At 51.5% G+C, this 140298-nt stretch overlaps 9 protein-coding genes across 13 annotated transcripts in view; 2 read left to right on the top strand and 7 right to left on the bottom strand.

Annotated features, from left to right (window-relative positions):
- Window positions 1–674: 674 nt before the first annotated feature.
- LOC108921822 (potassium/sodium hyperpolarization-activated cyclic nucleotide-gated channel 1-like) lies at window positions 675–15741 on the bottom strand. The gene is made up of 8 exons (XM_029259388.1): window positions 15352–15741; window positions 10317–10740; window positions 7527–7688; window positions 5363–5581; window positions 3899–4045; window positions 3069–3309; window positions 2820–2984; window positions 675–1532 (listed from the first exon to the last, which is right to left on the bottom strand). The coding sequence occupies exons 1-8, from the start codon at window positions 15675–15677 to the stop codon at window positions 784–786; spliced, it is 2433 nt and encodes an 810-aa protein (XP_029115221.1). The 5' UTR covers window positions 15678–15741; the 3' UTR covers window positions 675–783.
- A 10698-nt stretch (window positions 15742–26439) lies between these two features.
- Window positions 26440–31421, bottom strand: emb (embigin). Its single transcript, XM_018731637.2, has 8 exons — window positions 31324–31421; window positions 30525–30593; window positions 30220–30415; window positions 29597–29679; window positions 28857–28984; window positions 28128–28425; window positions 27013–27046; window positions 26440–26625 (listed from the first exon to the last, which is right to left on the bottom strand). Exons 1-8 carry the CDS (start codon window positions 31385–31387, stop codon window positions 26568–26570), a joined length of 930 nt encoding a protein of 309 aa, XP_018587153.1. The 5' UTR covers window positions 31388–31421; the 3' UTR covers window positions 26440–26567.
- A 6122-nt stretch (window positions 31422–37543) lies between these two features.
- Window positions 37544–42059, top strand: cplx4a (complexin 4a). Its single transcript, XM_018731636.1, has 3 exons — window positions 37544–37707; window positions 39008–39095; window positions 41832–42059. The coding sequence occupies exons 1-3, from the start codon at window positions 37544–37546 to the stop codon at window positions 42057–42059; spliced, it is 480 nt and encodes a 159-aa protein (XP_018587152.1).
- A 4712-nt stretch (window positions 42060–46771) lies between these two features.
- Window positions 46772–72702, bottom strand: igsf9b (immunoglobulin superfamily, member 9b). The gene is made up of 21 exons (XM_029259626.1): window positions 71671–72702; window positions 66137–66236; window positions 64578–64781; window positions 59251–59397; window positions 58610–58761; window positions 58410–58527; window positions 57448–57589; window positions 57206–57351; window positions 56963–57105; window positions 56424–56564; window positions 56204–56320; window positions 55843–55993; window positions 55033–55144; window positions 54742–54917; window positions 54409–54641; window positions 54047–54131; window positions 53142–53312; window positions 52559–52595; window positions 48525–51977; window positions 47369–47520; window positions 46772–47223 (listed from the first exon to the last, which is right to left on the bottom strand). Exons 2-21 carry the CDS (start codon window positions 66195–66197, stop codon window positions 47021–47023), a joined length of 6144 nt encoding a protein of 2047 aa, XP_029115459.1. The 5' UTR covers window positions 66198–66236; window positions 71671–72702; the 3' UTR covers window positions 46772–47020.
- A 1414-nt stretch (window positions 72703–74116) lies between these two features.
- tmem230b (transmembrane protein 230b) lies at window positions 74117–77474 on the bottom strand. Of its 2 annotated transcripts, none has more exons than XM_018731605.2 (4): window positions 77196–77474; window positions 76308–76439; window positions 75668–75790; window positions 74117–74754 (listed from the first exon to the last, which is right to left on the bottom strand). In XM_018731605.2, exons 2-4 carry the CDS (start codon window positions 76401–76403, stop codon window positions 74614–74616), a joined length of 360 nt encoding a protein of 119 aa, XP_018587121.1. In that variant the 5' UTR covers window positions 76404–76439; window positions 77196–77474; the 3' UTR covers window positions 74117–74613. The 2 variants fall into 2 exon arrangements, with proteins under 2 accessions (XP_018587121.1, XP_018587122.1); XM_018731606.2 differs by having other exon boundaries at window positions 76308–76415.
- Window positions 77475–97807: 20333 nt separating this feature from the next.
- Window positions 97808–104489, top strand: adra1aa (adrenoceptor alpha 1Aa). The gene is made up of 2 exons (XM_018731620.1): window positions 97808–98746; window positions 103567–104489. The coding sequence occupies exons 1-2, from the start codon at window positions 97828–97830 to the stop codon at window positions 104040–104042; spliced, it is 1395 nt and encodes a 464-aa protein (XP_018587136.1). The 5' UTR covers window positions 97808–97827; the 3' UTR covers window positions 104043–104489.
- Window positions 104490–110856: 6367 nt separating this feature from the next.
- Window positions 110857–126300, bottom strand: dpysl2a (dihydropyrimidinase like 2a). The gene is made up of 14 exons (XM_018731728.2): window positions 125925–126300; window positions 119244–119332; window positions 118865–119049; window positions 116163–116327; window positions 115836–115897; window positions 114496–114576; window positions 114346–114414; window positions 114098–114218; window positions 113767–113923; window positions 113007–113148; window positions 112615–112785; window positions 111949–112128; window positions 111652–111817; window positions 110857–111318 (listed from the first exon to the last, which is right to left on the bottom strand). Exons 1-14 carry the CDS (start codon window positions 125964–125966, stop codon window positions 111227–111229), a joined length of 1722 nt encoding a protein of 573 aa, XP_018587244.1. The 5' UTR covers window positions 125967–126300; the 3' UTR covers window positions 110857–111226.
- A 4421-nt stretch (window positions 126301–130721) lies between these two features.
- On the bottom strand, window positions 130722–137825 carry bnip3la (BCL2 interacting protein 3 like a). 4 transcript variants are annotated; one of them, XM_018731757.2, is made up of 6 exons: window positions 137731–137825; window positions 133975–134248; window positions 133247–133328; window positions 133021–133124; window positions 132655–132804; window positions 130722–132535 (listed from the first exon to the last, which is right to left on the bottom strand). In XM_018731757.2, exons 1-6 carry the CDS (start codon window positions 137783–137785, stop codon window positions 132487–132489), a joined length of 714 nt encoding a protein of 237 aa, XP_018587273.1. In that variant the 5' UTR covers window positions 137786–137825; the 3' UTR covers window positions 130722–132486. The 4 variants fall into 4 exon arrangements, with proteins under 4 accessions (XP_018587273.1, XP_018587274.1, XP_018587275.1 ...); XM_018731758.2 differs by lacking the exon at window positions 137731–137825 and adding an exon at window positions 137241–137376; XM_018731759.2 differs by lacking the exon at window positions 137731–137825 and adding an exon at window positions 137163–137215.
- Window positions 137826–139682: 1857 nt separating this feature from the next.
- Window positions 139683–140298, bottom strand: part of LOC108921824 (serine/threonine-protein phosphatase 2A 55 kDa regulatory subunit B alpha isoform) — a 5807-nt gene continuing 5191 nt past the window's right edge. The window contains 2 exon segments of the mRNA XM_074559726.1: window positions 139683–139783; window positions 139786–139955. Coding sequence (XP_074415827.1) covers window positions 139683–139783; window positions 139786–139955 — 271 coding nt within the window.

Below are 140298 nucleotides of genomic sequence, written 5' to 3'. Positions count from 1 at the left end.
ACGCTGATGAACCACTCACTGAGCCACCTTGAACCCCCCGAACTTTGCTGGAACTTGTGGACCTTCTGGACGTCCAGCACCGTTTCTGAAGGGGCTGCTGGAGGCCGGAGGTGGAGCTTCGGGGAGAACACACACACACACACACACACACACACACACACACACACACACACAAACACCGCAGTCCTCCAGGGCTTCTGGTCCATCGGCTGGACGATGACCGACACCTGTCACACCGGGTGGGGACGAAACACTCAGTTGTTCAGGGGGCTGAGTGGGAGGGGGGTGTCTCTCCTGGAGATGCTACAGGTGCGAACCCTTCATACCTGGGACCACCCACATGCCGATAGGGACTGACCCTGACCTCACCGAGGAACCTGCTGCTCCAATGAAAAATGATGATGCTGTAGTGTAAAAACACAGTAAATGCGCAGAGTGAGCAGGCGATGCCAGTGAAATGTCCGTCTCTGTACGAAGGTACGAGTAGAAAAGCCCCTGCGGTCGACTCCACGCAAACAGCACTGGGCTTCTCGCTGTCAGGCCGCGCGCACGCGCATACACACACGCGCACACTCACTCACACACGCCCACACTCACGCACGGGCTCCTCCCCTCGCCTCCCCAGGGACAGGGAAAGTGCCGGAAGCTCGCGGAACAGCAGGCAAAACCGTCCAAGAGGAAGACTTGGGATTCACGAGTCCGTCGCGGTCCTCCGCCGAAGTGGGGGTGGGGGTGGGGTCTAGAAGGTCTGTTCCACCAAGGGCTCAGAGGAGAGACTCTCCATCACAAGTTGGAGGAGAAGCGCAGCTTGTCTGACTCCGGCTCTGTGCTGTCGTGACCCGTGGACTCCATCCTGGGAGGGGAATCCCGGCGCTGGGCGGGGGGCAGCAGGGGTGGCGGCAGCGAGGCGCCGGACGACATCTGTCTGAGCACCCTGCTCGGGGACTCCCCCGGCGCCACCGTGACCCTCGCCCCCAGCGGCGCGCTCTCGTGGGGGAGGGCCGGCTGGGAGGCGGACAGGGGACGCGCGTCCATGCCGAGGGCACCCGGGGCCGGGGCCTGCGCAGCCCTGCGGGGGGGGGACGCGGCCGCCTGGTGCACCAGGGAGAGCTGGGACGCCCCGGGGGAGCCGTAGACAAACGTCCGGCCCACCGGGGCACCGGAGACGGACGGGCTCCCCGCTCCCGGAGTGAATGGGCACGAGGACGGCGCCGAGCCGTGGCGGGGGAGGGGCGTCGGCGGAGCGGGGCCGGGCGAGGGGGAGGGGCAGGGGGAGTTGATGGGCGGCAGGATGGGGGGGAGCACGCGGGGGGAGGCGCACTGCTGCAGGGGGGCCGACAGGAGCGGTCGCCCCGGCGACCGCATCACCGAGTTGGAGTTGAGCCCCCCAGCAGACTGGTCGCGTTCCACGCTGACGACCATCTCCCGGTCCTGCCGGATGATCTGCTTCAGGATCTCGTTCTCGTGCGTGTTGAAGACTCCGGCGTTCAGGTCCTTCTGGAACTTCTGCAGAAGCAGGGAGTTCTTTTTCCCTGGGGGGCAACGGAGCAGGCTGCTGTGAGTGGGGGGGCACTGTTAACATTCACATTCGATCTAGGGGTTGCTGGTTTGAATCCCACCTCCAGCTGTAGTACCCTGAGCAAGGTACTTACCCTGAATTACTGCAGCAGTGTAAATGGGTCAGTCACTGTGGCCTAACAGTGTACGTCGCTCTCGAGAGAAGCGTCAGATGAATGTAAATGAGACACTTTTCTCCAAAGCAAAGTACAAAACGGAGTAAAAAAAGTGAATCAGCAACAGACAAAGAGCTTCAGACACACAGCTTATGTGTGTCACACCAGCGTGTTGCTGGTTCACATCCCTCAGGCAGCTCCTATAGAAGTGATGTTCAAAGGGGAAACACCGTTAATAAACGTCCCGTGAACACTGGAGTTTCGCTTGTTCCTCCGGATCTCCGTTAGGCACGTTAGACACGTTCCTGCTGCGAGGGTTCGAATCCTTGTTGTTTCTCGTGGAAAAAGTGAACACTGATTGGCCCCATTACTTTGCGCTGTGTGTGTGCGGGACACGCCCTTCTCTCTCATACCATGGCCATGAGGAGGACTCTCGGTCTTTTCACCGCGGTGAAAACTGAGAAATGTGATTTATATCTGCACTCGGTCTGGCCGATGCTCTTCTCTCTGATTTCTGCTTCGTCAGGTTCAGATTAATATCGAAACCGGAGCTCGGTGAGCTATTCCTACGGAGGAGGTGGGAAAGCTGATAGGACACTGGATCGCAGCAGGCGGACGCCTCCTACCGGTATGACATTTGTTTGGTGGAAAAGCCCTTCGCAAGCGCTGCTGTGTACCCTGTAGAATGAGTCGAACCCGAGCAGAGGCACGGGAAAAGTGAGCAGCGAAGGCGATCGCAGCACGGAGCAGCACGGAGCAGCACAGCACAGCACAGCACAGAGCTCCGCTCTTCCCTACGACACTATTTTTCCTCTTGCACTTTGAAGGAAAGTTGTGCTGTTATTTGGGGGACATCAAAAGCAGGAGGAGTCCAGAAAGAGCCGTTCTGTGATGGACCAGAAGAGCAGACTAAATATGGAAATGTATTAATAGCTGACAGCGCAAACATGGTGAGTGTGTGCAGCGCCAGCAGGAACAGGGACAGCGCCGCCGGTGCCGGAGACAACTGCGCGCCGACAGACAGACGGAAGAGGCAGGGACAGACAGACTGGCAGACAGAAAGACGGATGGACACTTTGTTCATCCTGGAGGACAATGCAGGGATGTCCACGAGGGAACGCGTTCCACGAGCTCTGCTGCACTCACCGATGCGGTCGAGCCGGTCGATGGCCACGGTCTCGAAGGCCCGCCTCATCATGGGGTACTCCTCGAGAACCTCGTTGAAGTGGTCCACCGACAGCGAGTACAGGCGGCAGTAGGTGTCCGCCCTCACGCTGGCCGTACGGCGTCCCTTCGTCAACAGGCAGATCTCTGGGGGGAGACAGGCATGGGGTCACGCCGAGGTCACGCCAGCGGTCACGCGTGGGGTCACGTGTGGGGTCACGCTCCGCGCACCTCCGAAGTAGGAGCCGTCCGTCAGCTTCATCTCCTTGTTCATCTTGGTGATGACGCTGGCCACGCCGTGCTGGATGAAGTACATCTTCTTGCCCACAGTCCCTTCGCGGATGATGTAGTCGTTGGGCTGGAACACCTCGAACCTGAGCTTGCTCAGCATGGCCGTCACGAAGTTGGGGTCAGCGTTGGCGAACAGGGGCATGGTGGCCACCAGCTTGCGGCAGTTGAAGTTCACGATCTCCTGAGAAGGTGGTGGGGGGACACACACACAACGTGTCGCGTCACATGTAGCAGCGGAGAAACGCGAGACTAACGGCATCGGGGAGGCAGTGGAACCGCGGGCAGACGCCACCGTGACGCCCCGACGACATCAAGGTCTCCACAGAAGGGGAACCAGATCCTGAGCTTTATTGTTCTCAAGTGACCGCTGTCCCTCATCCTTCCCGTGCGTGTCTGCGCCCCCCCAACCTGCAGTGACGCCAAACAACTTCCGAGGACAAGACCTTCTGAACACCCGCTCAGCAGACAGCGCATGGCCACCATCGTCATCATTGCCGTTATTAGTGTTGTCGTCACCATGATCATTATCATCACCGTTACTGTCAGCATCATCATCACCAGCACCATCCTCGTTGCCATCACCCATCTCCGCCCTCAGCGTCACACCCACTAGCGCCGCGTTCCTCCCCGACACGACCCTCATCTTTGCGTCAGCGCTCCACTCATCGCCTCCACGCCCCTTCCAAGGTCTCGTGAGGTTTCACTGCGAACGCCGACGAGCTGCGGTCGGTGCCGAAATGCGGGGCGTCGCCTTGGCTCAGCGACCTCACCTCCTTCAGCGGGTCGTTCAGCTCGCTTAAGATGCTGTCCTCGTCGAAGATCTTGCCCTGGTAGCGGTGCTCGTAGTAGTCGTGGATCTTCTGGCGCATGTCGGCTGGCAGCTTGTGGAAGGACATGTACTGCTCCACTTGTTTGTACTGGAACGAGAGACACGGGTCAATGTCACGGAGCATCACGTCACGGATCCAACACGTCTCCGCTGCAGCGTCCGCAATATCGAAGGCGGCTTGAACCTTCCGAAGGAAACACACGTGGTGTTTTCAGAGCAAAGGGGTCTTCGAGCCCCAGCCCCAGCCCCACCCCTGCCTCCGCACGGCCTGCTCAGCCTCACTCAGTCAGCGACCAAAGCAGACGACTCATCTCATGTCATCTGCTTCATCGCTGACCAGGTGCACCTGTGGGCAACGATGACTAGAGTCTCTGCGTCCCGTAGAGCGTCGAAGCCATAGCCTGGTCCTGCACATACAACATCTGCGGGATCCACCCTCATCTCAGAACACACCGAACGCAGCTCAGTCACAAGTGCGGTGGTCCACTAAGTTTGGACCCTGGAATGAGCTCCCAGTGTCCTTCAGAGCTGCTGAATCCCCCCACATTCAGAACTCTCGCAACACCGGTGGACACGTCTGACTGACTGCGGCTCGGAGCCTCGGGGGCCATATGGACACACTGGGCTGCGTCTCAGTGTCGTCTCGATTCAGGAAGGAGCCTGCGCACCGCTGACGGGGCCCCGTCCCGGTCTGGGGTTCGACACAGACACACGTTGTTAATTAAGGAAATAATCAAGAAACAAATATGACTGTTTGTAAGTGGATTCGTTTGTAACTCGAGTCACTTTTACCACCAGGTGAGAATACGGGAGGGGGGGTGCGATGGCGCGGACAGTTCAGCCGGTGCCCGCTGCGTGATGGGTCTGGGGTCCCGTCCTGGGCGTGTCCCCTCCCCCCGAGCCTTACGCCCCGTGTTGCCGGATTAGGCTCCGGTTTGCCGCGGCCCCGCCGGGGACAAGCGGTTGTTGACGATGGATGGATGGAGAATACGGAAGAGCACAATGATACACACCTCCCTCGGTTCCTTCCCCACTCAGGTTGTGTAAAGATGTAGCAGCTAGAGCGTAAAAAGCACTTGGTAAGAGCACTAATTGTGACATTTCTATCAACTGTGAGCGGCACTAGTGTGAGAGGAGCGAAAGAAAGGTGCACTGTGTCCACAAACGGCGCCGACCGACTGACCGCCGACCCTCAGGACGGGCGAAAGGACAGCAGCTGTAAATAGTGTGGAGAGGAGTTGAGTGGAGGCGGTGCCACGGCACTCTTTACCGCTCTGGGTACAGGCCGCCTGCTCTCTGCTGCGGGCAGGAAGGGAGGAACGGAGCCACTTGCAGGAAATGCAACCGAGAACAAGGAAGGTTCGCGTCGTGTGTCGGTAACACGGGGTGGGGGCAGCGACCCTACCTTCTCCTGGTACTGGCGCCGGGACGAGTCCAGCGACTGGATGAGGGCGGTGGCGTGGCCCACGAACATGGCGTAGCAGGTGGCGCCCACGATCATGCTGAGCATGGTGATCCACACGTCGGACATGCTGACGGGCGAACGGGCGCCGTAGCCGATGCACAGCATGTGGCTCATGGCCTTGAAGAGGGCGTACGAGTACTGCTTCCCCCAGGTGTCGTTCTGCAAACAGGGGGTGGGGCAGAGCAGCAGAGGAGAGCAGGAGTACGGTGCGGGCGGGCGGGCGGGCGGGCGCGCACACACACGCACACACGCACACACGCACACACGCACACGCGCGCGCGCTCACGCACCGTGCACTGAGCACATGAGAGGCGCACGCAGCCCTGCTGGTGACACCCTCAGTGTTGCTGCTCAACGCTTCCCTACTTCTCTCACTCACACTGCACTGGGTTTGCACACTCAGCTACTTACAGTGATTTACCCCTTTATGCAGCAGGGTAATTTTTACTGTGTGAGTTCAGGGTAAGTACCTTGACCGAGGGCACAACAGCAGGGGGTGCGACCGCACAGCGCGCCACTCACTGCCGTTTTGCCATCTTTGTCTGTGGTCACCAAGGAGACGGGACACTACGCTGGCTGGCACAGGTATGGGGTGAAAACATGGTAAATGTGATCTGCAGGAGCCACCTGAGACTCTTGTGAAGTTAAGCAAGGAAAGGCGCAGCGCCCTCTCCAACTCTGACCTCTCCCCCTGTGAGCGTAAAGCCCCTCCTTCACGCCCCACACTGGTCAGAGTCAGGGAGCCTCCAGCGTTTATGAACATCTCCGCGCAGGCAGCGAGTCGGCGCTCGGAGGTTCTGCTGCTTCTTGCTGATGTCTCTGCGAGGCCCCAAAGTGCTGACGTGGTGTGTCGGAGGAACACGGAATACGGATCGAGGTGCCAGGAACACGAGCCCAACTCCATAAACGAGCAAATACGAACGGCTACAAAGTTCCGGCGTGAGAAGGAAGTAGGGTGGCACCCCAGGCCCCCGATCTTCGGGGACAAACGGCGCCGACCCGCAGTGACCCGCAGTGACCGGCAGGGACATTCCTGCAGGGCTCCTCAAACACAGGTGTAGCGCACAGGTGTAGTGAAGCGATGGCGCTGTGCCAGGTCCACCTGGTTCTCAGCAATCATAACTGTGAAGGGTGCACAACACACGCGCACACACACACACAAGGACCTTTGCGTCATTCTGTTCTTTAGGGACAATCAGTAGCGCGGTGCTCAGGGAGCCATAATGACCGGTTTCCTAAAGGTTTCCTGGTGCTAAATTGACCGCGAGCTGCTGCACTCCAAGTAAACGAGTCGCTGCGGACACAGGTGTGACCTGAATGGGCCAGCAGGTGGCGCAGCAGTTAGTGCCATTGCCTTACAATCAGAATCGCCCTCCTGCTGTTGTACCCTTTATCCAGGTACTAACCCTGCAGCAACACTATAAAAATGACCCACTATGTCAATGGCCCAATGGGTGTACGTAGAGGACCCAGGTGCGCCGCCCGTCTCGGCCCCCTCCGCGTCTCTACCGGGTGAGCGGAACCCAGCGCTTTCCAAATGGCACCGTTTGCTGCGCCGTCCTGAGGGTCGCGGTGAGAAGGACGTGGTGCGAGAGCAGAACCTGGACCAGTGGCTCTAGAGAGCAGCACCTGCAGAACATCTCCGTGCACCAGGAGAACATCCCATTTCCAGTCCAGTTCAATCCAGTCCATTCCATCCCAGCACCGTCACCCCTTCGCACAGCAGAGCCACACACACACACACACACACACACACACACACACACACACACACACGGGCTGAAGCCGCTTATCCCGAGTGGGGTCATGGCGAACCGGAGCCTAACCCGGCAACATGGGGCGCAAAGCTGGAGGGGGAGGGGACACATCCAGGATGGGATGCCATTCCATCACAAGGCACCCCAAGCGGGACTCGAACCCCAGACCCACCACACACCGCACCCCCCCCCCCAGCAGACCCACGAGCCTTCAATGACACTGGAACACTTGCACTGATTTAGAGTCAAACTACAGACAGACGCGAGTGAACAAGGTGGAGTCGTGAGCCGCACTGCTGCATCATGGGAAACGAGGAGAGGAGCGACGAAGAAGCGCCAATACTTACAACCATACCGTTTAGGGACACCCAGCAGTCGGACGGGAAGTCCTGCAGCAGCGGGACGAGGAACTGCAGGCACCCGTCCCAGTGGCACAGCAGCAGCATCATGCCGATGAGGTTGAAGATGCGGACGACGGCGCTGGCCAGGTCATAGGTCATGTGGAAGATCTGGGAAGGTGAACGTGCTCGGCGTTAGGCTACGCGGGGTCGCTCCCACAGCGCCGGGCCGACGACCTCCCCGCTGCCGCTCGGTTTTGAACGCGGCCAGCAGGCGGCGCAGTCGTGAGGAATCTCAGTTTGCGACCCGTCACTGCGCGTGTGTGTGCGCGCGCAAACTGCAGCTAATCTAAATCAACCAATCACGAGCCACTTCTCTGTGGGGGAGCACCAACTGGGCGAGGCAGCCTGCGAGGGGGCGTGGCTTATTGGCTCTGGGGGGGGGGGGCACAGGACCTGCTCTTCTCAAGGTTACTCCTGCAGGAACGGAGAACAGCTTGCAGTTGCACGCACGCATGCACGTACGCACAACTTCAGCTTGACGAAATGCATCGGTTAGCATTGTTATTTTACAATGAGAGCAGGGTAATCTTTACTCTGTCGATCCAGGGTAAGTACCTTGATCAAGGGCACTGGAGCGGGAGGTGGGATTCAAACCCGAGCCCTTCCGCTGCAAGGCGGCGGCACTAACCGGTGCGCCCCCTAGGGGCTGAGCAGTAACTGAGCAGTAATTCGAACGCTGAAGCCTCTCGACCCATTAAACGCACAACGACAGACAAAACGTGGTAAATGTGCTGTAAGTTGTGCCGCTCGGCGCAGCGTGTGTCCACACGGCGCTCCTGCTCCTCGTGTTGCGTAACTCACGTTAATCCATAGCTCCGAAAGCACTAAAATGCCCCAAATCTTCTTCATCTCTTGGAGCCAAACTGCACCATATGGCAGAACTCGACTATTATTTCTGCAGACTGCAATCTTGTTTTGCGCTTTAATTCTTACCGGGGATTACTGCGGTACAGGTCCCCGCCGGTACCACACCTGGATCCTGTACCGCCGTAAATCACAGTAAGAATGAAATTAATGAGAAGGATTAATACAATGCCCCCCTCCCCTCCAGGAGCCCATTGGCTCCTTTTCGGTGGGCAGGGACGTCACACCCAGCACTCACCTCACCTGTGTGCTGGGGGGGCCGTGGACGTCACGAGGCGAACGGACAGCATCTCGTCCCCAAACGCAACTCAGTAATCCTCTTTGCCCCCCCCGCTACAGTAAGAAGCTGTGGGTAAACAAACCTGCGGACCCCCAACCCCCCCCCCCCCCCCCCCCGCCGGGCGGTCTGGGGGATTTGAAAGCCGACACCACACGCTAATTGTCCCCCCAGCCCTCGCACGCTGGATTTATTCACAGTTATTGTTTTTTAAAATGATTTTAATCTGTATCGCTGGGGCGGGGCATATGGCTCTGTGGGTCAGAGCAAGGTCCTCCTTTCATGTCACTGCTTCACTGGGGGCAGTGTCAGGAAACAGGAAATCAGCATCACGCAGCATCGCACAGCATCACACACTCTTTCCAGCACAGAATATGTAATGTAGGCACTCTGGGCTCCAGTGACCCGAAGGAGTCGTTAGTCATGATTTCTCAGAGGAAAATGTCCCCACAAAGAAGGAGAACGCAGCGGGCAATGGGCTTCGAGATGTCAGAGCCACGAATCAAAAGAGGATGTAATAAACAAACAATCAATCAGTCAATCAATCAGTCAATCAATCAATCAATCCAATTGCAAGTCCCTGGCCTTGGTGAGCTACTTACTGATTCCCAGCACTGCCCACAAGGAGGCACTCATGTGAGCTGCTTGAGCGTTACTCCGAGTTTCACCCAGTTCCACTGTTTACCGTGAGGTCGTTAGTTGTCATGACAACCATACATTAACAATCATAAATTACCAAGGGCACCGCCTGCAACATGTCTGGGTGGAGTCTTACAGGGTGTGTGTGGCGAGTGTGCTGTGGGAGCCCTGCAGATGTGAGCAGCTGGCTGTGGGACACGACACAGCTGCAGATTTGAAGGATTAGCTGCAGCGGAAAACTGAGCATCACGACAAAGAGTCACGAGTTTCCACGAAGCGCAATCATCGGGAATTAATTTTAGCCAAAGCCCCGTGCCGCAAAATATAAAGAAACATAAAGAGAAAAGGATAAACATATCTTCCAGGGATGTTCCTGCTGCACGGCATCCTGCACACCCTACTAACAAAAGCTGAAGCAGAGATGTGTTCATAACTCACTTCGTTCATAACTCAAAAATGCAGCGCGACAGAAGGCGAATAAAAAGGATGTGTCTCGACTTATTCACGACACACGGCCTCCAAATGGCTCACATAGAGCGGCAGTAAAAAAGTCCTTTGAAACATTAAAATTAACACAAAAATGGTGGAAAAGAAAATTGCGTCGTCCCACAAACTGCTGTTCGGTGCTGATTGATTGACACCGCAAACAGGAACAGCCCTCCTCAAGTCGTCATTGATCAGCGACACTCAGGAGCAGCAGACGGGAGCTGTAAACACCGTGAAAGCGAGGTGAACAAGGGGCTCCCACTCTTCTGTCCCGTCTGGGCGCTCCGTACCGCCACCTGTCGGCTCGGGCAGGAAACGCGGGTTCTCCACCCACCGCAGATGTGGCTTTTGCCAAACAGACGCACAAAGAAAACGTCATGACAAATGAATACACTCGAGCATGTGAAACTCCTTCCTGTTCCTGTTCCCACTCGCGTTCGCGTTCGCGTTCGCGTCAAGAAGCTCCTTACCTCCTCCCACTGGTGGATGTACCTGATGAGGCGCGACAACCTGAGCAGCCGCAGCAGGCTGAGGATCTTGGTGAAGCGGACGATGCGCAAGGCCCGCGCCGTCTTGTACACCTCCGAGTCGAAGCCCTTCTCCACGATGAGGAAGATGTAGTCCACGGGTATGGAGGACAGGAAGTCCACGACGAACCAGCTCTTGAGGTAGTTCAGCTTGATCACCTTGGGGTCCAGAATGATCTCGGAGCTCTCCTCGTTGACGATGCCCGTGCGGAAGTTCATGACCAGGTCCACGAGGAAGATGGTGTCGGAGGCCACGTTGAACACGAGCCACGTGGTGCTCGTCTGCTCCGTGAAGAAGGTAATTCCCACAGGAATGATGATCAGATTTCCCATCATCATGATGAGCATGATCAAGTCCCAGTAGAACCTGCAACAGGCGAACGAGCCAATCAATGGATCGATGGATGGATGGATCGATCAACTGGCCATCATAAAAATGTGAGACCGGAAGCAGGAGTTCATTCATTCATCCATCGTTCATCCATTCATCGAGCCTCGTGTAACATGACACAAGATCATTCTGTCTCCTAACACCTAAACAGGTGTTTATCGGACACTTTTCCCCCCAAAGTAACATAGAGTGTTAATCACCTACAACTATTTACCCACTACAGCTGGGTGAGGTTACCGGAGTAATTCTAGGGTAAGTACCTCGCGCAGTGGTACTGCAGCCAGAGACGGGGATGAAAGCTGCAACCTCTGGGTCGAAAGGCAGCAGCTGTAACTCCTACACTACCAGGTGTCCCTACTTAACCTCAGCTGTCAGGTTAGCAGAGAGCGTGACCGACCGCCACGCCACCTACTGACCAGTGTGGTTCCTGCACACATCAGTTCTTCACGTACTTGGTTCTGGTTTTAATATCCATGCTGCGCAAAACGACAGCTGGACACACGCACAGGACTGCCGTCAAAGGGCGCTGCTCAACGGTGTACACGCACACACACACACACACACACACACACACACACACACACACACACACACACACACAATGGGGAAAGCTCTCCTTTCACCGCGACTTTGCTCCCTGTGCTGCCAGGCGCAGTCGATGCTCTGCTGGGACACCTGGTCACCTCCGGATGACTCCCACCGTGTGAGCTGACCAGCAGAAACGCAGTGACCGCTGCAGCGGTCAGGGAAGCCAGACCGTGCCGGAGCCCGGCCGTGCACCGTTTTTACACGATCAGCTGGCGCAGAGAGGCAGCAGAACACATCAGGACATCATGAACATCGCCGAGTACAGCGGACAGAGGAGCTGTTCACGTAGCTGAGCCGCGCTGACGTCATCATCATGGTCGTCATCACTTGAGGCAACATGTAGAAGAGGGTCCAACAGCACAGCAGATGTCTGCAGACCGCCTCCGTGCAGGAACACACCTCTGGAAGGTCGAACTGGACTCTCCACTCGTAAATGTGGCAGCCCTTTCCTCCCCCACCCCCACCCCACCCCTGCCCCACCCCTGCCCCGCCGCTCCACGTTAGCGCTGGCCGGTGGGAAGTGCTCCGGCTCATTTATTATTGATTCCTTTCCAGAAAAGTGTGTTCACCGTCCTGAGGACACGTTCACGCCTGCAGTGTGTATTCACACAGTCATGCAGCTTCACGTGTTTTTTATCACTAAATCCCGCGCTAGACCTTGATTGCACGTCTAGTGAATGTGGATGCTGCAGGAGAGCTCATGTGGGATAGTTGTGGGAACGACACCACCGGGTGGGGCTATCGGCGGGTGGGGCTATCGGCTAATGGGTGCCGGCGAGCACCATCCACAGAGGACAGAACACAGGAAACAGCCCTGAAAGTGATGGGTTGAGCCTCGTGGAGGTGTGCTCTGGGGGCGGAGCCACTTAAACGGTTAAAGTAAACCTGGTTAAAGGAGCAGCTTTCTTCTTCTCTTCATGCACTCCACCGGTGCAGACGTGACACGTGTGGCCAGTGGAGCAACTCACTGCCGAATAGAAGGACGGACCTTAGCGGTTGTGCAGAAATCAAGAAGAGTTTGCCAAGCCAGTCACCCCCCCACACCTTTACCCACAATCCTCCCTGCGTCTGAGCCTCTGAACGAGTTTGGCGGTCAACAGTAAAAGTGACAAAACAGATCAAGCGAGAAAAAGGAGTCAGTGAAACATGGTCCCTTTCATGTGTGTTTTACATTTATTTATTTATCAGACACTTTTGTCCAAAGCGACTTCCGATGAACTCTATGTAGTGTTATGAGCCCACACACCTTATTCACCAGGGTAACTTACCCTGCTAGATACACTACTTACAATGGGTCACTCATCCATACATCAGTGGAACACACTCACACTCACTCTCTCTCTCACTCTCTCTCACTCTCACTCTCACTCTCACTCTCACTCTCACTCTCACTCTCACTCTCACTCTCTCTCTCTCTCTCTCTCTCTCTCTCTCTCTCTCTCTCTCTCTCTCTCTCTCTCTCTCTCTCTCTCTCTCTCTCTCTCACACACACCATGGGGGGAACCTGAACAGCATGTCTTTGGACTGTGGGAGGAAACCCAGACAGACAGGGGGAGAACATGCAAACTCCACACAGACTGAGAGGTGATCGAACCCACATCCTCTCACACCATCCAGGTGCTGTGATACAGCAGCGTTAGTCACTGCGCCGCCCCATTTTACATAGAGAAGAGTAGACCCCAGAGCCACACGCACACACAGATATAGGTCTGAGGTCTGAGGACACACGGGTTTGTATAAATGGGAGTTAAAGGAAGTCTTTAATGTGAACTTCAATTTAGTTCATGTTTATTAATATGGCCCCTGGGGGGGGACAGCCACAGCCCCGCAGCTATACGCCGACCCCCCCAGTCCCTCGTGCTGGGATTACGTTCAGTTACAATGTTGATTAAACCGATATTTTGCGAAAGGAAAGCGTTGTGCCGGAGAGGACACGATGTCTCGAGCGGACAGCGCCACACGGTGCGAACTCTGGGACACGACACGGCTCGCGGAGCACAGCCACCGTTTCCCACGCGGACACGAACGCGGCGCTAGTCCTGATGATGGAGGGAGCGTGCGGCCGACAACGCGAGTGGGGGCTGGGGGGGGCAGGTGACACACGGAGCACGAAGCTGTCAGCAGCCCATGAATAATGAACGTTACTAACATGCCATTCATTTTTAAAGAGCTCCGGCGGGGAGTGAGTGCGTGTGCGTGTGTGTGTGTGTGTGTGCGTGTGTGTGTCTGTGTGTGTGCGTGCGCGCGCACATGTGGGGCGTCCAGTTTCCTGGGCCTTCGGGCCGACGCAAGAGATGCGGCTGGAGGAGGTGTGTGTGCAGCGAGCGGCGCCGAAATGACTCCGGAAGTGCGGCACAAACACAAAAATGTTTTTGTCACCTGTCACATGTCACCTGCCTGGTGCCTGGGTTTGGACACCAAAAGCTCCAGGACAGAGCGGCAGGTGACGAGGGGCGTGTCCAGTGGGCAAGGGCGGGGCTTTCTGCTCTTCTCCTGTTGGCTCACGGTTCAGCCTGAAGGACCGCCCACAGAGTGATGTCATCAGCAGTGTGACCGCTGACTGGGGAAAGTGTATCAAGGACCCCTGAGAGCAGAGAAGTGGACCGTGACCGCAGCTGGTTCTGCCGAGTCACGGTGGCATTGTTGTCACGGGCTCTCTGTCTCAGTGGTGCTGCCTCGCCAGAGTGTTTCTGCCGAAAACCGTGGTACAGGTGCAGCTCACCGTCCTGTCAACTTGCGAGCCCCCCCCCCGCAATATGCGCACCTGTCCCATGAAGCCCCGCCCCCGAGCGGCACCCGGCTGATACAAGCGGAAATATGTGGAGTTAAACACACCTCGGTGTGTGACTGACGATCGTTTGCGTACAACTACAGACAAAGAGAGAGTAATAGACACAAACGCACTGCAGACACGCCGCAGACACGCCGCAGACACACTACAGTGTCACACTTTTCTGTCTGCTGGGGGGTAAAGGTCAGTCTATAGGTTCATTTTGTGCTCCAGACCCACTGTAATCTCCACCCAGCTCCCGTTACCTGGCACTGTTCTAATTTCAGCTCACCTTCATGGTAAACCTGCTGACCGCTCAGGGACAGGGACCAGGTCTGATGGCTGACCGGACCGACCACGATTTTTGGGCGATTTCCTGTCAGTGCTGAGCAGGAGGTGAGTTTTGGGCTTCTGTAACACTGCGAACCGTACGATCTGGGTTCTGTGTGAAACGAGGGACGAGGATAGAACACGGAACAGGGTATATGCATGGTATATGCATGGTATATACCAGTCTTGTTCCCTGTTCAGGGGGGCGGGGTGGTGCAGCAGGTTTGGCTGAGTCCGGCTCCCTGGCGGGTCTGGGGTTCGAGTCCCGCTTGGGGTGCCTTGCGACGGACCGGCGTCCCGTCCTGGGCGCGTCCCCTCCCCCTCCGGCCTTGTGCTGCCGGGTTAGGCTCCGGTCCCCCCCGCCCCTTGCTTGTTCCGTCCATGGTCCTGTAGCCCCGTCTTGTGTTCTGTCCATGGTCCTGTATATGAAGGTATAGCGCATATATACCATGTTGCAGGTATCCCTGTATGAGGCTCAGCTACAGGCACAGTGAAGTGAACACGGGAACTCGGCTCCGCTGATCACTGATGACCGTTACTGTGAAACACCCTTTATGAGGAGTCCTCCCCCCCCCCCCCCCCCGAATTCCTGTCAGTTCACACGGTGTCCCAGAAGTTCCAACGCCTTTTACTTTCACTGAAGTGCCGTATTCAACACTTGAAATGTTTTAACGAAAATCTCGCGTTTGTTTCTGTGCACATAAGGTTCAGATTCGCTTTTCACCTCCGCGAGACACGAGAAACAACCCGAGTGCCGCTGTCTGTGTCCCTCGTGCGCACTCAGCACACACTCAGCACACACTCAGCACACACTCAGCACACACTCAGCACACACCGTATGGCTGCGTGTCCAGCCAGGTGTGTGTCCAGCCAGGTGTGCCAGCCGCGCTCCCTCCTACCTGAAGTCGCTGTACGGGTGTATGATCCAATACCCTGCCGTCTGCACCCTCTCCTGCTCCTTCTCCACCGCCTTCTGGCTGCCGAACATCCTCAGCGAGAACTTGTTCACTCCGGGCTGCAGCATCGCGCCGAACTGCCGCTGGATGAAGCCGAACTGCCGGGACGCGCCGTCCGCCTCCTCCGGCTCCGCGCCCCCCACCTGGGCCATGGCTTCGTCGCGCTCCTCCGCCGGCTTGAAGGCCACCGAGTTGGAGAGGCTGCCGGTGGTGCCGTGCGGCCGGAACACGCTGTTTCCGTCCCGCTTCTCGTCCTGCTTCTCCTCCATGGGCTCGCAGCTCGGCTCGGCTCGGCTCGACTCGGCTCGGTTCGGCCAACGAGCGGGGCGCAAAAAAGCGCGGCTGCCCGCAGGACGTCCGGCGAAGGAGCTCAGCTGGAGCTCGGGCTGCACCCGCTGCACCTGCTGCACCCACTGCACCTGCTGTTGCACCTGCCGCACCTGCCTGGGCAGAACCGCTGGCAGTGGCGGCGCTCAGTCTCAGTCTCGGTCTCAGTCTCAGTCTCACGAGGTCCTGGGACGGAGCGCCGGATCGGATGGATGGAGCCCGGCCGGCGGGAGCTCAGTCTGGGGGGACGCGCTCCTCTCCGTTCCTCTCCGTTCCTCTCCGCTCCTCTCCGCTCCTCTCTCATCCGATGCCCTTCGGACGCTCCGCTCCTCTGCCTCCGCGCGACTGCTGCCCGCTGCGACGGACGGCGCTCATCGAGGCGCCGGATCGTGTTTCTCCCAGCAGCGCCACCTAGCGGCGGCAGAGAGGGGCGGCGAGCGGCGGACGGTGGAGCGCAGAGCGGAGGTGCGCGACGGCAGCGCGAAATAAATAGCGCAAAATACGCGTGGAGCTGGATTCGTGACGGGGTACACAACGGGTTAGTGAAAGCCCCTCTAATATGGAGGTAATTCGTAGAAACAAATGAAAAGCCATCCATCCATCCATCTATCCACCCATCCATCCAGCTTCAATAACCGCTTGTCTTGAGCAGGTTCCCGTTGAACCGGAGCCTATCCCGCAAGTATACTGCGCAAAGCTGAGGGGGTTACACCCTGGGCGGGATGCCAGAAATAAAAGATAATGTACCAGAAATTAAAACCTCCTATAATAATAATGATTAGTATTATTACTGTTACTGGTTTGTACAAAGTGCAAAAGTCAGGACGTTACTCTTTGCCATTTTTAACCCTAACCCATGTGGTCAAGATGAACGAGCTCTAACACACCCTCCAGAAGTCTCTGTTCAAGGGGTTCAAATCAATGGTGTATAGGTTCTCTGTTTTGTCCCCAGTGTGCTGGAATGACTTCCCAGTGTCCCTCAGAGCTGCTGAATCCCTCCCACGTTGAAGAAGGGTCTCGAACCCATCTCTTTGAGAGCCACTTCTCTCCGGATCTCCTCAGAGCTCCATCAATGAGTCCAACACCATGTGCTACATGGTGCTCTCTGCATTTGCTCTCGGGGGCCCGTTTTTGCACCGTAGAGCCACAGAAGGACCATGCACTCCAGTCTAGACTTCCAGAATGTTCAGATGACTGAGGAACATTTCCTCCTCCTGTTTATCACCTCAACCCCACAGTCTTCAGCAGGAGTGTCGGCGGTGCATCGTAATCGTGGGGAAATTTGTTGTCCAAAACAGAGTGAGAACATTCCAGATGAAGCAACATTAACAGCGTAAACAAAAACAAACAGCATCAGCATAAACATGAGCCCAAAGTGGCCCAACTGACACCATGAGGGCCTGGATACTGGGATCGAAAGCATGGAAACTGTAACATCAGCATCAGTGTCACATGCTGTGTGTGTGTGTGTGTGTGTCTTACTGTGCGCTGACAAGAAACAACCAGCGAGAAATGCTGAGTCAGCTTGTTCCACACAAGCGCTCGGTGCGAGGAAGAAAATGAAAAAAATTATGATGACATACAGCAGCTGCTCAGCAGAAGTTTTCACCGAACTTTATATTTAGAAGTCTGCATTTATGCTACAATCACACTGCATTTACACCACGTTTGCATTGTCTACCTGCACTTCCCTGGATATTTCACAGTAGACGTTCACTTTAAATACCATGTTTACAATCACAGAATTGCTCTTTCTAGAACTCTGTGCCAACCTTTGCTTTGGCAGCAGGTGGCGCAGTGGTCAGAGCCACATGCATCCATTTGGCAGGACGCAGGTTCGAAAGCCCTCGCGCTATCGCACCCCCACACGACTCTGACTGTCTGCTGCAGTTTGGACGAGCCCTGCTGGTGGCCCCAGGGCCATCTGCGATCCGCTTGTCTGCTGTTGATGGTCGACATGTCAACACGTCTCAGGCGTCCACTGTGGGACAGACAACATGGCAACACCCTAATTTTGGGCCATTATATTCACAAGCTCATTATGTATTTTCATTATGAACGCTATGTGACTCACAAGTGTACGTGAGTTCCGGTCCCGCTCGCTGTACTCCTGCCTCGGACCGTGTGTCCCTGGAGGACAGGCGACGGGGCTAAACCTCAAGCTCGTCATGAGCGCCACCAGGACCTCTGTCCCCCAGATGCTCCCAGGCCACCGCCCAGATGGATCTTCAGGTGACAGCGTCCGTTCTGGGCACCGAGGACAGAAACACCCAATGGGCACCACAACCTGGGCACAATGAGGACACAATTAATGGGCACGTCCACCTGGGGACCTCTGACTAACGGGCTCCACCCTCAGAAGCAGGGGGGTGGGGGGGTGAGATCACATGACCAAGAACATGGGTTCTCTGTGTGGAGAAAGAGCCGCACAGAGACACGTAGGGGACTGGTCCTGAGTCCAGTGTCCACTACCAGGAGCGCTGCCGCCTTCCAAACGTCCTGTCATCCCGTCAGAGACAGAAAGAGCGGCTGTGGAAGACAAGCGCCTGGCGCTTATTGATAGCTATCGATAATTTCCGACAGCAAAAGTGTGCGCTGTCCCTGAGGGCTGGAAGAGCTGCGTGTCCCTCAACCGCTGGCCGGGCGTCCTGCAGGGGAGTGGCACTGTGCGGCGGTGGGGGGGGCCACCCATGTAGTTAATGGAGTTATTCAACAAGAGGAAAGATGAAAGGCTTGCATAAAAATAACAAATGGAAACAACAAAAAGCCTCTAAATTACAGTAAAAACGCCAGAGTAATAATCATTACATTTTGAATGAGACACTTTCATCCAGGGTGGCTTGTATAGCTTACAGTTTAATCCACTTTTACATCTGGATATTGCCAGATTAATTTTCATATCAACATCTCCAGGGGGTGTGGGGGCTGGGGGGGCTTGCACTCCAGTCTGTGACTTTAACCTCAACACCATCTGCTGCCCGCCCCCTTCGGCCGAAAGCGGACGCGGCGAGTGGACAGACGCTCCGGACGGAGATGGTGCACAGACACAGTGTCGTAATGCTAACCGCGTATTAACGGCACGTTGACAGACTAGGTGCGCGGGTTCGATCACTAATGTGCAGCTTGACAGAATGACCCCCCAGGAAGGCTTGTGCTCAGCAGAGCTGCTCGTTGGACCAGACGTGTCCAAGAAGAGGAAGAACACGGAGACAAAGGGGTCAGTGAATGAACTCCTGGAGCTCATTGTGTAACGAGTCCATAACCATAAAGATTGCGATAAGAGAGACTGCACTACTGTATGGTCCTATACACTACTGTACACTATGGTACAGTACTGTATGGCACTGCAGAGTCATAAATGTGTTGAATCTATGAAAAATGTGTCCATAATTTCACGAGTCTTTGTGGCAGTTTTTCATTGTCTGGAGCCAACTTACTGTAAGTGACTGGTGGCTGTACACTGATTTACCCTTTCAAACAGCAGGGTCATTTTTACTGTGTCGGTTCAGGGCTAGTACCTTGATCAAGGCAACTAGAAAAGGGGGCCATTCAAACCCTGCTCCTCTGAGTATGCGGTGAGCGCTCCAACCGTCGCTCCCCCTGCTGCCTGAACTGGGGCTGCGACCCCTGTTCCCTGCCTGTTCTGCCGGAGCTCCTGCAGCACTTCGGCGCAGATTCGCTCTCGGCGCGGCCGTCCGCCTCTGCGGGTCGCGGCGAGAGTAGCGGGAGGCGCCGGCAGGTGACCGACAGACCGCCTTGTCGCCGTGACGAAAAGTGCGGCGGGGTTCCGGTTAGTGTCGCCCCTCCCTTGACGGCCTGAAGATGTTTCCTGTGGCTGGCGGTGCCGTGTGGCTCAGACGTGTTGCGTAAGAGAAGCGCTGTCCTGGTGTGTCATGTAGCTCAGTCATTATACAAATAAGTTGGAAAATGTCGAGCTGAACAGCTGGTGCTAATAGCTCTCCAAGTTCGCTCTCGCAGGACGCATTAGAGCTGGGGTCGCGACCCCTGCCATATTAAGCTGCATTAAAAGAAAATCCACCAGAGATTAAAAAATGAGCGAAAGAGCCACGTGCTTTCGGTGCACTTGATAGTACATATTTCCTGCATACGGATGTACATTTATGCGAGGTGTCACAAAGACACCCGTTTTCAAAACCAACACGGATGATGTGGCACGAAAGCCGAACCTTTCGGAAAGGCTCTACGAATTCGAACGAAAGCGGTGCCGCGGAAAGCTGTGGGATGTAGGGAGTCTGAGTTTGGGCTGGAGACCCGGGCCCCGAGAGCCTCCGGAGCCTCCCTGAGAGCGAACGCGCACCGGAAGCCCCGCGGAGGGGGGAACCACCGTGGACACGGGGACGCGCGGACGAGAGCGCGCCGAGGAGGCCCCGGCCACTCGGCGCAGGCCGTGCGTCTGCGCCGCTGGGGAGCGTCGGCCCGGAGCGGCTCTTGGCTCGATGGGCGACACGGCTCATACGTGTTGCGGTACCGTGTGTTGTGTGCCGTTATGTATCTGGATGCGACACGCGTGCCTCGCAACCGCATGACACAAGCACGAATTATTTTTGAGCTCACAATACGACCGTTGCGTAAATATCCATATTCATATCCTGCCTTTGTTTTGTCGGCTGCGGCGGCGGCGTTTTTAATTTGACTAATTGAGGGGGGATGTTCTCATCACTGTAATTATGTGTCTCTTTGGGGGAATTAAGCGCCCGATTCATATTTCATAAGGCCTTTTCTCTGCCTGCCTTCCCAGGGTGCACTACAGTACTAATCGCACCCGCCGTTCACATCGCTGTGTGTTGCACGTTGAACGACACACAGAGCAATGGAGCCCCCCTCAACACACACACACACACACACACACACACACACACACACACACACTCCCTCCCCTCCCTCCATGGTGCTACCCAGTGACCAGTGCTCTCACCATCTCTCATCCAATACCATGTTTCACTGTTTGACCATGGTAAAGTGGAGTGCGCGAGTGCGTGTGTTGAATCTCTATGAACTCCAGGGAAACAGGGATTCACCGCACAAGATGTACTTCACTGTGGTACGTAGCTCAAACGTAGAGTGACAGTGCAGTTGGCAGGAGTCCCTCGTTGCCGAGGAGCCCTGGAGAAGCACAGTCCGGCTTGAGTGGCACTCAAATGTAAACAGTGTGTAAAAATAATGTAAATAGAAGCAAACTGCCCTGTTTCAGCGTTGCTTTTCAAAAAGAGAAAGAGTTTTCAACAAACATTTGTGTCCCACTGCTCAGTTCAGTTCACTTCACACACACACACACAATGTCTGAAACCACTTGTCTCAACTGAGGTCGCAGTGAACCGGAGCCTAACCCAGCAACACGGGGCGTAAGGCTGGTGGGGGAGGGGACACATCCGGGACGGGACGCCGATTTACCTCAAGGCACCCCAGGCAGGCCTCGAACCCCAGCCCCATCGGAGAGCAGGACCCGACCAAACCCGCTGCGCCGCCGTGCCCCCCTCGATCAATTTCAGTTCAATTCAATTCAGTCGAGTCGAGTCGTCCCACGCGGTGCCGAACACAGCACCGGGGACATCATTAATAAAAGGTTGGATATACGTTGAATTGCTACAACAACCACGTAATTATTAAAACTACCTGACAGCGAAGAAAGGAACAAAAAACTCCGAAGCAAAAGGCAGGGAAGGAAAAACAGAGGTCTGGGGGTCCAGATGCCAGCGGCTGCCCGCTTCTCACCGCTCGTTACCACCGGTTACCGCTGATTATTGCAGTCGTGGGTTATCAATTATTCTCAGGCAACTCGTGATGATGTTGGTGAACAAAAGTGTTATTTTAAGTACCTGCAACGTAAAAGAATAACGGACAATATGCTCATAAACAGGGGGTGCGGTGGTGCAGTGGGTTGGTCCACAGTCCTGCTCTCCAGTGGGTCTGGGGTTCGAGTCCCGCTTGGGGTGCCTTGCGGCGGACTGGCGTCCCGTCCTGGGTGTGTCCCCTCCCCCTCCGGCCTTACGCCCTGTGATACCGGGTAGGCTCCGTGACCCTGTATGGGACAAGCAGTTCTGAAAATGTGTGTGTGTGCTCATAAACACACTGCGGCTTCATGGAGGCTGTTACTCTTCTTTCAGTTTTACCTCACCTTTTACTGACTTTACTGAACATCGCCTGACCTGCCATCTCGCCTGACAATCAGTCAAAATGTCCTGTCTCCAGCCTGCTGGACTGTGACTGTCCAGAAGCCACATAACTGATACCATGTTCATATGGTATTTCTGGTAAAATACCCAGCTGTGAAGGCAGAGATTTGGATGTTCAGCATAAAAACACTGAGAGCAAAGATCAGCAGAAATTTCCATTTACATTTACATTTATTCATTTCTCAGGTCCTTTTTGCTAAGTGACGTATATCTCAACGACAGAAAGACAGAGACAGAGACACTATGAGACAATCGTGGGACATGAGGGAGGACCTGAGTTCCTCTCCGTGTGTGTAATGTGTGCGGGACAGCAGCGCCCACCCCCCCCACAGCTGAACCACGGGGCGACTGTCCCTCTTCTCCTGAGAGTTAGTGGCCGGAGCGGGACAAGTGAGCTGCTGATGTTACCGGTGTCCTGAAGGCCGGGACGCCGCAGACAGGATTGAGTTTCGGGGCTCACTGTCCCACGGCTGGTGTGACTTTCCTGCAGCTTGGGAGGCAGCCGACACTGTGGCCGAAACCCAATCTGCTGCCGGCTCGACCCAAAACGGCAACGCGAAGGACAGACAGGGCCGCCGATGGACACGGTGTCCAATTCCAACACGTCGAGGACAACCTGCCGACAGCCCCCTCCCCCACCCGCTGACCACGGTCCCTCGCATCTCAATGTCCTGTAGGAGGACTGACGGGGACGTAAGCGCACTCTGGCTGCTTGTGTCCACATTGCGTCCTGTCCACGTCCGCACTTCTTCTCAGCTGTCCTGTGCGGTGAGGGCCGTGGGAGGTCGGGGGGGCAGAGGTCACGGCGAAGGTTAATCCCCGAGTCCCCCGGCGGTGATCGGGGCACATGGAGGAGCCGACCGCGGCACGGATTTGAAGGGCTCTGCCGATGTGATTAAAGCGAGCAGGACGGTGCGGAGACATGATACCATCTGGACCAGAATGTCATAAACCTTTTAAAGGGGGACGTGGAAGTTTCAGTGCAAAATGGAAACATTTGTCAGTGGTTTTACTATTAATTTAATCATTAATTATCAGAGTGAGGGGGTGCAGAGGGTTTAGTTGAGTCCCGCTCTCTGGTGGGTCTCGGGTTCGAGTCCCGCTTGGGGTGCCTTGTGACGGACTGGCGTCCCGTCCTGGGTGCGTCCCCTCCAGCCTTGCGCCCTGTGTTGTCGGTTAGGCTCCGGTTCGCCGCAACCCCGCTTAGGACAAGCAGTTTCAGACAGTGTGTGTATAACTGTCTGCACAAAGAGTGGGCGGGGCCTCCCTTTGCCCTCAAAACAGCCTCAATTCTTCTCCCAGTGGGAGTTTCCACAAGATGCTGGAAAAATTTCTTCCACGTTCCGGTCCATGTTGACACGATTGTTTGCATCACGCAATTTCTGCAGATTTGTCCGCTGCACAATCATGCTGCGAATCTCCCGTTGTGCCACATCCCAAATGCCACGCCCACGCCGCCGGAGCAACGAGGCACACCTGGGGCTCGGCAAGGACTCCGACTGACACGGAACCTTGTTCGCCTCGCACTTAACGATTCAACCTACTTGTCTCCCTGTCCTGGTCCTTGCTCCTTGAAACCCCTTACCCGAGTTTGTTACCTGAGTTCTCGACCTTTGCCTGATACTCGACCTCTCTTTCTGGATTTCCCTTTAAACAACGATTGCACATCGAAGACCTCCGCCTGTCAGTGACTACAATTTTCGGATCCTCCGTAATAAAAGTCAGTTTGCCCTGCAGTTGGGTCCGTCTTCTCATTCCGGGAACGGAACATGGCACCAAAGGTGTTGTATTGGATTCAGATCCGGTGACTGAAGTCCACTGAACTCACTGTCCTGCTCGTGAATCCAGTTTGAGACGACTTTTGTTTTGTGACACGGTGCATTACGATGCTGGAAGGAGCCATTAGAAGTTGGGTAAATTGTGGCCATAAAGGGATGCACACGGTCAGCAACAAGACTCAGATAGGCTGTGGCATTCAAGTGATGACTGACTGGTGTTAAGGTCCCCACGACATTACACTACCACCACCAGCCTGGACTGTTGACACAAGGCAGGTTGGGTCCGTAGATTCATGTTGTTGACACCAAATTCTGACCCCAGCATCTGTGTGCTTCAGCAGAAATCGAGATTCATCAGACAAGGCTACGATTTGCCAGTCTTCAACTGTCCAGTTTCGGTGAGCCTGTGTCCACCGCAGCCTCAGCTTTCTGTTCTCGGCTGTGGACCCAACGTGGTCTTCTGCTGTTGCAGGCCATCCGCTTCGAGGTTCGACGTGTTGTGCATCCAGAGTTAATTTTTCTGCTCACCACAGTCGTAAACAGTGGTTATCTGAGTTACCGTAGCCTTTGTGTCACATCAAACCAGTGTGTTGTTTCTCCTCTCACCTCTCTCATCAACAAGGTGTTTCCGTCCACAGAACTGCTGCCCACTGGATGTTTTTTGTTCTTCACACTATTCCGAGACAACGCTAGAGACTGTTGTGTGTGAGAATCCCAGGCACCAACAATCATACCGCAGTCAAAATCACTGCGATCACATTTCCCCCCGTTTTGGTGTTTGATGTGAACATTGACTGAAGCTCCTGACCTGTATCTGTATGACTTTAGGAGTTTCAGTGCTGCCATACGATTGGCTGATTACATAACTGGATGAATTAGCAGGTGTGCAGGTGTTCCTAAAAAAATGCTTTGTAGGTGTGTATACTGTTGGACACACACACACACACACACACACACACACACATAAAACTATAAAACACTTTTACATTTTAGTAACTAAAGCACCACTGCACCAAAAATATATAGTTTTTGCATTTAAAAGGAGCCCCAAAAGAAACAAAACTGGCAGAGCTGTGGCGGAAGGAGGTGCTCTGGGTGGGCTCCAGGTCCTGGGGGACCCCTCACAGAGAGCTGCGCGAGGACCTGCAGAAGCTGGTGCTCTAGTGCCCCCTGCTGGGCGCAGTTTGCTCTGCACGCTGGAGACCCCCAGGGAGCCCGAGCCTTTATTTCAATGCAGTGATTTGGCTCTTTATGAAAAGACATAAAGATGTTTGCATAAAGAGGCAGGAGCTGCACTGTCACGGTCTCTGTCTTCACTGCCTCGTCCCTCCTGCTGGACAGAGACAACTCGACGGCGAGTTTCGGTGCGGTTGGACACCTCTGCAGAGACGTGTGTGTGTGTTTGTGTGTGTGTGTGTGTGTGAAAGAGAGAGAGAGAGAGAGACAGAGAGAGAGAGAGAGAGAGAGAGAGAGAGGACTTTCACAGGTGGGGCCCTGACCACACCTACTGGGCAATGCCACCCATCTTATTCAGGTGTGTATAATATCAGTGTGTGTGTGTGTCTGTGTGTGTGGAGGGTGTGGGGGGGGGGGTGTCCTGGCTCTTGAGGAAGAGCTAAAAATCCCATTTCACCGTTGGGTTGTTTCACTGTATTTTTACCTCACCCAGACCTTGTGACCTCACATCCAGCTATGCAGCCTGACAGAGCTGGACCACAGAAAGAAACATCAGCAGGAGGCACTCAATCCTGCTGGCCACTAGGGGGCGCAGTGGTCGGAGCTGCACCTCACAGTCAGATGTTGCCGGGTTCAGATCTGCACTCGCCATGAGCAATGTACTTACCCTGAACTGACAGAGCAAAAATTACCCTGCTGCATAAGTGTGTAAGTCAGTGTACACAGCTCTGTGTACAGACACAAAGGTTGATGGTGTATATTTCTCTATGTATATCCATTTATTGAACACAGTGTTTTTACCCCTTTTAAGTTCTCATTGATTAAAGCAAAGTGTTTTGATTGTCATGCATTATGTAAAAGTCTGCTGACGTGTTTTGCTGACAGACGTTTGGCTTTTCGTGCTCAGATTGGGGACAAACGGCGCTTCTGGGGACTGAATAATGGAGGAGGTGAAACTCCTCTTTCTCTGTGCGCTGAATATTTAACGGCTGAAAGAGGAGTAACACACAAATGCGCACACACACACACGCACACGCACGCACACACAAGCACACACACACATGCTGTCGTCGGGCCCCGTTCAGTGACCTGCGGTGGATGTCGAGAGAGACGCTTGAGCGAATGTGTAAATCGTTATCATGTATCATAATGTAATTAACGCCAGAGCTCGGTGTTTCACCTTTAGGCTTTTAAATCCTCCTCCTGTTTTACTGAGCTAGATTCACTGACCGGTTGTGAAACGACGGGGAAGAACGAGGAGGCCGAGATAACAAACACATTTTACACACTTCTGTGTTTTTGCCCACAGCGTTTCGGTGTTCTAGAACGTTCTTTTGGTTCCGTGTTCCTTTCATGCTGCTGTATTTACTGATGATAAAAACAGGCCTTCGGAGCGTTACGTCGCAGTCCCCCCACAACCAGTCGGCTGAAGTTGAGGATGACACAGAGCCAGCGTGTCCACAGCGTGTGACGTGGTGCAAAAGGTCAGAGGTCACCGTGGCTTTTCGGAGCCAGAAATCCAACACGGAACATTCCGTCTGTAGCGCATGGGCGAGTTTTACTGGGTTTTACTGTAGCTGTACATGGGTACACCAAGGCGCGCACAGAGAGGAGAGACCGGGCCAGCTGGGACCCCCCGCGTGCAGGTGTTCGAGGAACGTCCCGCAGGTGTGTGGAAAGCAGCTCAGGCTTTTCTCTGTCTCGTTGCTGCTTCCTCCACCCCGTTGCTTTCCTCTGGCCACCTGGAAAACAAGAATCGCTGCCGTCGAGATGCCTGGAGCTGTCTGCAGGTGCGGTACTGAACGGGGTAAACATGGTCATCTGACGGCAACATAGTAAGCTGGCGTGTGAGCTGTGATTGCTGTATTGGTGGTCATTGGAGGAAGGAGTCTGCTAAACAGGAGTATTTCCACAGTATCTAAGTGTGTGTGTGTGTGTGTGTGTGTGTGTGTGTGTGTGTGTGCGCATTTGTGTGTACTGCCCCTGGTGGTTGCAAATGAAACTGCTGTGGGCATAAATGAAGCGGCACTAACTGCCCCAGAATGCTCTGCAGCGCCCCCTGGAGGCACCAGCAGCGCTCGTGGAGGATGAGCAGTGCTTCGGCGAACCCATCGAGGTACGGTGCTCACGCTTTCTCGCCTCCGCTGACGTTTCTTCCGTTCTCTACGGGAAGTGAAACAAGTTACTAGAGAAAGTTGTGTCCTCCACAGGAAGAGAGCGGCTTCTGTTTGTTTCGACACAACAGCGTGAGAGTGCCACGCTGGATCGGGACCCCAGATGGGTGTTGGGTAAGGACCCCACACGGATCTTTCCGGAGCCGGTGTGACACGGTCAGCATGGGTTGTGACCCCCGAGGGGCTCAGGGGGCGTCATCAGCGCACTGACCATCACACGGGGTGGAGGGGCAGTAATTACTGCGGCACAGTAACAGCGAGCAGTGTGTGTATCACACAAGTACTTTTACTATGTGTTATAGCACCATTTACCATAGTATAGTACCCCAGTAAAGGCCATCTCACCGTGATGTTCTTACACAGGCCACATTTTCAATGTTCACCGGCTCCTTGTGTTACCAGCTACGAACTTAACGGGCTTTCAGGCCTTCCAGTGTTTTACTGTGATTTATTTTAACTGCATTTTCCTTCACTTGTCACCTTCCTGAAGTTTGTGTCGCTGGTGGAGCAACTCGACCTGCGTCCAGCTGCCACCTCACCGCATGTTAGTCACACGCAGAGAAGCAGAGCAGGCGTGTGCGGGACCGCCTTCATTCAAATCCCCTCCACGGTGTTCACGGCTCGTCTCCGTCTTCCCGGTGTCGGCGATGGACGGCGAGACGAGGGACGTTCCGCGTGTTTGGGGGACGAATCCGTTCACGGCGAGAACCCGGGGGAGTTTGCGGAGACGACGGCTTTTTGTTTTCAGCATTCGGAACGAGTTTCGCTTTTAATAGCCAACATTTTACAGTCCACTGCAGTGTAGAGTATTTTTATCTGCGGTGCTAGACAGTGTCACGGAAGGTAACCTGTCAATAAGCAGAGGGCGTCTCTCTTATTCAGCTTTAATTGATTGTAACGCGTCGGAGTTGAACAAAACATTTGGAGAAAAACATCTGCTAAATTAACAAATATAAATGTAAATGTAAATTAGAAGCACCCTGCTGGTCCCAGGTGCGTTCGTACAGCGAGGAGCCGGTGAACGCTGACGGCCCAGCACGGAGCGGAAGCTGCAGCTCAGCGCTACTCACCAGGGCCGGCCGTGGCGGTGGCCTGTGCCGCCCTCGTCCTCCCACGCAGCTCGCACGCCACGATGAGCGACACCAGGAGCAGCACCTCGGTCATGATGGCCAGGAACGGTTTGAGGGGCTCCACGAAGGTGATGACTCTCAGGTGGACCGCCCCCTCGGCAGGCGCGATGAGGTACAGCGCCACGCACAGGTAAGAGCCAGAATCTTCCTCAGTAAGGTTCATCACCGTGAGGGCCACCTCTTCACCCTTATCAGTGACCTTGTACCGTGGTGGTTCAGCAGTCGTGTTGACCGCGTCCTGGGAAAACACAGAGGCCTGGGAATGAAACTGCACCGAACCGGGGGTCAAAGGACAAAGGGCGGAAGGTCAGAGCCAAGTACTGCCCAGGAAGGGATGAACGTGTCACCCAGTCAAAGCGACTCGTGTCGACCGCAGTAAGAAAGGTTCAGTGCGGCGAAGAACGTGAACGCAAAGCGCATGCAGAGCGAAGCGGATTCTGCAGGGATTTGAGCCCAGCAGTGCAACGAGGCACTCAATGAGTCTTTGCGAGAGCAAGATCAATTACTGACTCATTTAGCTGTTCAATGCTAATCAATCAATCAATCAATCAGCAAACACTTTTATGCAAAGTAAAACTATCCAGTCTGTTGTCTCTGGAACCTTTAACCTGTCCTGACGGCTCGGGATCCTCGGGCACTGCGCCACCTGCTGGTGTCTGCAGAGTTTACCTTCTCGCTGCCGTTGACTTTGTACCACTGCCAGGCCGGCGGGGCGGGATGGATCTTGCAGGTGAGCACGACCGAGTCTCTCACGTAACCCACAACCGGTTTGTCTCGCACCTCCTTCATGGCGGGAGCTGGAGACGGGAGGCAGAAAGGCACCATGGGGACCCAGCATGGTAAAAATAGCATATCAGTACCACGATCGTGGGGGTATCAGGAACGCCGGGGCGCAGATTCACCAGCCGGTTTGCAGCAAATAAGGCCGACGACCTTACCCACAATGCACCTGGAGACATTAGCGATGATGAGGCGCAGTTGACCTTACCGTTGACACGCCCGGCACTCTGGAGGCCCCCAGGACGGTTACCGGGGACACCGGAGCAGCCGTTTCTGTGGCTCTGACCGCTATTGACCTCCACCTGGTCAGTCGTCCAGTCGTACAGCGAGCGGTCATGTTCGTAGGAGCAGGTCGAGTGACTTAAACCTCCATCTCTACATGATGTCGCGGTCCTCAGTCCTCATTCCCCAGTCACCAGTCCTCAGTCATCAGTCCTCAGCCATCAGTCCCCAGCCATCAGTTTCCAGTCACCAGTCCTCAGTCCTCAGTTACTAGCTCAGCTTATGTGCTCATTTTGTGCTTCTCGTACCCCCTTCATCCCATGCCGTTCGTCCTGCTCTCTGTACTGTAGCACTGTCCCACCTGGGCTCCGTCCCGCTGCCCCTCTCAGCAGTTCAGAGCATCTTACCGGTGACCAGGAATGCTTTTGTAACCTCCTGTGTGTCGTTGCGGAAAATGCAGGAGTAGTTCCCCGGGCGCTCGATGAAGAACCTGCCAAAGAATCACGCGTTACACACAAAAGGCGAGTGATTCTGTCCAAAACACACTTTCGGGTCTGAAAAAAAATAAATAAATTTTGGTTGTCTGAGGTCCGCAGCCGGTCGCGGCGCTCTGTTCGTAACTCGTTTTGTCTGTAACTCAAAAGTCACTTTTGCCATTCAGTGACAATGGACAAAACTGAATTATAGACATCCATCACTTTGTTTGCAGCTCGGTTTCCGTGAAATCTCAGACAGAGCCTTGGTAAAAAGTTGGATTTGTAATTTAACTGCGGTTGAATTTGGTCATTAACGTGGGGCCACATGAAGGCCAAAGCACTTTTGGACACGGGGTCACGTCGCTCCGGACTGGTGCGCGAAGAGCCGCGTTCCTCATTTAGTGACCGCGAACAGCGTGGCCCTGAAAATGTGAAAGTGCTCTCGAAATCCACAACTGAGGACATTTGTGTGTCGGCGGTTTGCGGCACGAGGATCCAGCGTATCGACACACACGTGAACGAAAAGCAGAGCTCGCAGCAACGTGTGCACGTACTCTTTCCTCAGGCTGTATCTGCCATCGGCCCGCTGTACGGTGACCTCTGACTGCGCTATTTCCACTCCGTCCCTCTCCCAGGACACGCGGATTGTGTCCGGCGTCGCGCCGAGGAAGTCGTCCAGGACACAGGAGAGGTTCATGGCACCGGGCTTCACCAGCTTCAGCAGCTCCACCTGCTCCGCCCGGCGCGGCCCTGCAGGGACACACGCCGCACAGGACACGCTAGTGTGAACACGGGCCACTGGGTCCCCGAACATGTCCACTGAGTCCCGTGTGTGAGCGGACAGAAGGTCCACGCTCACCGTTCTTTGTCCTGGGCGGCCGAGCGGGAACGAGCGGAGCCGGTGGCGTGCCGGAGGAGCTGCTTCCATCTGTAGGAGATGCTCGTTGTGGTATGAATAAAACACACACACACACACACACACACACACACACACACAGAAACAGACACAGCCCACTGGTTGTTCGCACGCGTTGCTGCACACAGAGCAGACTGTGTAGACACACACAGAGGTCATAGGACACACACACACACACACACACACTAAATGCTTTCTGACATTATTATACACTCAGAGGGAGCTGATCAAAAGCAATAAGCAACATGATGTTCTAGAGCATCACGGTTACAGGGGTCACCTACGGCACACACACTGCTGTCGTCCCCTTTTTCAAGGTCAAAAATGGACGTGAGATGTGAAATGATGCTGTCTTCTCATTGTCCCTCTGTCTGTAGCAGACAGAACTGTGGACAGACGACTGCGGGACATTTTTATTATGGTTCTGCATTAAAGTTTCTGCAGACGGAAGCGCCATGTTGAGTGCGAGCCGAAACGGCGCCCCCTGTTGACCCCGGAAGAGTGATGCGTGGCGACAGCGGGCGATAGGTGCTGACATACTGGAGCTGTTGAACTGTGAGGTGTGCGAGGTGTGCGAGCTGCCACCACCCTGGACCGGAGGGACCGCGCAGTCCAAATGAAGACGTGACGACCACGAGGCTGAGAGAGGCCTCTGTGAGATGAGCAGCGGATCCCGACCCGCTCTCGGGGGCGATGACGGAGCATGTGTCGGGCTGTGTGTCGAACCCGGGCCGAGGCTCACCTGTGACGGACCACACCAGGTGGAGGAGCTGCAGGAGGACGGCAGTGTGGCGAGCTGAGAGCATGCTGGTCCTGTGCTGCGGCGTTCACTGTGCTGCAGTGCGCCGCTGCTTCCTCCCCCCTCCGCTGGTCCAGCTAGTCCCTCCCCCCGACCGCCCCCCCCCCACCACCAAACGGATGACGCAGTCAAGACACAACATCCTGCTGTATCAGTGCAGCCCGGGCCCCTCGCTCGTCTCTGTGTGTGTGTGTGTGTGTGCATGTGTGTGTGTGTGTGTGTGTGTGTGTGTGAGGGCCTCACAGCAGCAAACCCTTCGATGATGTGACTTTAATGGGCTTCTTGCTAAGTGAGGCTCATGTTGGAAGTTCATGTGAAAGAGCAGGACTGCGTGTCCCCTTCATGTCCCCTGTAGAGGACAAAGCTGCCACTTTCACGCTGGAGCGTCCCGGCGCCGCACTTTCCAGTCTCCGAAAGGACTCCTACAGTACGCTCACACCAGAGCACGGTAAAGGTACAGTGTTTGTGGTAAAACCTGAGCCACAGCCACAGTCATGAGGACCCAGAACGGGGGGGGGAAGGAGGCTCAGCCTGTTGGAGGAGCTTCTGTAAGTTTCTGGGCGAAAATGCAGAACCACCAGTTTACCAATTATTTACTACAATGTATTTTCATGGAGGAGGGGGTGCGGTGGCGCAGTGGGTTGGACCACAGTCCTGCTCTCCGGTGGGTCTGGGGTTCGAGTCCCGCTTGGGGTGCCTTGCGACGGACTGGCGTCCCGTCCTGGGTGTGTCCCCTTCCCCCTCCGGCCTTACGCCCTGTGTTACCGGGTTGGCTCCGGTTCCCCGTGACCCCGTATGGGACAAGCGGTTCTGAAAATGTGTGTGTGTGTGTGTGTGTGTGTGTGTGTATTTTCGTGGAAAATATGTCCAAGTGCTCAACACGGTGGGGTGGGGGCGGGGGGTGGCAAAATTGGACAAATTAGTCGTGTTACTGAGGATGACATGAGGGAGTGACGAAGACAAAGGGAAACACTGACCTTGATTGTGATTTTTACATTCATTCATCCGCACGTATTCACATGTGAGAACGTTCCTCCAAAGTGACGTACAAAAGAGAGTAAACGGAAGAGCACCAACAACAGACAAAGAGCTTTAGACACAGGACTATGGACACACAGCTTGTGTGTGTAACACCACCATGTTGCTGATTCACATCCCTCCAGTAGCTCCTATGGGAGTGACACTCAAACAGCAAATGCAGAGATAATCACAGCAGATGGTGTTGATGGGAGGGATTCAGCAGCTCTGAGGGAAACGGGGAGCTCATTGCACTGGGGATAAAACTGAGAACCTTCGGACTGTCGGTTTTGGACTCCTGTGAGTGGGATCACTAAGCACTCACAGGTGGAGGAGCTGAGCGCTCTGGACGGCATTACAGGGAGTGACCGGGTCCACTGACCGTCTGGTCGGCTGTAGCCAGAGTGTTGAGCCTGACATGGGCAGAAACAGAAAGAGAGTGGAGAGAGACGAGGAGGGGAGACACATGGTAACACTTTGGCAGGTTGAGCAAAACAAACTGTTTTTACATTCTGATTTTATATGATTTAGAATTATGAGTCCAGCTAAGGGGGTGCGGTGGCACAGTGGGTTGGACCGGGTCCTGCTCTCCGGTAGGTCTGGGGTTCGAGTCCCGCTTGGGGTGCCTTGCGACGGACCGGCGTCCCGTCCTGGGTGTGTCCCCTCCCCCTCCGGCCTTACGCCCCGTGTTGCCAGGTAGGCTCTGGTTCCCCGTGACCCCGTATGGGACAAGTGGTTCCGAAAATGTGTGTTTGGGGGACTTTAATTAGTAGTTAGTGATTGTTAGGATTGGATTTGTGGCTAATTTTTTTCTAGCTTTAAAATAAAATAGCTTTAAGTGTGTGTTTTTTTTTTCTTTTTTTACATTTTCTTGAATACTTGCTGGTTTTGTTCTTTTTACTTTTTTCTGTATTCTTGAGAATCAAAGAGTATTTCAGTTAATTCTTTACTTTGCTAATACTTTTCAGTCTTGGTAATATAAGTAGTGAACACAATGCAGTGTAAGAAATTCTGAGTCCAGCTTCAAGAAAGAGTGTCTTAATTTGCACCTGTACAGGACATTGATGCTGGAACAACTTTTACCACAAGAGGGTAGTAGAGGCTCAGTTTTTATTTATACATTACATTTATTTATTTAGCAGATGCTTTTCTCCAAAGCGACTCCCAATAAACTCTATGTAGTGTTATCAGCCTACAGAAATTCACCGCAGTGACTTACACTGCTAGATACACTACTTACACTGGGTCACTCATCCATACATCGGTGGAACACGCTCTCTCCGTCACTCACACACTATGGGGGAACCTGAACAGCATGTCTTTGGACTGTGGGAGGAAACCAGAGCACCCAGAGGAAACCCATGCAGAGACAGAGAGAATATGCAAACTCCACATAGACTGAGCGGGGATCGAACCCACGTCCTCTCGCACCACCCTGAGGCTGTGACCCAGCTTTTTCACCGCAAATCACTGACTAAATCACAAAAATGACTAAATCACATGGAATTACTTCAGAAGTCTGCACTTCTCTGGCCGTGGAGATCTCAGACGAGAGCAGGTCGCACATGGTCATGGTTAAAGCGCGAGAGTCGGGGCTGAAGGAGGTCCGGGTTACTGACAGGAGCAGCAGGAGCAGCTGGAGTCCTCTGTTCCCTATGGGCCTCTTGTGCACTTTGCCGAATGGTAAGAAGCTCCAAACCCATGCAAGATGAACGCGAGGAAACCCATGCACGAGATGCAAACACTTGCGATGATATAGTGACCCTCTGACCGAAACTGTGTCTCTCTCTCTCTCCCTGAGGTCTTCGTTTCATCACAAGTACAACAAGTGCTGTGAGCCCAGTGGACGTGTTGCTCAGTCGAGCCGCAGCTCCACTCTGCTCCAGGTTCACACACAGACGTCCAGCGCTCCCCCGTCTCCTCACCTGACCTTCCGAGTGACGAATGCCAGCGCTAACCCTAACCCTAACCCAACCCTAACTCTAACCCTAACTCTGCCCTAATATTAACCCTCACCCTGACCCTGACCCTAACCCTAACCGTAACTCTAATGACACGGTCAGTAAGATGAGATGCACAAGGGTAAAGAAACATGGTATTTCTGAACACACAGGTCAATGAAGAATTTATTAATGAGCCAAAGAGAAGAATCATGACACTGTTTATAAACAGGTTACCATCATTAAAGTTACACAATCAAGTAATGAGCCTGGAACAACTCATACGCAGAACTGCCTCAGGACCACACTGGAGAGGTGCTGCACTACTAGGGTATGGTCTTCTGACCCAAAATGTCTCATCTGAGGTAAGATCAAGTGGAGAACTGAACAGCTTCACAGCTCTGAGCCACACCTGCTTCGTAGCAAATAACAAATTAATAAATCAGCATGCTGGCAACTGGAAGATGTTTGGTTTAATTTATAAAGGTTGTGTGTAAATAAGCAAAAGGGGAAAAACTGAGCCCGAGTAACTGGGGCAATAAAGCAAGAAAAATGAAAGAATGAAACTACAAATTCTCAGCTTGTTCAACTAACCTGCTCTTTTTCATGAGAGTTTATTTCACTGTGAAGAATTTGCTAAAATTGTAAAGTTGTAGTTGTCTACATGTTTCCCATACCTGCAAAGTGGCCTTCAGGAGGAATGTTCATCCCTGTGTTGTAATCAAGAAAAGATCCATATTGATATTGAAGCCAAGCAGAAACATCTCAATCCTAACCTGTATCATGCTGGATTAAGTCACAATTTCCCTGAGGAATCAGCTCAGCTTGTTCAGCTTTCAGTTCAGAAACATCCAACTCAACTCATCTCAACTCAGCTCAGCTCAGCTCAACTCAGCTCATCTCAACTCAACTCAACTGAACTCAGTTCATCTTAAATCAGCATATGGATTGTTTTCAACAATGCATGTTTCGTCCATCATGTGAAGTTGTCAGCACCAGGAGAACGTTCTGAAAAGATGATTACGCTTCTAAATATTTCTGTAAGGACAAGGAGAGCAAAGTTTATCTTTAACTGACAGTCTTCACTTGGCTTGAACCTTGTGACCATGACAAAGTTTGCATCCTGGCCAAAGTGTTTTGGATCGTACACTGATTTCACTGGCGATCATGGTCAGATTTAGACATCCAGCCCAACCCCAACCCAAACCCTAACCCTAACGGTAGTCCCTAACCCCTAACCCTAACCCCAACCGTACTCCAAACCCCATCCATCCACATGCCCTGTTCCTGATGAGATAACTCAGGCTTGTCCTGTAAGTAATGCTGAAGCCTGAGCTCACACTTTAATCCAGATAAGTGGTAAACATGCTCTTCTTAGAAGCATCCTTTGGTTTATCAGGGATTAGCGGTCGTCTAGATTTGCACAGCTTTACCTTAACTGGACTGCAGGTGCTTCTCTGCAGGTTCCAAATCTACAGAATGTAAACACTTTCTACCGTGGTTTGCGTGAATGAGTCCAAGCTCACAGAACAAACATACATGGATACGACAGCTGTCCAGGAGGTTCTATACTGATGTTACCTTGGAAACTGTCACGACCTTGGGGAAATGACACCAGAGGACCACAGGAGAAGGACATCAGAGCTAAATCCACATACATGACAAACACAAGCACCTCATTAGAACACCCTTTAAGGGAAGACCACCTACCCGCCAGTCGCCCTTCGCACCACGATTACGACACTTCGGACAACGATCTCTGCGCTTGCGTTCTGACCGACATCTCGCTACAATCATGACACAAACTTCTCATTTTCTTTGACTTTATTACAATGAAATAATTTTTTCAAGCATTTTGCAGCTAAAACAAGGATGGATTTGATCATACATGAACTTTAGGTGCAGAAATGGGCGGGCGAATGTGTCTGAAGCCTGGGAGAGGGTTAAGGCCTACGCCATCGATGAGCTTTGTAGGGAGAGCGTGAAGGAGCTGACATGGCACCTACATACCACTCAGCCTCCTCCTTCTTCTTTACCCGCTCTCTCCTTTCTATTTTAAAGCAAGTTATATAAGCAGTTGGTCCAAGTCACTTCTACCTCAGTGGCCGTTGTTCTCGTTCACTCTGCGGACAAGCTGCTTTCTTTGGGGGGTTTCTGCGACGACCTCTTGCTCTCCGCTGGGGGTCATCTCACAAGGCCAAAGCTTTCAGTCGTGAAGCGCGTTTCCGTGGGTCCCTTCCGCTAATCCGGAGCGTCCTGCGTGCCCCTCCCCCACGATGCTCCTTCTGGCACACTGGTTCTGCTACTAGAGGCAGATTACAGCGAAATCCTACCGTCATCCTGTGTGAAATGAGCAGAGGAGCAGTTACGGCGCTTATATAACCGGTTTCCAGGACGAGCCAGTGAACGAGCAACATTGCACAGACCGCACCATAGAGAACAGGAGAAGAGCCTGAACCAACGAGGTGATGAGCTCAGCCTTGGCCCCCCCGAAAGACACGTAGAGACACGTTCTGCTAGTCCCCGGTGGACCCCAAGTTGCTGCTCACAAACACACTGCAGGTCCAGAACACTTCATGGCAGTTTGCTGGACATGAGACCGATCCTGGCAGAAATATGTTGACAATACTTGTGGTTTGTTCATGCCCTCATGCTCTCATGTTCCTTTGTGGTGACCGTGGCAGGAAAAGGAGGACCACTGTGAAATCAGCAAAGTCATGGAGGACTGCTCAGCAGGTCCTCTTTCTGGATCTGTGGGATCCTGGGAAATCTCCCTTCTTCGGGGGGCAAGCTGCCCTCCAGACCGTCCCAAATGGTGTCACACCTGCACAGATGGAACAGGTGTAGAAGTGCAGAGCAAATTAAAGGTTAATTATTCGCTCGTTGAGTTACATGACATGAAGGCATATGAAGAAACACATTCCATGGGGAAACTTCTCTTTCTTTCCCTTTTTCTATCACATCAAGGCCATCTGCCTCAGGGAGACACCAAGCTCGATGTTTAATCCAGATTACGGCTGTGGCAGAACTGACGTTTTTTTGCCTCCAGCTTTAGCTGCCAGTGTGCCACTGATCAGGGAGCTGGGCAGTTGGTTTTGTTCACGGTCCTTCATCGGTCTCCATTGCAAGAAAACCAACCCAGCGGCACCGCTGCACAAGACAGACTCACAGCAGGCAGCACTTTGCCCACCTGTGTGTAAAACACCATGGCATTCCTCATCAAGAGCATGGTCGGAAACCCTCTGAAGAACATTGGTCTGGGTGGAGGAGAGGAGAAGACAGAGGAAGCAGCTCCGTCAGATCCAGCAGCCGCTGCCGGGATGACGCGTGAGGAGTACGAGGAGTACCAGAAGCAGCTTGTCGAGGAGAAGTGAGTTTGATTCCTGCCTCTCTGAGAGCGAGGAGTTTGTGAGATGAGTGCAGTAGCAACCAGTTCACACACTTTTGGGAAGTTGGCCTATTAGCGCACCGCTGTAGCGTGCTCACCTGGAGTTCACCTGGAGTTGTGCTGCTTCTCAATGGCTTCCTTTTTTTATTGCAAACAGTGTTTTTGTCTGAATAATCTCATTGATTTTACTCAATAATTGTCATGGTGACACAGTGAAAGTGATTCTCATCTCAAGACTGTCATTGAGGTTCGCTTTTGACTCCGTTTTTTAAACATTTTTGACCTTTGAAATGTACTGTCACAAACAAAGCTCTATTATGTAATGGATTGTGTATTTCTGCTTTTTATCAGGATGAATCTTTGTAAATCCGCCACCCTCCCCCGACACAGGACAGAGAACAGCTCTAGAGATTAAATCCTAGCCTCTAATCGCGGGCCGTGCTGCAGAGCTGCTGGCTTCTTGCGGGGCTGCGCCGAGTCCGAATGGCATGAAATTGAAGCTGTAATGACCGTGTTAAACCCTTTAACAGCGTCACAGGTTCCCTACCTCAAAATGTGGGGGGCTCTTTCTACCCAAGGGCTCCTCTCACCTACAAGGGTAAAAATGTGGTTCACAGTCAAGTAGGTGATTGTTTAACTGACAAAATAGTTTAGTAATTTATTAACATATGAAAGAAGTCCTACATTGTGAAACACATTTCAATAACTAGTAGATGCGTTTGTTCAATGTACAACTAGCGCCATCTTCAGTAATCCTTTCTGAAATAATCCATTTGAAAACAAAATAAATCTTCACAAATTACAGATTACATCTTGAAACCTCAAATAACTTTTAAGTGTTTTGCATATTAAACTGAATGAAGTCTAATAATGTAAAACGCAGTTTCAAACAGCCAAATGTGTCGCTTGTTCAGGCTATGAAAAATTAACTGTAAGAGAAAGTGCTTTAAAGGGTATGTAGAATTTAATTTTTATTTCTAAATATCAAATGCTTGTGTGAAGAGGTCGCCTCTCCTTCCCTGTTCTTGATCTCAGGTCGCTGCATGTTTGAGAATGGTCAGAGATTGACACAAGCCTATTGTCACATGGACACAAAAGATCTGATTTCGTGTGAGAAATATGGACAGCATTTATGTCTCTCTTGTATCTGCAGAGCACACTGTGATTGGAATTGCTTCTTAACGAATGTTACAGTCCTGCAGGACCAAAAAACCGTGGCGTGATTGGCATGAATGGTCTGAGACTAAAGTCGCTGAACCTTCCGTCTCATCTTCCACCCCAGAATGCAAAGAGACGCAGACTTTTTGCACAAGAAAGCTGAACGTGCAACGCTGAGGACCTGTTTGAGAGAGAAGTACCGACTGCCCAAGGTGAGAAGGCTCTCTGTCCGAAAGTGCAGAGTGTACCTGGTGACATTGCTGCTACATTCCGAAAGCCTGTTAGAGTAGCACAAGTTCAAGTCCAGGCTGCTGAACACGGGGATCCCCACCAGCCCCACCGCCCCCACCGGACGGATGCTAGAGGGTGTGTGCGGCGAAGGTGCAGCTCTCACACACTGCATATCTCCTGATGTACCAGAAGTGGGCAGAGTCAGCAGTAATGCCACACGATTAGGGCTGAGGGAAGAGAGAAAGGCTTTGCTAGTGAGTGTGTGTGTGTGTGTGTATGGCTACCATGTCAGGCCATCTGCTCCTCTGTCATGAAGCAGTACAGTGAGCAGTCACCCCCTGAGAGCACCATTTACATTCTACTTGAACATTTATTCTGTGGGGGGGTGGCTCTGTAGCACAGTGAGTAGTGCTGGTGCCACGCAGAGTTATGGGTTCAAACTCGGCTCAGTATGCTTGGGGTTTGCATGATCCCTTCTTTTTTCAGTCTGTTTCCTCCAAGTGCTCTGGTTTCCTGTATACTGATGACTCTAAATTGACCAGAGCGTGTGTGTGTGTGTGTGTGTGTGTGTGTGAGTGAATGAAATGGACTGGCACCTCTTCCAAGCATTCCACACACCTTGTGCTTCCAGGATACACTCTGGATCACCGTGACCCTGAAATGGATATTTATTGATAATGGATGAATGACATTATTTATCAGACACTTCTCTCCAAAGTGATGAACAACAGAGTAAATAAAAGTGAGAGAAAAAGTAAAATTATCAAAAAACAAAGAGCTTTAGACACACACACACACACACACACACACACACACACACAGCACTACGGACACTCAGCTTGTGTGTGAGACACCACCATGTTGCTGGTTCACATCCCTCTGGTAGCTCCTACAGAAGTGACATTCAAACAGCAGATACACAGATAATCACAGCAGATGGTGTTGGACTCATTGATGGAGCTGTCAGGAGATCAGGAGAGAAGTGGCTCTCAAAGAGAGGGGTTTGAGACTCTTCTTCAATATGGGAGGGATTCAAGAGCTCTGAGGAACTCAGGAAGCTCATTCCGACACATTGGGAACAAAACTGAGAACCTTCAGGCTTGGAGGTAGAGAAGTGCAGCAGAATGGTTGAGAAGTAGTGAGTGATTAGGTCCTGTAGGTGGAGCAGATTTACTGATGGGCCGTAACCAGAGCTTTGAACTTGATACGAGTAGCTACAGGAAGCCAACGCAGAGCCATTTGGAGGGGAGATTCCTAGGAACTTGTTGGCGGTTTTCTGGGTCAGTGCGAGATGCTTGATGGCAGAGGCTGGAAAACCCAGCAGGAGGGGTCTGCAGTAGTCCAGACGGGACATCAGCATGACCTGGACCAGAACTTGCATAGAGCGTGTTGTGGGATACGGGCCGATTGCAGGAAGATTGACAAGGAGGTATGTGCAAGATCCCTTTATGACTCCAGTGTGTTGGGAGCAGCAGAGACAGGATTTCAGTGTTAGGAAGGTGGAGCTGCAGATGGTGGCCCGTCAGTTCAAGGAGAGGCGACCGAGGAACGCTGCAGCGTGAGAGGATACATCTGTTAGTCAGGGAAAAGGGAGGAGGAGCTGGGTATCGTTCACATAGCAGCGAGACGAGAACCCATGAGCGACGACGACAGAGCCGAGGAGGAGGTGTAGGTGGAGAAGAGAGGGGTCCGAGTACCGAGCTCTGTGGAACACCAGTTGAGTGAGATTGAGGGGAAGGCAGGGAGCTGCACCAGACCAGCTGGCAAGATGTACCTGGCAGGTAGGACTCAAACCACTGCTCTTGTAGCAATGGGCTGAAGGCCTGGCGCGCATCACACGCTGTACGGCATCAGTCCAAAACAATGTGAGGAAGCGCTGCTTCTCGCTTCATTCCAGACGCCCGAGCACTAGAGACGCAGTTGTCAGAGAAAGGAACCAGATGTCATAGCGGTTAATACACAGGGTGGCAGAGACAAAGGTTGAAATCCTCAGATGAAGAGCATTCTCCGATCACAGGGAACGTTTGTGCCCTTCCGTAAATGTCCGGTTTTCTCGACCGTAGGCTGCGTCAGCCTCCGTGTTTCCTGTACGGGGTGTGCAGTGCTGGGGCGCCAACTGTGGTAGGGCTACCCGTACCCAAACATTTCTACACGCTGGAGTCCCACGCTGACAGAATTTTAGTGTCAAACGGCAGCACTGAGCCAAGCCCACACGTGCAACGAGAAAGGAGGTCTGGAGCTGTCGTTTGCACCCCTGAGCCAGGTCTGTTCCTCCGTTGCCTTGGAAACCGTGCGTGACTGTTATGAGTCACGCTCGACTCGATGGCGCTTCCATCATCATCATCACACAGTCAAATCCCTCACAGGGGCTGGAGTCACATGCAGCGTTACAGAACCAGAGAGTAACACCAATTGTGCTTTTACCAGAGTAAAACACGGTGGAATACTACAGCAGGAAAGAACTGTTTGCATTGCCTAAAGTTAATACCGTGATTAAATTACTCTCCTGCGGAGGACGGATTTTGGGGTTTTTGGGGATTCTACAGATCTGAGGGGCGGTACCTGGGGCAGGAGGAAGAATGAGTCCCCTGGTCTGAGACAGTTGTCAGACTGCCGTACAGCAGCGTCATCGTGATGATGATGATGATGACGATGGCATTGATGATTATGACTATGATGGTGATGACTATGAAGCATGCACATCTCTTCATCTGCAGAGCGAGCAGGACGAGAACATGATCCAGATGGCGGGCGACGATGTGGATGTTCCCGAGGAGCTGCTGAAGATGGTGGATGAAGACGCCGAGGAGGAAGAGGAGAAGGACTCCATCCTGGGCCAGATACAGAACATCCAGAACATGGACATGGACCAGATCAAGGAGAAGGCCCAGGCCACGCTGACCGAGATGAAGGCGAAGGCCGAGGAGAAGTGCTCTCTCATGTGATGGAGGGAAGGTGCGAGGAGGAAGAGGAGGAGGAGGAGGAGGAGACAGAGGTGTAGAGACCACCTTCCTCTTCTCTCCAGGTTGCACATCTTCCTTTTGATCCTCAGCACTTCTTGTTTGAACTTTTTCAAGCAACTTCTCACAGATTGCAACGATGTTTCACGTCTCAGTGTCACGTCTCACTAGATGTTTTATACTGTACGTCTTGTCTCAATAAAGGAGCCTCACAGTGTTTTCCCTTTCCTCTTCATTAAGTCACATCCAGATGTTACAGTGCTGGGCGGATCCACCGGGTTCCTCTCGGCACATTTCACTCCAGGCTCCGAACTCATCGTGCTTCTGCTGCACCCGAGGCTCACGGCTTCGACAGGGCACCGGACTAACGAAACACGTTTACCGAACTGGGTTCACAGACGTAACCGTCTGTCCCGTGAAGGTGGTACCGGTGTGGAGGAGAGCAGCGTGTTCCCGGCGCACGAGTGTAAACACGAGCAGTGTTACCTACGGGGAAACGAAGCAGTTTTTTCCTGGAGTTTAGCGGTTGCTTTCGAGCATCAGGTATTGGGTGTCGCTCACTGTGAGACAGACCTTCCGTTGCTCCGTGAACAAAACTCACGTGTGTTACTGGTGCTGAGGATCTCTGGTGCAGAGTTACACAAAGTGCACAGGGTGGATGAGGAAACAACGCGTAAGGGTGACACTGCAGTCCGCTCGGCACAAGGAGAGTGTGTGGATCAGGGCTACGGGACGTGTTGAGGTCTGGAGCTGAAACACGCTGGGGTAGGCAGGGACGGTGGGGAGCAGACAAGGGCCAAAAGTCGTTTTGTTCGCTCAGGCAAGGCAGTAAAGGGCCACTAATAACCGGCGACTCCGCCGGCTTCCTGTCCCCTCCTCTAGCTGCTCTGGACCGAGGGCCTATTGGGTTCAGGTGTGCCCTTCAGCGGAGGGACTGCTGCCACTGCTCACGACGCCTTCGCTTATACATTGTATTTTTACCACATTCCTCGAAGAGCTTTCGCGGTACTTTCACAGCAGGATACGAGTCGTTTTTGGTTCTTCGTCATCGCCGAAGATCGATGCTGTCGAGGAGCTCCGCCCCTCGGCGCTCGTCCCACTGACCCACGTCGGCTCAGTGCGGCAGATGAACGTCGGCGCAAATTTTCCAGAAACTTCTGTGCATCCGGTAATACGGCGAGTTCAAATGGCTTTGGGTCATTTCAGATTCACGAGGATAATGATGATGTTCTAGAATGTTCACCTGCTCGATGAAATCAAAACTCTGAAACGTCTCTTGCGTCGCTGAGGGAACTGGAGTTTTACCGGCCGTACCGAGAATCTTTTACTTTATTCGTTTTTATTTTCCTCGCTGCGCTACCGACATCGTGACGACACAACAGAGGTTCCGGGAAACGCGGCAAAGGCCTCTGGGACTCGGCACGTGTCCGACGGCGACGCGCTGTTGACTTTTGACCCCTGACCCTTCCGGGCCGCAGGAGTGCCACGGTGACCGACGCCAGTAAGAACAAGCAGAACACTTTTGTTGCACCTTAGAGCTCAGGACCCAAGAAGACCTTCTACGAAATCTACTGAGCTCCAGGGTGAAGTTTACACCGCTGACCCAAAGCAGCAGGTAAACCGGAGGTAAACGTGTCCTGGCGAGTCCCCGTGTATCAGAACTACAGCGTCGCCACCTGCAGGACGCAGCTGATGGGGAGCAATTTTTGGAGGAACAGAAAGTCAAAAACAATGCAGTTGAATGTCTTTTTTAATCTTTTACAAATGCAAGACGCATTTCCAAATATCTGCCAGCAAAGTCAGTACAAAAAGGAACAGATGACAAACGTGAACACCGACCTCGCAAATCTGTAGAAAACCTGAAAAAATGTTAAAAAACAAAAGTAGAAAATGCTCACGCTGTCAGCACAACTCGTGCAGAACAGGCTCATTTTTGGGATCTTGTTCAACGTAACCTTGTAACCCGTTTCGAGGACTTTTTGAAACGGTTGCCGGCGGAAAACGTTTCTAAAAACGCAAAGCAGAGCCACGAACCCGGAGAGGGTTCAGTTCACACGTCCTCACGTAGCTTTGAGCGCAGAGCACGCGCTGCGCACGCCGCACACACGCATCATCGCGCGCATCATCTGTGCCGCGTATTGAACCCTTTGCAGGAAACGTTAAAAAATACGAGAGACGTTAGGACAAACGCGGTGAACACGAGGACAACCGAAAGAGCAGCGCTCGGCGCACGTGGATCACGGACACACCACGTAGACGCTATTAGACAATTAAGCGCTCGCTGAATTCTTTCTCGCGTTCTCTCACGTTCTTCCTAGCAATACCTGTGTGTGTGTGTGTGTGTGTGTGTGTGTGTGTGTGTGCGCGCGCGCGCATGTTTATCCACGCTCGACAGGAAATATGTTGGACAGTCTGTGCACGCCAGCTTTGCCCCCGTGCCCACAGTCCGCTGTAACCGAGGAGCGCGGAGCACTGAAATGTACCAAAGTTCACGTTAAGACGACCGCGCCAAGACTTTTGAAAACATTTGGTTTGAGGACACACTGAACTCCGTTCCACCGGAATCGGTTGCGAAGACCGAGAGTTTAGGATTACTCAATAACACGACCACGACCGTGATTCCAATGTTACTCGAGGCTGGTTCCGCTGCTGGGCCGCGCTCACTGAACGCCAGCAGTAGAAGCAGAGAAGCACCTGCAGCTAAAGTGTGTCACGTGGCTTCATTTCATACTGAAACGTATCACGTAAAAGAGAACTGACGACGATTCGATTCCGACCATAAAGGCACCGAGTGCGAGATCCTCCGAGCTACAAAGTCGTGCTTTTAAAATAAACAGCTACAGCTGGAAAAAATACTGCTGTCGCCTGCACGTGTGGATACGCACAAAGACACGTTTCCCGCTCCAGGCTTGTTCCACCAGCCATAACGGCGGTCGCGATGCATCTAACACCCGGAGGGCCTGCGGAGCGAGGGCTACGTTTAAGGCTCGGGGCCCGTGACTCCGAGTCCACGGTAGGTACGGGGCGGCTGGGAGGAGGCCGCTTCGAGGCCTGCTGGGAACCGAATGCAAACTCGAAATAGCCCGAACTGCCCCTCGATGCTCCGAAAGGTCTCCGGCTCGGCAAACCGCGAGGAGGCGGCGAGAGCCAGACAGGAGACGTGCAGGAGGTGTGAACTTCGGTTTACTCCAACCTTCAGTCCAGTCCATCTTAGAAAAATCCCCAAACATCTCAGACTAAGGACTTTCATGAGTCGCACAACTAAAAGCTGAAGGATGAAAACATACAGAGAACCTTTTCCGACAAAACATGTGACCCCAGACCCGCTGCTGGAGTGACATGGGAGCAGAACTCAGGAAGTCCAACCTCAACACAATATAAATTTAAAAAAAATACTAGGGGTCAACAGGGGTCAGCAGGGTTGGTTGCACCCCAGCTGTGATCCACGTGGACGTGGGATTTGGGGTTTGATTGTCTAAGCTGCTTTGCAAGGCATTCAGACATCACTTGGCCCAACGTCTTTGAAGTAAGAGCACCACCTCCGGGCAGGAGACACTGGGGGTCTCACCCTCCCACTGACACGCAGCAGGTCAGCGACCCCCTCAGTTCCACTCAAGCCGTTTACCCGTTTTCCAAAAACGGCTTTTAAAACAATCCCGATTTACAGCGAAACACACGAGTCTCAGTTCCTTTCTGGTTCTGCTTCTCGTTCTGGTTCCGCTCGTCTGCTTTGGTCCTTGAAACAGTCAAAGTCCATCATCGCTCGCAGAGCACGAAATATAAACTCCCAGCACGAGTGGCCTTACAAAGAGAAGACAAGGCTCTTGGGATCCAGCATCGTTGAGGGCCGCAAACTCAAGCACATTGTTGGCTTCCCTTTGTGACCTTTTCCAGGGAGGCGGTGCGACGTCACACTCGCTCTCCAGTCTTTCCTCGGCTGTTTGGACGAAGAACACAAAGAAAAGACCAGAAGACAATCCCAGGGTCCAGGAGCTGAATAAAGCGAAACCTCCGGCCGACGCAACGTGTCAGAGTTCAAAACGTGGCCCCTCCCCCGGAAGGCTCTGAAACAATAATAGGGAGAAGAGACCTAAGCAGTGCCTGGAAAAGCCTGCTGTGCGACCGGCTTCGACGGATCTTCGGCTACAAAGGGCAACTTGCGAATGTTTCAGACTTTTTCCCACTTCCTCTATGCTGACTGCGTTCTCTTCACGGTTTTTCTTCTTTAAAACGTACGTCTTCAGCAGAGCAAACGCAACGTGTGTCTACGTGCCGAGCTGACGGCTGACAGTACGGAGTGCGGGGGAACCACATTAATCCAACTCGCTTCCATGGTGTCTACAGCTCACGCCAGGGGTTCCCGAGAGAGAGCGAAGAGTAAAAGCTGAGGAACGTTGTGCATGTTTATGGACTGAACTGGAGTTTATGGAGAAGATGCATTTTTATTTTTAGTTACTTTAGTTTTAATTCTAATGTAGCTGAGAGTTAAGAAAAATTATTTAAATAAAAAGGCATACAGAGTGGCTTTCATTTACTATGGCTCTATCAAAGATTTTTACAGGAGCTAAAGAGAGAATAAGTCTTGGGAAGTCTGTGGTATTAAAACCCTTTACACGGACTGTGACCTAGTGGTAAAGGTCACTTTGGAGGTACAAATAAAATAAATTACAACACGATAAATTACAGACAGACTTCCGCTGCCGCTTCCGGTATGGCGGTACAATGAGGAGCAAGTGCCCTGGAATACAACATTTTTGGTCAAAGTGGTGGCAAAGGGAAGTCAGCTGAGGGGAAGCGCACAGGACTTGAAGAAAAGTCTCCAAAGCTGTTGAAACCGCACCACACAGAGGAACCTGACAGACAAGGCGGCGTCTCCTAGTGGACACGTGGGGAAGTACAGGCAACACAGGGCTTGAGCAGAGCACATGGGGGTGGACGCAGGGAGCTCAGAGGAGGGCCGCGTTTGAGTCGGGGTCTGAGTCGGGGTTGGGGGTCGGGCGGGAGCGGTGGGAGCGCGCGCACTCCTGGGCACGACGATACTCCTGGTACTCGAGGCGGAGGGCGTTGAAGCGCGCCTCGCTGAGGGAGCGGCCGTACAGACCGGTTTGGGGTGCGAACACTGGAGGTGCGCTGGCCCAGGAGAACAGGCCTGAGAGAGGGAGGGTGGGGGGGGGGGGTGCAGAGAGGGAGACATGTGGGGGGGGGGGGGGGGGGGGCGGTCAATGAGCGCGTGGACAGAAGACGCACATCGCGTGACACGGACCGTCACATCACGCCACGGCTCCGCTCCCCACCTTTGCTCTGCAGGTCGCCGAGGCCGATGGCGGAGTGAGGTCGATCTCTTCTCGCTGGGCCCTCGTGGTCGACGCTCTCTTCCTCCAGGATGTACAAATCGACCGGGACGTCAGCCTGGTCCCACTCATAGCTCTCGTCCACGTACGTGTTCCTCCTCATGAAAGACACGATTAAATTAAACTACTAAACAAAGTAAACATAAATACTTCACTAATAATCTGTGGATCAATCAGGTTTAAATGAAGTACTGAAGTAGCATTTGCAATAAATAAAGATTAATAGAATAAGCTAAAAAATCCAAAGCACAAAAAAATTATTAAAAAGCTTAAAACAGCCAAGTAAAATATGCACAAAACTCGACTGATTATTAAATAAACTTGAGTTTCTGAATGTACTGAATCCAGATATCGGTGCTGTGAGCATTCACGCTTACTGGAACAATTCAGGGTTAGTACCTTGCTCAAGGCTACTACAGCTGGAGGTGACATTCGAACCTGCAACCTTTGGGTGTACTACACTACTAGCTGCCCCCATATTTTCTCTTAATTTTACCTGCAGCTACTCCTATAATGGGCAGCGACAAAAACCGATGGCACTGGACAGACAGGGTCACTGTAGCTCAACGATGGCGTATCTGCGTGAAAGAAACAGTAAACTAAACTAGACAAAAACACGAGGCGAGAACGCGATGTTTTGTATTTATTTCTATTTCACTCCTGTAGGAGCTACTGGAGGGATGTGAACCAGCAACATGGTGGTGTCTCACACACAAGCTGTGTGTCCGTAGTCCTCTGTGTGTGTGTGTGTGTGTGTGTGTGTGTGTGTGTGTGTGTGTGTGTGTGTGTGTCTAAAGCTCTTTGTCTGTTACTGCTGAAAAATACCTGACAAGTGAAAACAATGTAAATAATGTAACTAAACGGGCAACTGGTAGGGTAGTGGCTACAGCTGCTGCCTTTGGACCCAAATGTCACAGGTTCGATTCTCACCTCCAGCTGTTGTACCTTTGAGCAAAGTACTTACCCTAAATTGCTCTAGTAAAATTACTCAGCTGTGCAACTGGCTTAATAATTGTAAGTAGTTTGCAAGTCTCCTTGGAGAAAAGCTTCTGCTCAATGAATAAATATAAATGTGTGCAAACGCAAAGCTGAGGCCCACCTTTTGTCGGCTCTCCGTCGCACCGCATCGGCCTCGGTGCTGTGCCTCCTCATCTCCTGCACGGTTTCTGGGGAGCTGGTGAGGGTGGGGGTGAGCGAGAGGGACTGCCGCAGGAGGCCGTGAGGGTAGGATGGCCCCATGCTGCCCCTGCCGCTGCTCTGGCTCGCATAGCTCGCCCGCCCCTCCGTCGCGTCCCTGCAGTCTCGGACTTCAGGTTCCGTTCCCCTCCAGACATCCTTCTCTCGAAACCCTTCTGTGGCTGTCTCCCTGGGAACCAGGTGTGGGTGATAGGGGGAAGGCCAGCTGTAGCCCCGGGGCAGGGAGACCCTCTGAGCTCCTGACCTGGAGTCCAGTGGTTGCACGTACACCCCTCTCGTTCCTGGCCTCTGGGGCACCTGCAGGCCGTAGTGATCACGAGGAACCGCTATGTGCTGAACGGACCTTAGAGCTTCCTGGTACATTGCGGGCCTGCAGGACACTTCAGGGAAAGCGGTGGCCTGTCGCCGAGGGTCAGGCGACAGGCGTCTGGTGGAGGTGGGAGCACGGGCAAGGACAGGATGGTCTGGTCGCTTCAGTAGGTCCTTGGTTGAAGGTTGAACGCCGAGACGATATGGGACCCCTGAGAACCTGCTCGTGCGGGCAGCGCTCTCAACATCAGGGCTGCTCTGAGGTCGGAAGGTGTCATATCCTTGTCTTGGGCAGAAAGGAGACGCAGGAGAGATGCTTGAAGACTTCATTAAGACATTTGGTTGGGGGAAATCATCGCAATGAAGCCTGTCAGAGGTGTGACTTTGGGGCATCTTGTAATGCTCCCATCTTTGGGACCCTAGGCTCACTGACTTCTTCAAAGGTGGACCTGGCTGAGCCACAGCCCAGAGCGATCTGCTCGGACCTACACTTGCTGACTTCTTCATAAAAGATGTGGGTGCTTGATAAAGCCTCGAGTATGCCTTACTGTTCCTGCTGCCCTCAAGTCTTTGGGACGATTCAAAAGCAGCTTCTCGTCTGTCAGTGGAAGATGCAGACTTTCTGGTTGCGTTCCCTGCTTCTTGCTTCAAAGCACTAGATGGTGGCACCAGACTCACACCAAGATTGTTGATGGCCCATCGCACCTCTGAGCCCGAAGATGCATCTGCGCAAATAGGCTGTGACTCGTCACCGTGATGCTGCTGAAGTTCTTCTAGGCTATGCGACGGCTCCTGACCTTTGTCTGGATTCTCCCCCTTCCCTCTGGAGTCCTCAGCTTTGAGCTTCGAGGAAGGTCTACCATGCAGTCCTGAATCTCCACTTGGAGGTTTATTTTCTAAAACTTCAGCACTTTTTTGACTTGACTTTGTCTCAGGTTTGTGAGCTTCCCAGTCCTTTGGGAGGACATCAGGTTTCTCTCGTAAAAGAAGCCCCTGCTCTGAGCTCCTTTGGATTGAGCCTGAAGCCTCGTTTTCACCAGCGGGCTCATCTACGCTCATCTCGATGAACCCTGGGAGGCTCAGATACTCCAGGATCGCACTGGTCTGCAGCAGGGGCTTTTTGGGAGCCTGTGGCACAATCTCGGCTTTAAAAGACTCAGACATTTTCAAGACAGAAAAATGCGACGGGTCGCTTTCGGCCTCATTTTCTGTAAAGGCCAAAGGTGAGACACGACCGGGGCTGTCGCCGTAAAGGCACTTGTCGCTCTTCCGCGAACGAATCCTCACGCCTTCCTTTTCAAACTCTGGGGAGACTGGGGAGCTTCCGCTGTGACTCACTGCGGCTCCTTTTCTCTCCCCAGATTTCCAGAAATCATAAGGCAGAGTGGAGCCCCCAGAGGGACTGTCCCTGTCTTTGCCTCCTCCTTCTACAAGGTTCTGCGCGATAGAGTCACAGCGATCAGCGCTACGGCGCTTCCACTGGCATCCCTTCATAGCTTCTGTGGCCCGAACAGCACTTTTCACTTCTGACTCCTGCTTTCGCTCCATTTGTAGCACGTTAAACACTGGTGCTGAGCTAAGCGCAGGACTTGCCCTTCTGTCATTGGCTCCTTCTGAAAGGAAAGTGCCTTCAGACCTTGACCTCTCAGCGGCCCAACTTTCCTCTGGCAGCGACCTCCCGTGCGAGAAACTCTGTTGCAGCAGGCTTTTCTCCGGACGCCTTGACTTTGCTTCCTTTAGGTCCCCAGGAGACATGAAGGAAGTACCGGGGGCAGCGGAGGGGAGGGACAGGGAGGAGCACTGGGTGGTCGGAGATGGGGAACAATCCACAGCTAGGGCGGTTTCTGCAGGAGAGACCATGGGGGCCCTTGGTGGGACTTTCTCTAGGGGGCTTTGCACAGCCACTAGACTGGTGATGGAGTCAACAGGGCTGATGTCCCAGTGCATATAGGGTGAGGAGATCTGCTCCATCGGACTGCTGGTGTTCCCAAAATAGCAGCCCTTGCGGTAGTCCGAGAGTCGGTGGGGCTGCCCACTGGCTTGTTGGGATTTCTGTCGGAGAGGGACATCTTGCAGTTTCCATACAGGGTCCTCTTCATCTCTGCCAGCTGGGTTTTCCTTGACCTGGACCTGCTCTCTTGCTCGACCTCGAGTCCTCTGGCTACTCGTGAATCGCTCCAGTTCCTTCTCCATCTGCTCTCTCTCCTGGGCGAGTTTCAGGCACTTGCTCAGGCTGTCACTTTCTCGCTCGTTCTCCATTTGAAACATGGTGGTGCCGGAGCCTGTGCCCCGATTTTCCCTGCGAACGGGAAGGTAGCTGGAGGGGCTGTATCGCATCCTATCCTGCCCCAGGCCCTCCTCCTTGGCCTGCCGCCTCAGGGGTGGGAAGAGGTCACCTTGGCAGCCCAATGAACGGTACCTCTTCAGGGAGTCTCGGGCCCTTTTCTCGCCGCTGTCCGAGCAGAAGCTCGCTCGGTCCAGCAGCCTGTCGGAGCATCCCCGCTCATCGTCTGAGTAGAAGCAACCACGAGGAGACAGCTTCTTAGCTCTTACCTTGTTTTGTTGAGGCGATTGTCGGGTTTGCCTCTGGACCACAATTTCAGCTATGTCCCTCTTCCCGTCCTTGTCAGAGCACAGGGAATTTGACCTTGGAGAGTCTCTGAAGGATGACTTGCTGCTGCTGGAGCCACTTCCCCCTGTAGTGCATTGTGGGAACTCCTTCTTCAGATTCTTCTGAACGTGAGCAGTAGTGCGCTCCTCTTCGTAGGGCTGGACAGCGAAGCGCCCGTCAGGTCCCCGAGAGATGGACTCCAGGGCTGCGGTGGGGGAGGGCAAGCCCCCAAGGTGGCTCTCGAAAAGGGTGTATCGAGGAGGAGGTGAGCAGCTGGTGAGGAGCTGCTGCCGCTGGTCCTGGTACTCGCTGCGGCTGGCCTTGTCGAAGGAGGAGCGGTCGGACTGGGAGGAGGATGATCCGGGAAAGAAGGAGAGCGGAGGACACAGCTTCATCTTCAGTATGCTGTCTGGGCTGTCAGGAGGCGAGCGAGCTCTGCAGGAACGAGAGGGAGAGCCGGAGAGAGCGAGAGAGCAGGTAAGGGGGTGCCAGACGGGGCAGAAGCACCAATTACACAAGGAACAGAGGGGTAGAAAGAGAAGAGGAGGAAAAGATAAACTTGCTCTTTAATGGACAAATAAGTTCCACACTTAATTCACTGACCGTAGAGCACGAATGGGGTCCTCCACATGAAGAAAACATACCTTTAGCCAAAAAAAAAAAAAGACCGTAGCGACTGTGGATCCAATCCCTAACCCTAACCAAGAAAGTATTAACTGGTCATTTACTCAGTAAAATGGCAGCACACATTAATGGGCTTTTCAGCTCTACTCCACTTGTATTTTGCTAAAATTTTATCATCCCAACAACTGTCTCTTTCGGTCCTATAAGTCGAGGTGTACCCAAGAAATGAGGGAGAGTCTACATGCGGCATAAAAAGAAAGACTGACTGGCTCTTAGACTCAAAAGCATCCTGAGGTGTGAAAACAGAGACAGTGGAAAGGCAGCGGGGGGACAGTGATACGACAGCCCAGTGGGCGAGGGGAAGTGAAACAGGGGAGACAAGGGGCACTTACTGTGGAGGTGGGCTCTTCTGCAAGGCAGTGGGGAGATCTGGAAGGGTGGGCGGGGCAAAGGTCACACCATGCCACAAATCACATACATAAAAAGACAAGATGCAAAATCAAGATCAACTCAAAATACAAACATGCTTGCATAGATGGCAGGGAGACAATGGTCATGTTTCTGAATGAAATTTTGTGAAGAAGTAGATTAGTGCAGCATTTATACTGGCTAACCCTAACCCTAACCCCAACCCCTATCCTCTAACCTTAACCCTAACCATATTCCTAAGCCCTAATGCCAACCCTAACCATGTCCCTAACCACCAATACGCAGGCGGCGCAGGTACATAAAGCGACAGAGCTGTGATTCCAGCTGACTGACAGCTGCACCAGCTGATCTGAAATGAATACAACACAGCAGAAGAAACGGTTCAGACCACCAGACTGCAGGGCAAAGTCATGGGAAGCACCCTGCTGCTGTACCCTTGAGAAAGGCCCATGCCTAGTTGCTCTGGTGAAACATGCAGCCAAATAATGTAAAAGTGATGTAGGAGTTGGCAAATGCTCTTTGTGTGCGGAACCCGCAAGTCTTTACCGTCCCTCCTCTTCCTCCGCCGCTGCTCTCGCCGGTGGCCCATGATGCAGGCCATGGCCAGGGACAAGAGAATGGCCACGAAGAGGAAGCAGACCCCCCCCACCACGCCGGCCAGCAGCGGCTCAGGGATGAAGTGCAGAAGGCCTCGGCGAGCCGGATACACCTCCATTCCTGAAATCACAGCAAATCACTGCACATCTCCCGGCTGTGTGACGACATCAGAACTGATTCCTCACCGCAGTTCTTCAGAAGAGCCCTGCTGTGGAACAGCCACGGGATCACAGAAAACCACTTTCTGCATTTTTTCCGAACTGTCTGGGGTCTGGGGTTCGAGTCCTGTTTGGGGTGCCTTGCAGCAGAATGGCATCCTGTCGTGGGTGTGTCCCCTCCTCCTCCGGCCTTGCGCCCCGTGTTGCCGGGATAGGCTCCGGTTCGCAGCGATCCCGCTCGGGGACAAGTGGTTGTAGACATGGTGCGTGTGCATGTGTCACACTAATACACGCTCACAGCTACTCGTACTGCTGAGGTCATTGCTGCCATTGGACACTGGACTCCACGATGAGTCCTGAGTTGCCTGTTTTGCCTTCTACCTCTTTGCACTTTTTTATACTTGTCTAACTGTGATATTTATTTATTCCAGTGTTACTACAATGTCCTCTGTCACTATACTGCGATATGTACGCTGCTGTAGCCTTTTGCCAATTCCTCTGGAATCAATAAAGTTCTTATCCAACTGTCTGTTACAAAACTAAACTGTCTGATAAATGATTTTGTGCGGCGAGTCGTTTGTCCCGTACGCGAACATTACGAGACTCCTGACGGTGCGTTACCGTGGTGACGGCAGCATAACAGTTGGGTTTTGGGACGGGATCAGTGGAGGTGTGCGGCAGGGGAGGAGCTCGAACCTGCAGTGGAAACGCTGACCGACTCACTGGGCTCACTGATCACGTTATCGCTGACAGAGAGCAGCCGCAGTTCATAGATGGAGTCCTGAAAGAGGAGGGAGCGGGGGGATCGGGGTCAAAATTTTCAAATCAGCACAAATCTATTGAGAGTTACAGTAACCTTCATAACAACCTTCACTTCACCTTGAGTAACGAGGTTAGACAAAGACAATATGTGTCCTTCTATTACTGAGTTAGAATGAGTCCAGCTGACGACCTATTCGAGTAGAACGGTTATACTGTACAAAAGTACTATTAATGGCGTATTTGCGTAAAGCACTGCCTGAAACAGCACAACAGACCAGTGAACAGAGAAGTCCCACCTTCAGTAAGCCCTGCACGAGAACCTCGCTGCTGTTTCTGCCCACTGCGCCATCCAGAACCTGCCATTGCCCCCGCTGCTGGCGCGCCTGCAGCACGAAGCCTGTGATGGGCGGGGCCTGTGGGGGAGGCCACGCCCACTGCACCACGATCCCCTCTGATGTCTGATTGACGGAGAGCTGTGAAGGCGGGGCCAGTTTGGGCACTGCTGTTGGTACGAGGGCTGTTGGGGGGACTGAGAGGCAGAGAGCAGAGCTGAAAAAGGCCCAGAGGACCGATGGTGTTGCGGGACATCGGCTTCGAAGGCCCCCCTCCCGAGCGTGGGTGGTACCAACCCAAGGTCCTGACGGTGGCGATCTCACTGAAGGGCCCTGAACCCAGCTTGTTCTGGGGCAGGACGCTGAGCTGGTACTTGGTGCCAGGGAGGAGACCTGTCACGAGCAGGGAGCTCTTGGACGGGGGAACGGGCAGCGTTGTCCACTCGTGGTTGTCCCTGGAAGCCTGTTTCACCCTGGACACAGGGGCCGGGGAGGACATGGGTCACTACCTCATAGCACAGTGTCAGTGCTGCCGGTCGAGTCCCGCTCTCCGAGGACACTGTCCAGCATGCTGACCAACACACTGACCACACGGTGAACTTCTGGGTGTAGCCCCCGTCGAAACCGGGTTCCCAGGACACGTTGAGCTGGTTGACCTCCGGGACCACGGACACGGCCAACACGGCATGGGGGCTGGTGCCTGAGAGAGAGACGAGGGAAGTGTGAGAACATCCACTTGACGTTCATAAGCACATGGGTTCTGACTACCTGTTATATCAGTCAGGAGCTCTGAGTGACCAGGCTGGTTGCTCTGGTAGGAGACACTGAGCTCCTCATCAGTGACCAGTAGACTGTGGTAAAGCAGGTGAACCTCTGAGCAAAGTACACCATCTAGCTTGTCACATATCCACCTGGACAACAGGTACAATGAAGGAGTGAAAACTGAAATGTGTGAAAATCAGAAGTCTCAGTTTTGTCCCCATAGTGGTGGAATGAGCTACCTGTGTCCCTCAGAGTTGCTGAATCCCTCCCACATTGAAGAAGGGTCTCGAACCCATCTCCCTGAGAGCCACTTCACTCCTGACAGCTCTATCAGTGAGTCCAACATCATCTTCTATGATTATCCATGTATTTGCTGCTTGAATGTCACTTCTAGAGGAGCTACTGGAGAGATGTGAACCAGCAACATGGTGGTGTTACACACACAAGCTGTGTGTCCATAGTCCTGTGTGTGTGTCTAAAGCTCTTTGTCTGTTGTTACTACTCTTTTGTTTACTCCGTTTTGTACGTCGCATAAATGAAAAAATGTAAATGTGAAGGTAAAAATGAACACGCACGCACGCACACGCACACGCACACGCACACACACACGAACCACCCTAAACCATGAACACACACCTAGCACAAGGACCATGGTGCTCGTGCTGACGGTGGCCACACGGTTGGTAGCCTGGCACTCCCACGCCCCCTGGTGGTCCTTGCTCAGTGGGCGGAGTACCAGAGAGCCGTTTGCTGCCACAGTGTACGACGAGCGGGGGGCGGAGCCCACCTGAGTGTGGAGGGTTGGGAGTTAAGAACCATACGAAATACATCTAATTGTCTAATCTGTCCACATGTCCAAGAGAATTTAAGCAAAGTTTAAATGAAGCGTAATTAAGCGAAGGTGTAGCTGAGCAAACTGAGAGCTGAAGCTGAGAATTATGGAATACCAATACCCTGCGCTGTGACCTCTTCGCTGCCGTCAGCTGTGAGCGCTCACCTTGCTCCAGGTGGTGTTGGGGGCGGGGTCACCACGGGCCTGGCAGGGAACGACCAGCTCCCGGCCCACCTCCTGCAGGTACTCGGCTCGGGGGACCACCTTAAACGAGGGCGGATCCTGAGGGGCCACACAGCAGGGACAGACGTACGGTGAGATGTCCCCTGTGCGCTCCGTCCACGAAGCGCGTGGCTGGAAAGGAGACGGCAACGCGGGGGTCTACCTGCAGGAGCACCGAAGTGGGATCCGACTCGCCCATCGTTCCATAGCTGTTGTAGGCGGTGCAGGTGTAAACTCCCACTGCGTCGTCATTGGCTGTAGCTATGAAGACGGAGCCTTCCGAGTTCACCATCCAGCCTGGGAACTGGGCGGGGACGGGGTGGGGCAGGGTGGAGTGAGGGTAGAGTGAGGAGGAGGACAGGGCGGAACAAGGACACAGGGAGCCGAGGGCAGGGAAAGGGCGGAGTGAGGGTGGGAACAGGGTGGAGCGAGGACACAGCGGAATACGGGCAGAGACAGTGCAGGAGGGAGGGCGGGGCGAGGGCGGGGACAGGGCGTGGCAAGGACACAGCGGAATAAGGGCAGGCACAGGGTGGAGCGAGGGCCGACAGTGGGGGAGGGAGGGCGGGGACAGGGCAGGGTGAGGGCGGTGACCGAGCAGGGACACGGTGAGACACGAGGGGGGGTTGGACAAGAAGCAGTTAACAGAAGGAACCTCCAAGGGATTCCACAGAGCCAACAGACAGCAGGGCTCAGAAGTACCATGTCAAGATTGAGGACGTCCCCATCTTTGGTCCAGTTGACATAGAGCATGGGGGGGTCCGCTCTGATTGGACAGGTGATGACCCCCCCCATCCCCGCGGGCAGATACGTCTCCCTGGGCATCCGCATCACCTGAGCCGGGTCTGAGATGGAAGGGTGGGACAGTGAGAGCCATCGTGGGAAAGAGACAGTCCATAACACACACACACACACACACACACACACACACACTTGCCCACTTACGCCTCACAGTGAGGTAGGCAGAGGCGGTGGGTGGAGTTAGCAACCCATTACTAGGCATGCAGGTGTAGTTCCCAGCATCCTCTGGGACAAGGGAGGGGATGAGGAGGGAGCCGTCCACCAAGACCTTCACGCGGAACTTGAGGGACCTGCAGACAGCACGAGAGTGAAAACGGAGCTCATCAGCAAATGACCCCGACTGTGGGGCCACACTGAGCCACATGATGGCGCTCAGTGCCGCTCACTCTATGTGGTGGACGTCCTCTCCTTCCCTCCACCACATGTACGAAAGGTTGGCTGGGTAGGCCTCGGCCTGGCACTGCAGCACAGCATCCTGGGACATGTTGAGAGTCGCGTCTTCAGGGGAGATGATGATGATGGGAGGACCTGAGCGGAGTCACACATAAAGAGAGCTGTCAATGGCGGGGAGGGGCCAATCTTTTAACCTGCAAAGAAACAATTAATAAACTAAACTACACGAGAACACGAGGCAGGAACATAATTTTTTATATTTGTTATTTGAATGTCACTCTTATAGGAGCTACACTGGAGGGATGCGAACCAACAACATGGTGGTGTCACACACACACAAACATGTGTGTCCATAGTCCTGTGTGTGTGTGTGTGTGTGTGTGTGTGAGACTGAAGGTCTTTGTCTGTTGCTCATATATTCAGTTGTATCACTTTGGAGAAAAGTACCTGACAAAGAAAAAATGTAAATAAAAAGGTAGCTGGTAGTGTAGTCGTCAGAGCTGCTGCCTTTGGACCCAAAGGTCGCAGGTTTGAAGCCCACCTGCACCTGTAGTGCCCTTGAGCAAGGAACTTAGCCTGCATTTTTCCAGTAAAATTATTCAGCTGTATAACTGGGTAAATAATTCGGAGCAGTTTGATGTTGCAAGTCCCTTCGGAGAAAAACTTCTGCTAAATGAATAAATGTGAACGCGTACAAACACAAAGCTGAGGTGCAACTCACATCAGTGTGACTGTAAGCACAGCCACTAGGGGGCAGCATCTCTCCTTGAGCAAAGGGTGCTGACGTGTGCCCTGTTTGCCCCACACCCCACACCCCACACCCAGGACAGGGCAAAGTGACACGTGTCTGAAGCGCGCAGCCATTTGGGCTCCCTGTTAATCGCCCACCTGAGAACATGGTCACGCTTCACGGTCACTCCGGGTCACTCCGGGTCACTCGTCACCGCACACTGACCTTTGACCAGCAGCTGTGTGGCGTGGGTGAGGTTTCCCTCCGCGTTGGACACGTGACATTTGTATGTTCCTGCCTCCTCCCTGGTCACTGACGCCAAAGTCAGCGTCCCATTGGCCAGCTGGAAGCCCAAGAGCGAAAGCTCCGATCAACAACTAATTCCTACATCTGTTCCGAGCACGGAAGTGCAGAGCCACGCCCACCTCGACCGTCTCTTGTTTTTCCACCGGGGCGTCGTCCTTCTTCCAGGTCACGCTCGGCTGAGGGTTGCCGTGGGCGACGCATACGAGCGTCACCGAGTCGCCCAGCAGGGCTTCCAGGAAAGGGGGTGGAGTCTTGAGAAAGGTGGGCGGGGCTACAGCAGAGGAGGAGGAGCAGAGCATCACACGTGAGCGCCCAGACAGCTCGGGAGAGGAAGAACAAAAGGAAGCGCAGTGGAAAATATCTGTTCATAATAGGGATATTAACTTATTAATCAGAGAGCCAGCAGGTAGCAGCGTACTGCGTACAGGTAGGTGTACTCAGAAATGCATTTTCCTCCCCATTTTCACTAACTACTGGTCCAGTACAGGGCTGTGGGAGTCCAGAGCCATTATTATTATCTGCAGCACCATCATCAGTCAAAAAAATAAATGTGAGTACAAGACAGAGGAAAAAAAAAACATGGCAACATAAATTAAGAAATCACTACACAACCTTAGGGACACAAATGAACTGAAGGGGGCGCTAGAGTGCAGAGATGAGCAAGTCTATCGACATGCATACACAAAGGCCACAGGGGTCGACCAGCCCTAACTGTGTCACTCACTCACACACACACACACACACACACACACACACACACCAGTGACTGAGAGGAAGGTCCAGGTGCCGTTGCGAAACTCGTCTGTCGCTCTGTCCAGCAGGAGGATGCGACACTCAAACCAGCCTTCGTCCTCCAGGCGCAGCCCCCGCAAGAGCAGGGAGGCGCCACGGCTCAGCGACACCCGTCCTGCACAAGAGCACAGCGCCAGTGAGCCGGGTACGAGTGGCAGGAGGAGCCTGCAGTCCAAACTGCAGCACAGTAAAAATGCAGTAAATACAGTGAAAAGGGACAAAAAGTAGAGCAAATGATTGAAAACAAATCTGCTGTGCAAAAGGTGTAACTGTCTGTCTGTCTGTGTGTGTGTGTGTGTGTGTGTGTGTGCGCGCGCTAATGCAAGTTCACTCCTCATCACAGGTGAGGAAACAAACCACAGGTTGTGTCCTCATTGTCATCCACGTCCCTTGTGTGACTCGCGTCCATCATCTTCACGCTGCGCATTTCTCGGAAAAACCTTTAATGCTGCACTTCTGTCCACTCCATGAGCAGCAAACACACAGACCCGTTCTTAGTTAAAACTTGTCTCCTGCCTTCTTTAAATTCAAATGTAAACAAGCCTACAGACATCCCCCCCTGCCCCTCCCCCTGTGTGCAGACGCGCGCGCACACACGCACACAAACACACACACACACACGCACACACACACACACACACTTGACCACATTCTCCTTCTTAGAGCTTCATGGGCTTTGAAATGCGATCTGCTGGTTGCCTGGTGACTGGGCCTCAACCCCACCCCCATTCTTTCCCCTCCCTCAATGAAGTTCTTTTGAATGATCCGAAGAGGAACTTTGTGAATGAAGCCAAAGCAGCTGTGGGGACAGCAGGATGCGTGCGCCGAGTGTGTGTTAGCCAGGTATTGGATGTGCGCCGAGTGTGAAAATTGCTGCTCTGTTGCACAGCCTCCTCGCACCACATGACAGTACCTGTGTGTCATCATGTCCAGCTGTGTAAACGTCCACACCGGCAGGTTACACACACACTCCTGCCTTTAAGGCCACAGAAACAGCCGGAGGGAGCTGCTAGAGTAGCTGTTCGATGCATTGCCTTTGGACCCAAAGGTTGCATGTTCAAGTCCCACCTCAAGCTGCGTTACTCTTGAAACAAGGTACTTTCCCTGAACCTCTCCAGTAAAACTACCCACTTGTATAAACAGGGTAAATAACTGTCTGTGAACATATAACCCTAACACAGAGCATCACTAAAGCATGTCTGCCAGTCACACACGTGTTACCGAAGCACTGGTAAACAAATTAACAATGTTTCCCAACAAAAAATAATCAATACATTAATAATTATCATAAAAAGACAATAATCAGAGTGGAAACAAACTGGTATCAACAGCAGTGTGTGTAATTACTGTAATGGTGGACTAATCATCGTGTGTGTGTGTGTGTGTGTGTGTGTGTGTGTGTGTGTGTAGTCACACCTCTTCCCCTTCCATGTGACAGTGTGTATGTATATGGTGCCATGTTCACACACAGTCTCCTTCCCCCACTAGGTGCCTGTCTCTATGGCCACGCTGTGCTCACCGAGTACGTTCTGTGCGAAGAGAACACCGCAGTGTGTTGGTGTCACGTCCCTCAGGCACTGCACTGTCTGTTTTAGGGCCTCCGGTTCGCTCTCTCTCACCCTCTCTCTCTCTCTGGCGCCAGTGGGGCGTTTGCTCGCCCTGCACCTGGGGGTTTACAGTGGAGCCCCCCCCCATGGTGGAGCGGCACCGTGTCATTACAGTCCCGCGAGACGCGTCCCGACAAACCCCCGGAAGGGCGACACGCAGGGGGCGCTGTCATTAAGAGCTTCCTGCAGTGACGGGGAGATCAAACAGCAGCAGGTGTGAGGAGGAGGCTGGAGACGCCGCTCTCACTGTGGGGTCTGCTCTCCACCGGCGCGCGCGCACACACACGCACACACGCACACACATATACACACACACACACACACACACACACAATTTCATATTCTTCCCCTGACAGTTAACCCTTTGTTAACTCCCCCACCAAACTATCTATTCATCCCTATTGCACCCCCCACCCTAGCAACTTAATTCTCTCATGTTACCATAGCGATGACAGCAAAAATTCCCAGTGCCAAAGGTTTGGATTTGAATCTGGTTTCTGTAGAAACGTGGTGGGATGAACTGGGGGGGCGGGGGGCAGTTAGTGCCCTTGTTGTGATTTAAGAAATTATACAGAGAAAGTGTTTTGATTTGAATAATGGCACCAGACACAGTGAGAGAGAGAGAGTGTGTGTCGGAGAGACCGGGCTCAAGGGAGGGGTGAGCGAGGCGGGAGAACGCTGTTTTCATTTGAATCTCTGTCCAGACAATGGCCAGCGAGAGGGACGATCTGGCTGGATTTGCATCTCCAAAGATGAGAGCAGTGGCCTGGAACCAGTGGCCGAGTTCATCGGGCACATTCTACTCTCTGTAGATCTAGGAAGCTTTAACCGCGGGCCACGTTTTCGCTCCACTGTCATTATTTCCAGGGGTGTGGCCGGTGAGAAAAAAAAACACTGCTTGTTTTCCCATGGCGAGAGGCTGATGGCAGCACCCGGCCCTAACCGCGCTAACGGGGCTCTCGAACCGGCGACCGCTGCCTAACTGCCATCCGGTAACAGCTGCATGACCATGAAAACTTTCCCGTCACGCTAGACTGTGCGCTCAGCTCAACGTTGACTGAGATGCCAGGTTGCTGACTGATGGAGAAGACAGAGAGGCTCGAGCGGGATGGACCGGGTTCGAATCATGAGCCACACTAATCGGAGCCACGAAGGCAGAGGAGGAACGGTGAGCGATCTCCTCATAGTTGATCCAAACACCAGCATCACAGTTTAGGATGTGGAGAGACACCCCTCAGCCCCCGCCAGGACGTCCTACAGGGCCCCTGACCACAGAGCCTCTTTTAGCCCCTTCCTAATATTGCAGATTTTCATCTCTGAAGCCAATCTGTTCCATCTGTGGGCCTAAAGCGCCGGATTAGGATCGGCTGTCTGGGGCTGCAGACGGGGGCCGGAGGGGGAGAACAAGCGCGAGGGAAACACCCTCCAAGTGCAGAGACAACACTGGCACCTCAGCGGGAACACGGGTCTGACGCCCTTTCAAAGCACAAGCCCTTGTTTTCTCAGTCTGTCCGGATGAGTTTAGGAGAGACGAGGAGAGGTGCATTGTGGGATGTGTTTGCATTTGAATACAATCATATTCCTGTGGACCCCCCTCCCATCGGACCCTCTTCTCCTCTAATCACTTTAACCCACTTATGAAAGACTCTTTGTGGCCAAACGGCTTACAGGGAGCTCCATCCACTGACCCCCGTGTCGCTCCGGTCGGTCATGGGTTCCGGGGCCCGGCGCTCGGCGCACGCGTCCACTTCTGTGTCCTGGCACCGGAGAGGCCTGTCCAGGATGAGGGTTCTGGCATTTCGCTGAGGAATGCGGTAATCCGGCTGCTGGAATGCCGCTCGCGGCTCCATAGAAACGACCGGATCGCAGGTTCTCCGCAGCCCTTCTCATGTGACGGACCAGCATGCCGTGTGCACGGGCCACCGACCGCAGCGCACGGTCACAACGGACACGTCTTCTTTGTGGTAACGCTCTTAATGCGGTCTGAACTGCGCGGTAAATGTACGGCATGGTCCATGGCTGTAGGACCCGCGGCGGTTCTGGAAAGGGAGCCCAGCTGGCGTCAGGTTCTCACGGTCTCCTATTCCATGAACTCTTCACCATATCAAACTTCTCCCAGCACGCAGCTCCAGGCTCGAGAGCCCCTGCTCCCGCCCCCACCCGCACCCGCCCCCGCCCCACAGACGTATGGGACACTGATCCGGGAGACAGCGGTGGAGTCACCTGAAACCCTCTGGCCCTGGCTCCGCCCCTCTCAGGTGGCCCCAGACCCCCAGGTTCCTTCAGCGTGTGAAAGCACAGATCCTGCGCTTTGGTCCTTTGTTCGGCTGAGAAGCCCCCCGGGGCCCGGTGCGTGCGGCTCTCGGGTGTCTCGCGGCCCCGGGTTCCACGGAGCCTCAGGTTGCCGTCCAAGAGGTGGCAGCGACAGTGCGGCGGCGAGACCTGCTGCTGGTCCCCACAGCGGAGATCGCTACGAGAAGCTTGGCTGAAGCCCTTTCTAAATGGCAAACTGCACCCATCTCCACCGGGATTTGAACCCAGAACCGAGAGGTGAGGCATCCGCACCTGAGCCGCCCGCCTCACCGGCCACTGTAAATACACCCCCGTGTTTCTCGATCGTTTCCACCTTCCTGGAGGTCAGAGGTCAGCGCAGGGGGGAGTGAAAGGAGGACAGCCTGCGGGGCAGGGGGAGGGGTACTAGGAGATGCTGGGGGTGAGACTCGGGGGGGGCGTGCCGAGACAAAGAGCGTAACGGCCGGGGGTCCGCACCGATCACACTGACGCTGCCCCCGTCTGCCCCCCAGGACCCGCTGGGGGAGGGGTTGTTTGATCAGAGCCCCGCAGCCAGACTCCCTCTGACAGCAGAGGTCGGACCGGGCGGCCGCGGGATCGAGGGGGACCTCCGAGCGTGAGCAGCACGGAGGAAACACTCAAATCATTCTCTGGATCCACTTTTTTCCAGAACAACCCAGAATGACCTGCTTGTTCATTTGGCTAAGCTCAGCTGAGCTGTCGTGCAACTCGGTAACCGCACCCCCCCCACAGAGGGGTACATGACCCCCCAGCCTTACTAACTTCACTCTCTGCACAAAAATGTGTCACACATTCTGCTGTTTGAAAATACTGCTCAGATCCATGCGGCCACCAGTGGCGGGGCGGGATACTGGTGGGGGGAGGGGGGGGGCTATCAGATCCATGTGCTCTGTTGTTCCCTGAGAGACAATGACTGTATTGCACAGCACTTCTCCCCCCCCCCCCCCAGTGTGCGCTCTCCTTAGTGGGTCACTAAAGCCATCTTCTTTCAGTGAAACTCCGCCCCCTTTAATCCTGAGACCCGTCAGTGAAACTCCGCCCTCTTTAATCCTGATCCCTGATCCACAAACACCCCTCATTAAGAGCACCCCCCCCCCCAAAAAAAAGATGTCTAACCCCTCATCCCCCCAGTTTATTAACATAACAATCAGCCCTGTCTGATCTTGTCTGTTTCCCATCTTATCATCTGTCATCTGTTATTGATCTCTCTCTGTCTCTCTTGCACGCACACACACACACACACAGTCACCTGTTTGTGTGGTTTGTTTTGTGCAACAGGTAATGCAGCAGTCAAGGACCTGCAGCTGTACCCAGAAGGGTGTGTGTGTGTGTGTGTGTGTGTGTGTGTGTGTGTGGTCTGTGCAGTCACACTCACCCCTGTAGTCAGGGTGCACGCGCGGTGTGTACACTCCAAACTTTATGAGGATGGGCACGCTGTAGCCGAGACGCACCCACTCCACGACGTGCAACGGGAAGAGGCGGGAGGCAGGGCCTGATGGGGGGGGGTCCAGGCTGCAGCCCAGCTCTGCCACACCCCCCGCCCTGGCACGCACCATGGGATCGGCGCCTCGGGACGGACCTGCGGGGACAAACACGTCACCCTGGGATGGACCCACTGGCTCACAGTCAGGTAGACACAGCAATACACATTAACACACACACACACAGTCTGAAACCACTTGTCCCATGCGGCGTCACAGGGAGCCGGGGCCTGACCCAGCAACACAGGGCGCGAGGGGGGAGGGGGAGGGGACACACCCAGGACAGGACGCCAGTCCATCGCAAGGCACCCCAAGCGGGACTCGAACCCCAGACCCACCGAGGAGCAGGAGGCAACCAAACCCGCTGTACCACCCCGTAACACACAGCAACGCACAGCAACACACAGTAACGCTGCCCCGTTTTCCGGGTCTTTCCGGCACTCTTCTACCCAGACCCACGTGCAGGTGGCCCGGCCCAAAGGCGCACCCGTCGCACCCGCTGCCCTACGGGTGTGCTGTCCGCAGTCCAAAGTGCAGAAGGACGTGGGACTTCGGGGACAAGCTGCCCCCCCCATCGGTGTGTAGTCAAGACCCCCAGCTGCCCCCTAAACGCTCTCTGGGCAGCGCAGGGTCACTCAGGGCCCGTGGGACACTAGCTGCTCCACGCACCGCCAGCGGGGCAGTTAGACCACGGCCAGGAGATGCACCACCCAGTCGCTCTTTTATTTGTGCCCTTTTCGCTTCTTACTCCTCCTCTTTACTGCACCAGCAGATTTGTTTCATTTATTTATTTTAAAAGACATCTTTCCGTGGGACTTTGAACTGTGTTTTTGTTTTTGTGTATCGAAGAGTCCAGTGAGTCTCGTTCACCTGGTACTTTTACTGCAGTAATTGTACAAGACCGAGTGACACTCGCACCGGAGTGTCGCAGTTAATGAGCAGGAAGCTCAGTGACAGAAGGGCGACGGAGACTGGGGTCCGAACCTGGAGCCCGATGAACTTCCCAAGGGTTTGGAGCCCATGGGGGGAGGAGCCAGAGCTCAGAGTTCAGAGGTCACGCTGCGAACATGCTGCCCCCCCGCCAGGTATTAGCCCTAATCCTAAAGAGGGACAGTGCCCACCCGCTCATGGTGCCAGGCCCCTCCCCTTTGCAGGAGGCATTATTGAGAGAAAGGGGGTGTGTGCACAAATCCCAGAGTGACCTCAGTGGGCAGCGACACCCACCTTCCTCATCGTCCTCGTCTTCAGCGTCCTCCTCCAACCCACGTGCCCCACTCCCCGGGGGGCCCCTGAGCTCCCGAAGCGCACCTCGCTTCCTGGCAGGACAACGAGGAGCCAGGAAGGAGAGAGAGAGAGAGAGAGAGAGAGAGAGAGAGAGAGAGAGAGAGAGAGAGAGAGAGAGAGAGAGAGAGAGAGAGAGAGAGAGAGGAAGGAGGGAGGGAGTCGTACTCACGGAGGAGGCAGAGAGCGGCGGCGGCGGTCACAGCCACGAGCCCGAGTCGCCGGGGTCCCATAGCGCCGTCACACTCTCTCACACATCCTGCCCGCGCTGCCTGTCAACGGGAGGCACATTTGTCACCCACAGCCCGTGTGGCACCTGCAAAGCACCCTGGGAGGTGTGAGCCAACACCCGATTAAGGCAAACGCCTTACTTCTTAGTGAAATTAAGAGGACACGTGTGTGTGTCACTGAGAGGGATCAGGAGGCACCTGGTTGGTCACTGACCAGGTGGGTGGAGTTTGGCTGTCAAGTGACACGGGAACATGGCCTGTTCATCCTCTTGTGTACATGTCACCTCATCAGTCGTGTCCCAATCCCTGACAGGTGAGCAGTGAGGGTTTACACCTCATGGGTCATGGGGCGTGTGTGTGTGTGTGTGTGTGTGTGTGTGTGTGGCTGTTTTTACTGGCAGTGGTTTGCGACCTTGTAATCAAAGAACATGGGTTCAAATCCCCACCTCCTGCTGCAGCCCCCTTGATCGAGCTACTTTCCCTGAACTGATACAGTAAAAATGACCCTGCTGTATCAATGGGTAAATCAGTGTAACTCTGTGTGTGTGTGGGAGAGAGAGAGACAGTGGAGCGGAACCCACACCAGTGTGGTTAGCAGTGCGCTCAGCCACTTTGGACAATATCGACCGCAGTGGACTTTGGGTCACTGCTCACCTTCAGTTATGAATAAAAACCCCGTGGAGACGGAACCCGAGCGAGACGCGGAGCCGCACCCATCGGCCAGTTCCCACAATCCCCCTGCGGGCTGCAGAGCGCAGCTGAACACACGATGCGCCGGGACAGCAGCTTACACTAATCACTCTGCTTTCCATCTCACACACACATGGACACACACACAAGGATGCAGAGTTAGGTATACACTTCACACACCTTCACCACACACCTCACCCATATATAGAGTGTGACTTCCAGACACATTGACTGCAGCTCCCTGTTTTTGTGTGTAATGACTGAAGCCTTTGCTGTGCGTGTGTGTGCACAAGGAAGAGGTGTGTGACTGGTTACACACACACACACACACACACGGCCCTTCGGGGAGCCCCTTTCACAGAGTCCGAAGGCCAGAAGCAGCAGGCAGTGCTGAGAGCAGGACCCAACGAACACGGAATGCGTGTGTAAAGAGGGAGCCGCAGGGCACCAGGATGCATGGAGCTCCATTCCTGCACCCGGCACCCTGAATGCCCCCCCATCTCCCCACCTGCCCCCCAGCGACCTGCACTGGTGCCTCCAGAAACCCCTCTAAGTGCTGCTGATGCTCCTTTATGGTTTATTGATTGCAGCTCCTCAGCTCCACCCAGCGATGCTGCTCAAGTGTGTTTGGCTCAGCATTTTGACCTGTGTGTGTTTGTGTGTGTGAGAGAGAGAGAGAGACTCAGGGCGATGCACACTCCCATTAGCACTCAATGGAATGAAAGCACCTGGGCTGTTTAACACCGTGGAAGGAGCCATGGATACAGCTGGGTGTTTTCACAAAGTCACCCAGGAAATTTACCCTGCTCCATGGTACAACAGGAGGGCCCTTTCTGGGACTCTGCTACTCCGCTCCCCCTGAACACATTTAACCCACTGCCCTGTACGCAGTACACACACACACACACACACACACACACACACACACAGAAGGGCTCAGTTAGTGAGTTTACAAAGTGGCGCCTTTGTGTTTCTGTGTGTGTGGGGGGCTCCCAGGGTGCCCAGTGTCACATACTATCCTGATAAGCAGCTGTGTTACTGTCCCAGTAATCCTGGATGATCCTGTACAGGACAAGGACTGGGGAGGACAGAGTTCCATCAGCCACAGCATGTCATTAGTTCTATAACTGTTACCATCATCATCATCACCACCACTGTCACTGCCCCAGGGTGCTCTGGGTAACCAGAGGAGCTGTACGAGCTCTCTCTCTCTCTCTCACACACACACACACACACACACACACACACACACTTCCACAGCTCCTTGTCTCCCTCCACTGGCACTATGGTCATGGTCTACATGACCATTGATAGAGTTGCCCCCCCACACCTGCAGGACTCGGTCACCCACTACAGCCCGGGAATCTGAGCTCCTCCACCTCTGGCCACTGGGTGCTTCCACTCACAAGGGTCCAAGTTCCCGGATTTAGCCCCAGTGTGGCGGAATGAGCTCTGCTTTCCAGGCTCCTCTTACACCCAGAGTGGGGGGAGGTTGGCTTGGTTCGCAGGGGGCCTTCAGGTGGCACCACAGGAGACAGTCAGGTATGCTGTGGACACCACTCTGGGTGGAGGGCTGTCGTGTTCCAAGGGGACGTTGGAGCTCCGCCCTCCTGGAGCCGACCCACACTTCCCAGCAGTGAGGACGCTGCAGTTACCGCGGTTACCCCATAAAACACACCACGCTGCTCCACGTCACCGCTGTCACCCCCCCCTCAGAGCTTGCTTCCCTCGGCAAGAGACAAAGAAAAGCACCATTCCCGAGGTGCAGGGTGCGAAGCGGCGACGGGCACTGAGCCGCCTGCCGAAGGACAGGTGGGACATGTGTCCACCTAAATTCTCTTTAGCAGCAGCAAACTGTAGGTGTCCCTCCAGCCTGGGTTCAAATCCCACAACGTCCTTAGGAATAAACACACCACCAGAAGAGCTTTCATCTGCTGGTTTAATGGCCTTCAGAGTTCTGCAGAACCAGCAGAGGCGACTTAACCCTTTCAGGTGGGACCTGCAGGGACGAACGCGCTGAGACAAGTGAACCGAAGCTTCAGCAATCGGTCGCTCACATAGTGGCAGAGGGGACATTAAAGCAAGTTGCAGGAAACTGAGCCTCACAACAATGGACAGTTACCCCACCCCCAGGGCACGTGGGGGGAGCAACACAAATTCCCCGGACAGTTTTGGTGTCAAAGACAAGCCGATCAGGGCAGCAGACGAAGCAGGAGCTGCTACACGGCCACACGTCCATCTCCTGTTCTCTCTGCACCTCCCCAGTCCTGTGGTGATGGAAATCCAGGGGTGTCAAGAGTGCCTGACTGGCAGAAAGCACCCTGTGTGTGTGTGTGTGTGTGTGTGTGTGTGTGTGTGTGTGCGTGCGTGCGTGCATGCACATGCTTGCATCGCAGAACACAGGAGCCAATGTGAGCGAGCATCGTGGAAATCGGTCAGCTCATAAAACACACGCACACACACGCACGCACACACAGAGGAGGGGGGACACGCCCATTGTTTACCAGCAGGACCCCAAGTGCCTGTGCAAGGAGGGGGGGAGGGGCAGAGAACCATGATGGTGTACACGACACACGGACAAAGGGAGAACACGCTGCAGCCTGTCTGCCTCCGTTCACGGGTGCGAGTGTGTGCTCACAGCAGGTGCTCCAGAGCTCAATTAGAAAGCAGAGAGATTCTGCTGAAAAGAGTGTGTGTGAGCAGAGAGAGACACCCAGCAGCAGCCCTGCAAACATGCCAACAACAACAACAACGACAACACATTGGTTTAGAAGCATGAGAAACCAGGAGGAAATGAGCAACACGTGATCATAGAGCGTCTGGGGAAAAACGTTCACACCCTCTAGATGTTTCCTAAGGGTGCTGAACCGCACATGAAACACACACCTTTGCCCTGTTTGCGTTTTTAATTTAGAGTCACAACCTCAGACATAAAATATCTAGTCCATATTGTTTCCCTGCAGGTGTCATAAACAAAGGCTAAAAGTGAAATATGCCACTTGCATAAGTATTCACACCTTGTGCTCTGGTGGCTCACAGCGACAACAGGAAAGGACATTTTCCTAAAAAGGACACCTGTCCACCTCACCATCGGCTTCCACCAGCGGTGCACCAGTGAAGAAACCAGGCCCCATTTAATGGATAACAACCCCACAGGTATCCTCTGCCAGGCGGTGATCCTCAAGAACAACAATGAATATGAAGGTCAAAGAGCATCACATAGAAATTGGAGGAAAACTTACAAATGTAGAGAGAAGCAGATGGTGGACCGAACCACCGAAACACCACCTTGAAAAGGGTGCTCCTCAAAACCGCCCATCCGCCTAAGATGAGGACCTGCAGGGGAAGCTGTTGAGAGGCCAACGGCGACTGTGGAAGAGCTACAGAGTCCAGTGGCAGAGAGCGGAGTAGAGGTGCATCAGGGGCCGACATCAGGACCTCTGCATAATGCTGGCCTGTATAGGTGGTGGCACTGAATAAGAAAAAAAAAAGCCTTTTCAAAGCATCAAAGTGACGTAGCTAAGATGTGGGAAAAGGTCAAGCTTTCTGGCAAAAAAGCGAATCATTTCAAGTGTTGGAGAAGTAACATTGGCCCTGTTCCAAAAACACCATCCCCAAACTGAAGTGCGGTGGTGGGAGCATCATGCTGTGGGGCTGCTTCTCATCGGCAGGCAGCAGAATGGAAAGAGTGGCGGGGCAGCAATGTCAAAGGAGGAAACACGTTTCAGGCTCCAAAAACAGAACTTTGGAATGAATGAAATTCATCTTTGAGCAAAACAAAGTTGCCAAACATGGAGCCAACAGTGGAGTCGATCATGAGCAGACATAACCAGGGCGTTGAGCTGTTACTGTGGTAGAGCGACTGCTCCTCCATATAATAATGTCTAATGCGTGGAATATGAAGGTTTATATAAACAGCATATTTCAGCTTTACCCTTTGTTTCTAACTTTTGCAGAGAAATTAATCCTTTTTGGCACAAAATATTTTCTCTTAGAGGTTGTGAGAGCAATAAAAATACTACAAGGACAGAGATCTTGGCTGATCTTTGGTAACGCAGTAAGAGTTAAACATGTTTGCAGGATCAGAACACTTTGGCAAGGCGGCATATGGAAAAAGAGCTCTATCCCAAGGCACCGCTCACACCACACGTCTCCACAGGAGACAAACAGGTGGTGTTCGGATCCTGCATGAGGCAGCACGTGGAAATGTTAACACACACCTACAGACACACAGTAGCTTAAAGCACAACGTCCCCTGTAGCACGTCACAGTTGCAGCACCAACAATCTGGAGCCTCAACACAAGGCCACATGTTCCTTGTTCTCCAGGTATGTCAGTTTGCTCCACCTTCTCACACACACACACAAAGTATTGGCCAGAAACAAGATGTTGACACTTTTGAGATCACAGGGAGCTGTTGAGGTGTGTAGCCTGGAGTGTGTAAAACACAGGTTCACTAGGTGGGTGGACTGTCTCTTGTTCAGGGGATGTAAGAGCCCAAACCACATAAACCCCCCAAAAAACAGGCAGGTTGTTCTACCTTTAAACATCTTCCTGCTGTGAAAGACCCTTTATCCCTTTATAAGGTACAGTATGAAGAACCATACAATGCAGCATCTTCGGTGGGACGAGGAGCTGCTACAGTTAGAGCTTTTGATGAAAAATGGGTGAACCCCTAAGCCTCACCTAACCCTAAGTCCCGGAGCAAGTGCAGCGAGCTGAGCTCCAGCAGCGGACCTGGTGTCTGATGGGAGATGGGAGATGGTTTGGGCGAGGAGCTCTTTACCTTGCTTCAGCCTGGTGCTTTCTGTGGTGGTAGAAAGTGGTCAGTCCATTAGGGACGGGGTGTTTGAAGAGTGGAGACCAGGGCTGGAATGTCCTCCTCCTCTCGCACAGGTCTGCTGTCTCTCTGGATCTCGTTCTGCGTGAGACCGTATGTGGTATCTGTTTCTGCGTACCAGTCCTCGCTCTCACAGATGAGCTGGTGATCGGGACCTCCAGGACAGATTCAGCCTGAGGATGGGCTCCACTTTCAGTTTTACTCTATTCCCAAGTGCGCCTGTTTTCGCCAAGATCTCCCAGCGTGTGGAGAACATCCATCTGTGAGCCCTAGGCTAATTAATATCCTCTACTCTAGATCCACATGATCTTGGAAGCGTCTCGTGAGCTGGTCACACATCTCCAGATGGGCTCATGGACATCATCACCACATCACAGAGCGGAAAACCTGCCGAGGAGCGTTTGTAGAAGGTCCGAAGCGAAGCCTGAGGAACATGATGATCTCCGAGATGATCTCGCTCCAGTGAGTCCAGGTCCGCGGAGACACGTGGAGACTTGGCCGCCGCCTCTTCGGCGACTCCGACTCCGACTCCGAGTCCGAGTCCACAAGTTTGATACTTAGTAACGTCTCTAGGTGAAAAGTGTCTTTCGTCTTTCTTCTTCTTCTTCTTCTTCTTCCTCCTCAACGAGATCGATGAGCGAAGCGGATCACCGATTCGAACTGCAGGTGAAAGTACAAAAACTCAGAGAGAAACAAGAGGCTGAGAGAGCAGCGCGCACGCGCTCGAGTCGAGACGAAATCACGGTGAAATCCGGGTAAATAAATTGAGCCCGTCCCGCTCTTCAGGATCCTCCTCCTCCTTCTCTCCGTCTCCGACTCCGGGGCTGCTCGAGAATCTGTCCTCCGCAGCGACCGTCCAGCTCAGTCCAACAGCGTCCAGCGCCGAACTCCGCGCTTCTCTGAGCGCCTCTCGCCTCCTTATGCTGCTCGGCGGGGCTCTCGGTGAGACAGACAGACAGACAGACAGACAGACACACACGTCGGTTGGAGCTGCTCTGTGTCACACAGTTCACTATTTACACAGTAGACGATTCGACGCACTTCTTCTTGTAACGCGAAGCGCCCCTCGAACAACCGTAGAGGGATTCTGTGACACAAACAATATTAATATATTAATAATAATAATAATAATAAAGCGACACAGCTGTGCTGTCAATTTCATATCGTCGCTCTTGAGCTCCGGAATCTGGGGACAATTTTCACAAACATGGGCAAATATTGGCAGGGAAGCTCAGTGTCAGTGTGTGTGGCTGCTCACTGCACTCAGTTACCACGCTCAGATGGTGTGTGTGTACGCCCTTGTTCTGTGTGCGGAGGCCCAACGGCATCGCCGCTTCCTTTATGAATATGTGAGAGGGGTCCGATCGCACCATCCCCAGTGGGCTTGTTGCACGTGTGTTGGGACTGGGTCCCCCTCTCTCTCTCTCTCTCTCTCTCTCTCACACCAAGGGCAGCTCTGCTTCCCCTCCAGTGATGTATGACACCCTTCATGTCCTTTGTCTCCATTGTTGGACATCCTCTCTCAGGGGCTCCAGGGTCCAGAGCCCAGCGCTCTCTGGTTTGTTTTAACACCACACTTTACCAGCCCTTTACCTTCCCAGTGACTGGCGCAGGAGTGTGTCGTTTCCACTCGCAACGAACCCTCTCGTTTCGCTCCACTGTACGAAAAAGCTGCTTCTAATTGTTTTTCCCACAAACTTTCCACGTAAACGTGAACACAGACACAAATTGGTGCGACACTCACTCCAGGGTTTACGAACAACTGAGGTGCCAAGCCCCTGTGACCAGGAAATCATAATTTTTCCCACTTGGCCTTTCAAACCCAGCAACACAGTAATACTGTAGAGTACACACACACACACATTTTCAGAACCGCTTGTCCCATACGGGGTCACGGGGAACCGGAGCCTACCCGGCAACACAGGGCGTAAGGCCGGAGGGGGAAGGGGACGCACCCAGGACGGGACGCCAGTCCGTCGCAAGGCACCCCAAGCGGGACTCGAACCCCAGACCCACCGGACAGCAGGACCGTGGTCCAACCCACTGCGCCACCGCTGTAGAGTAATGGAGTAAATTTGCTCCATTGTTCTTCCTGCAGGGAATAAACCCTTTTCCCTCCACAAGAGGGCGACACTTCAGGTGTTGCACTTACTACATACATACATTACATTTACCACAGAGACAAATGTCATCCATGTCACATGTCATAAAAACACACACATTTGTATGACAAGTATTTGTCTGCGTGAAAAAAGTAACAAACCTCACATTAAGAAAAGTTACCATTTTAAACCCAAAATCTAACACAGACTGCAAATTTCATATGTATGGAAACGTCAAACAAATTCCAGAATACCGGACTGAGACACAGAGTCCCAGACCAGTGAAGTTCATTTGAGAAGTGCAATTTTATTATAAATATTAATAATGGCATTAGAAATGCCAGCAGCACACACAGTGCTGCAGGTTATGTTATGTTCAGATGGAAGCTCTTCCTAAAGCAGCTTCTCTTCCCTCCATCCTTGGTCCTGTTCTCTACTTCTCTACAAACTTCTCTGTCAAGCACAACTGCATGTAAAAACAGGAGCAAAATGTTTATTTTTAATATTTACTGCCAGTTAAAATGTCTTCTGTAGCCGGTTTTTTTGTAAAATAGTAATTAATACGGATTTAATCAAGAATTTGTTTCCGGGCAATGCTGCAAGTTCCTGACTTGAAAACATCTCCTTTGTTCAAAAGAAAATAAAAAAAAGACGTTTCTCTAAATTAAGATCAGCCTATCTGACCAGAACTCCGTCAAAAGTCAGCAGAGTGACCGCCCAAAGGGAGAACGTTCTTCGGTGTCCTTCGCCGAACCGTCAGGCAGCATCTCGGCGCTCTGATCGACAACTAGTCGTCAAAGTCAGGGATGTCTTCGTAAGAGTAACCATGGTAACCCCGCCACGCATAGTAGGCAATCCTCAAGTGGTAGAACCCGGGAAGGAAGACCAGAATTCCAATGATGAGGACAGGAATGGTGCGGTCCGGGTGCTGGAACAAAGACGAAAAAGCGCCATGGAAACAATGAAGCCGACCAATCACCACCGCTACTTTAATACAGCAGAGAGATGAGCCAACAGCTGCATCACGAAGAGTCATTCTTCCAGTACACACCCGTAGCTGTAATGTAAGGAAAAAGGCTGGGGCTCCAAGGCATGATAACACCGTACAATGAGGGAAATTGTGCTTCACAAAAGGGCTAAAATATTGTGCCCTTCTGCTGTATGTGCTGGCTCCTGCATGTATGTTTCTTTTCTTTTCTGTGCAATGACTGTCTGTCACGACAGACGTTGCCGCTGCTACTGCTGCAATGATACGCTGTGCAGACTCAACACAGAAGATAAACAGTGGGCACGTCTCAGCAGGACACAGCACTGGGCGGCACGAGATGTGCTGCAGTTCCACTGCTCGGGTCACTAAAGCTCTCGGCAGGGCGCCTTAGTCCAGATTACTGGCCGGAAGCTTGCTGCCTTCATGCCACAAGACATGGTAAATACAGTGATCCGGTGTTTAACACGGATGAGGGTGATGGGAGTGCACCTGAGAAATGTGTTCAGCCATCTGGACGCTCCTGGAAACTCTGCCAGTGGGTCAGTGGAAAGACTGGCACTTTAACCGCCAAAATGATTACAATTTGTGATGCTTAAATCTGTTACATTTGACACAAGCGTAATTAGTTTGAACTATACGTACTTTCAAAATCATACAGTATTTTAATAACTTTTCAGAAAGGGGATGAGTCTGATGTTGCTGTGTTGCTATTACAAACAAGACCCTTTATATGGTTAATTATTAAGTAGAAAACAGTGACTATTTTACAGACACAGCTGCACTGTGTGATTTAACGGAAGAATCGTGTGGAGACATCGTGTACAACAGGGACGCTGGTGTGCTCTTTACTCACCGATACTTCGATGTACCCTGTCAAGAGAAGGGCTCCGATGATGATGAGCACGGAGCCGATGAGGAAGAGGACCGCCGCCAGGGCAATGGCCTTGTATGGCACTTTAGGTGGGCTCTTCTTGAACTGAGTGACATCCAAGGTATTTCATCAGTCAAAGAGGGCACCTTCTGTTATACATTTACCTGACACTTTACTCTAAAGCAACTTACACTTATTTACACATTTATACAGCTGGGTAATTTGACTGGAGCAATTTTAGGGTATGTACCTTGCTCAAGAGTACTACAGCTGGAGGTGGGATTCAAACCTGGAACCTTTGGGGTCAAAGACAGCAACTGTAATCACTGCGCTACCAGCTGCCACCACATGAGATCTGTGCTTCTTTATTTATACGATGTTGATGATGATAAAAAACAGCCGAAGAAAGCAGTTATGAAACAGCACACGAATAGCAGCAGCGACCTTTCGAACCGTATGGAAATAACTCAATAAACCCAAGGTTGCAGTCAAAGCCAGTCCTTGTTGAGGGTGGGGAGGGTGTGTATGTATGCATGTATGTCGGCAGCCCTCTGAACTCTGCACGGGGGGGTGGGCAGTGAAGAAATAGATGGCGCCCCACCACCGCCACCCTTCCGAGTACCTGCAGGTCAATGTATCCATCATCACTGCCCACCAGCTTCGAATAGCGCACTTTGCTGGCATGAGCACTTCCGGTCACACTGGTGCGGGTCGGCATCGCACGGGGCCACTGGGGGGGGCGAGGGACACCGAGCTGCTCAGTGACACCAAAACACAGGCGAGACAACGTACTGAAAGGGTGGTAAATACACACTTTAAACACACACCAAATGCAGCAACCAGGAGCAGCAGGGTAAGGGATGGGGCTACACAAGCACTTTACCATGGCCGTTTTACACACCGCAAACGTGAACATGGGAACTCCGCTCAGACTGATCAGGAATTGAACCAAGCGGAGGAGCTGTGAAGTAGCAGCGCTACACGCTGCAGTGCTAGTGTGAAACAGGCGTGAGGATTTCCAGACACATTTCACTGCTTACACACAGAGTCTGACGCCACTCGTCCCAAGCGGGAGGGTCACACTGACCGAGTGAGCCGGAGCCTCAACAGGAGCAACACGGGGCGTGGGGCCGGAGGGGGAGGGGACACACCCGGGACGGGACGCCAGTCCATCGCAAGGCACCCGAAGCGGGACTCGAACCCAGACCTACCAGAGAGCAGGACCCGGTCCAACCCCCCCAGGTTACTATACAGGTAATACAGTAAATAGTGACACAGTTAGTAGACTGCACCTCCGCGCATCTCATCGGACTAGACACTGTCTAAGACAGTACATGATGATGATGATGATGCCAGGCCCATGGACACACAGTTAAGAGTTATGGGAGACAGCAAAGCAAAGGGACGGACAACACAGGAGAGTAAATATGGACAGAGGTGACAACAACAGACAGACAGAGAGAGAGAGAGAGAGAGACTGGTGGTGGAATTCGAATTGCGAGACACTCACTCTGACTGCGGTGCTGCTGGACAGTATTGAATTTGAATGAATGTGTGTCAGAGAAAGAGAAAGTTTAACGGGACGACACACAGCTGCAGGTGAGGTAAGAAGTCGAGTAACAAAGAAAGACTCCGCTGCTCAGCTTCTCACAGCTGCTCTGTGACCGGTCGCTAGCAGAGCGGACGCATACGCGCTTCCCGGGCGAACAGGACGAGTCTCCGCTCCTTAAGCTTCGAAGCCTCATCGATTTCTTCTCGCTCCGCTTCTCACGGCTCCTTCGCACCGCGCATGCGCTGCGCACGAACGCGGACTTCCGAGCGGCTGCACTTCCGGGCTGACGCCGCGCGTGCGCCATACCTCAGTAGTACTCGGAGTACGCAGCCGCGGCAGCCGGCTGATCACGTGTGCGCGCGCAGGTGCGAGGCGCGGGCACCCGGAGCCGCCGATCCCGCCGATCCCGCCCGGACGATATTTGTTGCGGGAGGCGAGTGACAGACCGGAGAAGAATGGCGATGAAGCACACACATTCACCGTTCCGGCGTTGTGCTATTAAAACGACAGTTTTAATGATACGCTCACTTGGAATAAACCGTAGAATCATGTCAGCACACGCTGTCAACTGTGCCCGTCAATAATAAGTCACCCCATGGAATTTCCGTGTGAACTGAAAGCACAGAGCTCTCCGAACAATCTGTTCTCACACACACAGAGTCGGAAACCGCTTGTACCAGGGGGTCGCGGCGAGCTGGAGCCTAACGCAGCAGCACAGGGCGCAAGGACACACCCAGGACGGGACGCCAGTCCATCGCAAGGCACCCCAAGCGGGACTCGAACCCAAGACCCCCCCAGCGAGCAGGAGCCCATCACCGCCCCCCCATCTGAAGATGCTCTCTGAAAGGAATTATTTTAAATGCCAAAATGTGAAAGGATGAAAAATTTAGTATATATAAATATAGTAGCAAAGTAAAAAGGATGCTGCGATTCATTCTGAGTGAAATGAAGCATTGATTGCAGTAGAAATCGCCCGTATTGTGAGAAGGACACTTTTATTCTTCACAGTGGGACGGAGGCACTTTCACACCCTTCCACGGGGGGGCGCTGCAGGACGGGTTTCTCTCCGCTCCGGACACGAGCCAGGAAGGTCCGTCGACTGCGTGCGTTATGCGGAGTGGACACATTTCGTCTTCACTCTTGTACTCAGTTTTATTAAATTTGCTAATTTTAATTCCCTATAACGACGGTATTCAGAATAATTTAACAATTAATAATAATCATTGTATGATCATAAAGCAGACACAAATATGAGCTCTAATGATGTGTTCTACTGCGGCCTGTTCTGGCTGTATGGACAGATATGTGAGACACTGTGCATCACTCCTGTTTTCAGGCTCACAGCGACAGGCGGCTCTTGGACTGGCGTCTCCCGCACGAATGACATTGACTGTACTGGAAAAGATGCGGCAGTGCGAGCTCACACGGGAAATGGGAAGAGGAGCAGTGAAGGCTGAAGAATTCGGTGTGGCGCTTGGCGAAGTCCAGCACGTCCAGCGCTGACACCTTCCACTCTTCTCTTGTACTTGTCTTTTTTAACAGAAATGCAGCAGAGTCGGGGGCGTTTTGCGCTGTCGGCCACACGCGGTGCTGGTAGTGCGCATCACATGCCCCCGAGGAAGAACACGCAGAAGAGGACAGCAGGCAGCGCTACTCAGAATCTCGAACCTCCGATAAAGAGCCATTTACTGTCATTTACTCTGCCTGCAGGAGCATTTTACATGGCAGCCCTGACTGGCCCATAGACACTGTGATGCCGGACCAACACATCTCTCTCAGCGCATCCCGTGCCGTTAGTCCTATAGTTTGCTCCTTTGAGGGAGGGATGAAGAGATGCATTTTGGGACGTGAGTTCCTGTGCAGAGAAGTTGGAGCGGAACCGTTTTCACACATAAAGTCACTGTATCGCAGCCACAGGATGCGGTAAAGTGGAGTAAGGGAATGCAGTGTCATTTTCCACAGGTGTACATTTATGACTTTATTGTGGAAATGTGAAAATGCTGGCCGGGCGCGAGAGAGAATGTGCCGGGTTTCAGGGGTCACACTGCATGATCACTGACTTCAGCTACACACACGCCAGTCCAGTGGGTCGCGGGAAGGAAAGGAAGGAACGAAGCGCTGACCTGAACAACCCCATTTGGGCACCAGGGGAAGAGCGAGCGCACGGAGGTGGAGCACATACACCAAAACGGCACAGCATGGGTTTTGAACCCACACTGACCCACCGCTGAGCATCTGCTCTCTAGTTTAGCGATCACAGCATTATAAGAGCCGTACTGCGGTACAGATAAACTTACCGCAGCATAATGACTGCTTCGGGTGTGTCAGCTGCAAGTGGTTGTGTGGGTAAGTGCGGGACTCTGGTTGTAGGACACTGGTTTTGTGAGTTACTGTCCACCTACTGTCAGGGTACTGAAGATGCACCATTGTGCAGATATATTGCTTTTCTGTGGGGGCGGGGCTACACTGGGGATGAAACAGGAGCGCTTTGAGAATGGGGAAAAGGGACCGGCACCAACCACCCTACTGATGCAGGACAAAGACTGAGGAGCAGGTCTGGAGTGGTGCAGTGGAGTAGAGGCATTTCAGAGGACCTCTCTCTCTCTCGCTTTCTCACTCTCTCTCTCTGTCCCCGCGTGTCTTGCTCTCTGATTTATCACACTGTTTACCGCGGTGTTCCCTTCTCAGAGTCTGGCCAGAGGCTTTAATGAAAGCGCTGGATCTGCTCATGCCCTCCATCCTAATTGGCACCACACACACAGGTGCCAAGCTGCACAAGTGGGCTGCACTGGCTGGGTGTAAACATGTCACAGTGCTGGAATAAAACACCCACGTCTGCGCTGATCTCAGCTTCTGCGCTTCGTTGAGAGATGCTGTCCGATCACCAACTGATCCCTGTCTGATCGGCAACTGATCCCTGTCTGATCAGCGACTGATCCTTGTCTGATCGCCAACTGATCCCTGTCTGATCGACAACAGATCCCTGTCTGATCTCCATCTGTTCACCAACTGATCCCTGTGTAATCGCCAACTGATTGCCACCTGATCGCTGACTGATCCTTGTCTGATCGCTGGCTGATCCCTGTCTGATCTCTGACTGATCCTTGTCTGATTGCCAATTGAGCCCTGTCTGATTAACCACAGATCCCTGTCTGATCGACGGCTGATCCCTGTCTGATTGACGACAGACCCCTGTCTGATCTCCATCTGATCGCTGACTGATCGACGACAGATCCCTGTCTAATCTCCATCTGTTCACCAACTGATCCCTGTGTAATCGCCAACTGATTGCCACCTGATCGCTGACTGATCCTTGTCTGATCGCTGGCTGATCCCTGTCTGATCTCTGACTGATCCTTGTCTGATTGCCAATTGAGCCCTGTCTGATTAACCACAGATCCCTGTCTGATCGACGGCTGATCCCTGTCTGATTGACGACAGACCCCTGTCTGATCTCCATCCGATCGCTGACTGATCGCCGACAGATCCCTGTCTGATCGACGACAGATCCCTGTCTAATCGCCAACTGATTGCTGCCTGATCGTTGACTAATCCTTGTCTGATCTCCGACTGATCTTTTTCTGATCGCTGGCTGATCCCTGTCTGATCTCCGACTGATCGACCACAGATCCCTGTCTGATCGACGACAGACCCCTGTCTGATCTCCATCTGAACTCTGACTGATCACCAACGGATCCCTGTCTGATCACCGACTGATCCCTGTCTAATCCCTGACTGATTGCACGCCTCCGCAAAGGATTGATTTTAGAGCAAAAACTGTGAATCCTGTTGTTTCTCCATCTGGCCCCGTGTGGGAGGACCGAGTGTTGATGCCCCGTCGCAGATGGAGGATGAGCGTTCAGGCGCAGCCCGGTGCCGAGCGAGGTCCAGGACACGGCCCAGACGACTCTCCCTCTCAGCATGTGGTCATATTTCTGATGTCGTCCTGCAAAGGGATTGCAAGGAGCTCGTGCGGTGACCGTTCACACGTGTTGGAGAACGTCGCCACACGAGCTCAAGTGTTGGCACCGCTGTCATGAATATGATGAATTTTTATTTGCTGGATGAGGAAAAATTATGGTTAATGAACTTACTTACTACTTGCAGAGTAAAAGCTGGTAAAAGGTGCTGCCTTGCAGCTGAAGGTCTCAGGTTCGAATCCCCACTCCTGCTGTGGTACCCTTGATCAAGGTCATAACTCGAACTAATACAGGTAAAATTACTGTCTGCAAAAATGGGAAAATAACAGTGAAGAGGTTAGAATTGCGAGTCGCATTGGACAAAAGAGCCAGATGTGCACAGTAGTTGTAGACATGAGAAAAATATGAAATATGTGATTAAAGCCCTATTTGGCTGATGGGGTCACTGTCCTGCTCTGAAAAACGCTCGAGTTTAACATGGAGGAATTGGACTCGGCTCCCAGGAGTACAGGAGCTCATTCTCTGTTTGTTTTGAGGAAGCTGCTTGATGAGATATTTGCTTTAGTAATGGACGGACGGATGATGGATGTTTAATTTACAACACTCTGGATAAGAGCATCTTGTCCGACGTGTAATAGGACGTTGAAGTCGTTTCGCAAAACGGAGCCATTAAAGCAGCTAAACGAGGAGAAGAAGCGCAGCTCCCTGCCGTCGAGACGCCGCGCAAACCCGCAGGACACTTCGGTCTCCTTGGAGGGACTTCGCCTGACAGCCGCCTTCCTATCGATCTGCTTTGTGACAAACTCACCGTCCGCATCTAATGTAGAAATGAGCGAGAGCTGCCCCGGGGGCTCGTGGGACGCAAACGGGCGGAAATTGTGCCTCGGCCTCCTTAAAGCCGCGTTCGGAACTGCTCACTCGGGGGGGGGGGGGGACGCATTAGCTTAATGCTCCCGCCTGTTTGGCCCCCCGCTGAGCGCCATCTTCAAAGCGCAAGGAAGGTGGAAACACACTCATCTGGATCTCTAGCAAAGATGCCCTCAAGGAGCGAATGGCGTTTCCACGACGCTCCGCTACCACGTTGGACGTTTCTGCTTTCTGCTCATCCGCGTTCGCTTCCTCAGTCCCCTCGGTGCCGCAAACATGGACACGTCCCTCCCCGGCTGTCTCCCGGAGACAAGGAGAGGTTTAAAATGAATGTTTATTACTGACACCAGACAGGTTACGACCTGTTTTCTCCTCTGACTGTGAAGTATTGATTTTGCTCTGTGCGTGGGAGAACAGCTGCCTTCATCCCCCTGTCAGTGCGGTGGGTTCGAGCGAGGAGCCACCCATCGGGGAGCCGCAGTGGGCAAGTCGCAAGTCGCAATGAAAGTGACCGCCCTCGTCTCTGCGCTTCAGCCTTAGCGGGGATCCCCGTGTCTGGACCCCGTGAGCAAAAGACCTTCATTACAAATGTTTGCTATGGTCGTTACTTATTAATGTATCTCACGCTTTTCTCCAAAGCGACTTACAATGTGAGGTTTGAACTCTAAGTTACTCACACTGATTTACCCAGCTATAGTACAGAGAAGATTCATTTTTACTGTATCAGTTCGGGGTAACAGCACTGATCGGTCCTGTAAAATTCCGCATATACAGCAAGTAATATATTAATTTTATAGTTTAAAACATTAAATGTAAGTGGGGGTGGACTCCATGGACAGATAGTGTGATCCCCAAGTGGAGCTGGAGATCATCGCAGGGGAAGAGAAGGTGTGGAGATGCGCTCCGAAATAAGGTGGGATCACGGGATCGTGTGACCATGTGACGGCTGCCGCTGGAGGGTTCGACGGAGCTGTCGGACTCTGTGCTGCTGTAATGTGTGCATATGTGTCCGTGACTTAGTTCAGTGTGTTATTCGCTGTAAAAAATCACAGTAAACGCTTCGCTATAGAGCAGTAATAGTAATAATAATAAGATGTCTTCCAAATGGTCTTAAAAAACATGCACCGCAGACACAAAGCTCAGTCCGTCCACAGTAACTTGACCCCCCGCCTCAGCGGTTAATCGAACAGTTCCTGAGTGTCACACCAAAGGGTCGCAAACACCACTTTTCACGGGGAGGCAAAGAGCTGAGCGATTCCTGGCGCTCGGTGCTCATATGCCCAGGTACCACTTTGCGCTCCTTCCTCCTCCCCCTCCGTTATGCGCTCAATTCCACGGCCCTCTCACCACTACTTGAAGGAATAAATGTGACCGTGGGTTGTCGTGGCGATTTAGGCTGTGGCTGGAATGATACGGAAATGTGGGGAACTCTCGCAGAGCCAAAGCGGGGAGCACTTGTCAAACATTTTCGTTGTTTATTATCATGCGCCACGTCCCCGGGAGGAAGCCGCCTCTTTGAAATTCCGAGCCGGAGAGCGCAGGAGCCCAAGGGCCGCTCTCAGAGAGAGCACGTGGGCTGATGGACGTCCGCTCCGTGGTTCGGAGGGATTCCCATCGCTCCGCCGCTACGGTCGCCCGGCAGGCGTTCCGCACGGCTCTGTGCTCCCGCTCGCTTTTCGAGGATTCGGGTAAACGGGGACACCTCCTCGTTCCTCCATCTCACGAGACATGCGGGAGCGAAGCGTGCAATGATCTACAGCATCTGCCTCGGAGCAGCATCTCCACCTCGAGGCTGGGATTCCGTCCCTTTTGTGGGCAGGACTCTGGTGTCACGCTCTTCCCGGCGCTGTGAGAAGCCCTCGCTTCTGGGCCTTGCAGGGAGAGAAGGTGGAATCCACGTTTCCTGGGATAGCTTGGCCCTTCAGAGGTCACACTGGGCTCACGCTGATCCTCCAGCTGCTCTGCGATTGTCCTGGACGATTGTGGTGGAACAGGCCAAATGTCACTCGTGTGGGAGCTTAGCAGACACCTGACAGGGTGCGGGAGGCGCGTGTGATTGCGAAGACCCGCAACTTAATACCGCGGACGAGAGGGCAGTGGGACAGGAAACGAGATGAAACAAGAGGAAGCCGGAGAGCTGGGTCAGCAGGAGAAGGGCGAGGAGACAGCGGGGGACACGTGGCGGGGGACACGGAAGGAGCTCAGATTGCTCTTACCTGCCACGCTCACGGAGGCTGAATGAAACGCCGGGCTGAACGAGCAGCACTTTCGCCGGAGTGTCAAACACAAACCACACACGCGCGGCGAACATGGAACACGGCGGTCCTACACACACACTGCATGCGCACACTGAACCAAGTCATGGACGCACGTACAAACACATATAGACACACACCGGGCAAAGTCATGCGCACACACACACACACACACACACACACACACACTGCAGCACGAGGACTGTGGGCACCGAAGGAAGTTCGCTGTGTCACATTTCGTCCGGAGGGTAATTTCTCTGTCAGTTTGTCAGGCCTCTGAGATCAACAACGAAACAGCAACACCAACAACAACCGCCTCCCCGCCCCCCCCCCCCCCCCTCGCCCCCACCCCGAGTGAGCAAAGAGAACAAAAGGATCTGCCTCATTTAAACACACGTCAAGCCCGACTGCAGACTGCCGCAAAGTTCTGCATTTGATTTATCGCTGTAACTTTGACCGGCGACTCGATTTCTCATCTGTTTGGGGAAAAGCTCCGCAATTGTTTGTGGAGAACGAGTGAGATGAGATGAGCTCGGCTCACACTGAGTCAGACGCCGGCAGCGCTGGAAATGTGACTTACCTCCCCGTTCAAAGGCCTTTGTCTAGCTCTGAGCTCCCGTCACGGCCTACAATTCCTACGCAGTTCATTTACCTCCCCCGGCAGGGTGTCCCACAGGAAGCTGTCCAAAGATACTCACAATTTTTACATCTTATGCTCATAATGCTCTGTCGAAACTGCCCCCAAATTTCCTGTCTGTACAGTTCAACAACGGCATCCCACCCAGGCCTCGAACTCATAGCCTATGGGTGCAACTTGTGTACCTGCTGCGCCGCTGTTTGCTCCCGTCTCGAATGAGCTTCATCGATTTGCATCGGGATGTCCACATTTTTCTCAGCCGCGTCCCATTCCTGCTCATTGTAAATGATAAACACTTTCAGAGCCCTAGTGCTCAGTGCCTCCAGCAAGGAAAAGCAGAGCACGATGAGAACCGCACCTTTCATTCCGAAACGCATCGACTCCCATCTGCTCCCTCAGCGGAAATTCATCAGCGGATCTGTAGCGGGCTGGCCTGGGGCGCGTGTGTGCGCGCGTGTGTGTGTGTGTGTGTGTGCGTGAGTGTGTGAGATACAAGGGCTGGAGAGAAGGGGTTAATCTGAGAGGACCAGGTGAGTCGGTACCAAACTCCTAAACAATCTGCGCCGTTCGCTGCAACCGCCGTTTCCACTGACCGTTAAATTATAGAGATAAAAAAGGCAACATGGCAGTGAAATGAGTACAAAGGAAAGGGCAGAAAGCGGAAAAGGGCAGAAGATAATAACACATAAATGAAAAGCAAAGGTCATGAGGCAGAGTCTCGCGTCAGGAGACATTCAGGTGAAATGGTGGAAATCTCTGTGTCTAGTGTGTGTCTGTGTGTGTCTCTGTGTGATTATCCGACTGAGTGTGTGTAACCTTGTCTGTGTGTCCATGTGTGTTTGTCAAAGTGCAGATGTGCGCAGGGATAGCTGTGTGTAACAGAGGGCGCTGCAGTTACGCTGTCATTGCCTGATGTAAGTGGGGTAGCTCCATAGTGCAGCCAGTGACACGCAGCGGTCCACCACAGCACCGAAAAGGTTTCAGATTGAAGTCGTCTGCAGTTGCTGCACTCAGCGCTATTACCGTCATCGCAGACCCAGATGATTCCGCTGCTACAGCAACCTGGTGCGTCTTCCTCTGCGAAGCCCTTCACCCTCTTTCACCCTCTTCGCGGGACTCTGGAGCTGCCAGCGTGCAGCGGATGACGCCGACTTGACCCTGGCCTAGGCCCCCCGTCTCTCAGCGGACCTGCAGACTTGGATGACCCCGGGAGATACAGCCACTCCTGTAGCCCTTTCCACTAACTACTCCTTTTCCCACACCCCTCGAACCTCTGGCAGAGGTGAAGGCACAGGCCTGCTCATCTCTCCCCAGTGAGAATACTCTGTTCTCCCTCTCCACTTGCATGACCTGTCCTCCTCTGAATTGCATGTTGTCTCCATCGCTGACCCAACCGCACTGGTTGCGGTCCTCCTCTGTCGCCCCCCTGCCCTCCCGGCCGCTTCCCGGACGACCGCGACATCTCGTTGAGCTCTCTCCCACGGTACGACACTCCGCCGAGCCTCCTGGGTGACTTCAACCTGCGTGTCAGGGGCACTCATACAGGCAGCCTTCTGTCCCTCCTACAGTCCTTCGGCCTTTGACCTCTTTCCGTCCCTCTCTCCCTCCTGCTTCTGCACCCTCTGTCATGTTGTACCATAACTTAAAATTTGCCCTCTGCCCTCTCCTGTGCCGTGCTGTCTTCTCTCCCTTCCACTGCATTATTCTCAGTGCTGTCCACAGATGATGCCACCAATGCCTTCCTCTGAGCCCTACCCTCCTGTCCTCTAACATACAGACCGGTGCTCCCCAAATGCTGCTTCAATGTGACGAGGGGACCATGATGATGAGGAGGACATGGTGACCATCCCTGAGAAACACCGTTCTATGAGGGGGTTGTAAGAGGGTTTGGATTTCACAGCCTGTAATAAGCATCCTCATAACACCTGTTATCAGTGTCTCTAAGACAGAGCATCATAACGGTGCAGACGATGCATTCCTGTTTGAGTAATCAAAGTTAATCAGTCAGAAAGGACAGCGTTTTAACCGATAATACCACAGAAATGCGGTAATGCAGCAATGTCTGAAGTGTGGATTATGTCACAGTTGCGAATGTTCTTTTCGTTTCTCCACACGTTCAGCAGATTTCTGAGGGCGCAGACGGCGAGACACACACACCCTGCTTTTCATCTGTTCGGCTCCCAAGCCAGACATTATGATCCGAATCTGACCTGTTCCATTACTCCTGCGCTCCATCGGGGAGCGCTGCAGAGGGGAAATGTGCTCTAATGTGCATTGCTCTGTCATGGACTTGCCTATGGTTCCCCCTTCAGCATCAAGCAGAACCGGGGGTTTGACAAACACTGTGATTTTCGGTGTCCTGTTGGTGGACAGTGAGAATGAGGCAAATAAACAACTAGAATTACAGTTAGAAAAATCACCATTAAAGACAGTGATGTCAAAATACAGCTTGGCATCCCCTAAGCGCTTTCCCTCCCTCGAGTGCACAAATCAAGCATACAAACAGAACTCAGTATGACTTTCAGCTCGAGATTTGCCTCCACATTGAATGGAAATGGTCTTGAATTTAAAATGAGGGGGTAATCATCGCAAGTGTCAGCGATGCCTCGCGGTCAATTTCACAGCTGCAGTATGTAGAGAAGGAAACTTGGCACAAAGTACTTTCTGAGATTATATATATTTATTTATGCACAGAGCCCCCAAAATGCTAATCATTGTTATTTGCAACATTTGTACAGACCGTACAAGACAAAAGGTCCTGAGGTCCTGCAATACACGTCCATACTGTACTTTCACTCCTGGCTGAAACTTCTTTCCACTCATGAGTTCCATTGTGTCATGTGCTGAACAATATATTCAGTAATTCAGTCAGAACAAGAGAGCAGAATGATACATATAATTTTCAAATTAAGGTAGAGACCACACTTTACAGCTGTAATAAATCTCATCTGGTTGTGTGAAAATTTATTGTGGCTTTGCAGGTGGATAATAAGTAATTTAGAGTTTCAACAGATAATGGGGCTACACTGTTCCCAAGTTTTTAAATATTTAAGACCTGTCAGTCTTTCCTAAGACAGTGATGGTAGTCATGGCTATAGAAGAAGTTGTTAGATCTATGTTAATTCAACAATAACGTATGTGGTAATCACACAGTAGTTCAAACAGGTAAGAAGGATAAGCAGTGTAATGACAATAATAACCCACGTTAAAATAATATTTTGAACAATAATCTGGCAATCCATTTAAAAGCTTCCACAGAAGAAATATGTCCCTTGGGGTATCCTCCAGCACTCTGTGGTGAGATGGCCAGTGACCGAAGACCATCGCATGAGTAAAGAGGAGATATGCATTGTGAACATCAGAAGCAGTGGTAGAACAACATCGGCCTGAAAGCAGATAGGTAGAGGAAGATCATCAGTACCATATAGCGTATCTCATAATACATGTCGCTTTGTTATCGAACATCTATCCGTTCTGTCCATTTCGAACCGCTTAATCTCGTGAGGGTTGTGATGCCAACAGGCCAAGCAGGACAGAGTATACTTGTCTTTCTTTACCAACAGTCTTCAGCTGCTCTGGGGATCCACAAGAGTTCCAAGGTCAGACTGGAAGGTGATGTAATCTCTCCAGTGTGTCTTGAGTCAGTTCTAGAATCTCCTTTCAGTGTACCTGGGGGACCTCCTATGGGCGCTGATCTTGGGACGTTCAGCTTAGGTGGCTGAACCAGCTTATCTGGCTGCTCTTGACATGGAGGAGCAGTGACAGAGACTTCCAGGCTCTCCCTGATTGCTGAGCTCCTTACCCTTCCATAGAGTTTGAGCTCCACCACCATTCATAAGTATCTCATTTCTGCTGCTTGTACCCAGAACCCTGCCAACCCAACTGCAACATGAAAACTACGCACAGAAAAGACTACAAGACACACCCTTAGCACAGTCCAGGCCCTACACTGAACAAGCTCATCGAAATACCAGACAGCTCTGGATGTGCAGTTACAGAGAACAAATGGCAGGCAAAGAGGCTCTGGCAAAACATCCAGGGCATTCGATCGTAGTCCTTTCCCAGGTCAACAAAGCTCATGTAAACTGGGTTTGGAAATTCCCACGACCTTGCAGTATCCTTGTGAGGGTGAAGAGTTGGTCCACAGTTCCACAGGCAGAATGAAATCTCCATTGTTCCTCCTGAATGTTATGCTCTGTAATTTCCCATAGGCTAATCTCTTGCGCCCTGGTATGGACTTTCCCAGGAGAGCTGAGAGAAGTGATTCCTCGGTTGCTGAAGAACATTGTTTGGACCCCCTTTTTAAAGATGGGAACCACCACCCATGTTTGTCGGTCCAGAGACACTGTCCCAAACATCTATGCAATATTGAAGCGCCCAAGAAATTCCAACATCCAGTACTCTCAGCATTTCAAGACAAATCTTATCCTCCCCTGCAGCTCTACGACTGCGAATTGTGTAGCTGCTACAGCAAACACAGCCCAAGACATAGACTCTGATCCTTAACAAGCCTGTGGTGTTACTTTATGGGACAAGGACGTACCTGCTGGGTTCAGGAGTTCCTCAGGTGTACTTTCCACCTTCCAGTGACATCCCCAGCTGAGGTCTTTATGCAGCTATTCATGTAATGTACATTTGTTCATATTGTGGAATGTGACAAATTAACTGTGCTTTAGAATCACATTTCTGCATCCAGGTCTCTCTTTCTGTTGGGGTGATGCTCTCATTGTATCTTTCTCCGAGATGTGCGTTGCTTTAGAGAAAAGCATGTGCTAAATGGATACATGTAAAAGTAAATGTTGGTCAGCACTGCCCCATAGGCCTGGTAACACTCTGATTTCCACTCCTGCATCACCAAATAGTTTACCAGAACCTTTTAAAGGACATTCTAATGCGACTTCCCATTAAGTCTTCAACCCGCTCCCATATGCAGGCTTTTACTTCTGTCATAGCTACCTTCACAGCCTTTTAGCTTATTGGAATGTTGAAATCTGGAGCTGTCTATGACCAAAGAGCCTCCTTCTTTAACACGATTGCTTCTTTTACCGTTTGTGACTACCTATGAGTTCTTGCTCTCCCCTTCCTTCTGCTTTTCCTTAGGTGGTACTTAAACTCTTAAAACTTGGGAAACTGGGGTACTGCAAGGTGGAGGAGATCCTTATTACTTACCCCGATGATGCAACTACAATGTCAGTAACTGAATTTTGACCTAAGATACTCTGATACTAATTAACGTGTGAGTGTCCATGTGCTCAGCCGGGTGTTTCTTATGGTCAGTCTGTGAGTTGCACAGAAGTCCAACAAAAACTCATGACTTGGGGTTAAGATCAGAGAGGCTGTTAATCCCGATTACACACGGACACCTCTCACCAATCTGACTGCAGATTCTGTAAAGCGGTATTTAAGTCCGGATAAAGAGAGAGTCGTGTACATCCGTTTCTCCCATGTGGGTAGTGAGCCCAAAGGACTGCTCTGAGAAGTCTTTTCAGGCTGAGACTGGCTGGACTGTGTGGGTCACCTTGCTACCAGGTGCTCTCCAGAGAACACCACACTGGTAGGTCTGGCTCAAGAAGTCGGTCACAGTAACCCTAATCCAAGGAAGTCCCTTCTACTGTTCTGTTTTGCTCTCTTATTCGGATTGCTTTTTATCTAGACTCTCACCTTCGATCAATTTGCAAAGGGTGACCGGTCTCTGGATCTCAGAAGTGTTCAAGCAAAGTTGTTAGCATGTTGGTAAGTTTCCACAACTGCAATGTGAAAGACCAGGTTCTGATTCCTCAAAAGGGAGCAAGGAATTTTGGAATAATAGTTACAACTCTTGGCAAAATCCACAGCAGATGAAATTTGTCAGCTTGCATGTCTTCCAGTGATGGAGTGACCAGTGGCTGAGGCCTAAAGGACCAGTAGAAAGGACATGCGCATCATGATGAAGACCTGGAACCGCATTCAGAGAGGTAGGAAAGAATACGAGCGGAAGGACTATCAGTACTGCACGAGTCATACTGCACATGTTGTTGTTCCTAGACATCACGCATGATATTTCACACTGTACGAAGGAGTTCTCACAGTTGCCCGCATACGAAATAACACCTGTTCACAGTACACACTTGGGCCACACCCGAGTGAACGAAGAGGGTTTTTGCACATCCAAGCGGACCGAACCTTCCCTCCGCTGCTTTCACCGCTCCTTTCCAGACCTTCTTACCGTCTATTTTATCTAAGACTTTCTGCAGAGGAGCAACTGCCTGAGGCACTGAGGTCCACTATGGGGTTTGGAGGTGTCAAGAAAGATTCAAACCTGCGACCTTGAGGTCATAAATATAATTAAAGCCCTGGTGTCTATAATCATGGAGACCAGAGGCAAGGAAGTCTTTGCAGAAACTAAGGAGAAGGCGAGTTCACAATGAAACCGAAAAATGGTCCCATTACACTACATTACTGTTTTTCAAAGTGAACACATACGCCGTAGTTATGGTGTGTGCGCGTGTGGGTAAGACAGTATGTGCGTTGCGTGTATATTTACGTATCGTATGTGTGTATTTCTGACAACAGTGTGTACCTACGCGGTGCGTGTGTGTGTCTTTACAGAGTATGTGCTTTAGGGCCATGCATGCGGTGTGTAGAGAGTTTTTGTAGGTAATATGTGTCTAAGTGGCGTTTGTAGGCAGTGCGGATAAAGAGTAAGTGAATGTAAGTGGTGTGTGTGTGGAGTGTGTGTATCCGTATCCGCGGCGTGCTCTCTCTATCAGTGTGTGTGTGTGTGTGTGTGTGTGTGTGTGTGTGTGTGTGCGCGCGCGCGCTCGCTCGTAGCCGGGGTTCGGTGTCGGTCGGCGTGGAGGCGCAGATGAGAGCGAACACTGATCGGTGAACGGATCGGAGGAGATGAATGATGAAACGCTGAACGTCGTGAAATTTCGTCCAGTGTCCGAGACCTCAACAAGCACCGGACACACCGGACACCGGTGACTGGACACCGGAACAGACAGAACAGCCGGACAGACTGAAAAAAGACTGCGGGACGTCCTTCGTTGGACGTGTTATTTTTCTGAGGCGGTATCATACTAGTTAGTACTATTAGACTTAGTTAGTGCATCATCATGACCATCGCTCTGTGAGTCACAAAAAGGGTGAAATAATTGACTTGTTGTGAGGCGACGCGACGTTCTATGCTTTTATACCGCACCGCACCGCACCGCACCGCACTCTTCTACACAGAGTCCACGTTAAAGGAAAGGAATTTCAATTTGTTAGGAAAGACGGTTATTATGAAGCCGAAGAACTTGTTGTTGTACACGAACGTCGAAGAACGAGGTGACGAGGAGGAGCAGAGCAGAGCAGAGCAGAGGGACACCTGCCTGCCCTGTGTGTGTGTACTTTGTGTTCACTTGTAAACGACGTAAAACCAGGTAAAACTGCTGAAACCGAGCTAGTGTTAAGGACAAGGTGAACAAGTAAAACTGGTAAAACCAAAGCTAAAAAAAGAACACATTACTGAGGTTAAAATAGTTTTAAGCAAAACAACAGTTGTAAAACTGAGGTAAAAGAAAGGCTAAAAAGAACAGCTGTGGTAAAACTGAGGTGAAACTACAGCTTTTTGTGTGCGAAAATGATGATTTGAGGATTGGTACTGCTGTTTTAATACACTACGCTGACTGCAGTACCCAGAGAATGAGCGCCTTTCTGCACCATCATCATCATCATCATCAGTACACACACAGTAGTATCTGTAGGCTCAACGCTGTGCAATTTTAACCTGATATTTCGCAAAGAAAAGAAGAGCAAGAAGAGCAGAGAATTTCCCGCTGAAGAGTCCTGTTCCGGCCGATTACTTCAGGAACCCATTACTAATACGTACGGTAAGTTCCTACAGCCTTTTCCCAGTGTGTGTTTGTCCTTCTGCATCTTTTTACACTCTCTCTGTTGGATGCTCGTTACCTTGTCGTCGTCGGTCTCGTCCTTCAGTTCTCCGGCAGTAACGCTCCTTGGCACTTCACTCAGACAAACTCATTCATTCACTCGCTCGCTCCTTCCTTCACTTTACCGTACTAACTATTCCATTTTTAGTGGACATCCTTAGGCTTTGTTAATTTTAAAACTCCTCAAGTGTAATGATGTGAAATGGTGTTTTCAAGTCTTTCAGTCCCAAAATTAAATACTTCAGAAATCTTTTTAAAAATACTTCTTTGAAACAGACAGGGTAACTACATTTCTTCATATTTCCGACAATAGTACCAAGACACTGAGTGAACGAAGGAGTGCAGTGCGAACAAACTCTGTTCCTCAGGTGGACAGCAGCTCACATAGTGTTTAAAGGCTTATGACCAGAAGGCTGCCAGTGAGACATTTACTGTAACTTTGTACTCTTCGTATGAAAAGGATTTTAATCCTAACCTGTAGCTGTCAGTTCCTTTACTATTATAGTTTATTTTGCATCTTTTTTTGTCATATCTAAAATTATTTTCTATGTAATTTCTAAAAAACTTGAAAAATTGAATCAAAATAAAGAGAAAGCATCCAGCTTTTTGTAGAAACAGCCTAGTTGACTCACTGTGAGATGAGTGGCTGGACCATCAGGTGTAATTTTCTAGATAAATGAGAGATGAGCGACTGGACGATTTGGGAATGAGTGTATCGAGTATTTGGTTACGGGTGACCAGATCACTAGAAGCTATGTGACTGGATCATTTGGATATTAGTAACTGGATCACTGGCAATGACTGACAGACTCACTGGGGATGAATGGTTGACTCAACGGGTGTGACTGCATCACTTCGGGGTTTCTGGGTCGCTAGCATGGCTATCGGGCTAACTGGCGCATGAGTGACAGGGTCACTGTAGGATAACAGGTTGACAGTGGGGACAGGTGACTGGATCACAGGGGGAACAGTAACTGACTCAGTGGGGGATGAGTGTCTCAGTGGAACACAGGGACTGTTCCATGCTCTGCTGCTCCTGGACCCATTCCAGGAGAGATTTTAATACAACCGAGTGTTGCCAAAAGCAGCAGAGCAAAATATCAGTGGCGTGTACTCATCAGTGTGCCTCTAAGGGGTGTAAGTGCATCATTTAGGTGGAATGTCTCTGTGGAAAACATACACCTCCAATTTCAGTATCTCCCCTGACAAACAGCTGGACAAATGGGTCCATTTGGTTTAAAAAGCCTGTGACACAGAGAAAAACATTTGTAATGACCTAGGATGAAAAATATGGGACTGACGAAACACCTTGTTTTCTTTTCTGACTCTAAAACTATGATTCTTTAGCAGACCTATTTTACTGATTTTCTGACTGTTAGTCAGAAACATGATAAAATATTAAAAGCTTAAGATAGATAAATTCAAGTACACCTTGCAAAAATGGCATTTTAGATGGTTCCACAGACTGTTAATTTCCCATCTACCCAGCCACATGTCAGTCGACCGAGGCTTTTCAGGCTATTAAAAACCTCGCCAAGATTAAAAGGAATCTGATGTATTTTAAAATCATTGAAGGGCTGTTTTCCTCTGAGCACGTTTTATATGTAAAACAGCGTACCGCAGAAAGCTAGGTCTTTCTGAAAGATGCCATTTAAAGAGCCAAAGAAGAAGAGAATAGAAACACTGATTGTGTATTTTACCTCCACAAGAGAAAAATTGCCAACGCAAATCAGTTGTTCCTGTAGCTTGCACATCCTGATTGTGCATTTACAAGTGAACCACCTTTCCGCAATTTGAAAACCAGAGTGAAATGGTATTTGGCAATGTCTGAGCCATCGCTGTTTTTCATTGCCTGTTTTTCACAAGTGACGTTTTTCATTGTTTATTGGATCAAAAAGTCGAAGGTAACAATGTGACAAATAGCATTAACGATGCCGTGATCAAAATACATGGGTATGCATGCTTATGTGAGTGATTGTGTTTCTCTGAGTGTTTGTGTGTGCATGCAGCTTGATCTCTTGTTCAACACTGCTGTACAAATTATGAACATTGACAGGAGCTGCATTCATCTGAAATGTGCATGACAGAGAAAATTTATGTAGCCCTCATGCACAAGTGGCTTTTAATTTTAAAAATGATATGAAGTGCAACATGGAAAACAGCTGGTAGCATAGTGGTTAGAGCTGCGCTCTTTGGATGCAAAGGTCACAGGTTCAGTTTCCAGCTCTAGTACTTATGAGCACTGTACTTACTCTAAATTACTCCAATAAAGTTACTCAGCTATATAAATGGGTAAATACTTGTAGTTTGCTTTAGAGAACAGTATCAGCTGAATGAATAAATGCAATGTAAGTATGGAGGCAGAGGATGTATTATTGCAGGAATAGCTACCAGCTCCCTTTGCTCATCATCCTTGATGAATGTTTTACTAACTCACTGCCTGTTAGCCCTTCCATCCAACTCCTTTTGTGACTCATTACTTTTTCTTGGCTTTGCTGCCTCTAAGGAGAAATAAAATCTCATGAAATCGCTTCCTTTTTAGCAGTGGAAATTTGGTGGTTTTGGATGAGGGTAATGAATGGGGTGTTGGCCTGATCTTGGGGGCAGCAGAAAGTCATCCTTCACCCTCTTTCCTTCAACAGGTGCAAAAGAGATAAGAAATTTCCCTGGAGGTGTGCCACGGTGTGATGTCCATGGTTCTCTCACACAAACCTGTTAGGTAGCACTTTGTGTGTGCCATTATGTGACTAACTGATTAATTAATTAATTGATTCAGTGTTTCATTGGTGAATTGGTTGTTGGTTGATTGATGAACTTGGTCAGTATCTGAACAGATATTACTTGCACAGTAACCATTCCAACAACTTTTAAAGAAAGAGATTTTCTGAATTAATACAAGGATTTCCAGTGGTACAATAGCATGGTCCTATTATACAGGAGACAAATAAGTATCTCCTCTGTAGGCTTTGAGCTGCCCTGTCTCTCATACAGCTGAATCCTCTGTTTTCTCTGAAGTCTCCAGTCATTCAGTATGCAGCACAGCAGTGTGTTGAGCAAAGCAGGAAATAGACCATTGATTCCACAGAAACAATCAGTAAAAGGGGCAGATAAAGGATTTTAAAATCTTCCTGAAAAAAGTCTGTACGGACTTTTCTCTTGGCAGGGATTCTCTTGGATGTTATTGCTCTGCAATAGGTTTAAATCTCTTATTAGTATCCTAATAACCACTAGCAATATCCCTTGATTTTCCGCATAAACATTTGATCTTTAGTAAGCTAAAGCAACACTTCATAAATTTACATTGTTTTTTTCTCACACTATATAGTAGTCTAAAGTGTTGAAGCATCTGCTAAATAAATGTAATTGTAAATGTAGTCTGAAGCAACAGAAGACTAGATATTGTTTCTCTCAGATAATGAGTCTGTCGAAATTAACATTTCACCCTTATGTGAATATAAGGTGATCTGACACAGAGAGAAAAGTCTGCATTTTCAAAAATGTTTGAAGCACGTTTCATAGTCTTGCAAGCAGAGAGAACAGTGCTCATTTTAATACCAAGATATTAATGATGTCCCGAATCCTCTGCAAAGCACCATACATGTCTTACAGATACCTTATGTACATAATTTCCTATAAATCTCTAATGAATTTTCAAATATTTTAACATATGCAGAGATGTTTTGTAAGAACAGTTGTGTATCTTCCAAATATTTTTCCATACATAAAAATATTTTACAAATGTACCTCAAAAATGTTTGTGTCCTACATAAAATTATTCTTATTATTATTATTATATAATGATGATGATGGTGATGATGATGATCATCATCATCATCATTCATGCATGTCAGTATTGCATGTCAGTGTGAACAGTACTCAAACCCAGAGTACACTGACTCTGACAACATAGAGTTGTGGAAAGCTTCATGGAAAAGGTTCAATCTAGACTTTAACAAAACAAAATCCATTACATTTATGTCAATTTATACGGTGTGCTTGCAATTAGCAGTGGGGCTGTCAGTACAGTACAGTTCAGTGCTGATGTTTATAGGTTTTTTGGGGTCTCCCTCTCTGTTTTCCAGGACACTGCACTCATTCTGCTGTCTTCTCCGAACGTGATCAAGAACCAGAAGCTGTTCCCACACTGGTGAGGCACACAGTGAGATGGACGTGCCCTTTAACCAAAAATACCGCCACCCCCCTGTCCAGATTCCACTAGGGCTTATTAGCCCTACTTTATGGATTGTATTTTTATAGAAATACCGTGGTGAATGAGAGAGAACCTCATACAGCATCCTGTGAAGTCAAACTAAATGACAGATGGTAGCCCGGAGCATGTCAGGCATCTATGGCCTGTTCCTAAAGTGACATTGGAGGAGACTGCAGCATTCATATAGAGCGCTGGCAGGAGTCCAAGTTCAACTTGTTTTCACTACAAAACTTTTGGGTGCGTAGAAGGGGGAACAGTCAAAGAGGAGTTGACGAGCTGTCAAGGAGCAGTAAAGGAATGGTCAAGGAGCAGAGTGAGTGAGCAAAGAAGAATCTGAGAGGCCAGATCACACAGTTACCACTGCTGATGTCCCTGAAGACTCTACATTGCTATTGTTGCAGTTGGAAGGAAGTTCAGCACAATGATGACCAAGCAGAGATGTACAAGGGTAGGAGCTTTTGCATCCATATGTGCTCATGCTGAATTGTATGGAACTCACTGACAACATTCGCAACAGATGCTCTGAAGACAATGTTGTTGCTTGTATCTGGTGAACAGCAATACAAAATTTTCAGGATTTTGTTTTAGGGCAATATGTGTAATTAGTTGAGAACTTTATGTACCAAGTCTCTATCAGCTGTATTTTCCCCAGTCAGTGTCCTCCGTGTTTTTTGACATGAGAAAATGAGCTTCATTCAGTGCGACTTGGGGAACACACTGACATCTGCTTTCTGCTAGTGATGTATCAGATAGAGGTGTAAGGACTTCCCCTCCTCTGTTGGCCGATGACCGAGTACAGTGGCCAGATGAGCTCTTCTGGGGAGAACATGACTCTGGAATCTTTACCTCAGAACTGCTCAGGGTGCATCCACAGCCCTTCCCCAGACCTTAATGTCCCCAAAGCGGTGGCACTGGGTCTTGTGCTGGGAGTCTTCCTGGTGTTCGGGGTGCTTGGGAACATACTGGTCATCCTGTCGGTGCTGTGCCACAGACACCTGCGCACTGCCACCCACTACTTTATTGCAAACTTGGCAGTGGCTGACCTGCTGCTCAGTGCTGCTGTGCTCCCCTTCTCTGTTACCTTTGAGATCCTAGGCCGCTGGGTGTTTGGCCGGCTCCTGTGCAACATATGGGCTGCTGTAGACGTGCTCTGTTGCACTGCCTCTATCCTCAGCTTGTGCGCCATCTCGGTGGATCGTTACATTGGTGTGAGCTATCCCCTGCGCTATCCGGCCATGATGACAGAGCGCCGTGGGCTGCTGGCTCTGGCCCTACTCTGGGCCCTCTCTGCTGCAATCTCGGCAGGGCCGCTCTTGGGCTGGAGGGAGCCAGCACCTGAGGACGAGTCTGTCTGTGCTGTCAACCAGGAGCCGGGATACGCCATCTTCTCGGCCGTAGGCTCCTTCTACCTGCCGCTGACCATCATCTTGGCCATGTACTGTCGTGTTTACGTGGTGGCACGGCGTGAGACCCTTGGCCTGCGTGAGGGCCACAAAGCAGCCGGCTCCGACCTGGAGGGTGTGACGCTGCGTATGCACCGTGGGAACACCGCTGTCTCGGATGATGAGGCGCTGCACAGCCGCACACATTTCACTCTGCGCCTGCTCAAGTTCTCCCGTGAGAAGAAGGCCGCAAAGACCCTGGGCATCGTGGTGGGCTGCTTCGTGCTCTGTTGGCTGCCCTTCTTCCTGGTGCTGCCCATTGGTGAGTCACAGATCACCTTTCTGGCTCTCGCAGGCAGTCACTGGCCGGTTTTGCTGTCACCCCTGTGGTCACGTGGTTTTGTATATTACTCTTGCTTTAACAGATCTATATGCATGACATACTGATAGCAGAATGCCCTGTTTCTTAATGACATTATTGCTATCTGTAAAAGAAAACTTTCAATAATTCTTTCTATAAAGAGCTGAAAAATACCATTTAATGATAGCACAATATTTGTATGAAAGCTATGTGATGCTTGTTGTGAAATATTTGGCTTTTAAATAATTTATGGCCTTAAAAGGTGAATGTGATGCAGTTGTCAAACAATTGCTTAATTGTACATGCACACACATCTTCAGAACCGCTTGTCCCATACGGGGTCACGGAGCCTACCCGGCAACACAGGGCATAAGGCCAGAGGCGGAGGGGACACACCCAGGACAGGACGCCAGTCTGTCGCAAGGCACCCCAAGCGGGACTCGAACCCCAGACCCACTGGAGAGCAGGACTGTGGTCCAACCTACTGCGCCACCGCACCCCTTAATTGCACAGGCAATTCTCTTTAAGTAAAAACAAAAAAGTAAACTTATAATTTAACTTAAAAAATATATAGATGACTCTTGTATCATTCTGTTATCACTAATCTGGGGATTGGCAAAAAGTTGATTGAAGCCTTGAGGAATGAAGACAGCTTTATTTAAATTTACATTCAGTTTTTCAAACAGGCACAAAGGGAAAGGACCACGTCTTTCTTTATTATAGCTGTTTACACAGTTGAAGTTGTGCAACTCTAAAGCAGAATAATAAATTGTCAGTAATATCTGTATTATTGACATAGCTTTCATAATTATTAGTTGTGTTTTGAAAAGGTATGTTTATTATGCCCATTGTAGTGCATTTTGTCCCCCAGACTCATTGATTTCTCACAGGAGTGATAATCCGCAAAGAAAAATCACTGCTATACGTTGGAATCATTGTTTCAACTCAAAGATGACACAATTACATTTACACAACATATAGTTGACAAAAAGTGAAGTGGTTTTAAGATTTCTAAAGTTATTTTTATTGCCTTTTAGTAGTGATTACCAGAGATTGTCATGGGTCATTTTTGCAGTAAATTTATCATCACTAGAATGTATTCCAACAGTCAAGTTGAGTAAATGTTTAGTTTTTAGTTTTATAGAAAATATTTTAACCATTCACTTGGCTCTGTTTGATCAAGGCTTTAGCGATGATTATTTGGGTTAATGACAGTGAGACAGGGGGGTGCGGTGGTGCAGTGGGTTGGACCACGGTCCTGCTCTCCAGTGGGTCTGGGGTTCGAGTGCCGCTTGGGGTGCCTTGCGACGGACTGGCGTCCCGTCCTGGGTGTGTCCCCTCCCCCTCCGGCCTTATGCCCTGTGTTGCCGGGTAGGCTCCGTGACCCCGTATGGGACAAGCGGTTCTGAGAATGTGTGTATGTGACAGTGAGACAGGCAGCTGGTCTCACCTTGGTGCTTCACAGTGATACCAGGTTCATATGGAGTGCCAACAAAGGCAGGAAATCTCTGTGTCTTCCCAGAAGGATTACAGAGAGCATAACAAACTGGCTTAAAGCCACATTTTTTCAAGTGTACAATGCAGAAAACAGAAGGGCTGCATCAAGAAAGTACACAAAGGGTCCAATGGGAGTTCAGTTTTACTGCTTGGAGACCTGCGACTTTGGCCCAGGAACACATTTTTAACTCCGAACTTAACCAAACATCTGCATCATTTACTGTTTCATAAGCAGAGAGGAGCTTTGTCCCATATAACATCTTGCAATTAACCAAGACTAATTGTGACAATCTAATCGCAAATTAAGATGTTTGGGAAGGCCATTTCCCTTTGCCACCTACAGTGGCGTGCAGAAGCAGTCATCTTTCAAAACGGATATAATTTCTAAACATTTAAATTAACTGCTTTTTAGGTTAAACTACGTTTAAGCTAATGTACATGGTCATTGTGGTATACATGGTTCCAACGTACGTTACATTACATGTAAAATACTTACTCATATATGTGGCCATTCCGCATTGCTTAGAAAAACACTCATATTTTAGCCTTTTCCATGTGGAATTGTTTGTTTTTACTGATGTAAGAATTATGCATGTTATATTGCCTGTCAGAGGGGGTGCAGTGGGTTGGACCGGGTCCTGCTCTCTGGTGGGTCTGGGGTTCGAGTCCCGCTTGGGGTGCCTTGCGACGGACTGGTGTGCCATCCTGGGTGTGTCCCCTCCCCCTCCTGCCTTACACCCTGAGTTGCCAGGTTAGGCTCCGGTTCCCCGCGACACCGTATGGGACAAGTGGTTCAGAAAGTGTGTGTGTGTATTGCCTGTCAGATTTTCGAGGAGGTTGCAAGAACTTTCACAGTATTGGACGCTTTTCTCAAAAGCCGCTGATAACGTTAAGCTGCTTACAGTTATTTACCCATTTTTACATGTGGGCAAGTACTTTCCTCAAGGATACTACAGCTGGGACTCAAACTTGCACTCTTTGGGTGCAAAGGCAGCAGCTCTAACTACTAGTCCACTAGCTGTCCCTACCACTACAAGGAGATAAAACTGGTACAATATGAAAAGAAAACACAATCGAACCAAGTGCTCAGTGAAAGGGAGCTCACCTCAGTAAAGCGCCCGTAGCAGTTTCACTCTGGCGTCTTCAGCCCGGGGCCAGTCTGATGTGATGCTGTAAAGAACGTTTCACTTTTGGTAGATCCGGCTCTGCTATTTGCTTTTCAGCAAATTTCTATAGTGAAAGGAGCAAGGGGCCCTTGAAAGAGGCCTGTAGTGTTTAATGGCCCTCTGGAAAGCTATATAAAAGTACCCGTACATAAAACAGCTCAGTGCGTCATGGCAACAGGGCCTTTTATTGAGAGATGGGGCTTTTGCAGCGCTCTAGCGGTGTGAAGAGAGGACAACAGAAACAGACATCGCTGGACACCACTTGATGAAGGGTTAGAAATGGAGAAGCTGAATACAAAATCTTCCTTAGGAGGACTTCTCCGAACCCACCACCCAGTGTACCTGTCCCCCATACCATGGCCCACCCCTCCCCGGCTTGACCTACTACCCCCACTTTAGTGCAATCAAAGTATATTCAAAATCAATTAACCTGCCTGCTGTCTTTGATTTTAGGACTGCAGCTTAGCTGCCAGTATAGCAGCGTATCTCCCTGACCAGTGGCAATGGGAAAGCAACCCCCTCTCTGAGCCCCTCTCCCACCCCAAGTCCCTGTACACACACAGCCTCATTGCTCAGGCGTACAAGTGAAATCGGCAGCAGCATCCATCACTCTGCTTCTGGTGCATTGGGACAAGCTGATAAGCTTTGGCTACTATTGTACGGAGTAATCTTTTCAAATAAATCACCTTTTGCTCAGAATCATGTTATTTCGCTACTGTTTTTGTAATAAAATTGTATGCAGCATAAATGTTTCATACAAAATTTGACAGCTTGGAATCCTTTTCCCGCCTCCCCTTTAACACCCCATAAAATGTCCAGAGTGAGAGAAAGGAATGGCTGTACCAAATGCTTTAAGAAGCCCAATGTGGTCATTTTAAGGCTGCCCTCCATTCTGGCTTTTTTCATTAAAGTACCACGTCACAAATAGGATTTTTTAACCGGTCGTGGTCTGCACCATGCTGTTGAAATTCCACACAACTGATTCATTGTTACTGGTTGTGATTTGTGCTGCCCGTGGACTCTGTGATCATGGCTTCCTCTCTATCATATTTATAAAGAGAATTTATACAGGAAATTTGTAGGAAACTGTTAACCATGATGAAAAGCAGCTTTGTGCCAGAATGGTGTAAGCCAACACCACAGTGCTGCCTGGAACAGGCTTGTGCAACAGAGTGTTGGGAAATGTACATTGAACATGTAAAATGCGTCTGTCCAGAGTAATCATTAGCTCTTGAGGTGTTATTGCCTTTCTCTCTGCAAGATTTTGCATATGAAGACTTTCCATATTTCATGTTTGTGACCAAACATTGGAAAACAGACCTGCACAGCTGTTGCTTTTTCCCTGAATAGCAGTTTATAGAATATATGTAAGTATGCATGTACTTACATACGCGTATACTTAAGTGTGATGGATATAATATTTTCTGCATAATTGCAGTTCTCTACATGTTATTATGTACTGTACTTATATAGCAGCACTACTGTTACAAGAAAGGCAGAACGATACATCCGTCAACAAGTTTATGCCAAAGAAGACAGTGTGTCACAAAGAAAAGGAGGCCATTCAGCTCAGTTTGATTTACTGGACTTGAGATAACTGTCAACATTAAATTGTATTCACTGCTGATGTGAAATAATGAACATTCTGGGTCTCCACTGCTCCACAGAGAAACTCATTCTAAAATCCCAGAAGCCTTTGTTAGTCTGAAGAATCTCCTTCATGTTTGTTATTTTAAACATTTCCATCTGTGGCACGGCATTCTTGTGTTGCACCTGTGTGACAGTGATCCTCAGTTCACTGTCAACACTTCCTCCCATCAGGATTTTGTGTACAAGGATCGCGTGTCTATCGTCCCCCTGCCTGTGCTCGGACTTAAGGAGATGAGGGTGCCAACCTCACACCGCTGTTCGGCAAACACACTGATGCAGAAACACCTGTTTTGCAGGACTGTGAAACTGCAATTATTAGCAGCATAAGGTGTAAATATGTTGTAAATATGTGGAATGTCCACTTTGGGATGAGCCCCTGTTCCTGTGTTCTATCGGATGTGTGACTGTAGCTCATGGAATATCTCTCATTGCCTCCCTTGCGGTGTCTGTGTGTCTGTCTGTCTCCAGGCTCCATCTTTCCAGCCCATCGACCCTCAGACACAGTCTTCAAGGTCACCTTCTGGCTGGGCTACTTCAACAGCTGCATCAACCCCATCATCTACCCCTGCTCCAGTAAAGAGTTCAAGAGGGCCTTCCAGAACGTGTTGGGCCTGCGTTGCCATAGCCACCGGAGCGCTCCTCATCTGGGCCCCGCCCTTGGCCGTTCATCAGCCCTCAACACCCCCCCGAGGCCCTCCCCCAGCTGCGTTCCCACCACTAGCCCCAGGCCAAGCCAGGCCTCACCCCAGGAGGCTTTCGCAGGGACCCAGGCAGCGCGCGTGCACAGCAAACGTCTGCTGAGGGCCTGCTGCTGCGTGCGAGGGGCATCGCGCCCATTACGCCTGCAGTCCAATCCCTGCAGTTGTGGCACAGCTGGCACACCTCAGCCACCACTCGCTAAGGTTCATCAGCTGTCCCTGGGCTGGGTGGGCGAGCCCTTGTAGGAGCGCCAAGTCAGAGGCCAGAGCCAGCGGAGCTGTGTAGGGGCATGAAGTCCCACACATGAGGAGGGGGAGTAGCACCTGTGGACACGAAACACTGCAGGGTCACGTCCCAGGAGCAGATTCACCGCTGCACCCTTGAGAAAGGTGTTCAACCTGCACAGTGACTTCAGTGAGACAGCCAGCTGTGTGAGCCGGTGGCGGTATTCAAAGCTGAGGACAAAGCATGGTACAGGGATACAACACAGAAGACCACTGCGAACCAATGTGCTGGTTTAAGCTTATCTGGAGAACTGTGAGGTGGCCAGCGTGGTATGAGCGAAACAAGCACTGCAATGACTGAAGGGAACGTACAGATGTCCTTTCAGAAGGTTTCTCTGCATCTAAACAGTGACCTTAATATTAACTTTGTCTTTTCTGTACAGTTTGAGTTCTTCTAAAAGCATGCTTACATGGATATTTTTTAGTTGTGATTGTGCACACATTTGACAGTTAATACCTCAGAGTTATTCACTTTTCCATTTTTATGGCAGGGGAACTTGATTTAATTGTCCAACAGCAGAATCCCTCTTTGTTCTTACATCGCGTGGTTCATCCTTTGGCCAAAAACCATATTTCCTCACTATTCACCTACACACTGACCCTTACGGAGAGCATCCTGTACCTGTGCGTCTGTGAATCTCTTAGCTGGGAATTGTTCTTTCTTCCAGAATGGTCTCTTTCGTCCATGTTCCACATGGAAGTGACCGTTTACTGTGTAGATCTTTCTTGTTCTGCGTTCCGCAAACCTCTGTAATATCTAATGACGAATATCTGGCCATCGTTACGTGTCGCAGGAGAGCATATGCTGACACCAGTGTATCGAGGACACGGGGACAGACGCTGATCGGGAAGGTTATTCTGAGCGCACGGTAAATTGACTGTGGAGAACTTGGCCAGAGTGCAGGTAGAGCGCCGCCCGCTGGACGAATACGGGTTTAGCCCCTGTAAAGTAAGAGAGCGACACTTGGGCTGCAGTTGTGTCCTTTGCTGAAACTTCCTTTCGTTCTTGGGTTTAATGAGAGACACACACATACACCTGACCTGTACAGACTGAAAACGCACAGAGGGAATGTGTGAAGCAACTGTACAAGTGGTCTCATGTTGCTGCCTGTTCGGTCCGCTGTGAGAAATGAGTGTGACCTGCTTCCCTTCCTGTGCCGAGTTCAGGGGTCACGGTGCCAGCAGACTACCCAGTGTATCCTCAATGCCGTCAGTACTGCCTGCTCTAGATCGGGACCTCGAACCCTCATTCTCTCTGCCACATCACATTCCCGCTGAAAAAATGAGGTATTTTAAAAGCTTGGGAGTCGAAAGGTTTTCTCAAGGAGTCAGTCTATAATCTGCAAATGATGGCTGCAGGCACATGGGGCGTCTGAATTCCCACGGTGCCGGGTTCAAGGATGACGCCCTGGAGAGCCAACAGCCCCCCCCAGCGCACCATGAGCTGTCGAAATGTGGAGGAATCTTCTCACAGCCTGGTAGCCTTGCATTCCACTGCAGAGGGACAGCGTGTGGAAGGCCACGAGCTCGCTCGCTCGCTCTCTCTCTCTTTCTCTCTCTCTCTCTCACACACACACACACACACACACACACACACACACACGCCACAGTCCCAGTCCATCTTTCATATGGTTTTTTGCTCAGTGCCACTGCGACTGCTGCTTCAGCATCCACTGCAGTTCTCAAGACGGAGCTGATGGTTCCTGCAGCGTTTCACCACACTGCTGCATCCTTAGTGATGTAAACAGGCAGGAGGATGTAGATTCATGTTTACGCCTCTGGCTGGGGCTGTGAGCATCTTCCCCCTCAGCTGCAAACACACAGCAGTGTGTCCTTACGACCTTTAGCCTTATGACTTTGACCCCTCTAGTCCCAGCTAACTGTTGGAAATGGGAGCTGAGAACGTTCCTCTGCCAACTTCCTGTTCCTGATCCCGTTCCCCGAGACACTCTGGGGTTCCTGTCTTCGTCTCATTGGGTGTTCGCAAGGAAAGATGACGAACGTTAATCTTTCTGTTTTGTCTCCTCAGAAAACCTCTGGATGCCAGTTCTCAGTCCTTGAACCGGGGCATTTGCCCCCGTCAGTCTTGTTTCACACTCACTCGCAAACACACACACAGACACGCACACCCCTATACGTGTTTGCTCTCACAGTTTCCAGGACTTCTCATCTTCATTAGAGCACTCAAACAGACGACAGCCACATGCTGCTCACGACTTGTAAACAGTTCCGCTTCTCCGTTTTGGACCCCCTCCCCTCTGCGACAGAGCATGCGGTGTGTAAACAGCGTGTGTGTAAACGTGTGCGAACGCTGGGCACTTGTACGATTGACGCGTCGTGAAGAGATCCAGTTGGCGAATACACATTTTGTACTGGACTCTGGTGTGAGTTCACCAGCAGGAGGTGCCACACGAGCTCCTCACACTGCACCTCAGGTGCTGCCAGCTGTGTGATCAGTATTAATGGGCTCCTCCCAGGAAAGCTGTTTCGCTCAGAGCAAAGAGAACATCAACACTTGGAGAAATGCAACGGGAGGCTAATTACGCCCAGTAATTTTGTGACGGGTACAGAGCAAGCCCACCACCTCGCGCAGAACATCAAGCAAACAATCGCGTTCTCGTCTGGGGCCAGAGGCACCTCGCGCCGCGCACGCCGACGGCAGCGCTACGGCCGCGTGGCGCCCCCTGCTGTCGAATCGAATCGCTGTGGATGGAAGAGAGGTCTTGCTTCCGATGATCACATTTCGTTCTGCACCGTGTTGCTTCGGTGCTGCGACCTTTAGCCCTGCTGCCAACTTACAACCAACACGAGCACATTTGTACACGATAAAGCTACTGCCTCTCTGCAGGACTACATACAAAAACAAAGCAGATCAGAACAGTTCTATTACACAGAATTCTGCGTGTGTGTGTGTGTCTCTACGTTTATTTATAAGCAATGCACTAGACATTATAAAAGTGATATGAAAATGCCAAAGCACAGGAACTGAATCGCAAAAGGAGCTTCGCAGGTGAGGGACAGACACCGGCTCCAGCGCTAAAAGGTGTCGATTCACAGGAAGGAGCGGAGTCCGGCCGTCCCCGTGGGGGAACAACTGCCACTCCGGAAAGGGGCCTTAAAATGTCACTGTGTTCATCGGGGCTGAGAGAGCGGGCAGACTGACAGGTCGTGTCTCACTGCGGGGGACACTGGGTATGAAGGTGTTGAGAGCTGCAGCACCCTCTGGTGTTCACAGCGAGTCACTGTTTGAGCCGTAATGAAACGTAGTCTGATGGAAAAATGCAGGAGGTCCAGCAAAGGCTCTCCAGTGTGCTACAGAAAAGACTAAATTATTCTTTCTACGGTCACTGTAAAATTGTGGGACATTCTTCTATACTGTGAGGACTTCTTGGACAACAACATTTAACAGACCAGTACTAGTAACAGCTTCAACTGAGAACAGAGAATTAAAGATTTCCTGAACACAAAACTGACCTCAGAAAATTAACAATTTATATATGTGTGTGTGTATTTATCCTGTAGTGTTTCTCCACCCAGTTTACAGGGACTGAGCTGCAGAAACTGCTGAATGTCTTTCTGAAGTGGGAAAATCACTGGACATTAGAATTACTTACAACACAGTAATACGGCACGGTGGCACAGCGGCACAGCAAGCAGCACTGCTGTCTCTCAACGCCCCATGTGGTGCAAGAGAACATGGGTTTGATCCCCACTCAGCCTGTGTGGAGTTTGCATGTTCTCCCTGTGTCTGCAGGGGTTTCCTCCCCCACTCCAGACATGCTGTTCAGGTCCCCCCCCCCCATAGTGTGTGAGTGACAGAGAGAGAGAGAGCGAGAGAGTGTGTGTGTTTCACAGATGTATGGATGAGTGACCCAGTGTAAGTAGTTTATCTAGCAGTGTAAGTTACCCTGGTGAATAAGGTGTGTGGGCTGATAACACTACATAGTATCCATTGAAAGTCACTCTGAAGTGCCTGCTAAGTAAATAAATGTAATACGATACTGGACTGGATGCATGATGGGATTTAAGGGGGGAGATGGCAACTGTCTATGGTTTCTCTCAAAAACTGTGACAACTGTTTTCCTCACCGAGAGTGATCACCTTCACGGTTTTCAGTCTCTGTTCAAGATGGTCCAACCCACCAAAAATGGACCTCTTCCGCATCAGAAGATCTAGTCGACTAGACCATCTTCCCTCTCCTCTGTCCTCTTTCTACTCCACCTGTCCACCATCGCATTCTTTTATCCTCTCTTTGACAAATCGGCATGAAAGAATCATCACTGCAGTGTGGTTTGAGTTCTGTCTACCAGGTAGATCTTACCAGGTTGGCTGGTGCAGCTCTCCCTCTTCTGCTCAGCCTCTCTCAGCTGGTGTTCCTCAGGGTTCAGTACTTGATCCCCTACTCATCTCAATGTACACCTCTTTCCTCAGCCCTGTCATCACCTGCCACACATTCTCGTAGCGCTGCTATGCTGAACATACCCAGCTCTTCCTCTCTTCCCCCTGCAGTAACAGATGTATTCTCACATATTGACTTCTTTTCTTGGATGACTGGACACCACATACAACTCGGCTTTCCTAAGACTGAAATCCTCCGTCTGGCCTGCTGCGCTGTCCACCTGTTGAAAGCTCCCCTCTCACTCAACTGCCTCATCTGTTGCTTTGGTCAAGAGCCTGAAAGTAACAATCGGTTCAAGTCTCTGCTGATCTCAGCGCATCGAAGCCGTAAAATGATCTTGTCTGGTCTTCCACCCTCCATGATCAAGCTACTCCAGCTGATCCAGAGCACTGCGGTTCACGTTGTGTCTGAGCTGCTGAAGCATTCCGATTGCCTCCCCCCAAGGTCTCTCTCTGTTGGCCTCCTGTAGCTGCTAGTATTACGTTCAACGCTCTGTTTAAGGTGTGCAGGACCATCAAAGGATCTGCTCCCTTATACCTAGAGGACCCGGCATACAGCCCAGCAAGAGCCCTGTGTTCTGCTACCTCTGGACACGTGGTGGTGCTACTAACCCTTAAGGCATCCAAAGCCAGAACATTTGCGGGCTCCTTTGACCTGAGTCTGGTTAAATAAACTCCCTGTGTTCTTCAGAGCTCCTGAATCCCTCCCAACATTCAAGAAGGGCCTCAAACCCATCTCTTCAGAGACATTTCTCTCCTGTCTCCTGACAGCTACATAAAGCTGCACTGAAAAACACTTCTCTATTTGCAGTCTGTTCTATGTGTAGCTACAAGTGTAACAATGCCTAGGTTTTCCACAAAATGCCTGTGCTTCAACAGCCACACTTCTCTATACTCTGGGTTGTATGTCACTTTGTCTGGTAAGCGAATAAACGCGTTTCCATAGCGCCAGGAGCTTCGCCGATGGCATGCAGAGCTGTGGAGCTTCCAGGGGCGACGGCTGATTCTATAGGGGTGCCAAGATGAGAAGCGGAAAGAAGGCCGACCTGGCATCAGCTATGGGATGTTGCCATAGTAACCATTTGGCCAAAACAAGGAGACGACCCGAGGAATGAAATGCAGGCCACTGTGCTGTTGTGTTAAACGGATGGGAGACGCTGTGTTGCTGTGACCCTCTAGTGGCCCCGAGGAGAACCTTGTTCAGGGTCCGATCAGCACGTGGCACCGTGCTTAGAAACCTTGATGTCCCAGCTGGTCTTCCAGAGTCTGTAAAGGCCAAGGCAGAAACTCTACATGACCTGGTAAAACGCAACCAAAGGATGAAGATACTCATGCAGACGAAACACTCAGACTCTCCATTTTTAATAGTTTTTAATTCTAAACAGAAAAACACAAATGGCGAGTAAAAGCAACAAAGAAACAACATAAGGAATAAAAAGGACAAGTGCATCAGTGTGAAAAGGAAGACTGAAGTGAACGTATTGGGGCAGAAGCACTAAACTGGCCTAAAACACGAGCTAGAAGACAGCTGAACTGTGACCTTTAACCTCGAGTGCAAAGACGAACACGGCCATCGCAGGTCTGCGCACATCAAACCCCCCCCAAAGAACCAGAGAGGAACAAACACAAAGGTTCAGCATCGCGGGATGGGAGTTGAACCTCAACCTGCAGTGGAAACGTGGAGCAGGTCGGTCGGTAAGCAGGCAAACAACGAGGTGGAAAGCGAGGTGAAAAGTGAGGTGAAAGTGCTCTCATGACCTTGAAGGAGGTGGGTCAGAAGTACCATGGCTGCTGCTGACAGCTCAACTGTGACACGAGACGTGATTTACAGTAACCTCTCAGTGGCCGAACCCTCCGGAACCCGTGGTGGATCAAGCGCTCACGTTAAAACAATGTTAAAACATTAAATTAGCACTTTTCTTTTCATTAAAACAGGATTCACATACAGCTGGAAACTTTAAAAACGCGGCGCCTCAAAACTGGATCATATCAACGGACTTCTAGTGTATTTTACAGCCTCTCATTTCCTCAGCAACAGTAACACACCTGGGGGCTCTGAAGGTGCAGCAGGAGGAGCACAGGGCTACGCTGCAAGACACACACACACACACACACACACACCTGCCCAGTGTCCATCTGTGCAGCGTGGAGGTGTTACACACTGCAGTCGGGGTGGGAGGCACCTCCCAACTGCACGGATCCATCGCTACTGCCCTTAAAGCCCACAGACAGGCATCGAGAAGCACTCAGAGATGGTGAGAAATGTCCGACCCTCCAGGTCTCAAGCTTTACTCACCTCCGTGAACCAACAACCCGCTGGTTCGAGGGTCCGAGGCCCTGTAGTCAGTCTGGGCACGAGGGCTGAAACTTCACTCTGAGGAAGAAACATTTTCTACACGTTTCCCTTAATAAACAAACTACTAGAGCTCAGACTCCACATCACTTGACTCTTCCTTAAAAAAAAAAATTAAAATGGTGTACGGCAAAAGGATGATACAGTAAATTACAGTGAATAACGCAGTCTGGTGTGTTCACACATTTTTCTCTTTTTGAGGACTTTGATATATCTCTGTGTTCCTGGGGGATTGTGGATGGAGAGGAGAAGATGAGTGGCTGCATCACAGACAAAGACGAGGGAGGAAGTCCAGCAGGTAACATCCTGGATGAACCCCTAACGGTGGGCGTGGCCTCTGGGCACGGCCCCTCTGTCACGACGATTCCCTCCCCCAGGTGGCCAATAGGAGGCTTTAGCCAAGACTTGTGATATTGGCCTTTCCTCCAGGGGGGGCCACGATGCGCTGCGTAGTGCGGCGCGGGACGTTGTCGTCAATCTGGGCACCTGGAGCAGACATTACAGAATTGATCTTTGGCAAACTGCTCCATGTTTCTGCTGCAAACGACACGTTTGCCGCTCCGCTTCCATCAGTAATAAAGTCACTTCTTATTATTAATATTCTAATAGCACTTACACATCGAGATATTTCAGATCAGTTATGAGCCAACACTTTCAGCAGGTCCTTCCTGCCAATTACAGGTCCGTGTTTGTCTTCACTACGCCCCCTGGTGTCCCAACTCTTTAGCAATACTTGTTTCATTACGCAAACGTGGTATTTTACCGCATATTATTTTGATGGAACGCCATCGTTGAAGAGAGCGACAGGTGTGGCCCCACCTGACAGGCTGAAGCCCGACTGGTGCAGATTCCGAACCGGCTGCACCGGCTGCTTGGCAGGGGACGTCTTCGCCGAGGTCGCCGGGGTCACCGTCTTCGGAGTGACAGACACCTCGCACACAGGTCCATCGTAGAGCCCTCGGGGGACCCCCCGCAGCTCAGCCAGCTAGATGAAGGACCAAAAAAAAAAAAAAAAAAAAAAAAATATCAACCTGCGTGGTTAAGCGGAACCCCACAGTGCCACCTCCAGTGTTCTGACACATACACACGCACAGAGAGAGAGAGAGAGACACACACCCTACTGCGTGCCTTTATCCTCTTGTACACGTAGTCAGGGAAGGGTTTGCGGGCAACATAACGGCCTGAGCCCTCAGTCACGTGCAGGTTTCCATCCTCCAGCACAATCTTGCCCTGGCTTATGACCACCAGGGGGGCACCGCGTACCTCCATGCCCTCGAAAATGTTGTACTCGACAGCCTGGAGAGGAACGTCACACACAGAGAAACATGTACACACATTTGTGGCTCAGTGTGGACACCTATGACATCTGGCTTCCGCAGGAAAGCTACAGAGGTGGGTTGCCATAGACACATGATGTTCACCCCACTAATAAAGTAGTAAAAAAGGAGAGACAGAGCGCCGAAGGCCGAATGCCCACGGGGAGGCGGGTGGGGGGGTCTAACTGAGCCGGTCACGAGGGGAAGGCACAGATGTCACTGGTGTCCTGTCGGCATGTGACACGAGTCCCTGGTGGTAAAAGAAAGACCTTCTGTTCTCGTCGTGACTTGGGAACGGCGCCCAGCGGAGGCGAGCCTCAACATGGTCAACCCGTTCGCTCTGCAGCGCACTAATGGCTCCATGGGGGACCCATTGCACTCCGTCCACGTAAGGAGTTAGTTCAAGTGCCCAGTGGGTGGTCGCTGTGCGCTGCCTCTGTGACCCCTCACCCCTGAGCTCCCTCACCAGGTTGTGGCTCTTGGCAGAGATAATCTTGGTGATGTCGGGGTCCCAGAGAACCAGGTCGGCGTCGGAGCCCACAGCGATGCGGCCCTTGCGCGGGTACAGGTTGAAGATCTTGGCAGCGCTGGTGCTGGTGACGGCCACAAACTGGTTCTCGTCCATCTTTCCGGTCACCTGGGAAGGTTCGAACGGGCACATGAACAGTCTCAGGCTGTGTTCCCACCAGGTGGACGACGATACTGCTGCTAGATCACAGAGGGCGGAAGCGAGTCTGTGGTGTGTCCTCACTGTACGCTCATCCTTGACCCGAGTGGGACGTGGCCTCCTCGGCACCAGAGCGTGACAGTGACGCATGTGCAAGAGTGCGTGTGTGCGTACACGTCCGTCTCCCTCACCACACACTTGTCCCACACGATGGACATCCTCTCCTCAGTGCCGTTGGTCCCCTCAGGAATCAGTGTGAAGTTGTCCTTTCCCACGGCGCGCTGGGCAGTGCTGAAAGTGCAGTGGGCACTACCTGTCACCTGGAGATCGCCACTGGGGCCAAGAGGATGAACAGAGAGAGCAAGATAGTACAGAAGAGTTATGAAGAAGTTATTGTATCAGAGTCTACTGGTTCCTTGTGTTGTGAACTGATTGATGAATTACACAATTTAGAAGATACATGTATAAAGTGGAAAATATTTGTAACTGCAGTTTCTTTGCTGTCTGGTTGCTCTGTCGTCTGTTTATCTTCAACAAAACAAAAAGTGTGAGTGAAATACTGTGGCACCGCCTTAACTCAACTCACTTCCAGTGTTAACAGCTTCGGTCTGGCTGATCAACAAGATGAAGAATATTGCAGAAGATTTTACATGAAACTGAACTAAATGAGTCTATTATTATAATGTGATGACATTTTGTGCTAAAAGCGACTTTGGAATTATGAACAAAACGAGTTAGACAGATTTCCAGGCCCAACTGTGTTCATAAGTTTATTAACTGAAGTTTTCACTCACTCACCCCACTTGAGGAGCTGTGTGTTATGAAAGATGAACCAAACCGTACCGAGTGCGAGAAGAACAGTTCTTCTGAGCACAAAGTCGAAAGCTCGACATACAAACAGGAGGAGACGGAGACGCAGACCCAGACCCATCTCAGTGGAGTGTCTCTTACCAGGACAGCAGTGAGGTGAGGTAGTCGGGCGTGGTGGGGTCAGGGCTCAGGGGAGGAGACGTAACGTAGGCGGCAGCCTTGGCCCAGTTCTTACTCCAGTAGTGAGAGCCATCAGTGCCCAGGCTGGCGGAAATGGGCTCCCCATATACCACGGTACCTGCAGGAAGACAGCCGTCAGATAGCGGACTCAGTCACCCTTGTGTCCCCCTGTTGCAGTGAGGGGCGACTTACTTGCACCTGTTTGTAGAATGAAAAGGAGATCCACAGGTACACATAAACAACAACAGATGAAGAGTAAACAAAGAGCTGCACCTCTGCTCACTGCATTTACCTTTCTTCCTGGCCAGGGCAATGACATCAGCAGCGCTCTTACTCATCACCTTGGTAACATACAGGGGGCAGTTGGTCTGATTGGACACTGTGATGGAACGGTTGACCGCTTCTGCCTCCACCTGGAAAGTACATGGTGGGGAAGGGGCACATCGGCCACAAGCGTTAAGTACCACCAGACCGCCGGGTCCTGCCTGGAAACCTGGAAGCCAGGGGGGTGCGAATGCACACAGGTGGGCAGATTCCAACCTCTTCAGGGCGGCTAAGCACGTGTCCCTCCGGGCCGGTGATGCCAAGCTCCAAAATGCGCCGCTGCTCCTGTCAACACAAACCAAAAGTGTTGGATGGGCAGGAAGGAAGGCGACCCCAGAACTGCAGGCCAGACAGAGTCCATCTCACCTCAGCCACGATGTCCCCGTTCTCAGCATGGACCTGCGCGATGGCCCCCAGGTCCCTGATCACACTGAACGCCTCGTAGATCTGGTGAGGAACACACGTTGATCCTGAGCACTGCAGCAACCTCCACATGACAGTTACTGTACTCTCTATCACACCATTCTTATTTAAACTGGAACCTCCATTTGTTTCCAACTCCCAAGTCACTTTCAATGAAAGACAAATAATACAGGCACCACTCAGTTTATTCACTCGTTTAGTTCTATTTTTAAACAAACTCTGAGCTAAATTAACATTAAAACCAATGTAAAATGAGAGAAAATAAGTTGTCTCCACAAACTCCCATTCAACGCTGACTCTTGACAGATTTGTGTCATGAACATGTAGAACACTGTGGACATGAGCTGAACTCATTATTCTGTTGGGGGAGCAATCTACTGCCACCTATTGGCGTGGAGGTGGAAACACAGATCACAATCGTTCCACAGCACAGAGAAATCTGAGAAAATATCTAAGTGAGGGAATTGCTGCTGAAAAGCAAACAGAGAAACTGAAGAGGAAAGAACATGAAGAGGAAAATTAGCTTACTGTTCATAACTTCGAGGAGCCAGTGTATCAAAACATTGTTTTCTCTGTGGGGAGCATGACACATTTCTCATACGGCAATGGAGGTGGGGGACATATACATATGCATAAAATAAGGCTCTTTCGCACTTCCAATGATTTCAGATGCAGGTGCCCGGTCCAGGTGTCGGAAGAGGCTTGGAACAGGTACATTCACACAAACACCTCATACACACTTGTCGCAGCTTCCCTTTCTTTCCATGCGAGGACCATGGGGGAGCTGCACAGCCACAGACTGACACGCAATCTGTAGCTACACTTTACCTCGGGAGATGGGAAGTCTTTCCGAGGCTTGAACAGACCACTCTTTGTTACATGCCATCACTGTTCTCATCGGTATGAAAAATGGATAATAATTCTTTCAGAAACGGCCTCAAGCAAACAGATGAGTGAAGCAGATGGAAAACTTGTCACTGCTCTGCACTGCAGAAGGAGCTGTATAGGGGAGAAACAGCTGGACCCAGGAGCAACGGCTTGAACCTTGAACAGCGTTTTACAAGGGCTGAATTGTGACTGGACACACGAGTGTCAGCAAATAAACTACAGTATGTAGTGGTGGCTGAGTAACTACTGGGGGTTCCTGAAGGGGGCAACAGCAGAGCCCTTCCAGTTACCCACAGGTAAAAGGCCAGGTCCTTAACCACCAGGTCACCTAAGTATTTCAGTGTGACAGTGTTCAGCAAAGTTAAGTGCTCTAAAGAAGAGGATTTTGGTCCTACCTGGGAATCAGTGAGCTGGAAGACATCCTTGAAGGCCAGGTAGACCAGGAAGGAGTTCACCCCTAAGGACAGGAAGTGTGTGAGCGACACAGAATGAAAGGTAGCCAGTCTCCTACAGAAGGAGAAGATGCAGAAGACCTGGCAGAATCAATGGACTATTAATGTCCACAGCACTAAGGACCATGTGGTAACTTTACACGGCAAGAAAATGATAAGACAACAGACGCAAACTCAAAACGTTCATGAAATGTGCAATAAGAGCACTCCGTGCAGTGATCCACAGGAGGGTAGGGCACAAGGACACAGAAGGGGACAGCAGCTGTGTACCGTGGTCCTTGACCAGCGTCTCCATCTCCTCCTGTACACCCTTGTGCCAGTCAGTGATGTCCACGTGCAGTGAGTAGTCGCAGCAGGACTTGCTGTCCGCCCATGAGCGCCACTGCTCGAATGCCGCCACCAGGCTGGATCCGGGTTCAGGGACAACGTGATCGACTGAGGATGCAAGGCAGCCCACAAGTCAGACAATCAATCATAAATCAATACAGTTCTCATTATTATTATTATTATTATTATTATTATTATTATTATTAATTCAGCTGTTGTCATGTATTACAATTACAGCTATTATTTTACCTAATGCCTTTGCCCAAAGCAACTTACCATGTCAGAATAAACACACATGTGCTTGTGAGAACAGAGCACCAGTCGCCTTATACTTTTCTTTAGTTCCTTATATGAAAAGCAATAAGGACCAGTTTACCTTGTACAACAAGTACAAAGATTACAATTACAGTGCATGTACTTATTCACGGCGCAATTTACTCCTGATTTGCCGAAGCACCTTTGATGAGTCGATAAGCGCGAGAGCTATGGGTGGTGCAGGCGTGGCTCCGTGTCTCTCTGCGTGAAGGTGTAGTGACAGTAACAAAGTGCATAGCGGGTGGTGTGCATTGGGGCACAGCTGCTTCCTCTGAGACTGGACAAACGCACATCTGCGCTGTGCCACCAGTTCCGCGACTGTCATCGGTGTCACATGTTCCACATGCCTGGAATAGCTGTGCTCAGCCAAGCAACAGGAGGGGCCCTGGTTGGTGGCTCTCAGTCTCACACTCCCAGTTCCCACTGCGCTTCAGCAGCCTGACACAACCAGGTCCAAGAGGAGTGCCACACGGGGGGTGTGGATGTGATGAAAGGGGCCGAATTGCTTCAGGTTGACGCTTCCCTCTCACTGACTGACTCAGTATCTTTCTGTGGTCATGAGGGGATCACATGGAAACCCAGTCCGGCCCGTTTGTCAACATCACAGAGCCATGACTTCCATGAAAATTAATGACACATTTCTATTGCTGCTTTGTGATAACATAATAGGACCATGATATTCAATTTTCCAAATCTGTTTAATGGCCAGCCTAGGATGATCAGTCCAGGAAAAATTGAGTTTTGTGTCAGCTTTCAACAGCACTCATGCTTTCTCTTAGATAAGTATTATTTCGCTAAGTCCTGTTTGTATGGATGAGTGGTTAGACCACAGTATTTAAAGAGGCAGAAATGCATCCAGTGTGGAAAGGAATGTGAAGTCAGACAGCACTCTTTACCATATTAAAGCAATGATTTGCTAATATAACTGCCATGATGAGTAATTCCCCACAACGCAGACGTTAAAGCAGCTATGTCAACAATAGGCCTTATGCAAAAATATCCCATATAACCCTTTCACTGGCCTGCAATTCTCAAGTCGACATTTATCATAAAGAGAACGACCACATGCCTGTCCATCCCCATGGAGCAGGAGCAGCACCAACAGGAGCATCTGGTACTGGCTGTCAGAGACGTGGCTTGGGTGAAGACCCAGTAAAGGCCTGGTAGACACCTGACTGAAGGCATGCACCCCAGAGCTCGCTCTACACGTCCAGCAGAGGACAACAAAAGGCTGTTCAACTCCATTCGGCTGGAAGCTCCTCTCTCGCTATCGGGGCCAAAGGAACAGCACCATTTAAAGAAGCGCCATCAGAGCTCAATCACAGCGTACCTTTACTGCTGTCCTGCCAAACAGTTCATGTGACACCCAGGAACGATGGATGCTCGATGACCACGGAAATGGAAGCTTGCTGAGCTGAGTCAATGAAATTTCTCAGTTCCTGGTACCTGCAACATGCTACCTATGGCAAGGCATCACACTAACTATGACTCCTTCTCCTGCACGACAAAACAAACTACAAATGAGATGTACAGCAAATCAGATGCTGTTGCCATGGAAACCTAAGAACTCCATACATTTCTTAGGTTTCCATGGCAACAGCATCTGACCAGGTCCCTTGATTCAGTGGCATTGACAGGACAGTAGCTTTTAGCTGTGTTTCACCTATTGTGGCCCCTTCTTGAAAGAACACACAAGCAAGAACTAAAACAGGCATCAAAAAACCAAATAAAATTATGTGCACAAATTATGTGCACGTCAGTCTCTCAGCCCAGATGCTTGAAATGTCCCTCCTGACTCTATTGAAACAGGCAGCAGGTGGTCATCAACCTCACTGAAGCAAGGCAGGGCTGCCAGTGGGGAGCCATCCATCAGTTTAACCCCACCCCTGCCATACCCTGTCACAAATACACTTTCGACCGCTATAATAAGATAGTCATCCTATTTCCACAATGACCCAATCGTATGGTCTAACAGCTATGCTATCAGTTGGATATCAGTTGCCACACTGGATTCAACAACAGTGCAGCTGGTGCCATGGAGACCTGAGAAACCTATACCAACAATGAACAGCAGATCTGCAGTATGGGTTAATGGGGGAAAGTCGGTGGGGAAATGGCTGAGGCTAAAACCAGCCTGATCTTCTGACCAGCAAAAGTCAATATGTCAGACATGCCTTTTAAAACAGGAAGTGGAGCAGCTGACAGGAGCCACAGGGAAAAACTAAATGGCCTCAGATACCTCCTTCCCCTCTCTTTTCATTAGTTAAAACACCCCCACAAGGCACAAAGACATCACCACACATCAGACTGCCCAACAAGAGGGCACCTACTGATCATGGTGGTGCCCCCAGCCAGGGCGGCACGGGTGCCCTGGTAAAAGTCATCAGCTGCAGTCATGCCCCGGTCAGGCATCTGGAAGCGAGTATGGACATCGATGCCCCCTGGTATGAGCATGCGACCGTGGGCATCGATGGTCTTCACCCCTCCAGGAACAATGAGGTTCTCTCCAATTTGCCTGAGGGAGGGGAAGGAGGACAAGGCAATCAAAGCCATTATTTACCAAAAAATAAACATTCGCTCTACCTCATCATGAGACTTCTTCAGGAGCACAGTTTGCCTGAACAGGCTCCTCCATCACAACATGTGCAGTGGATTTTGTTGTGGTCCACATGGGGAAGGTCAGCATAAGCAGCCATGGATGAGACTCACTTGATGACTCCATCCTCCATGTAGATGTCAGCGAGGAAAGACTGGTCATCATTCACAATTTTGCCTCCTTTGATCAGAAGTCGGTCACTCTAGGGGAGAAAACAGAATTACATTCAAGTTTACAATTTCAGAACTCAGACCAGTGTTTTAAAAGTTACTGAACCATCACTGGGGGCACAGCGGCGTGGCAGGTTCAGCCAGTGTCCGTTGTGTATCGGGTCTGGGGTTCAAGCCCTGCTTGGGGTGCCTTGCGAATGACTGGCGTACCGCCCTGGGTGTGTCCCCTCCCCCTCCAGCCCTGCACCCTGTGCTGCCGGGTGTAACGTGTGTGTGAGATTCTTGCAGTGATTACAATGAATCATTTCACTGTTGCAATCATAACGCTACTGTACACTAAGCCATTAACAGACCTCGGTGTAGTTTGAATACTGCAATTCACTCAGACAATGTCAATCACACCAAAGTCCTTGCACAGATGAAAATCATGGCTCGAGGACCAACAGCCAAATTTACTGTCATGTGTTTTCGATCTTTTCAGTTAAGACAATACCCAGCATAACCATCTTCTAGTAGTCCTTTACCACATTGCTACCAGGGTTCAGCTGCCACATTTCACTTTTATTCATTTATAAGAAAGTTTTCTCAAAAGGGACATACAACTAACTAGACCAACCACCGATGAAGAGCTTTAGACACAGACACAAGACTATGGACACACAGCTTGTGTGTGTGACACCACCATGTTGCTGATTCACATCCCTCCAGTAGCTCCTATAAAAGTGACATTCATACAGCAAATACATAGACAATGGCAGCAGATGGTGTTGCAGTCATTTATGGAGCTGTCAGGAGATCAGCAGAGAAGTGGATCTCCAAGAGATGGGTTTGAGACATGGGGAAACATGCAAATGCAACACAGACTGAGCAGGGATCCAAAGATCATCTAATCACATAGCACAGGCACTGAGAGTCACCAGCCTTACCCGCTTCATGTCACCATGGACCACAACTTCACCATGCCTCTTACATCTACATCAGACCTTTAACAGATCTCCACCCAACCTCTTCCATGTGACAACCACACCTCCACCAGACTTTTACTACACTACGAGATGGTGCCATGTGTATGTTTCCAATGTCTCAAACCCCACTTTTTTTCCCTCCAAACACCACATAAAGACAACTGGATGGCTGCAGTGACCCAACAAAGGGAGGGAATCTCTGGCATGTGTTCAGCTTTACACAAGCACCAGTGTTGCATGTGTTGCTCCCAGCCCCCGCCTGGCACCTGCTAAGAACACCCTCACCCAGCTGCTCCAGCCCCCATCCCTGTTAGTGTGACACTGCAAGGCACCACCTGTCCTGCCAAACTGCGTGACCCCCTTGTGAAGACCCTGCCTGTCCGTCTCATTTGAACAGAACCCACCTAAAGATGAATATGATGAGCCGAGTTTGTGAGAACCAGTACAGCGTGCTTCTCCCGGACACTTGATCACACAGCGAGAGCAGAATGACCACAGCTACACAACCTGCCACATGTCTGTGTGTGTGTGTGTGTGTGTGTGTGTGTGAGAAAGACAACAAAAGAATAAAGCAAACTCTTAGTTTGAGTATCTGCCCTCTGAACCAGCGTACGCACCAAAAATCAAAAGTATGGTCTGGAACCAAATTAATAGATTAAAAAAATTAATAATAATAATAATTGAGAGGCACCCTGTGAGCCCTGGCAACACACACTCTTAGTAAGCAGAGAGAAGATTCAGGACGTAGACACACCCCCATATTATAAGGCATAACAAGGTGTTCTTCAGTCGCAGCTCTGAGCAGATCAAGTGAGGGATTTCTGAGTCCAGGTCTGCACAGTGTTACACACAATGTGAGCCAGAGACCTACGACCGTTACACTTCTTCACACATACGACACACACACGCACACAGTGCCATTAGACCCCGCACTTCCGCCTGCATGTGTTCTACTCCAGTAAAACAATGAGAACATAACCAAGGTGCACCATGCACAAGCTTAAACTTGGCAGTAATTCCAGCTCAATCAATTGGGTTCACTAATCCTGCTATCCCCTTAAGCACTTCCCTACGGAGCGGCAGGCAAATCAGCTTCTGTCCACCCTGGCTATGCGCTCTTGGGGTCTCCACCCAGAAGCTGAAGACTTCCATTTCAGATCACCGCCCCCTTAATCACCCCTTCTGAGCTGAGACCGTGGCTGAAATCCAGGACATCCACGGAGCCCACAGTGGGACTGAGATCAATTAAGACCCTTTATCTTCCCATACAGGAGGACTGAAACCCCGGGAAGGGTGTGAAACCTCACCACATTATTAATTACTGTTACTATTTGCTGCTCACATTGTTTATTGGCTGTGCATTACATCTGTCTATAAAGACACCAAACCTTTGACAGCTCTCAAGGGGTATTGTACTGGAGCAACTAAAGCTTTGAGTGCAGGCAGGGCACCAGGCATCCTCCACAAAGTGAGTGGAGTTAGAGGAATATGGTACAGTACCCTAGTGTGGCAGGCTGTGGGAGAAGAGAGACACACACACACACACACACACTCACACACACACACACACACACACACACACACACACACACACACACACACACATATATTAAGGGAGGCCAGGGTTGCCTGTCACAGGATATGAGCTGAGCATGTAGGGAGTACCCAATAAGCAGAAAAATGCACTGACCAAAACCTCACAGGAAGCTGGACAATTACAGTGTCCAGATCACTGACCTGTGACCCACAGGAAACTGGCTGTTTACACTGGTTATCAGACTCAACTGGGTGACTCATGACCACAAAAAAAAAAAAAAAAAAACCATTAACCATCCACTCTCCCTGTCCTTTAACAGACAGTAAGTGGGGCAGCCTTTGGACTTGAAGAACCCAGGTTCAAATCCCACCTCTTGCTGCAGTAACCTTGAGCAAGGTACTTACCCTGAACTGATGCAGTAACAATTCCCCAGCTGCAAAAATAGGTAAATGACTTCATTTATCTGACACTTTTTTCCAAAGCAATTTACAGTGTTAAGGTTACAATTATTACCCATTTATACAGCTGAGTAATTTTACTTTAACTTTTACTAAATTGCTCCAGAAAAAAAAAAAAATTACCCAGCTGAATGAATGGGTAAATGATTGTAACCTCAACACTGTAAGTCGCTTTGGAAAAAAGTGTCGGCTAAATGAATAAATGTAAATGTACTGGAGCAACTGAGGGTAAGTACCTTGCTCAAGGGTACTATAGCCAGAGGTGGGGATCGAACCTGCAATCTCTGCAATAGCTCCAACCACTACGCTACCAGCTAAGTTACTTAACATAGTAAAGTACTTTGGAGAAAAGTGTCAGCTAAGTAAATATATGCAAATGCTCTTGTCTCACTCTCAGAAGTTATTCCCAAGTGTTAAGAGTGGTGAAAGCTGCTGTCTCAAGCTCCTCCCACAACCTGCCATAGTTGTGGCATTTCTAATCAGGGCTCAAAAGAGTGCAGGACCCTCCAATCACAGCCAGCCATGTGGCTAGATCCTCCAATTAGAACCACTACGCCTGCTGGAACCCCAGAATTAGAACCAATCAGAGCCAGCCAATATTCTTGCTCATCCAACCACAGCAGCTGTATGTGTTGCCTCCTTGTCCAATCAGGTCTAGCTGTGGCGTTTGAACTGCAGTAAAGTGTGTCACCCCGGCACTTTGGAAGTGCAGGTTCACGGGGCTCTTGAGAGTCTGGTAGGGAACTGAGAACGAGCCAAATATGACAATGTTTAGACAGAAAGAAAACACAGTAAAGGCCAAGTCAGGAATCAAGGAGGAACTGAGAGGCTAAAGATGATGGATTACGGATTGCAACTGGAATATTTGAGCAATGTGTGGTAAATATCTAACATCCCTGTAAGTAGGTCACTTTTGATCGCTTCCCGCTCCTTCATTTTTTCCTGCTTTCGGCACAGAGAAGAGCGAGCTGAACATCCATGCTGCACGTGACAGGACACCCATCTTCACGTGCAGCACAGTCCGATGCTCAGCGGAAGGCCCACAGAGCTCCCACGGCTCCTCCTTTCCAGTCAAAAGCAAGACCAGATAATCTTTCCCTCAAATGAGATTTTCATAATCAAATAAGGCCAAAGAATGCTGCCCTGCCGCCGAGGTAATGCTTACTTTTTTCACTCATGAATTTATTCTTACAGTTATGGTTTTATGCGATACGCAGTGCTCAAGGAGGCCAAGCTTTGCTCTAGCGCGTGCGCCATGTGCTACTCTCAGCGCAAGTCTGCCCGAGGCTCCTGGCCTGGTTACCAGTTTGGTTTCCTTAGGAACTAGCCGTTTTCTGGCTACTTTGGGACAAAAGAAATTAAGTGGCCTAACAAAGGCATCAGCTGTTAGAGCTCTGTGACCATCAGCAGCATGACCATCAACAAGGGCGTGCTGGAGGACATCTCGTCTCTGCCGTAGCTGAGCGAGGAGGTCAGCTTGGCCCCTGCCCTCACGATGTGTGCGATGTGGACCTTCCTCTCGGATGTGTGCAGGATGAGAGCTTCCCAGCGCAGACCCCTATTAGTGGGATGGGGACATTGGAGGCACTTGTCATGCAGACCGCCCCAGCCCAACGTAGTGCTCTTGGTGCTCAGAGCTGAATGTGACCCAGACGTGGACGTTAAGCACAGCTCTGGTCCTTGAATAGCTGGCTGGGAAACAGGAGGCCCGAGGCACAGGCAGAGAACAACTCCTGCAATGGTGGAAATTCTGAAGAGTGCGCGGCCGTGCCAAATGCCGACGTAATGAAGCGTGAAGGAAAATGCCACCGCTGCTCCTGCTCGCGGCTCCTACTATCTGACAGTGGCAAACAGGTCAGATGGGTGCAGTATTTACACAGAATAGGTAATGCGTTAAACATTGCTGCATACGTGGATGTCTTCCTCAGACCCATTCCTTCAAAACACAAGTATTTCTCATCATTACCTCTAAGGAGAAGAGTTCACTTCCAGCATCTTTCCACAGTAAAGTGTACACTGGCTCCTGAGCTTACAGACTCCTTTGGGACTGGAAGTCAGCACATAACACTTGTTTTGTTTGTAATGGCAAAGTTGCTTTGACCACTAGGCCACAATCTAGAAAAGGTTAAAAATACAGACATCCCTCAATTTCATTACAGGTAAGGCAGACTTTTCATTGTCATATTTTTATTAACTGTAAGCTATGTTATAACCGAAATGACTAAAAACACTGTGCCTCCGCAAATGCCTACTGAAGAGCCGCAGTCCGATTCATCCCGCAATCGCGCGCAGCGCTCATCTTGTTGCCGATGGCCAACAGGACCACCCCAGGGACACCAGACATGAGCTGTAAACACTACGAGATGACCTACGGTAGTCCCGTACCCCGGGGGTGCTCTTTACCGCCATCTGTTGGCTCGGAGGGTCAATGCAGGTCTTGTTTGTGATAAATGGACATTTTAGAAGCGATACGGGAAGATTAAACATTTTCCAAGACGTAACTAGTGTTTGTGAGAGCAGGAACCGGTGTGCAGCTTTTCCAGACCCTCTGTACAACTGTGCTGTGAAAGGAAGCCATTTTTTCCACATCTGTCCTACGTTCTCTGCAGACTAGAAGAGAGTCTGGGATCACGAGATGGGGTTCTTCCTGGCCGCTCAATCTTCTGCAGGCTGCGAGGAACTGCCGTAAAGCGCCCGCTGCACACGTCTCTATATGAGACGCCTTCTTAAAAGCTCCTTTTGCCGTAACTAACTGGCCGACCGTCAGGGAAATCGCTGCGGTGACGATTCGCGGCGAGGGCATCTTCCCACACGGATTGTGCTGGATGACCTCATTTGCACACGCAGCTCGCTCCGTCACCCGCTACGCTGACCGCCGCCGCGAGACCAGGAGACGAGCGAGAGAAAGGACCCCTTCCGTACGCGAGTTCGTCGTGCGGTCCGACCGCCAGCGTCAGCCCGCCGCCCCCTCCCTCTCCCTCTCCCTCTCCCTCTCCCTCTCCCTCCTGCACGTCCTGTGCTTTCTTCCAGCGTCCTGAGAGTCAGCGGCCTGTGAATGTGACCACGAGGAAAGAACGGAGCTGCCCGGCGAGGCGCCATCGACTCCTGCCCGAAAAGCAGACCCGTTAAGGGGTCTAAACAGCTGTCCAACGAGGACAGACCGACCTCCTCTCGAGGGGCCTTCGGCGGGGCAGCACCCAGCGGTCACTATCAAACACTGGTCTCGCTGGGAAGATGCGAACGTTGGGACGCGTCTCCTTCCTCGCGTTCCCTTTGTGCGGCTGCAGTAAAACAAGCCGCCGGTGATGCCAGGCTGATGGTCACGGTGGAGAGGGAGCCCTGGACTCGGGCCGGGAGCGGGAGTCGGACCTGCGTGTGAGAAACACTGGAAGCGGCTGCAGCCAGGCAGTGTGACAAAAAGGCTCCCTGGGACAACACGCAAAGGGCACATTTTGCCTCAGCTTCACAAGGAAACGCACTCCACGGGCACCCTGGGCCTGCTGGACACGGTAATACCGCGGTAAAATCATGCACGCACACTCACTGACTGCCGCGCCTCTGACAGGAAAGCGCCCGCGCTCTGCTGTGTCGTACCTTTCTTTCCGAAACCGTGCGTTAACGCAGGGTAAAACGCGGTAAAACGCCGCGAGCGACACTCACTCACCGTGATGCGCGGGATGTTCTTCTTGCCCTGAAAGCCCGACATTTTTCTCGGCTCGGCGCGCGACCCGCGGACAGACGGACGGTCGGTCACGGTGGGAGTCTCGCGACTCGGATTCCCGCGGAAACGGCGGAGGTGAACGAGGAGGAGGAGGAGAGAGGGGCGGCGATGATGCTGCTGCTGCTGCTGCTGATGGTGCTGCTGGCGGGGCGGCTCTGAGGAAGATGAGCGAAATCCGTGAGCGCGGAGAAGATTCCCCCTGCAGACCGCAGTCTGTCGCTACGAATCGCCGCGAAGGCGGACAGAGCTGCAGCTGGGGAAGTGGGGGGCGAGCGCGCATGCGCAGAGCCCCGCCCTGTTCCCACTGAGAAGCGACACCCCCCCCCCCCCCCCCCGTTCTCCCGGCGCGAGATGCCTGACGTTCCTGTTGTGTCTAACACTCTCTCTCTCTCTCACACACACACACAGAGAACGTGCCGTCTGGGTCACGTGGGACGGTATTGCTTCATTTTCACTGCATTAACGGTGCAAAGGAAAGATTTTTACTGAATGTACAGTGTATATATATATGTATGTATTAATTTCTCCATATGAGCACAGAGCTACTCGGTTTGTTTCTTCGGTTCTGCCGCCGGGTGGGAAAACACACACACACACACACACACACACACACACACACACACACACACACACATTTTCAGAACCGCTTGTCCCAGACGGGGTCACGGGGAACCGGAGCCTAACCCGGCAACACAGGGCGTAAGGCCGGAGGGGGAGGGGACATACCCAGGACGGGACGCCAGTCCGCCGCAAGGCACCCCAAGCGGGATTCGAACCCCAGACCCACTGGAGAGCAGGACTGTGGCCCAACCCACCGCGCCACCGCACCCCCTTGGTGGGAAAACAACGTTTGATAAAACGGTAAATGAGTACACAGCAGTAAGTAAACATATAATTAAATGTGTTGTAACTGGAAGCACGCAGCTCAGGGGCAGGGTGTTGGGTCAGTGCTGGAGGGACGCACCGGGACACCCCGGGACACAATGGGACACAGCAGGACGCTTAGAGACAGAGATGGGCCATTTATCGCACTCCCGAGCCTCGCTGCTGGCACATGTAGCGAGGGCGCCTTCGCCTGACAACAAATACGCGTTTATCTTCCGCTCCCCCGGCACTTGGAAACCGGACGCGCGTGGCGTCGCTGCGTTGAGGGGACGGAGCGAGAGACGGACTCTTCTTGCAGCACGAGCCCCTCGGACACGGCGGAGGACCCAGCTGAAGAGACGAAAACGCATCTGTTGCTGGATCGTGTGTTTCTGTACCGTACAGCTTTTATCATCATCATCATCATCATGTGTGTGGATGACAGAGAGTGTGTTGTGCGCTGTGCGTGTGTGCGGGCGCACGCATTCTGTACAATCATCAATGCCACACTCAGCAGCAGCAGGCCGCTGGTAAAACGGGAGACGCGCTGGTTCCACTCCAGCGAGTGGCAATTTGAGCTTCGGAGGTACCGCCTGCACACGCTCTCGGTGGAGTGACACCCATCCGTGTGGAGGGAGGGAGGAACCTGCCTCCAACCCAAAAGGTGACCCCAGCGGTGAGGAGGGAACGGAATCACACGCAACGCCAGCAGCTCTGATACCAAAGGGCTGGGTTCTCACTCTGCGTGTTGTACTTGTGCAACAAACGCCACACTTCAGCGCTCTGTACCGCAGTACACAGAGCGTGTTACTTCGAAGGTTCATAATCAACTTTGTGCGTGCCGTCGCACGCATGTCCCGCGGGGGGCGCCACGGCAGTACGGCCTGCCGCGGTCTCTTCCGAGCGCCGCTGTGCAAAGCGGCATGAGGAGAGTTGGGTCTGGGTCAAGAGGACACGGACGTGCGTGCGCGTTCTTCCGAGTGCCCAAGACGCTCTCGGGACGACCACCCGCCTTCGGTTCACACACCACGCTCGCCTGGCGCGGCTGTTGCAGTCGTACCCGAGTTCGAGCACTGTTGCAACGGAGCAGAGGCGTTCGGTGTTCGAAAGGCAGCTAAACCAACATCATTCTTAAAGCATCATTTAAAAAGTGTGAACCGAATAATTAATGCATTAGGCAAGTGGTTACTCATCGTTCTCATCATTATCGTTGTCGTTCATAATACGGAAGGAAAACGAGTTGAAGATGAGCTAGAAATAGTTTTTGCTAAGAATATTATAGAAGATGCTGCTGTTAATCGGTGCCGTACATGAAAATGAATTTACATTAACCCCGTTATGCGAGGAACGTGTGCCGCGGTCGCAAGGCAAGCAAGAAGCGTCATCAGTCTTGCGAGTGGCCACTACAGGGCAGAGCACATCCACATGGGTGTACAGTTCTACCAGATACATATTTTATCAAGCGTGAGGTCGGCGAACGCGGCACAGGGTTCGGAAGCCACGTCTGAGTAGCACTTTACCACGCCTTATCCTCCCCGTGGAGATTCCTTGCTGTAATCGAGTCGGGTAGCGGGGGCTCCGGCCCAAACCGCTCGACAAGGAGCGAAACGTTCGCGTCCTGGCTGACACGGTGGGGCGTTTCCCTGAAGCTGCCCGAGTGGTTCCCCTACAGTGGAATGAAATTGTTTAGGTCACTAAACCATCCGTAGGTGGCGCACTGGTGCCTCGTGACACGTGGACTGCGGGAACGTGTCGGCATGGGTTCGAAAGCTCCTCCGCATTTGAGTGCCTTTCCTCCCGCAGTCCAAAGAGACGTGTTTCGTGTCAACCTGCAGCGTTTGCGTGGCTGTCCTGTGATGGACTGCCATCCCATCCAGCATGTCCAGCATGTACTCCTCCTCGCCTCGTGCCCAGTGATTCCAGGATAGGAGTTGCTTGATCACTACACCCCCTGGTGGTGACACTGGGCAATGACGAGCTGGTAGTGTGGTGGTTAGATCTGCTGCCTTTGGACCCAAATGTTGCAGGTTTGAATCTCATCTCTGGCTGTGGTACCTGTGAGCAAGGTACTTACCCTAACTCGCTCCAGTAAAATTACTCAGCTCTATAAATGGATATATATAATTATAATTAAAAGTACCTTAACACTGTAAGTCACTTAGGATAAAACTTTGAGCTAAAGGAATAAATGTAAATGAAGAGCTGATGTCTGTGCGTCACCAAAGGGCCCCGAAACGGGTGAGACGGCGCAGACGCACGGCCGACCGGAGCAGCCTTCACTCTGCGTCCATGTCCAACGGCCCAAGTGTCGTCACTGAAACCACTGCAGAAACGGCCAGGACTCAGAGGACTCGTTGTCCACCTTGTTCTCTGTCACACTGCAGAGCTCAAGACCGAACACTGGTAAGGACATGAACACGCGTGTCCCGTGCTGCTCCGAACCCTGACACACAGGGACAGCACTGGTAAATGCCCTCGTGGTAGAAAAATGGCAAAGGGGCGGTGGAGCGAATGACTGCCAGCTGCCAATGTGAAATGTCCAGTATTGCGGGTGTTTCTTGTGTAACGTTCAAGGAACAGGCCTGATAGCTGCTGTGTCAAGGTACTTGTGTGTGAGAGAAAGACGAACTGGTAGACAGGGACGGTGCTTCGTGGTTGTGGTCAGGATCGTGGCTCTCTCTCTCATCTCCCTACTGGCTGGTCCAGGGTGGGAGAAATAGAGGTTGCAATTAGCCCCAGCTGCGGCTGGCTCATCCTGGACTCTGCCCCCTTCCCTGCCTGCCTCGGTGTCTTAAACCCCCCATCTGACTATGGCCGAAAAGCAAACTGTATGCCCGTTTCCGTATTTCTCTCAAGCTGGAGAGCCGCCTTAAGCATCTCCTGTTCCTCCGGACAGTAAAAGTGCTTGTCAGTGACCTCTTACCACGGTGACGAAGCCTTCAGGATGTGGCTCAGAGGAGAAAACCCAACCCTTTCTAGAACAAAATGAGAACTACATCACTTTGCTGGCCTCGTTCCATTCATTCCATTGTTCAGGGTGTGAACAACAAACTGCTGCTCCACAGGGAAGGGCACCAGAGGCCCCACCACCAGGAAACACACATAATGAGTTCAGAGGTTACTGTGTAGACACTGCACAGCCAGGTGACACCACGCTGGGCCACGAACACCCTGACACAGTGCAAATATTACTCCAGTAAAAGTTCATGCTCATATGAAAAGCTTGTGAATCTAGCTGCAGCGTGGACCTGATGATGCTGTTGCCACGGTGACAGAGGAACCTGCCATTTTTATCAGTGTAAGGATTCAGAAAAAAAGGGGGGGGGGAACAGGAACGGGCTTCACTTGAGGGAGAAGTGCTTCCCAAAGTGCACCCTACCACCCTTGTACCCCTCATAACCCCTCGTACTACTGTTCATACCTGTGGAACCCAATCACAGCACCCCGCCATACCCCCATACACTTCATGTTAGCCGTCACACCGCCACTAGAACCCTTCATGTTACCCCCAATACCCTTCAGCCGAATATGCCTGAACCAAAGCCCCCAGTTCAAAGGAATGGATACAAACTGTCTGTTTCCATGGTTACAGGTTCAAATTTCAAAGCATCTGTTGGATTCGTGGCACCAAGTCACACCTACATCTGTGTCCAACATCAGTGCTTCCCCTCATGACCAAGAGGGATCGCCACACAGGCACCCCTGCAACATGTCATTTGACAGTGTCCACCTGGCACAAACATGCATTCATCAGACCTTAGCCACCCACCCACTCCTCTTCATTGTGATCCCCTCCATACAGAGTGAGGTCAGAGTTGGTGAAGCCAAAACAAGACTTTGAAACATCAGAAAATTAAAGAAAAAAAGATACCACACTTACATTTTAAAACTTTAATTTCTTGTTTCCAATTCAAGAGAAAACAACTGATTTTAACTTACTAATATAATAATAATATAACTGCGAGAAGGAGATACTCCCTGGGAGCAGAGTGTCTCCTTCCGCTTTTCCAGGTGTCACAAAGAAAGCAGAGAAGCAGCAGCAGCGAGCCTCTGTGTCCCTGAAGCCCCACCCCTCACTGCCCCTACACAACTGCCCCCCACCCCAGTATACTCAGCCCACAGCGCCTCCTCGTGGCCAGTCTACTGAGTCTCTGCTACAGGAGAGGTCACAGTGAGATACAGCAGAAAACTGAGAGGGCAGGGCACACAGGGAAAGGGTAGCGACAGCGGCGCAAAGCAACACACAAACCAAAGTGAAAACTGTCGGCTGAGCAGAGCAATATGCTCAGAGCAAAACAGAAACGTGATCACGAAGACCAACGCTGAGCCCACAGGGACCACCCCGTGTCACAGGAGCTTTCCAGAACCTCGGTGTCTGTGCAGACTGTGGAAGGCAGAGGAGGCACATGGGAAGGATGAGTGAGAGTTTAGCGGGAACAGCGAGACACAGCAGACGAGGACCTTAGAAGGGATGGAGTGACCGGCGAGGGACAGGCGAACAGGAGCGACAGGGTATGCTGAAGTCAAGTAACCTGCCCCTCTCCACCGGGAACCATGGCAACAAGCATTCAGGAAGCAGCTATTCCTAAATGGGAAGGGGCTCGGACCCCTGGCTCTTGAGAGGAAGGGGATCACAATCAAGTTCGGCCATCAAGACAGAGTGTAACGACCTATCAGCTCAGCCCCAGCGGGACAAGTTGTCACGAGTGGACGCAGCTTCAAACAAATCCAGAAAACAAAACTTCCAACAGCCCTGACAACAACAGCACTGACAATAATAATAATAATAATAATAATAATAATAATCCAACATGGTGGTGCAGGGGGTAAAAGCTCATGTGGACATAGGTTTGTATCCAGCTCAGACTGTGTGGACTTAGCATGTTCTCCTGTGTTCTCGACCCAAACACACGTGGAAGAAGGCCATGGTAAACCACTTCCATACCCTCCTCTACTGCCCTCAACAGCACTTACCCTACCCCTGGTGTTTATACTAACAGCACCCTCGCGTTTACCTGCATTTACCCCCAAGTTTTCTTGTGCTCCCAGGTTCTATAACTGTCAAAAAAAGAGCCAGTCAGGGTTTGCAGTGTGCGTTCCTGACCGCACTCAGAGATGGACCAATGAGAGGAAGGGTGGCGTTCAGACTGTGTCCAGCACACAACCCCCCCCCCAACCGAGTCCAAGGCTGGCTGTGCCGGAGTGTGGAGGGGGCGGGGGGGATGTTCCCCAAAAAGCAAAGGGAAAAACAGAGACATGTCAAATTTACAACACATTGAACATCATGGTGCTAACACTCCACACACTGTGACATCCCAGGGTGTCGGGGATGGGGACAGAGGGGAACAGGAGGAGGTGTGGCTTTAGGACTGGCTGAGGGCCCTTCCCTCAGGTGGCGGAGGCTCAGGAGGGGTACAGGGGCATGGTCCGAGGAGTGGCTAAGGAGCCTCTCCCATGAAGAGGCGGAGGCACAGAGAAACGGAGAGAGGAAGGCAGAGCAAACAGCCCGAGGCTCCAAGGTTCAGATGGAAGAACGAGAGTGAAGGGGAGACCAAAAGAAGGAGAGGGGAGGCCTTGGGGGCAGGGGGTGACACTCCAACATGATGAGTCAATGGATCCCAGGCACTTATTCAGGTCTTCTTCAGAAGGAGCTGGTGGAGGGCGTGGTCAGCCTCTTCCCAATGTAAACCCTGCAGAGAAAGGAGACGCGCATCAGGGAGGCTCTGTAGATGTGGCAGATGCTCTGCATGTACATGTGTCTGTGTGTGTGCACGCACGCATGTGGCATTTTTGTGTGTGACACACCCACCCCAATCCAAGCGCCAGGATGTGAGACAGGAGCAGCGAGGGAATGAAAACTTTGAGGAACTCGGCAGAGAAGACGCCCCCTTTCTTCATGGCACCAGTCTTCCTCATGCTGAGCGTGAGTGACCGCCGGGGGTGCCGGAAGTGGAATTCCCTGGGGAGAAGGAAGTGTCCTGAGTGACGTGTGGTCCTCAATCACACTGACCCTGAGGAACAGCAGCGCTCGCACAAGCAGAAAGTCGCAGAGCCATGGCGACTGTTGTGGCGACAGTCTGAGATGAAGCGCGTGAAGCCAGCAGCTTCGAGGGCCCCCCAGGAACTGCCCCTGGAAAACTGAACTGCTAACCCTGGCTGGGAAGGCTGGACTCACTTTGGGGGGATGTTTTCAGGTCGGCTGGACCAGTCCACCAACCAGTCAGGACCCTTGATCATCAGGAGGTCCTCCTCTTGCTCCTTCTCCAGAACTTCTTCTGACTGGAGAGAGAGAGAGGGAGAGCGAGAGAGAGCGAGCGAGAGCGAGAGGGGAAATGACTGGGTGGAGTCAATCACATGGTGTGGTGCCAGGGTTTGTAGTGTGCCTCGTCGGAAAGGTGTACCTGGCTCTCTCTTCTGCTGGGCATCTCCACGTCGAAAGTGATCTGACCGTCATTTCGATCGGGGCTGTGGGGTCGAGGAGGACTGTGTACAGGCGGAAAAATATTTGTTTAAAGCCACCTGACGACTGCATGATAACAGTTACACGACATTAACTATAACTGTAACATAACTATCAGGATGCAATGAAATGTTCTGGACGGTCTCACTTCCTACTTCCATTAACATTTATTAATGAGGGTATTTCCCAGTCGAAACCATATCTAGTATGGGGTTAGCAACTGCTTTTGTAATATAAAATTTGGAATATCTGGCATACGATTGAAATTGCAGCAGTTCATGAGCTTTTCCGTCTCACTGGTAACATTTGCATGTGTTCGTCATAAATCCTGTTCTGGCACAGTGAAGTTAGAGGAGCATTGAGTATTTCATATTTTCATCTGTAAAAGCATTTCATTTTTCAGTAGAAACATTCCAGCAGTAGTATGAAACCATGGTAACTGAAGCCCCTGAGGCTTGAAGAGCCTTGGAATGGAAGAGGTCCAGTTATATGTGTGTGGGAAGCCCTGGGCGACAGTCCAGCCCATCTCCCATGGAACAGCTGTAGTGAAGAGCTCCCTTTATCTTTCACTCCTTCTCTGCACCCTTCCCTCCTCTGCTCCGTGGGTCTCAGACACCCACTCCTCCATCCACTCCTGTCTTATAGGCGGTCGCCCCCCACCCCAAACACCTGTCACAGGAAGAGCTGCTCTGGCTGGACTCATGTTGGGCGTCCAACAGGATCTTCTCCATGTCGCCATTGTGGATGGAAGAGGACGAAGGCACGTGCTCCAGGCCACCAGCCATGCTCTCCTCCTTGTCCTCGGGCAAAACCCCCAGACCAATTTGACCTGGCCCCTCCCCCTCGTTTCCATTGCCCGAGGAAGAGGCTGATGGGGGCAAGTCTGCTGACAGGGGGATGTTCACAGGTGTGTTCCCATTCATCTCCAGCTCAACCCAGGACCCTGCAAAAGGGGAGCAGAGGTTCAGAGGTACGTTCAATCATCTTTATGTTCATATACCAACACAAATTTGGGTCGCGAAACGCCTCACAGTGGAGAAAGACTGGGAAAGCCGGGTTCACCAGCCACGTCACATCACTAGTGCGAACCGTAACCACGGAGAACGACAGCTACAGCACACTTGCTCTGCAGGTCAGCAGGGATCAGCTGTGCACTCAAGCCAAAGCAGCGACCGATGTTCCTCTCTGGACTGAACCGCTACCCTTTGTCTCTGCTGGCAAGCGTAAACTGGTTGCCATGACAACTGGGCTCAACATTCCAGAAGCTGGACATCACTGTGGCAACTCCACAGCAGGCCACCGTGTGGATGGTAGATGGTTTGCAGACAAGAAAAACAAAACAGCCACCATATAACAGGGTTCAGTACAACAAAACACCGTGACAACAGTCTATGAGAATAAACATCCTTTGTGACACAACGGGCTTATGATCCAGTGAGGAGACATTTTTACTCGTTACACGGTTATTTTACTTCCGCAGTGAGTGTAAAAAGAATTGATATAAGAATGCCAGTCCTTTGCACTAGGGAACAGTTCAGTCCCAGTGCAATGCACTTACTGTGCAGCGTTGAGGCCACCTTGTACATCGGTACATCACAGTACAATGAAGGAAACGGTGATAAAAACTGAAGGTAAAAACAAGTTATGAAAGCTGCTTGTCAATATTGTGTTATTTCAATCAGGAGCTTTTATAGGAAAGTAGAGGCTGTCTGCCAACTGGCATGAGAACAGCTGGATTAAAACAGTTTAAAAACATTACAAGTGTGGTCTTTAAAAAGAGGCAAGACACGTTCTTTCAGTGCTTCTGTGCGTTTCCTCTCGGGAGTGTGTTTCACCTACTGCTGTTTCGTTCACGCATAGCGCAGTCAATAGTGCTGCGAGCTCAAAAGCGTGTGAAACTGAGTAAAAGGGTTCAGTGCTTCCAAAGCAGATAAAACACTCTGAGCTCCACTCTTGCTTAAGAAAAGGAGTCTTCCAGGATCAACGTGTTGCGAGGAAAACGGAGCACTCCGCTGTGAAGCACTTCTTCAAAATGAAAAGCACAGTTTAGAGTACAGGGTGTCCAGTAACAGGGTAAAACAAAGGCAGCTATAAATAGGACAAAAGATGATGAGAGCATTTAAAACGACACTTGCTTTCCTCCCTGGTCAGTACTATGTTTTGACTGCCTAACTAACAAGTATCCACCTAAAAGTGTCAGTGCACAGAATGCATCAACTGTTTTATGTGAGGAAAGGGACTATTTACACAAGTACTTCTCAAAGTACAACATAAGCAACTTGACGAGAGCCATTCCATCACCCTCACTATTTTTGAGTGTAGAAGTTCAGCCGTACGTCTAACGCTAATCGCAGCGTGTGCTGTGCGATAACACAGGCTGGCTGCGCTACACACTTACAAATGAAAGTGAAAATAACAGTGCAGCATGAAAATGTAACACTACTACTATTTATATTATTCCAAATTAGTATTACTTTACCATGAATAATTGTATAAATTAATGACAAAATACAACAAAGCCCAATTATACGACAAAGTATTCACGCATGTTAATTCTTTATACGCCCTTCCGGTTTGTACAAAACAGTATAAGGGGGTTGCGACGAGGTGATTGGAACGGGACTCTTCTGATAATGTGAGGACCACCTGTACACACATACGTACGTGTACACACACACACACACACACACACACACACACACACACACACACACACACACACACACACAGCACTTACCAGGGCAGCCAAGGGGGAAAAACGGCTGAAGTTTCTGGCTTTTAAGCGGAAGCAATCAATAATGACATTGTATGTAAAATTGCATCAGTTAAATAATAACAAACAAATTTACAACAGTTTTGTTATAAGAAAACAATACATAATTACCCAAGGCCTGAACCATGCTGTAAAGCTGATGAATAATGTGCCTCAACCACAGACCCCAAAATCGACGTTCTGTTGGTGTGCGGTTTGCCAAGTGAACGCTTAAGGCTGCGCAGCGCATATATCACAAGGCGCACACACGTAAAGAGCTGGTCTGGGTGGGGCACCTTCCCCAGTTTGTCTCCTACACAGCGTGTCCGGGGACATGAACCAACAACCTTCTGGCCAGAAGCCCAGGCCCTAGAGCGCCGTGTCGTTGGCTCAGTCAGGGAGCCTGAAAAGGATTTCTTTTCCTGGCCGACATGTCGGCTTGCATTAATGGCCGGGACTTCGGAGCCGACCGCCCCAAAGCCGGGAGCCTGACATGACGCGCGGGGTCATAATCGGGCCTCAAGTGTCCTTTCCCCTTACGAAAGGGTAGCGGCGCTCGCCGCCACCTCCTCCAGGGCTTCGAGCGCACGGGGTCCGGGCAGACGACCGCTCTCTTCGGCCCGACGGTACGCCCCGTTTACACGCCGCGTCGTCGTTAGGGTAGAAGAAGGACTTTCGGAGGACAGGATGGAACCGCCGGGGTAGAACAAATGCGAAAGCATCGTGCGGATCGCGCCCGGGCATCCCGAAAGGCAGATGTGTCAGCGGTCACGCTGAAGTGTATCGAAGCTGTCGGCACGCCAAGTGCGTGAACGGCGTGTGCGGCAGCACCGCCGCTTACACGAAGCGCTGCAGGGGTGTGAAAGAGATTCGACAATAAGATCAACGCCGGGGTGAAAATGAAGGAGGTCAGAGGAAAGCCGCTCCTCTGCCAGAGGAAAACCACAGACCGTCGTGAGCATCTAGATCATGTGCTTTGCTCCTAAGTTATCATTTCATGAGAGATTTCGTTTTCCGAAGAGGCCCTCCTCCTCCTCATCACCATCATCATCATCATCCTCCTCCTCCTCAGGCTCATCTGCTCTCTTCTTCTCTGCCAACTTACATAAGAACTGATGAACCTCAAACACGGTGGCTGCCTCCGGAAAACTCACGGTAATACCTGACGCTACGAGACACATACGCCGTTATACAGAGGTAAAAGGCAGCGTTCCTCCTTCATGGAGCTGCACGTTGCGTTTCTTGCTACCGAAAACGCACAGAATCGATCCCTCGGCGGCGCACAACTCCGGCCCTCCGTCCTCGCCTTGTTTTGCCACAGAGAAGCCCCGCCCCTTCGTCAGGACAACAACACGCAGGCGCTCCGATTGGTCTCCCTTCCGTCACTCGCGCAATCGCTCCAGCGGCTGAGGCACCGAGCTCCCGCCTTCTCGCACTGCGAGCAATGCTATTGGCGGACAGTACTGTCACGCAAGTCAAGCGTGTCCGTCCCTCCAGCGGTCTGGCCCCCCCCACCCTCTCCCCAGTGAAACCGAGGAAAATTGTGTCCGCTAGACAAGCGCGTTAAACCACAGCACGGCTGGCGCTGAGAAACGCAACCGCACGTTAGCGTAACCGAAAGGGCCAACAGCCCTCCGGCATCCTGCTCTGTCCTCGTTTGCGACGGTACGCACCGTTTAAACCGGGCTCTTCGTTGTTGTTTTGCTGCGCGACTGCAGCGGCGGACATCTTGCGTCGGAGACTCGCTCACGTCTGTAAACACGGCGCGCGCAGCCCGCCCTCACCCCCCTCTCCCGTACGTGCGCGTAACCCGAGCCGAAGTGATGTCACCGCGCCGCTGGTCCGCCTGCCAGTTGCGGGGGGGGAAGATTCGGCAGTTTCTTTAACAAACAGGACTTGTAGGTTTTATACACGCAAACAAAAAATCCCACAGCTCTTTTACTTCATTATTCCAAATGTAACGAGTGTCACTTCAGAGCGCCGAAGAGACACGTGCGAACCCCTAAGGCTTTGTCACGCTCACTGATTATTTCATTTGCGCGGGAAGGACGCGGACACGGCTGAGTAACGGCCTCTGTGTCCAAGTTTACCTCCAGCAGCCCTCCCATACGTACGGCTCACATTTTAAGCACAAAAGCAGCAGGTGGCACAGTAGTTAAAGCTCTCTTGGCTGCCACTCGTGGTACCTACGCCGCTCGCTCCGTGAACGCGTGCTTGCGTCGGAGAAGTCGGTAAATGCGTAGTCCTCTTGTGCGTGTGGCTCCGAGAGACAGTCGTAGTTCAGCACGGTACTTGGACTCCATTGGGACATCGTTTCCAAAATCACAGTTTACACCATTCGCAGAGCTGTACAGTGTTTTACAGCATTTTAGTGTTTTCCTGATTCTACTTAGACAGTTAACCTCATCTGAATACGATACGTGTGAAACAGGTAATTCGGCAAAAGCTTGGACTCGCTAGAACAAACCCCGCGCGGAGACGAGGACGTGGAGGGACCCTCCGCAGCGCAGCGCTTGAAAGCGTCTGTTCGCCGCAGTAATTCACCTGCCTACTCTGTTTTGGCCTTTGCTTCACCGAACTTGGTTGCGGCGTAAGTTTGTCGTGCCAAGCGGAGCGCGAGCCGCGACTCAGCGGAGACTCCGACAGGCCCACTCTTGCGTCTCGCGGGACCTGAGCGGTGTATTCACGTGCACGCGCCCACGCAGAGGGCACCGTGGTACTCTTAGCGGAGGGGCTCTGGGTACCTTGGTGTAAATGTTGGCCGTCCTCACTGGCACGTAAACGGTTAAGATGAGCAGGCAACGTCGTCGAGGACGCAATCCAACCTTGGACGCTCGTATCAGAACCCGACGGCCTCCTGCCGGACTCTTCCCAGCTGCACCGGTTCTGCTCCTCTCATCTTCAACAGAAGACTTTCGTATCAGAGCGCCACCAGCAGAGTCCAGGTAGCTCTGGAGCAGAAAGCGATGCCACTGGGCAGGAGATCGCTGGTCCGAGAGGAGCACGCGGTGGGTCATTGCATTCGTACAAAAATAGAAGTACAGCGATTATCCGTTTACCGCTATGAAACCGCCAATATTGTAAAATCAAACTGGGAACCATTATTTGTTCACATCTGTACATAAACACAAAACACCTGGAAAAAACCTTCGTAGGAACAGAGGACTGGAAAATGGTGGCTTCTGTACCTTGGGCAGTTAAGCAGAAGGCAGTTGTTATGCTGTGCCCCTGGGGCAGGACAGGGTTTAGGCCCACAGACGGACGGCCCTATGGACACTAGGGCCCCAGAAAGCAATCTGCAAGGCCCTCGACCGCACCAAGAAACCCATCAGCTGAGGTCAGTGTCAGAGAGAGAGTGAGGATGCTGTGGCAACACGGTTGGAAGTCTGCTACTGCTGACTTGAGGTTTCCGGGGGGCGGGGGGTTTGTCATCCCCTCTCTTTCCATTTTTTATCATTGTGTGAACATTACCAATGAATGGCACAGGACGTTTCAGTGGCCGCAGCACTCCATGCCACCTCCAATCTCATCTTTGCAGGGTGTGCAAAGCATGAAGGAGGTGTGACATCCACTCTGGACTAAGGAGCAATGGAGAGCAGGGGGGTGACTGCTCCTGGGCCCCAGTTCAACCTTCCTGGAAACAGTGAAGGTTGTTGGTGGTTGCCACGGCGATGATGTTGTTCTGTGGGTGCCATACAGTGTGCAAGATCTTCTTGTCGAACCCCGGCTGTCCACGCTGATCTCATCCTTCTTGCGTTTGCCGCCTGCACACACCCTGCGCGATGTCAGCGCAACATGCTGCTTGTTGCTCTCCCGTGATGCCTCCGGGGTCACATCCCGCCGCTGGCTGTGCTCGAACATCCGGAAGAAGTTGCTGTAGGAGCCCATCATGACCATGCTATGGAGGGAGACCACTTTTACTGCACCAAGGGTACATAGCTGGGCCCTCCCGGGATGTGAATGTGTAACCTTCCCCGCATTTACCAACAGTGCTGTCGACACCACAGCCTGTTGCCCCACAAACTGGTACTCCTAGCACCCAAAGCCATCTGAGGTCAGTCAGTTCAGCCTAGCTGATAACCCAACCTCACGGCCCCCTGGAAAGTCTGTGACCTAGTCGCACCAATCCACGGAGGAGTGGACGAGGCGAACGAGAGGGTGTGTGTGCATCCTGCTCCGTGGCGATAAGTTCCCCTGTGTGATAAGAAGAGCCCCGCACACACAGACGCACGGACATTTAG

The sequence above is a fragment of the Scleropages formosus genome, chromosome 17, assembly GCF_900964775.1.
Source record: "Scleropages formosus chromosome 17, fSclFor1.1, whole genome shotgun sequence".
In the NCBI taxonomy this organism is placed as follows: domain Eukaryota; kingdom Metazoa; phylum Chordata; class Actinopteri; order Osteoglossiformes; family Osteoglossidae; genus Scleropages; species Scleropages formosus.
Note: the sequence above shows the minus strand (reverse complement) of the source record. Positions and strands in the feature narration are given on the sequence as shown.

Bases quoted from the DNA above. Each gene is read 5' to 3' on its own strand.
- tmem230b (XM_018731605.2), bottom strand. From the start codon at position 76,403: ATGCCGACCCGCACCAGTGTGACCGGAAGTGCTCATGCCAGCAAAGTG. The intron at 75,791-76,307 runs GTACTCGGAAGG...GATGTCACTCAG, and splicing joins ATGGATACATTGACCTGCAG to TTCAAGAAGAGCCCACCTAA. The intron at 74,755-75,667 runs GTGAGTAAAGAG...TCTTTGTTCCAG, and splicing joins CAGGGTACATCGAAGTATCG to CACCCGGACCGCACCATTCC.
- igsf9b (XM_029259626.1), bottom strand. From the start codon at position 66,197: ATGGGACCCCGGCGACTCGGGCTCGTGGCTGTGACCGCCGCCGCCGCT. The intron at 57,106-57,205 runs GTAAGTGGGCAA...CTTCCATCTCAG, and splicing joins TGCCTACCTCACTGTGAGGC to ACCCGGCTCAGGTGATGCGG. The intron at 54,642-54,741 runs GTTGGTACCACC...TCTGCCTCTCAG, and splicing joins CGCCACCGTCAGGACCTTGG to TCCCCCCAACAGCCCTCGTA.
- LOC108921822 (XM_029259388.1), bottom strand. From the start codon at position 15,677: ATGGAGGAGAAGCAGGACGAGAAGCGGGACGGAAACAGCGTGTTCCGG. The intron at 10,741-15,351 runs GTAGGAGGGAGC...CGCCTGTTGCAG, and splicing joins CACCCGTACAGCGACTTCAG to GTTCTACTGGGACTTGATCA. The intron at 1,533-2,819 runs GTGAGTGCAGCA...GTTGCCCCCCAG, and splicing joins CGACCGGCTCGACCGCATCG to GGAAAAAGAACTCCCTGCTT.
- emb (XM_018731637.2), bottom strand. From the start codon at position 31,387: ATGCTCTCAGCTCGCCACACTGCCGTCCTCCTGCAGCTCCTCCACCTG. The intron at 28,985-29,596 runs GTAAGATGCTCT...TCCCGTCTCCAG, and splicing joins AAAAGCATTCCTGGTCACCG to CTCCCGCCATGAAGGAGGTG. The intron at 26,626-27,012 runs GTGAGCACCGTA...CTTGTTTTCCAG, and splicing joins GTCAGCGGAGGCGAGAAAGC to GTGGCCAGAGGAAAGCAACG.
- cplx4a (XM_018731636.1), top strand. From the start codon at position 37,544: ATGGCATTCCTCATCAAGAGCATGGTCGGAAACCCTCTGAAGAACATT. The intron at 37,708-39,007 runs GTGAGTTTGATT...CTTCCACCCCAG, and splicing joins AAGCAGCTTGTCGAGGAGAA to AATGCAAAGAGACGCAGACT. The intron at 39,096-41,831 runs GTGAGAAGGCTC...CTTCATCTGCAG, and splicing joins AGAAGTACCGACTGCCCAAG to AGCGAGCAGGACGAGAACAT.
- adra1aa (XM_018731620.1), top strand. From the start codon at position 97,828: ATGACCGAGTACAGTGGCCAGATGAGCTCTTCTGGGGAGAACATGACT. The intron at 98,747-103,566 runs GTGAGTCACAGA...GTCTGTCTCCAG, and splicing joins CTTCCTGGTGCTGCCCATTG to GCTCCATCTTTCCAGCCCAT.
- dpysl2a (XM_018731728.2), bottom strand. From the start codon at position 125,966: ATGTCGGGCTTTCAGGGCAAGAAGAACATCCCGCGCATCACG. The intron at 119,333-125,924 runs GTGAGTGAGTGT...TTTCTCCCCTAG, and splicing joins AGAACATCCCGCGCATCACG to AGTGACCGACTTCTGATCAA. The intron at 112,786-113,006 runs GTGAGGGAGACG...GAACCTTCCCAG, and splicing joins TCGTGTGGGACAAGTGTGTG to GTGACCGGAAAGATGGACGA.
- bnip3la (XM_018731756.2), bottom strand. From the start codon at position 136,307: ATGCGCTGCGCAGCCTTAAGCGTTCACTTGGCAAACCGCACACCAACA. The intron at 134,249-136,189 runs GTAATTATGTAT...CCCCTTTTGCAG, and splicing joins CAGCATGGTTCAGGCCTTGG to GGTCCTGGGTTGAGCTGGAG. The intron at 132,805-133,020 runs GTGAGTCCAGCC...CCTTCTCCCCAG, and splicing joins CCTGAAAACATCCCCCCAAA to GGAATTCCACTTCCGGCACC.